This window comes from Lampetra fluviatilis, chromosome 41 (assembly GCF_964198595.1).
Source record: "Lampetra fluviatilis chromosome 41, kcLamFluv1.1, whole genome shotgun sequence".
Taxonomy (NCBI): domain Eukaryota; kingdom Metazoa; phylum Chordata; class Hyperoartia; order Petromyzontiformes; family Petromyzontidae; genus Lampetra; species Lampetra fluviatilis.
In genome coordinates this window covers 5,683,620-5,827,798 of record NC_136315.1, presented here as the reverse complement: position 1 = coordinate 5,827,798, position 144,179 = coordinate 5,683,620, and the positions used below count along the sequence as shown (strand labels likewise).

The following is a 144,179-nucleotide window of genomic DNA, read 5'->3' as shown; positions in this document are numbered from 1 at the left end:
AATGCAAATGCGGACACACACGCGCACACAAAAGACAAAGATTCCCATGGTGACTGCAGCTGCCGCTGGGCCAAGTGCTGTTTAGCGAGCCCCTAGTGGGAGTGGTGAAGGCAGGACCGATGTTGACCTGCTGCACCAGGTACTCGTGACAGGATGGGTCGACACACCTGTAACTACAGCACCAATAACCGCTCTCGTCGCCTGTGCCAAGCCGGGGGCATCTTGAGGCCACGTGAAGTGTCGAAGGCTCGCTGCTGACAAGAGGTCACGGAACATACCCGAGTGGCATGGGTTGACTGACTGAGATGACCGGTAGATGCATCATCAGCTGTGCCCCGAACTGTGCCACCTCGCGGGGTTTTAACCGCACGGCGCTCCGCTCGTTGTTGTGAGCGTCGCTCCTCCGCCCTCCGTTGTTGCTGGAGGGCGACTGCCTCCAACTGCCCAGTAGCAGCGTCCTTCACGAGCCTCTTCCACTGAGGCCGATCTTGACACCGCTGGTACCAGCAAGTCCACTCAGCTCCACATCATCATATACCACATCAACTCCATCTCGTCTCTAGCCCGTGCCACGCCCGTTTAGTTCCATCTCTCTATCCGGCCAAACAGAAGATGCTTGGGCATGCGGTGGCTGGGTATGCGGTGACTGGGCATGCTGGCTACATGACCCAGCCAAGGTAGCCGGAGGAGCTCACCGATATATACAGCCACTCGGACACACACAAACTCAGCAATGCAAATACACAATGAAGACAGATTCTCCATTTGGTCGACTGAGTGTGTCGGGGGAAGTGTTGTTAGCAAGCATCTATTAAGGCCAGAACATCACACAAGAGGGGTGGTGTGGCGAGAACCACATCTGGCCGCCTTTTCAATCCCCCGTGCTGATATCTACTCACTGCTGAGTCGACCTAGGGGAGGCCCAGGACCGGTTGAGATAATCGTCACTGGTGGTGGTGGCCGTGAGCGAGAATTTAACTCGGGTGGCCGGGGTTCGTAGCGTAGTGGTCTAAACGCTCAACACCACCCACACACACTCACACACTCACACACACTCACACACACTCACAAACACTCACACACACTCACAAACACTCACACACTCACAAACACTCACACACTCACACACTCACACACACTCACTCACACACACTAACACACACTAACACACTCACTCACTCACACACACTAACACACACTCACACACACTCACAAACACTCACACACACTCGCACACATACACTCACATACTCGCACACACTCACAAACACTCACACACTCACACACACTAATACACACTCGCACACACTCACACACACGCACACACTCACACACACTCACACACTCACACACTCACACTCACACGCACACACGCACACACTCACACACACTCACACACTCACAAACACTCACACACACTCACACACTCACACACTCACAAACACTCACACACACTCACACACACGCACATACTCACACACACTCGCACACACACACTCACACACACTCACAAACACTCACACACTTACAAACACTCACACACACACTCACTCACACACACACACTCACACACTCGCACACACACTCACACACGCACATACTCACACACTCGCACACTCACTCATACACACGCACACACTCACACACACTCACACACACGCTCACACACTCGCCGCGGCTATCTGGAAATCATTTCGCTGAGATTATCAGGCAATTTCCTCCGTTATTAAAATGTCCGGCATACTTCCCACTCCACTGACAATACCTTCCTGCGCTCACTCTTTCTCTACTCCTCTTTGTTACCTTGCGCGGGGCACACACACATAGGGCCAAGTACGGCACATTTGTAAAGGTACAGCCCTGCAGTTGCGTTGCTCATGCCACCGCTGGCAGCATTGCCTCCACTTCTTCTTATTATTATTCTTCCGTACGGCTGCTGATGCCGATGCAGAGCAACACACGAAGATTTCACATTCGGGTGGTCAAGCCAGATAAACGCGTCGGCAGTAGCGCAACCATGTGTCACCATCGCCGTGATGTCTCCTACGTGTTCGTGGATGGGGGCAATTGCGTCGTCGTTAGACGGTGTCCACCATTCTGGATGACCGCAGTGGCACCACCACCACTCGAAGAGTTTTTGATTTTCCCATTTGTGGCATCGGGTATCCGCGTCTGCCGTGGTTTGTGCAGTGGATGCGGTTTAGAGTGGACCACGAGATCCGTGAAAGATCAAACCCGAGGAATCTTCCGCTTTGGGTCACAGGGAACCACAGATAACGTACCGAGCTATACAGGGCATTGGCCTAATCTTCCACGCACGTCCAGATAGACAGACGTCGTGGCTGGCGAGTGCAGTGGTCCAGTCTCACCAGTGTTAGAACAGAGATCGCCAAAATGCAAACAATACGAAGACAATGCACCCTCAGAGCATTTATAGCTCGGGGTGGGCAGCTTATCACCTGGATTTCCCATAAATATTCCTCTTGATATGCAAATTTCTCTGTCAAGGCGCCCTTCCCCCTCCAACCCGGCTTAAATATACGCTGCCAAGCTTGGGGTGCTCATTCAGACGCTGTCTTTCCGACAGACCTGTTCTTCACCTGAGGACGGCTGCTTGCGTTGTGGCCGAAACGTCGTGAGAATTGTATTTTATTATGTTTTATTTTTTATCATTTTATTATTTCCCTTCTACGTAACTTTACCGAAAGAACCAAGAAGCTTAACACCTGTTTTATTGCCAGAAAGGGTCAAATATATTCTTATTTTTTTATACTTTTATGCTGGCAACAAAAAAGGTCCCATTAGGTAACGTTCTCTTCAGGCTGTAGGGGGGAGGAGCTTCGTCTTTGACATCCAAATCACAAACAAAAACACACACACACGACTCAGCAAGCACATCGGAGTGCGAGATCAGCGTTCGATTCCTTTCGCCAAATCCACAAAAGAGGGAGAGAGACAGAGAGAGAGAGAGAGGAGGAGAGAGACCTTTAAAGACAAATTAAAGGCACCGCCCTTGTTCATCCGCGACGGGCGCCCGCCTCTTCGGCCGTCCGCCCAATTTTCTGGCGAAGTGATTCGCAAAACGGAGTGGAAGCCACGGGCACAGCGCGACACGTGGACCACGTTTGTGCGCACCTCGAAGCGAGCAGCGGGCGGGCAGCTACTCTGGCTCTTGAGTCCCCCCCCCCCTCACAACATCCCAGCCTCCGCCCGGCCCTTTAAAGGTCGACAAAATATGTACCACTTTGTAACGAAGTCAACGGTGGTTGTCATCCTTACCAAAGGTTGTTTTTTGTGTGTAGCTCAGAGTGTGTGTGTGGGTTGGTACAGTTTTTTTGGGTGTAACTCAGTGTGTGTCTGTGTGGGATAGTTGGCACAGTTTTTTGTGTGTGTAAGTCAGAGTGTGTGTCTGTGTGGGTTGGCACAGTATTTTGTGTGTGTAAGTCAGAGTGTGTGTCTGTGTGGGATAGTTGGCACAGTTTTTTGTGTGTGTAAATCAGAGTGTGTGTGTGTGGGTTGGCACAGTTTTGTTTGTGTGTAAGTCAGAGTGTGTGTCTGTGTGGGATAGTTGGCACAGTTTTCTTTGTAAGTCAGAGTGTGTCTGTGTGTGAGATAGAAGGCACAGGCGGTGGTGCATCGGCCAGCTGTCATCTCAGTCAGTCCACCCACGGGACCTGCTGGGTCTGCCCCGTGGACCTCCTTGCCGGCGGGCATTCGACACTTCGCGTGACCTTAACGTGCACCTAGCCTGGCACGAGCGCCGCGGTGACGTCACCGCCACTTCGTGGCGAATGGCGCTTGTTGTTGTTGTTAGATCGCACAAATATGAATGTGCCCTTAAACCCGCCACCACCCGACACAGCCAAATTAGAAAGCTGTGTCGCGTCAACAAAACGTGCGAACGCCTATGTGTTAAACCGCGTGATAACCCACGTGTTTACCCACGTGTTAACCCACGTGTTAAACCGCGTGTTAACCCACGTGTTAACCCACGTGTTAACCCACGTGTTAAACCACGTGTTAAACTACGTGTTAACCCACGTGTTAAACCGCATGTTAAACCACGTGTTAACCCGCGTGTTAACCCACGTGTTAAACCGCGTGTTAACCCGCGTGTTAAACCACGTGTTAAACCGCGTGTTAACCCGCGTGTTAAACCATGTGTTAACCCACGTGTTAAACCACGTGTTAAACCGCGTGTTAAACCGCATGTTAAACCAGGTGTTAACCCGCATGTTAACCCGCGTGTTAACCCACGTGTTAACCCACGTGTTAACCCGCGTGTTAACCCACGTGTTAACTCACATGTTAACCCGCGTGTTAACCCACGTGTTAACCCGCGTGTTAACCCGCGTGTTAACCCACGTGTTAACCCACGTGTTAACCCGCGTGTTAACCCGCATGTTAAACCGCGTGTTAAACCACGTGTTAACCCGCGTGTTAAACCACGTGTTAACCCGCGTGTTAAACCACGTGTTAACCCGCGTGTTAAACCGCGTGTTAACCCGCGTGTTAAACCGCGTGTTAACCCGCGTGTTAACCCGCGTGTTAACCCGCGTGTTAACCCACGTGTTAACCCACGTGTTAAACCGCGTGTTAAACCACGTGTTAACCCGCGTGTTAACCCGCGTGTTAAACCACGTGTTAAACCACGTGTTAACCCACGTGTTAACCCACGTGTTAACCCGCGTGTTAACCCGCGTGTTAAACCGCGTGTTAAACCACGTGTTAACCCACGTGTTAAACCACGTGTTAACCCACGTGTTAACCCGCGTGTTAACCCGCGTGTTAAACCGCGTGTTAAACCACGTGTTAACCCGCGTGTTAACCCGCGTGTTAAACCGCGTGTTAAACCGCGTGTTAAACCACGTGTTAACCCGCGTGTTAAACCACGTGTTAACCCACGTGTTAAACCACGTGTTAACCCACGTGTTAAACCGCGTGTTAAACCGCGTGTTAAACCACGTGTTAACCCACGTGTTAAACCACGTGTTAACCCACGTGTTAACCCGCGTGTTAACCCGCGTGTTAAACCACGTGTTAAACAACTGCCGTTCGCTCTGACGACGGACCCGTCCGCCCACCGTGGGAATGTCGAATTTCCGCCGATGGCTCAGGGCTGCATCCGTCTTGAGCCTCGCATGGGGATCACGCATTTTGCTGTCCGCTTCTTCATTTGGTCATCGCATGTGCTTATGAAGTAGGGACATTGCCCGAAACGTCGCCGATTGTAGTTTTTTGTTGTTATTTTAACGCCACACAGCGTCGTCGACGAACGTGTTGAGTGAGTATGGCTAGCCGTGCTAATCGGAGGTTCGGGGGGAAGGACAACACACTAAAGACGAAAGCAGTTATCAAGAAATGAGTTTGTAAATCTCGATCATTTAAAAGTGCACAACTCCAGCGGCTTCCCAATATGCGAAGGAAGAACGTTCCAGACGGCCGAGGAAGCGCATCTGAAAGCGCAGCGCAGAAAATGTGACTTGTGTTTGAACTTCTTTTGCACCGCACGTAGCCAACCGCGCGAGTCAAACGGAAGGGGATGAGTGTAGGGGTGGGGGCCGATGGGAGGGGGTGTGGGCGTGAGGAGAGAACAGCCCCCCCCCTCTCCCCCATGCCCCCCCTCAACCCCATGCCCCCCCCTCTCCCCCATGCCCCCAATCTCCCCCATCCCCCCCTCTCCCCCATTCCCCCTATCTCCCCCATGCCTCCCCCTCTCCCCCATGCGCCCCTCTCCCCCATGCCCCCCCCTCTCCCCCATGCCCCCATCTCCCTCATGCCCCCCCCTCTCCCCCATGCCCCCCTTCTCCCCCATGCCCCCCCCTCTCCCCCATGCCCCCCTCTACCCCATGCCCCCCCTCTCCCCCATGCCCCCCTCTCCCCCATGCCCCCCTCTCCCCCATGCCCCCATCTCCCTCATGCCCCCCCTCTACCCCATGCCCCCCTCTCCCCCATGCGCCCCTCTCCCCCATGCCCCCCCTCTCCCCCATGCCCCCCTCTCCCCCATGCCCCCCATCTCCCCCATCCCCCCCTCTCCCCCATTCCCCCTATCTCCCCCATGCCCCCTCTCCCTCATGCCCCCCCTCTCCCCCATGCCCCTCCTCTCCCCCATGCCCCCCTCTACCCCATGCCCCCCCTCTCCCCCATGCCCCCCTCTCCCCCATGCGCCCCTCTCCCCCATGCCCCCCCTCTCCCCCATGCCCCCCTCTCCCCCATGCCCCCCTCTCCCCCATGCCCCCCTCTCCCCCATGCGCCCCTCTCCCCCATGCCCCCCCTCTCCCCCATGCCCCCCTCTCCCCCATGCGCCCCTCTCCCCCATGCCCCCCTCTCCCCCATGCCCCCCTCTCCCCCATGCCCCCCCTTCCCCATGCCCACCCCCCTCTACCCCATGCCCCCCCTCTCCCCCATGCCCCCTCTCCCCCATGCCCCCCTCTCCCCCATGCCCCCCTCTCCCCATGCCCCCCCTCTCCCGCATGCCCCCCTTTCCCCCATGCCCCCCTCTCCCCCATGCCCCCCTCTCCCCATGCCCCCCCTCTCCCGCATGCCCCCCTCTCCCCCATGCCCCCCTCTCCCCATGCCCCCCTCTCCCCCATGCCCCCCTCTCCCCCATGCCCCCTCTCCCCCATGCCCCCCTCTCCCCCATGCCCCCCTCTCCCCATGCCCCCCCTCTCCCGCATGCCCCCCTTTCCCCCATGCCCCCCTCTCCCCATGCCCCCCTCTCCCCCATGCCCCCCTCTCCCTCATGCCCCCCTCTCCCCCATGCCCCCCCTCTCCCCCATGCCCCCCTCTCCCTCATGCCCCCCTCTCCCCCATGCCCCCCCTTTCCCCCATGCCCCCCTCTCCCCATGCCCCCCTCTCCCCCATGCCCCCCTCTCCCTCATGCCCCCCTCTCCCCCATGCCCCCCCTCTCCCCCATGCCCCCCTCTCCCCATGCCCCCCCTCTCCCGCATGCCCCCCTTTCCCCCATGCCCCCCTCTCCCCCATGCCCCCCTCTCCCCCATGCCCCCCTCTCCCCCATGCCCCCCTCTCTCCCATTCCCCCCTCTCCCCATGCCCCCCTCTCCCCCATGCCCCCCTCTCCCCCATGCCCCCTCTCCCCATGCCCCCTCTCCCCCATGCCCCCTCTCCCCATGCCCCCTCTCCCCCATGCCCCCCCTCTCCCCCATGCCCCCCTCTACCCCATGCCCCCTCTCTCCCCCATGCCCCCCTCTCTCCCATTCCCCCCATCTCTCCCATGCCCCCCTCTCCCCCATGCCCCCCCTCTCCCCCATGCCCCCCTCTCCCCCATGCCCCCTCTCCCCCATGCCCCCCTATCTCCCATGCCCCCCTCTCCCCCATGCCCCCCCTCTCCCCCATGCCCCCCCTCTCCCCCATGCCCCCCCTCTCCCATTCCCCCCTATCTCTCCCATGCCCCCCCTCTCCCCATGCCCCCCCCCCTCTCCCCATGCCTTCTCTCCCCATGCCCCCCCCCCTGATGTGGAATCACCAGAAACGCGAGACGACGCCGTGACCCAGACGTGGCGCCCAAACACCCGTCGCTGGCTCCGCCGCGCAGGAAGGGAGCCGATAAGAAACGAGTGACGCTCGGCCACCGTCAAGGCTGCGTGCCCCCCCACCCCCCCACTTATCTCTCTGTGTGTGTGTGATCACAGCAGCCAGAGCTGAGGAAGCAAACATTGCGAGAGATAGGAGAGAGAGGGAGAGAGAGAAACACGCCAACAGAGTCGCGTCCAAGTCGCGCACATTCACAACGGGCGCGCGTTTTTGTCGTCCTTCTCTTTCATCTTCGGTCGAAACTTTTTTTTATTCTTTTGTTTTGCGCTCCCCCTGTCTCTCCCTTTTTTAATGGTAGGTTTATTTGAACAGCGAGAGACAGAACAACAACAAAAAAATCCAGAAAAACGCACGTCAAAAAATGTTATAAATTGATCCGCGTCTCTCTGTCTGTCTGTCTCACTCCCTGTCTCTCTCACTCGAAATCTGTCTCTCTAATTCTCTCTCTGTCTGTCTGTCTCCCTGTCTCTCTCTCTCTGTCTCTCTATCTCCCTGTCTCTCTCCCTATCTCTCTCACTCGAAGTCTGTCTCTCTAATTCTCTCTCTCTCTCTGTCTCTCTATTTCCCTGTCTCACTCCCTGTCTCTCTCACTCGAAATCTGTCTCTCTAATTCTATCTCTGTCTGTATATCTCTCTGTCTCCCTGTCTCTCTCCCTGTCTCCCTCTCACTCTCTCTAGGTCTCTCTCTCTCTGTCTACCTTCCTGTCTCACTCCCTGTCTCTCTCACTCGAAATCTGCCTCTCTAATTCCCTCTCTGTCTGTCTATCTCCCTGTCTCTCTCCCTATCTCTCTCACTCAAAATCTGTCTCTCTAATTCTCTCTCTGTCTGTCTGTCTCTCTGTCTCCCTGTCTCTCTCCCTGTCTCCCTCTCACTCACTCTCTGTCTCTCTCTCTCTCTGTCTACCTTCCTGTCTCTCTCCCTGTCTCTCTCACTCGAAATCTGCCTCTCTAATTCTCTCTCCGTTTGTCTCTCTGTCTCCTTGTCTCTCTTCCTGTCTCCCTCTCACTCACTCTCTGTCTCTCTCTCTCTCTGTCTACCTCGCCGTCTCACTCTCTGCCTCTCGCAACCCTCTCCGTCTGCCTCTCTCTCTAAAGAAAACAGAATCCCACGTATTTTGCTTCGCGGCAGACAGGCGCGAGGGGAGGCGTGCGTTGCATTAAAAATGTTTGCGAGCGCGTCGTCATTTGTCAAGGGGCTATGTTACTGTCACGAGATTAGGGGCTTTAGCCCCACGGCTAAATTAAGAAGAAACATTCCAAAACCACGCAGACGCGCAGTAGACCGCGACGCGTACCGCGTTTACAACTTAGAAAAGAGCAGAAATGATTCGGCTTCATTATCAGCAGCATCGCCATCATCAGCATCAGCAGCATCAGCGACGGTCAAATCCACTGCTGGATGAAGGCCTATCGTTGACCCGCTGCCACCTCGATCCGTGATAATCCACCCGGCATCTGAACTAATTTTCATTGCTCCATCTCCCTCAAAGACGCCCACTGCATCGCGCCGCGCTTTCAGATGCGCTTCTGCGGCCGTCTGGAACGCTCTCTCGATATTCGGAAGACCACTGGAGCCGTGCACTTTAAAAATCGTCTAGATTGAGAAACTCATTTCTTTAGAACCGCTTGTTGTGCTTAGCTTGTTGTCCTTCCGCCCGCACCTCCGATGAACACGGTTTGCTGAGTACGGTGTGAAAGAAGTTCAACATACAACACATACAAGGTACTCTCAGATGCGTCACATTCCTTGCGGATGCTACTTCGTTGTTAGTCTTGGCCAACGGCCATTTTCCCTAACTATTAATTTAATAATTTCAACATCCTTCAAAGGTCACTTATGCGGCATTGGTTTTTTTTCATATCGAAGTCATCCGTGGCGACTTATCCCACTTTTTTTTATTTCAGGAATTGTTTTCTCCACGCGTCTTCTGGTCTCTCCCAACTCGTCCATTGTTACTCACCAATGAAATTGGGGTGGAGGGTGGGGGGGAGAGATAAATAAATCATACCGAAACACGATGAGTCCCGTCTTTAAACTCAAATTTTTACTTAAAACTTTCGTGACTGCAGGAATTCATATTCCTTGGTTCTTTCGGTAAAGTCACGGTGATAGAAAAATAATTATAAAAATAAAGTGAATAAAAATAAAAATGATACAAATAAAATACAAATAATAATAATAAACATTAATGTAGACTGTAGCCGGGTTCTTAATCGGAATGAGTGTACTGGCAGTCTATAATGTAGACTGTAGCCTGGTTATTAAGTTTGGTGAGTGTACTGGCAGTCTATAATGTAGACTGTAGCCTGGTTATTAAGTTTGGTGAGTGTACTGGCAGTCTATAATGTAGACTGTAGCCTGCTTCTTAAGCTGGGTGAGTGTCCTGGCAGTCTATAATGTAGACTGTAGCCTGGTTATTAAGCTGGGTGAGTGTCCTGGCAGTCTATAATGTAAACTGTAGCCTGGTTATTAAGCTGGGTGAGTGTACTGGCAGTCTATAATGTAGACTGTAGCCTGGTTATTAAGCTGGATGAGTGTACTGGCAGTCTATAATGTAGACTGTAGCAATGGTTAGTAAGCTGGATGAGTGTACTGGCAGTCTATAATGTAGACTGTAGCAATGGTTATTAAGCTGGGTGAGTGTACTGGAAGTCTATAATGTAGACTGTAGCCTGGTTATTAAGCTGGATGAGTGTACTGGCAGTCTATAATGTAGACTGTAGCAATGGTTAGTAAGCTGGATGAGTGTACTGGCAGTCTATAATGTAGACTGTAGCCTGGTTATTAAGTTTGGTGAGTGTACTGGCAGTCTATAATGTAGACTGTAGCCTGCTTCTTAAGCTGGGTGAGTGTCCTGGCAGTCTATAATGTAGACTGTAGCCTGGTTATTAAGTTTGATGAGTGTACTGCCAGTCTATAATGTAGACTGTAGCCTGGTTGTTAAGTTTGGTGAGTGTACTGCCAGTCTATAATGTAGACTGTAGCCTGGTTATTAACCTGAGTGAGTGTTACATCCATCGTGGATTCACACAACAACAACAACAACCGAAATTCGCCACTAAGTGGCAGTGACGTCCCCACGGCGCTTCTGCAAGGCGATATGCACGTTAAGGATTCACACTCACACACTCACACATACACTCACACACTCACACACACTCACTCACACACTCACACACTCACTCACTCACACACTCACACACACTCACACACTCAAACACATATACACACTCACACACACTCACACACCAACAACAACCGCCATTCGCCACTAAGTGGCGGTGACGTCACCACGACGCTTGTGCCAGGCCATGTGCACCTTGAGGCCACGTGAAGTGTCGAACGCCCGCTGGCAGGAGGTCACGGGGCAGACCCAGCAGGTGCCACGGGTCGACTGACTGAGATGACCGAAATGACTGGCTGATGCACCACCTGTGCCCCCTACTGTACCAACTTGCTGTGCTTTAGCCACCCGGCGCTCCGCTCGTTGTTGTGAGCGTCGCTCCTCCGCCCTCCGTTGTTGCTGGAGGGCGACTGCCTCCAACTGCCCAGTAGCGTCCTTCACGAGCCTCCTCCACAGAGGCCGATCTTGACACCGCTGGTACCAGTCATCGGCAATTCCACACACTCACACACACTCACACACACACTCACACACACTCACACACACACTCAAACACACACTCATACACACTCACAAAGACAAAGATAATGATCCCCCGTATAGCATTAACAGACTGTAGTGGCAAGTGCTGTTAGCGAGCACCTATGAAAGCCGGAACGGTACACGAGGGGGTGGGTGGCCAGCACCACGCCCGACCGCCACACTCACACACTCACACACTCTGGCTCTCTAAAAAAGTTGCGTGATAAATAACTCAACCAGTCTGAATCAAAATATATTCGTAAACGTTAAGTAACTTTTACCAAATCCAAAAACAGAATCTAGAATAAAAATCTGTATACTGCAGGAGGAATCCGATGATCTATAAAGCTCTTTTCATACAAATGTTCGGCAGGGCCATGTCAGAACGTTGCAACAACAAACAGTACCAAGAACACGATGGGAATGCGACGCATAGGAAAGGTGAACAAAGAACGAAGAAACCTTAAACTACATTATTTCATATCTTACCAGGTAAAGCCCACTAAGCCATTGGCTTATTTTTCAGAAGCGACCTGGCGATTACAAACGATAGCAGAGCAAGGGAATGGCTTATCACGTGGAAATTTATAGCAGCAAAATACAATCAAAATGTTCTACACTCTTCTTGGTTATTTCGGTAAAGTCACGTAGAATGGAAATAATAAAATAATAAAAATAAAACATAATAAAATTATTCTCACGACGTTTCGGCCACAAGTCAGACCTGTTCTCCACCTGAGGACGGCTGCTTGCGTTGTGGCCGAAACGTCGTGAGAATTATTTTATTATGTTTTATTTTTATTATTTTATTATTTCCATTCTACGTGACTTTACCGAAAGAACCAAGAAGATGAATCCCTGCAGTCACGAAAGCTTTAAATCGAAATGTTCTACACTATTTATCTGTAGCGGGCACTACTAGCGTCATGTGCTGTGATTCACACTTTACGTTTATTTTTTTAATGGGTTATATAAACTTAGAGCCTGCCTGTGATTGGATTGAAACTGTCACATGTTGCTTACTTAACTTAAAATGCATTTATGCTAATAAAAAAACACTCAGGTTTGTGCATTGCCATCCTGTTCTAGAAGGCAGCAAACGTTTCTTTGGAAAGTGTAACTATGTATCCCTCCGAATTCACTTCCCAAACATCCATTCAAATCCGTGCAGAGGCGTCGACTGTGAGAGAGATAAGTTGAGATGAAATCGGCGCGCGCGTGTAGGCGCTGGGTCTGTGTGTGTGTGTTGAACTTCTTTCGCACCGTACGTAGCCAACCGCGTTATTCTGAGGTTGGAAGGACAAGGAACGAATCTCACACCGAATGGTGCGCGAGGGAAGGCGACGGCCTTGGGGGTGAGGCCTTCATCCACAAGTGAGAGTCATCGTCCGCTGACGATGCGATCCAAACGCGGCGCTGCAACGGACAAAGCGAACGACGGAGACATTCTAAGCGCCTATCTCTCATTTCACATCAGTAGTCTACCCTTTGTCACGCGTATCGCTAATGTGTGTATATATATACCAGCAAAGCAAACATGTCCTTGAGCAAACACAATGTATAAATGTACCAGCATGTGTCTGCTCAAACACAAATTGAGTGTCTGTTCGAGTCATCCGTGGGAGACCGCCTGCTGCTATCCGTGAGTTTATGGTTGCATAAGATTTTACAAAGATGTGCATTTTTTTTTTCTCGCACAAACCAACACGCCGAATGAAAACAAACTCGAGAATGTCTCGTTACACGTGCGGTCCACGATTTGTCGAGGACTGCTACGGCAAATTATTACTAATTCGGTGATTATTGGCATACATCAAGTACACGACACACACACGCACACAAAGTCGTATAATCACGCACACACACACACACAGGGAGTGGCCAAAATAAATGGAAACAGACTTACAAATTTCGTAGACCAAGTTTATTAAACGTCAACTTCATCATCATCATCACTCATGTTCAATCGGATGCTGGATCAAGGCCGCTCCTACATCACTCACAGGCGGGCGATGTCGCAATCCATCTCGCTCCCTCCCGCACGTGACCTCGCCTCCCATCGCTGCATCTTCGTCCCCCCCCCCGGGTGCTCGTCGTCTCGCGCCATGTGTTTGTATTCCTCCCTCATTTGTCTGTCATTCCGTCGCCAGTCTCGTCCATTGGTCACCAACCCGCCGAGTCGTCGCCTCCGCCTGCCCTAGCTCACTCGCTCTTCTTGATACGCGATGCGACGTCTCGAACATTGCGTTAGCTTTCTCTCTCTCTCTGACTTGCAAGCCTTGAAGTGTGTGTTTTTTTTTTCTACCCCATGCTATTTGTCAGAGTCCGTGTTTACAATCTATGTCATGCCAGGTCACGTGTGCTGATTGAAACCGTTCTTCCTTACCAACAGTCTTACGTTACTTTTCATTATGAAGTTCAGTTTTGCAAGGTACTCCATCCTGCAATCACGGTGGCTAGGAGATGTTAACTTTTCGCCAGGTATACAGGAGGTCGGGGTTTTTATCCCGACCCTGACGCCTGCTGCTGTATATTTGGAGTTTGCGGTGTCTCTCTCTCCCCGTGGTCGCGTGGATTTTTCTCCGGGTCCTCCGGTTTTTCCCTCCACGTTTAGAATTAACATCACGCGTTTTAGAGTGTTTGGCTGCTATACATTTCCACGTGATAAGCCACTTCGTTGAGCTATCAGCTGTGGCCAGGTCGCTTCTAAAAAAAAACAGCTATATAGCTCAGTGGGCCTTACCTAGTAAAATACAAAAAAGAATTAGTTTAAAGTGTAATACACACTCTTAGAGCTGACACTTGTATGCCACCCAACAAGTCTGTTTTTAGACATTAATTGACAACTAAAATACAAACTTCGCATTTGAACTCAAGTTTGTCTTAGAAAATTAAAATCAACGTCCTCATTCTCAAATTCCAGCGGCGCTTCATGACAATTTCCAACGAGTGGACGCGTCAATCCGTCTGCCCTCTGCCCTTCGGCCCTTGAATAAGGCCCATGTAGCCCCAGACATCAGCCGATTTACTTTTGTCTCCGCGAAAGGGGCAGAGAGTTCGTTGTAAACGCGCCGAGTTGCGCTTTAGGTTGCGGTTATTGTTGCTGCGTCGATTGTTTTTAAAAAAAAAACCCTCCAGTCTGGCGTTCGTTCTATCGCCCGAGTTCCCAGAAACGGGGCCCGATCTTGCGGATGATGCATTTCAAAAACAAATGAAGTGGGGAGAAAAATGTTTTTTTATCAAAGTAAATAAACAAACGAAACGTAACGTGGCGTCGTGGAATATTAAAGGGATTCTTTTTTTTCCACCCCCTCCCACGTGAAGGTAAAGGCGCAACCCTGCAACTGCTCGAGAGAGCCTCACTAGAGGGCACATCTTCTACAATAACACAATTGTACCCCGCGTCTTGGTCAACACGTCGTGTACTTAGAAGAACTCGGGCGAAGATTGGCGAGCGCGCGTGCCACGTATAAGACGATGACGACGCTGCCAAAGAGCAACGGTTTGGCCAAATACGACGCGAATCAAGTTCAACGTACGTACGCACTGCGTCACGGCTAACACACTTAATTTGCAGTCCAGACGTCGCCGGTTCAATCTGCAGGCGCGGTAGTTGAAAAAATGGGTGCTAGTTCAAGAAATCCCTCCGCCTATGTCCATCCAGCAGTGGATTACAAATGTGTACACGACTGTGAGTGGACGGGCAGGTTGGTCGCTTGCGGTGAGGTAAAGCGTGGCTTCTCACGAGACTTAAACTCATGACGTTTTATTTTTATTTTACCAGGTAAGGTCCAACTGCGCTGATATGGCTTTTTTTTATCACGTGGACATTTATAGAAGCCAAATTTTCTAAATGCGCGATGTTGTTTCTAAACGTGGCGGGGAAAAGCCGGAGGACCCGAAGAAAAATCCACGCAACCACGGTGAGAGAGACACCACGCACACTCCAAATATACAGCAGCAGGCGTCAGGGTCGGGATCGAACCCACGACCTCCTGTATAGCAGACGAGGTAGTTAACATCTCCTAGCCACTTCTTGGCTAACGTGGATGAGTAAACCGAATGTCCTGTGAGGGAGTGGGCTGTTCAAAGTCCATAAGAGCTGCTGCTGCTGCTGCTGCTCAGTGAGGGCCTTCGCCAGCCGTGACGTGACAAGGCAATTGCAGCGCCAACACAAAAACCGTTGGCTTTGAACCCAATCGAAACTATTCATCGAATCGTTCCGGGCGGTGGAAGGGTGTGGACGGAGTGGTGGCGGTGGGGACTAAAACCTGTCGCGTGCCTGCTGGGCACGAGTGCGGACGTGTTGGTGTGAAATGAAGCACAGCGTGCTTGCGGGGCATTCATCGCCAACGATTTTTTTCTGCGGAGAGAACGGGAGAAAGAGAAGGATGAGCAGGAGGAAGAAGAGGAAGAAAGAGACACGCAAGCGAGGATTTGCAGCGAGGATGTTGAAGCCCACGCGGCCGTCCGTTGGCAACCTCTGAAATTGCCGCGCCACGAATCGGCGGGTAAACGACGGACAGCCGCTGTTACCTCACCCTACTTTACGTAGTGTCAGTGAATCATCGCAACAACGACAACAACAAGATGGAACGATAGAAACTGTTTAAAATGTTTTTACCAGGTAAAGCCAAACTCAGCTATATACTTAAATCTTGACTTACAGCTTTCGTGACTGCTGGAATTCAGTTATCTGTCAGAAGCGACCTGGCCACAATTGATAAACTCCACGAAGTGGCTCATCACGTCCAAATGCAGAGCAGCCAAATGGAAATGTTTCGCGCCATGTTCCGTCTTTTATGGGATCGAGTGTACTCAAGAGGGGTTCCCTGGGCGCTCCGGTTTCCTTTCGCACTTCAATACTCATGCATTGGCCGGTGGCACATGAATAAATAGAGAACCGCAGAGCTCAGGCAATTGTTTGTGGCACTGGCTCTCTGTGTGGCTTCTGTTGCTGCTGCTTGTCCGTAATTCCTCACGCCCCTGAGTCAATTATTCGCCACGGATATTCGTCGTGAAGCGGGACTTGGACTCGGGTGGCCGGGTTTGTAGTCCAGCTCGCTAACCACCAAGCCACCGCTCCTCCGCACACGTGGACAGACAAAAATCTCCCGTATAGCCTCAACAGACTGTAGGGGCAAGGGCTGTTAGCGAGCACCTATGAAGGCCAGAACGGTACACGAGGGGTTGGGTGGCGAGCACCACGCCAAACCGCCTTTGTATCCCCAGTGGCGATGGTTACACACCACACCAGGTACTCATTTGAGACTGAGTCGAACTAGGTGAGGCCAAAGACCGGTTCAGGTAATCGTCACTGGTGTTGGCCGTGAGCGGGAATCGAACTCGTAGGGCAAGCGTGCTGACCGCTACACCAGCGGTCAGTGGGAAGATCAGCTCCACGGTAGGTCCTGGGGTCAAGGAAATAGGCTCGGATCCGCGCCTCCAGAACTATGTAGTTCAGCAGATGTTCTTGCTTGGAGCCGGCGTGCATCCATGATGCTGTGTGGATGCGCCGATGCCGGAACAGCGTGTTGGTAATTACAAGCCCACGGGCTGCACAGAAATCTAGGAGCCTCCTACCGTTGTTATTGAGATGATCTGGCCCATGCCTTCCAATCACTCCAGCCCAGGTGCCAGTGTCATGACCCACTTGGGCATCAAAGTCACCTAACAGGATGGCTCTATCCCGAGGGGTTACTTTAGCTAGCACCTGTGACAGGAGGTCATAGAAGGCATTTGACTCATCGGCCTTGCCTGCGTCCCTCCACTGATGTTCATCTTCGGTGGGGCATAAGTAACTACCACCACCACTCCTCGCCTCTGGTTGATGGGAAGGTGATCCCAAAGTAGCGTGGGGTTTACAGCTTCCCACACCTCACCACAACGCTACCACGCCCCCTTCATAATTTTTTCTCAGAAGAAGAGCCACTCCCGATTGTTTGGCAGTCTCCTGCTCCGATTAGAGAACTGTCCATCCATAACGATGACTGGAGCCAGAGCCAGTCCACCGGACCTCCTAAATGCCACAGAGATCCAGGCAGTACCGGTCCAGCTCCCGACAAAGGATTGGCAGCCTCTCCTCCACAATGCTCGTTCGGACATTCCACGTGGCTACTCGCAGCGGGATTTTTTTTGCCGTTTCTGGAGGAACCCCGAAGACACGAATTCTGTCTCCAAATGAGGTTTGGCCAAAATACGTCATAGTCGCCTGTCCCCCCCACCCCACAGGGCCTGCGGCACAAGCTTAGATGTCTTTCACGTGATTCCATGGTAATTGCATTGAAGGTTACCATGTTACCAGCGCCTTGCATCCGTCCATAGCCTCCGTTGGTCGCTGCGGTGACTCGGAGCGCCATGAGGAAGAACAGCCGATTGGTATCGGCCTTCCCTCCTCCACGCCATTGCTCGCAGCCACTACAGCGTTACCGTCCGGCACCACCGGGGAAGTAGAGAGGTTTTTTTTCGTTAAACTGGACACACACACCAAAGACAAAGACCGCCCGTGTAGCCTTAACAGACTGTTGGGGCAAGTGCTGTTCGCGAGTAGCACCTGTGAAGGCCGGCACAGCACACGAGGGGGTGGGTGACCAGAACCACGCCCGGCCGCCTTTGTCTCCCCAGTGGCGATGTTTGCACACTGCACTAGGTATTCATTTGAGGCTGAGTCGACCTAGGAGAGGCCCAGGATCGGTTCAAATAAATATAATCGTCACTGGTGTTGGCCGTGAGCGGGAGTCGAACTCGGGTGGCCGGGTTTGTAGCGAAGCGCGCTAAACGCGACGTTGCCGCTCCCTACTACCACATACACACGGGCACACACACGGGCACACACACACACGGGGACACACACACGAACACACACACACACACGGACACACACGCACGCGTTCACTCATCGCCGCCGTGGCTGCAGCCAGCAGACGTGGCGGCAGGAGACGCGGGGCCACGCCGCAGGGCACCGCCGCTCTCTTGCTGCAGGGAATCGGCGCCGTGGAGGTATTTTAACGGCACCCCCCTCCTCCTCCTGCTCCTAGTTTCATACATGAGTGGGTTTCTATTAAACAACAACCAAAACAATGTTTAAAGTAGACGAAGGGGAAGAAACGGCCAGACTTGAGTGGGGGGTGGGGGGGAAAACCCCAAATGTCGTGCACGCAGACAGCCCGTTCGCGACTTTGACACCGCAAATCGACTTATTCGTATTTGACAGGGCGAGGGTAAAAAGGCGCAGCCATCGTGACCACCGCAATTCCTCGCTTGATACCACCTCAAGCAGAAGGCCCCCCCTCCCCCGCCCGCTAGCGAAGCAACTGGGGCATCGGGAGCCGCGTGCGTGACGTTCTTAGCACGTACTCTTAGGTTTTTTCTGTAAAGTCACGTTGGTAAAAATAAGTAATACAAATTTAAATAATAAAAATAATAGAAATAAAAAAATATAAATCACGACGTTTCGTAGGCAACACAAGTCTCCGTCATCAAGTGGGACCGTCACAGCTAGATTTCTATTATTTTTAATTTTTAGAATTTTTATTTTTATTATTTATTTTTACCTACGTGACTTTACCGAAAAAAAACCTAGGGGTATGAATCCTTGCAGTCACGAAAGCTTCAAATCTAGAATTAAGTTCTTAGCACGCATTGCGGCTCTACAAGGACTGCTTCGTGGTCAGTGTCGGATGAAGCGAGTGCGAGGCCTGTGGCAGATGGTATAAAGGGGCCCTAAATACAATAAAACACTCAAATATTAAAACACAAATTTTTAAACTTGCGTAGTAAAGTAATCGTAGATTGTCATTTGTTATACAGACATAATACGACAAATCGCTAACCTTAAACACGCAGTCGTTCATAAAAGTTGAAGGCGGTATAGTACTGTAGTAATAGAGCAAGTGCAGAATCACTTAACCGGAATTGATAGCTTGAAAGCGTTTCGCCCTTGAAAGTGCGGGGCCCGTAGCTACATGTCGCTACTTTTGCTACGAGGATAATCCGGCAGTGTTTGTGGCGTCATTAACACGCATCGCGGCTCTTAAAACATACTTTTTTTTTTTACCCAATTAGGATTGGTTGCCGAGAGATCTCGTCTACGTGCCCTTTGGCCTACTCTTCCACGCTGGCCAACAAACCGCTTTGAGAGAGAGTCCCACGCTTTGAGTCCACGGCGCCAGACTTGCTCAAATCGAGAGCGAACTGCCGTCCATAAATGACGTCACGCACCTAGCGGGGGGTCAGACATTTGTGACGATGTGTGACGAGAGGGGGGGGGGGGGGTTGAGAAATGTGACGTCACATCAAAATTCGCAACTTTAAATAAATATAGACAACACGTTCCACTTAATTAAATAGACTTTTAATAAATTTTTCTCCTACAAGTGCAGCTGCACATTAAATACGGACTACAATGGCAATAGTTTAAAGCGATTTGAAGCATGTTTTATTTTGGGGGGGGGGGGGGGCAGAGCTTTGTGAAGTCATATTTGAGGGGGGTCTGACTTTTTGTGACGCCGTGTGACAATGGGGGGGGGGGGGGGGGTCAAAAATCGTCCAAAACCGCGTGACGTCATTTATGGATGGCCCGTGTGGTGTTAGCAAGTTCACACTGCTCGGTGGGCGAAGGCGATGCTGATGGGGGGAGGGTGATTTCAGAAACCTGCCCCACCGTTTTAACTGCCGTGCCCGGGAGATCGAGCCAGTGTGCTAAGGGGCCGTCCATAAATGACGTCACGCAATTTTGGAAGATTGTATAACCCCCCCCCCCCTTCGTTAGACGGCGTTACAAAAAGTCAGACACCCCCTCAAATATGACGTCACGAAGCTCTGCCCCCCCCCCCCCCAAAATAAAACATGCTTCAAATCGCTTTAAACTATTGTCATTGTAGTGCGTATTTAATGTGGCGCTGCACTCTGATGCTGTAGGAGAAAACATTTATTATAAGGTATATTTAATTAAGTAGAACGTGTTGTGTATATTTATTTAAAATTGTGCATTTTGATCTGACGTCACATTTTTGAACCCCCCCCCCTCGTCACACATCGTCACAAATGTCTAACCCCCCCCCCCCCCCCGGTGCGTGACGTCATTTATGGACGGCCTTTAAAACTAAAAAATACTTTATTTTTCATTTTACCAGGTAAGGCCCACTGAACTATACAGCTTTTATTCAGAATCGACCTGGCCACAAACGTGGGATTTTTGCACACAGCGTTGGTGCTTTTTCTGCAATATTTTGCCGTCTTTTCTTGGATTTTCTGTTTGCACATAGTCACATACTCACTTGAAGATGTTTTCTTGTTCATGTTTTTGTTTTTTGTTGCGGTTGCACCTGATTCAAGAGCCGAATGGCTCACAGAGCTAAACCTAATAAATGAACTTGAACTTGATAGCCCAACGAAGTGGCTTATCGCGTGTAAATGTATAGCGGCCAACATACTTTAAAAGCGTTGATGTTGTTCCTAAATATGGAGAAGAAAACCCGGAGGAACCGGAGAAAAATCCACGCGACCACGGTGAGAGAGACACCACGCACACTCCAAACACACAGCAGCAGCAGCAGGCGTCGTGGTCGGTAGTTAACATCTCCTAGCCACCGTGACGCCCCATCTCACGCACCAACAGAGTAACCAAGGCACGTGAACCGCCTTCGCCCGAGCGCTACGAATCGGTCGAGGATGTTCCCTGATGAACCACGGCTGTGAAAACAGCGCAGTGTCCTGACCCCACGTCTCTTACATTTTAATTTTTGTGTTTTCTTTCGCTCAGAATTGACGGGGTGGGGATGTGGAGGCCACCCCCCCGCCCATTCCTCTCCCTGACCCAGCCGTGTTTACCCAGGGAGAGTGAAGAATCAACTGCTAATGACACACTGAGGAATGTCTTCTTGTACGATGAACTGAACTGACTGCGGCCACCACCACCAACAACAAAGACAAAGATCCCCCGTATATCCTTAACGGACTGTTGAGGCAAGTGCTGTTAGCGAGTAGCAAGCACGGCACACGAGAGGGTGGGTGGCCAGTACCACGCCCGACCGCCTTTGTCTCCCGAGTGACGATGTTTACACATCGCACCAGGTACTCCTTTGAGGCTGAGTCGACGTAGGAGAGGCCCGGGACCGGTTTAGATAATCGTCACCGGTGTTGGCCGTGAGCGGTCATCGAACTCGTGTCGCTGGTTTCGTAGCGCAGCGCGTTAACCGCTACACTACCGCCACCACCATCGCCACCACCATCACAACCATCACCACTATTACCACCACCATTACCACCATACCACCACCATAACCACCACGACTACCATCACCGCCATTACCACCACCACCACCATCACAACCATCACCGCCATAACCACCATCATCACCATCACCACCATCACCACCATCATCACCACCACCATCACAACCATCACCAGCAGCAGCATCGCGGCGTGTGACTGTAGCCCCGTTAAAGCCACGCGAGTTTCTTTTAAGTCCGAATTGTCAGAACGCTGCCTGCGAACAATAGGGAGCAAAGAAATAACCATCACCAACTTTAAATGTTTATTTATCAATTTATTCCCGGGGTTTAACCTCCAGCTGAATATTGTTTCCGGCTCGTTGCTGGACTGCAGTAGGTGGCACGTGAATAAGTAAAGTTAACTTAACTCTTTGATTCTTTCGGTAAAGTCACGTAGAAAGAAAATAAATTAACTAATAAAATACGTTATAGATTTGAAGCTTTCGTGACTGCAAGGATTCATACTCTTAGATTTTTTCGGTAAAGTCACGTAGGTAGAAATAAATAAAACTAAAATAAAAATAATATAAATAATTATAGAAATCATTTTTTATTATAATTTATATTATTAGTTCTATTATTTCTATTATTTATTATTTATTTTTACCTACGTGACTTTACCGAATAAACCTAAGAGTATAATAGAATACGACGTTTCGATTGCAACACAAGCAACCATCATCAGGTAGAACTAAATTTGAGAGAGAGAGACAAAACACAGACACGGAGACACACAGACACACAAGCAGAGAGAGACAACACAGAGACACACAGAGAGAGACACACAGCATAGACACACAGAGAGAGACACACAACATAGACACACAGAGAGAGACACACAACACAGAGACACACAGAGAGAGACACACAACACATGCAGAGACACACAGAGAGAGACACACAACATAGACACACAGAGAGAGACACACAACACAGAGACACACAGAGAGAGACACACAACACATGCAGAGACACACAGAGAGAGACACACAGACAGACACACAAGCAGAGAGAGACACAACATAGACACACAGAAAGAGACACACAACATAGACACACAGTCTTGTGTCTCTCTGTGTGTCTGTGTTGTCTCTCTCTGCTTGTGTGTCTGTCTGTGTGTCTCCGTGTCTGTGTTTTGTCTCTCTCTCAAATTTAGTTCTACCTGATGACGATTGCTTGTGTTGCAATCGAAACGTCGAATTCTATTAGTTAATTTATTTTCTTTCTACGTGACTTTACCGAAAGAACCAAAGAGCAAATTCCTACAGTCACGAAAGCTTCAAATAAAGTAAGTTTAAGTTAAGTGAGCCAAGTGTCGATGCATCCTCTGTGAGTCTCTGTGAGTGTCTGTGGGATTTTGTCGGGTTTACTTGAGGACATTGTGTTTGAGATCATTTGACTCGTTACACGGACGATGACGGTCCCGTTTAGCCAGATGCATTGCTATTTTACACGGTAAATCCGTGTAAAAGATGCTATTAGCCAGGTGCTACTTTACACGGTAAATCCGTGGTGCTGCGTGAACACATCAACAACAACAAAATACAAAAACACATCGACAAGAACTCTAGCAGCCACAGCAATGGAGCGCCACGGTGGCTAGGAGATGTTAACTCCCTCGCCTGGTATACAGGTGGTCGTGGGTTAGATTCCGACCCTGACGCCTGCTGCTGCATATTTGGAGTTTACGGTGTCTCTCTCTCCCCGTAGTCGCGTCGATTTTTCTCCGGCTCCTACGGTTTTTCCCTCCACATTTTGAATCAACATCGCGCATTTCGAGTGTCTGGCTGATATAAATGTGCACAGTGACGCTAAGCCACTTCATTGGACTATCATTTGCGTTAGCCAGGTAGCGTCTGATCAAGAGCTACAGAGCTCAGTGGGATTTGCCCGGTAACAAAAGAAAATTAGTTGAAATAGCGAGAGGGGACACTGACTGAATGTGGCGTGCCGAGTGTGGAATATTCATCTTTTGGGGGATCGCTAACCCCCCTCCACCCGGGGAAAGATCCCGGCTGTAATTGAGGGCCCTGTCCTCACCACTCACGCCACATCTGCCGTGCATCGTCGCGGTCACGGCAGTCGGAGTGAGACGGCTTGCACGTCAACTCTGTGTGCGCTTCTTTGAATTCGTCATTGTTATTGTTCAACGTCTCCCCCCCGACTGGCCCCCTTCTGCGTGTTACCCACTCGGGCAACCAAGGTGGTCTTTTCAAGCACCCCCCCCCTCCCATTCAATCATCGCTCAACGGAAGATTGCTCGTTATCCTTAGCTGCCCCCGTAGTCTGGAAACCCCCCCCACACACCATCTCCTGCCGGTCGTGCTGTCAACTCCCTGCGGCTCTGTTCAAGTCAAAGCTCAAACATTAGTAACCTAAATAATTTTTTAGTTTACCAAGTAAGGCTGCTCACTGAGCTAAATATATCTGGGACAACGGGACGACCCTTTTGAAAACCAAAACTGTCCCGTCTAAAGTAGGACGGACGTTTGTTGGCTTTGAGCAGATAAGAAGAGGCTGCTGAAATTGTAAACATTGTTGTCCATCGAGGTTTTACTCAGAATAACGGTTCGATCATCTTAAATGTTGTAGGGGGTTTACTCTCCAACACACTGCTGTACTAGTAACTAATTGGCATATTTTGTTTACGTGACAAACTTGACTAATTGGTGGCGTCGGGTGGTGGCGGGTTTAATGGCACATTTGTATCTAACCACCAAAAAAACAACAACTCTTTTATGGTTCAATCATCATTGTCATCATCATCGTGACTTAATATTGATACCGGGCCACAGCGGCGAGCCATACCCGACCAACGCGGGGAAGTATGGTCAATCACCCTCCAATGACCGCAATGGCATGGGGAGATTGTGATGACCAATTCGCATTACGATGGGCAACCGCTCAGCTACGCACTTTAAAATGCGAGGTTACAACTTGAGATGCCTCTGATCATCCATGAGCAGAGGAAGGGGCTCATTCGGATAGGGCCCGCCACTATTGGCAGTGGGAACTTGGGGTTCCGTCTGAGAAAATTAACAAGTTTACATAACAACAACACTCTGCCAATCTGGCACTTGTTTCATCACCAGAGTTCCAGACAGATGAGAACCAACGCCCGACCTTGCGAAGGATGTATTTCAAAAACAAATAGAAGTGGGACAAAAAAAAGTGATCAAAGTAAATAAATGAACGCGAAGTGGCATCGCCGGATTCACAGCGCAGCGCGCTAACCGCTACACCACCACTCCCCACACCACCACCATAACTACACCACCACTTTCGAGAACACCACTCTTTATTTGAACAACTATCATCTCATGCAGGGCATCCTGGCAACTTTGTTTGACACACGGATTATCGAGTGTGAGCTCGAGTGTTGTTTTCATTTGTGGTTATTCTGAATTTAAAAGTAGCTACACCAAACCTCCCGGCTTTGGTAGCTTCCGCAAAGGGTTCGTTCAGGTTGCTGTCCCCCGTGTCCCCAAAGCATTTTATTTGCGGAAATCAGGATTTCGTCCACGTCTCATTCTCTGCTTATGAAGACAAATCAATAACATGATTAACTTACAATGGCAAGGCACATTTCATCCGTAGATCCCATTGCGCCCGTGTATGGAAAGCATGACGTAGAGAAAACCCCACACGGGGTACACGGCCAGACCGGGGGGGTTCAAATTCTTGGATCTTTCGGTAAAGTCACGTAGAAGGGACATAATAAAATAATAAAAAGAAAACATAATAACATTATCACGACGTTTCGGCCACAACGCAAGCAGCCATCCTCAGGTGAAGAACTGACGGAAAGACAGCGTCCTAATGAACACTGTTTTATTATGTTTTATTATTTTATTATTTCCCTTCTACGTGACTTTACCGAAAGATCCAAGAATATGAATCCCTGCAGTCGCGAAAGTTTTACATCGAAATTAGACCGGGGGGGGGGGGGCGGGGGGGGGCTGAAGGCCAATTTAGAGAGGCGAGTGATCACGACGCGGACTTACAGCTGTGGCAGTGATGCGCACACACAACGAAGGATGCAAATAAAACAGGTGACGTTTCGGCCAATCGGCCTTCTTCATAGCACACTGCATAACACATCTGCTGGAACCAAGGCCCTCCCACATCGTTCAGGATGCATGCGCAGTGTTGAGGCGGGAGGCGACTTGCCGTCTGGAGGGACTCGCTACCAGCGGTGGTGTGAACAAGCAACGCACGTGGGCTGCACATTTCTATTTTACTCAGGACTGGTTTCACCAAGCTGGGCCTCATCAGCGGTCAGGTGCACTATACTTATGCTGCTGTGCTCCCTCTACTCAGGTGCGGTTGGTGTGGGGCAGGGGTCGGCAACCTGCGGCTCCGGAGCCGCATGCGGCTCTTTTGAACCTTGACCGCGGCTCCGGGGCGGATGCTAGCGAGGGGAGGAGGCGCACTGTGACACCTGCTCTGGCGTTGCCGCTGCTGACAGGTCGCCGCTCCGCTCCACACTGCCCGCCCGGTGACAGGCAATAACGTTGCCGTTGCTTTGTCACATGTTTGGAAGAAGTAAAAACCTTCCTGGGCAGCAAAGAGCTCACCTTTGCTGAGCTGGAACAGCCAGAGTGGCTGGAAAAATTACATTTTATGGTAGACATGACAGCACATCTAAACACGCTAAATACAACCCTTCAGGGGAAAGGAGGCACAGCCCTGCACATGCTGGAGGAGGTTTTGGCATTCGAGCACAAGTTGACAGTGTTTGTCAAAGATTTACAGAGAGGTACACTGTCTCACTTTCCCTCTTTGAGAGAGTTCAAACAAAGTCATGATACGATAAATTTGGAATATTTCAAGTCTGCAATCACCACAATGCAAAGTTCGTTTGGGAAACGATTCTGTGAGTTCAGAGAGGAAAAAACGACATTATCCTTCCATGTCACTCCCCTGGCGATCGATCCATACCTATTGAATATGACTGCATTTGCAGGTGTAAGTCAACCTGATCTTGAGATGGAACTGGCCGATATAGCCGACAAAGATATATGGGTGTCCAAGTTCAAATGCTTGACCGCTACTCTTGAGGATGTTGCCCGTCAGAAGGCCATTCTGGCTCAGAATCATAAATGGAGTGATATTGAAAACCTTCCCAAACAGGACAAACTTGTATTCGAAACATGGAATGCCATCCCCAACACTTATATAAACATGAAAAAGTATGCATTTGGAGTCCTGTCGATCTTCGGCTCCACATATGTATGTGAGCAGGTCTTCTCCAACATGAACTATATTAAAAACAAACATCGATCACGCCTCACAGATGACAGCTTGCAAGCCTGTGTGAAAATGAAGGTGACGTCTTACAGCCCTGATGTGCAGACACTGTGCACTGAGGTTCAGGAGCAAAAATCCCATTAACCAGGTAATTTAGCTATTAATTTGCAAAAATATATTTTACATTGTTAAGTGAAAAAGTCCTTTTTTTATTCAGATTGACAGCTGACTGCACGATCCTGTATATAGCAATAAGGTAAGAAACAATATATGCAGTGTTATATTTGTTTTAAATGTTGCAATGATTTTGCGGCTCCCAGTTTATTTTTTCCTTCGGAAACGGGTCCAAGTGGCTCTTTATGTCTTAAAGGTTGCAGACCCCTGGTGTGGGGGAAGGACAACAAACTAAACACGAACAGCAGTAGGAAGTATCATTTACTTGATACAGCTGTCGTGGCTGTGACGGTTCCACCTGAAGACGGAAGCTTGTGTTGCCTCCGAAACGTCGTGATTTTTATTTGATTTTACTTTTATTAATTTTAATGTTTTTACCTACGTGACTTTACCGAAAAAACCTAAGAATATGAATCCTTGCAGTCACGAAAGCTTCAAATCTAGAAGCAGTAGGAAGATGGAATTTGTGCTGCTCGGCTTTTGGCGTCCTCCGGTCTAACACTGTTTGAGTCGAGGCTCTAAAGAAAGCTGCCTCTCTGGTGTGGACCAATCAGTATCAAAGAAAATTAATCGTATACTATCAGAGCGTTGTGTTTTTTGCACGTAAATGTGGTTAATGCAGGCGTGATTACTTGCGAAAGGTTACTGTTTGGTGTTTTAACATCTTAACACAGCTGTTTTAAATTTCGATTTAAAGCTTTCGTGACTGCAGGGATTCATCTTCTTGGTTCTTTCGGTCGGTAAAGTCACGTAGAAGAGACATATTAAATAATGAAAATAAAACGTAATAAAATACAATTCTCACGACTTTTCGGCCACAACGCAAGCAGCCGTCCTCAGGTGAAAAACAGGTCTGTCGGAAGGACAGACGCTGTCTTTCCAACAGACCTGAGGCCAACACTCGCCTCACAGACGCTGTCTTTCCGACAGACCTGTTCTTCACCTGAGGACGGCTGCTTGCGTTGTGGCCAAAACGTCGTGAGAATTGTATTGTATTATGTTTTATTGTTATTATTTTATTATTTCCCTTCTACGTGACTTTACCGAAAGAACCAAGAAGACAGCTGTTTTATTTCCAGAAATGGTGAAACCAATTCTTACATTTTGATACTGGCAAGGTAGGTCCCATGATATGTGAACATCAGTATGAATGCTTCATTGCAACACTGATGGAGGTGGATATTGCGTGAACCATGACTGTTGTTATTCACTTTGCTCTCACTCTCAGTAAAAAAAAGATAATACTCCCATCTGTATTTTTTTCCCAGAGGCCAACATTCGCCTCACATCGGGGTGTTTAACACGGAGGAGGCTTTCGCTACCAATATTGTTGCTAATAAAGGTTTTTGGGTTAGACCGCGTAAGTATGAATGTGTCGTAACCCTCCACCACCCCACACAGCCGGTAAGGTTTGTCACGTAAACAACGCGCCAATTAGTTTACTACTTCAGCACACCGCTGTGTTGGAGAGTAAATCCACAACATTTACTATTTGAATAGAACGTTTCGCTGGTGATTACACCCAGCATCATCGGGCGGTTTGCCAGAATAGTGAAGCCATCCGCCTGGTTCCGGTCTTAAATCGAGCAGCATCAGGACGACGTCATCACTGAAGCCATCAGGTGCAGAGATCAGAGGAGGGGGGTTATTGTAATTAAATAATAGATTAGTAATCAGTTAATTAGCATGTGTTTCCTCTATAAGGAATGCAGTTGTAAGAGGTATTACTTAATGACTTCCAGGCCGCACTAAGCCTGTAGCTGTCAGAGCGGTTACAATTATTCGCATTTCTCTCAATTTCAATGGATTCTCGAATTAGACTCGGCCAGTAATAATTTGTTTTACACAACACTTCAACGTTATCAACATCACTTGAGTGTCATGGCAAGCATGTTCTACAACTGCCGACAGTTGTGTTTGAGAGTATTTAATATTGCTTTGGTGTTCTTTTAGTCTGACGCTAATGTTACGGGAAGTCCCGTATGTCCAATATAGCATCTGCCACAGGCAATTTATCCGATACACACCTTCTGTTGATAACTTAGGCGATTCATCTTTAGTATAAGATACTCGTGTTTGAAATTTGTGTACCGTGCCAAATCTTACTCTGATTTTTTATAGCTTATTTTTTAGTTACTCCTGCAATATTTGGTATTTTGATTGTTTTAATAACCTGATCGCTTTCAGCGGTATTGCTGTTCGATCTAGGTTTGGCATTCAATGCTCCGTTAATGTGAGCATTGTTGTAGCCATTTAACCGTAGCGCCTCTTTAACACGATGAATCTCTATCCTCAGACTTTCACCATCTGACGCTGTTTTAGCCCGACGTATGGGGCATCTCGATGAGAGAGGATTTCTTTGCGGGGTGATGAAGCTAATCTGCATTCAGATTGTGGGTCGGAGGGGGGCGGGGGGTTGGCTCGCATTGTGCAAACACCAACACGATGTTTTCTGGACACTTCGCTCTGCTGGCAGCAGGCGCCTTGAGAGGTCACCAAAGACGGCGAAGCAGCGAGCGGCAGGGACGAGGGGCGATGGACGTTTGACCGTCGCAACTCGCTGCCCGCCCCCCCCCCCCCCCCATTCGACCGTCATGCTCGCAGCCGCCTCAATGTACGGGCACGGCTGGCTCCTCGCATTGCGTCGATAAAGGTCATTGCAGCTGCTGCCACCCTTTTACCATTTAGAACTCCAAGCTGCCCTGCGGTGTGTGGGTTCTGAACGTCGAAGACGCGGGCGTCCTCGAGTTGTCAGCCGCTCCCTGTGATGCCCTCTCCACGTGGGCGCCAATGTGGCATCAAAAGCCACCTTGACGCGCGCGGGGCCGAGGTGGCAGCCGTGAGCTGGCGCTGTGGAGATCTGGCTTCAGGTGAGAGCAGTGAGGTGGCAATGCCGAGAACTGGGTTCAAATCCTGGCAGCTCCCGATGATTATCCTGTTTTCAAGTGTAGGGAGTTGATGGCTTCAGTCGGTGGTACAAGAACAACGAACAAAAAAACACAAAGAACCCCCGTATAGCCTGAACAGGCTGTTGGGACAAGTGCTGTTAGCGAGTAGCACCTATGAAGGCCGGCACGGTACAGGAGGGGATGGATGACCAGCGTCACGCCCAGCAACCTTTCTATCCCCAGCTTCGATGTGTACACACCACACCAGGTATTGATTTGAGGCCGAGTCGACCCAGGCGAGGCACAGGACCGGTTCAGATAATCATCACTGGTGTTGGCCGCGAGCGCGGGATCGAACTCGGGTGTCTGTGTTCGCAGCGGAGGCATAGCGCTAACCGCTGTGCACACACCTTGGCGCACACACACGCACGCACACGCGCACGCACACACACGCACACACACACACACACGCGCACGCACACACACGCGCACGCACACACACACACGCACACACACGCACACACACGCACACACACACACACACGCACACACACACGCACGCACGCACACGCGCACGCACACACACGCACACACACACACACGCGCGCGCGCGCGCGGTGCTGAGTGAGCGGAGTCCACGGGGCAACCAAGTGATGAGTTCAGTTCTGGCTTTATTGAAACCAATACGCATGTAACATCGCAAACACGCAGCGGGCGTCAATGCCAGCCGAGGCTCTTTGGCCACCGAGCGCCCAGTTGTTGTTCGTAAATCGACGGCGCCGTGAATTTCTCGCCAAATATTTTCCGGACCGCCGGCAGACGGGAGCAGGTCGCGGCGCATGAACCGGTCGCAGCTGCAGTCATAGCGAGAGGCGTGATACTGGACGTGGTGCGCCGGGTCCGGGGAATATATTTCTGGAATGCCATTCCGGGCAGAGCCAGCTGAAAGGGAAACACTGTTCACGGCTGACGAGCGAGAATAAGAGTGAATTTCTTGATGGCTGTGTCTGCGATGGTGCTCGTATTCCATAAGGCGTGCCAAAAACTCTTTGGTTCTTTCGGTAAAGTCACGTAGGTATAAAATAAATGTAAATCACGACGTTTCGGGCGCAACACAAGCAAGCGTCCGTCATCACGGCACTTGCGGCGAGATTCTCTTAACCAGACGAACGCTTATGTTGCACCCGAAACGTCGTGATTGTATTCATTTTATTCTATACCTACGTGACTTTACCGAAAGAACCATTAAGGCGTGCCAACTTTGAATTGGACGCTAACAAACACAAAACCCTGCAAGCTCGATGATAATTATTCGTTGATTTTTTTTTGCTTCGTTAAAGATCACTCCGCTCGCTACGAATCGGAGAAAGAAAGGACAAATAAGAAACGAGTCTTGACGCCAGGCCGTTGGGAACCCCGCCAAGCTCATTCTCTGCACGTTCGCGATTGCAGCCGACGCAAACGAAGCGGTGTCTGGTTAAGAGAATCTCGCCGCAAGTGCCGTAGCCAACGTGAAATGCAACGCGCAGAAAAACTCTTTGGCTCTCCGGAGCGATGTTCTTTATTAAAAGGCCCACGGGTCACTGGCGGCCTCTGGTGGCCCTTTAGTGCGGCCCCTGACAATTCACAAATGTTGAGAACACCCCCCCCCGCCCCCCATCATCATCATCGTGCTGCTGTCAAACCCGCAATGGTTTCAGATGTGTGGCGGCCCTCGCACTGATGATGTCTTATCGGCCAAAGTCCCCTCCCCCCCGCTCCCCACTCTGAAAATTAGTGAAGAACGCTGGGCTCGAGTAAGGCTCTCGATTGTGTTTTTTTTTCCATCAGAGAGGGTTTCATCGGCACTGGATCGGACCGATGCCGTCCTCAACGCTGCTGGGCGCGGTACGGAAGAGACTACAATATATAAAACAAACAATAAACCCCGCTATAGAGCAACAAGAGCAGTATAAATAGGTACCACCGCAGTTAATTGACTGGCAAGGTCGTGTCTGGTGGGGTAAAGTGTGGGTACTGCCACCTCCTCCCAAGATGCTCGACTAGCGTGGAGGAGTAGGCCAGATACACCCCTCCCCCTCACTGGAGCTCACTCTGGAGGAGGCCATTCTCGCACAGAGGACAATCGCAAGGGGCTGTACCGTGAACCCTTAACACCAACAAACCCTTGCGGCGTAATAGCCACGTGCGGAGGCTTTTCACCAACTCTAAAATCTTGTGCTTCAAAAAGAAATATCTTTAAGGTAGTTAAGCCACAGCAACATTTACTCCCGAGTGAGAAGCTTCCGCAGACTGCGTCTGTGACAGTCTGTGACTATGTCTGTGACTGTCTGGAACACATACTGTCTGTGACTATGTCTGTGACTGTCTGGAACACATACTGTCTGTGACTATGCCTGTGGAACACAACTGCTGTCCTCCGTCATAGACTTGCGCGAGTGAGAATGGTTCGAATAGCCAAAAAGGAACTTACGATTTGATTTTTTTATTTAGACGTAAGCCCTGGTTTTAAGGAATCTATCGTTTGTTCGGAAATCCAGCACGGCACCAACACACCCCCACAATTCCCGAACTCCGCGCAAATTTTGGCAGAACTGCGACACAAACCCCATGGCCAATTCGCACATTCAGAGTCTAAATTAAGCAGAGAAAAATCTTTTTTTTTTAAGTACTGCCGTTTATATTTTTATTCTACCCCCCCTCCCTCCCTCCCTCCCTTGAAGCCAAATCTTCAGACCGAGACGAAGAGAAACAACATAGAAAAAACCCGGTGAGTGACGTCTTTCTCAAAGTCTCGTCAATAAATGCCCCGCAAAAACCAAAAACAAGAATTCTCACAAAGATGGGCGGTTTTGAGACGTGAACCAACAAAATTATGAATATTAATAATAAAAATCCACTCGATGAAAAGTCTCTTCTGAATTCCTTAACTCGACTGGCTCATCGATTAGTCGTACAATCCACCGCTCGCCGTCACGCCCTTCACACCACGCGGCCACGGCAGAAGGAAAATAAAATTAAAAGCAAACCCGACCAGGAGACAGAGGAGAGAGAATGGAAGAAGCAAAACAAAAAAACACCACCACCAACCCGAAGCCAAACCATTAACGATAAAAACACAGTCGTCGGTATCCAGTAACACCGTGTTCGAATATGACTTTTTTTGCAACGTTATACGGAACTCACGGCATGTGAGTGTGCGGTCTTTAAAGAATCACGGGATGGATGGGGGGGGATGAGAAAAACTTCATCGATAATAAAAAAAATAACAGCAGCAAACGTAAAAAGCCGAGCGTAGGTGACCAAACAAACACAAAACATCTCCCTAGCGGAAGATGACGCGTGCCTCCGGCACGGCCGTTCATCGCGACCCCGAAGAAGCTTCTCCGCGTACGGGAGGAAGTGGGGGGGGGGGTGGAAGGTCACGTGGGAGCCCCCCCCCCCCACGTCCCTCACCCAAACGGCGGCACGCGGTCACAACGAGGAAAGGGCCGCTCAGCACAAACGCCGCCAAAGGGCCCACGCGTAGTAGAGAAGCGTTTTAGTATTCTTAAGTTTTTTCGGTAAAGTCACGTAGGTAACAGCGTGCTTCAGCCGCACCGAACCTCACAATAATAATATCCAGGGCCTACCTTGGCTCCTCCCACCCTCAACCAGTATATATACAAGGACTGTTTTCTTGGAATTTCTCTTCACTTGATACAGCTATCGTGCTGTGACGGTTCCACCTGAAGACGGAGGCTTGTGTTATTTTTATTTTACTTTTATTAATTTAAATTTTTTACCTACGTGACTTTACCGAAAAAACCTAAGAATATGAATCCTTGCAGTCACGAAAGCTTCAAATCTAGAATTAAGCGTTTTAATCTAAAACGCGACGGTCGCCTTGTTCAATGATCTCGCCTTGTTCAATGATCTCGCCTTGTTCAATGATCTCGCCTTGTTCAATGATTTCCATGCAACTGGCTCAGCTCGCTTATCAGCACCCACCGCACCATCGCAACTTTCCACACGTTCTTTTTCTCCACCTTTGGGCGCCAGTTTCTTAGCGATAGTTCAAACCGAACGTTGCATTTCTCTGCTGCTGGTATAACGTACACGGGCGAGGTTTGAACGCCGTGTGTGACAAGATGTAATAATACCGAAACGAAAAAAAAACTGGTTCAGTAAACTCTCATGAGCTCATCCTTCAAACATCTGGCACCAATACCAAGCCCCCCCTCCCACAGCCAACATTGTCATATCGCTATCAACGACCACTTTTCGAAAATCTCCGACCATGAATCTAAACAAAGCAGCAGGAGCAGCAGCAGCAAAAAAAATTATAATATCCAGCGCCAAGTCGAATACCTCCTAACGAACCTCGACGTTCACTCAACTCGAGCTGATAATGGCGACGAGCAAACATGAATAAATCGCTGTCGTTCGCACGCAGCAAGCAAAGCAAAAAAAGGTTTGGGGGAAAACCGCGAGCGAGAAGGAAAAGCGTTCGAGCGTTCGTGGCGGCGGCGGCGGCGGAGGAGGAATCCACGTGGCCCTTTATTCCGACTCCACAGACGAGTCGTCGTCGGACGACGAAGAAGAGGCCGTTCTGCAAAGAGCATCTCAGCCCACAATCACGGGCTAACCCCCCCCCCCCGCCTCCCCACCACGGCCGTGGGGATCGTGGCCACGAGGGTCACAAAGGCTACAGGACGCGATCGACGATTGCCGCGGTCGTTTTCCCGAGGACGAAGTGTCCCACCCCCCCACATAGGTGGCGGTGTTCTCCGGCGGCCTCTTCCTCGCCGGGTCCAACGCTCCGCTCCGCGCGCCGCGGAGCGAGCTGGGTCGTCAAGCAGCAACCGGATGATTCGTGCTGTCACTCCCCGCGGCGGAATATAAACGGTCCCCCCCCCCACCCACCCCGGTAAGACAACGTCGGCACGACGTCGCGCCAGACGGACGGCACGGAGCGAGGCCGCGGAAACGAAACCTCGGCAGTGATTCTCTCTCCACTCGCTCTCTCAGTGCTGCCCTGTTGCCTTCCCCATCCAAAACTGCCTCCTCAACCCCCCCCCGCCCGATCCCACTCCTACAGCTGCTGCCCCTAGGAAGCCCACTACCCCTGCCCACAGCTCCTGCCCCCCCGCCTCCCCTCCCCCAAAACCCAGCCATCGTGCGGGCGGGCCGCGCGTCGCTCAGATGTTGATGGAGTTGGCGTGCTTCTTGCAGAGGGGCTTGTTCTTCTTGGAGTAAAAGGGTTGCCCTTCCAGGTTCACCTGGCACACCTGCGGGGCGGGTGGTGGAGGAGAGGAGACAAGAGAGCGAGGAAAGGGTGGAGTTGGGCGAGCGTTGGGGAGCGCTGCGGAGGGACGGGCCATCAACGGCAGGCACGTGACGCGTCGATTCATCGGGTAAAACATTGATTACGCCCGCGATACGTGCGCTGAACTTCTTTAGCGCCGTACGTAGCCAACCGTGCTAATCGTGTTATAACTAATTGGTCGCTTTAAACAAATTGCATCTGCTATCGGCTGCTGCAGATACATTGCCAGCCAAGGGCAGTGCTGCTGTTTTGTCTTGTTGTCAATGTTGTTTCTCTCGTATCTTCTGTAACAACGCCACTATTACATGACATAAACACTTTACGCGACACCTGTGCTCACACTGGGTGATCTTCGCGTGCGTCATAGTGCTTTCAGCGCTTTAAGGTCGCATGGAAGGACGGACGGACAGATGGACAGACTGACAAGAGACAGACGAGCGACACAAACACGGGCCAATCAACGGACGAACGGACAGACAGAAAGACGGACGGACATATGGATGGATGGACAATTGCGCAGCTTTACCCAACTGACACACATACGAAAGCACACAGACACGGAGGGGATGCACGGATGGAAGGACGAACAGAAAGCTAGACCGACTTACAGGTGGACGGACAGAAGGACGGACATACTGATGGGACAGACGTAAAGACGACACGCGAACGTGCTCGGTTTCGTGTTGGGGGGGGGTGGAAGCGAGCTCAGGAGGGGCTCCAACACGTACGGTGCACACGAAGCACGTGTCGTGCCACGTGTGGCCCAGGGCCTCCACGTAGCGGTCGCCGGCCTCCACGGGGAAGTCGCAGCCCTCGCACTTGGTGCTGAACAGCCTGAAGAAGTCTGCGCGTTGCGAGGGGAGGAGGAGGAGGTGGGACACACGCGCACTCGTAACCTACGACAACGCAGGTGGGGGTCGCCATTGCGAAACGCAACCGCAGGAAGTCATCGTACTAACACTACTACTACGTGTTAAATAATAATGATCTACGCCTCCAGTTTTCTGGCTGGATGCTGGCTGGGCTCCTGTGCACCCCAACGACTCTGCTGTGAGTGGCTGCGTGTCGTTGCCAACGAGCCTAGCTGCTGGGTATACTGGCTAAATGGGATATTCCGTGTAACAACTAAACTATTACTTGATTTTAAACGGCAGAACAAGGTTTGGAAGACTTATAATAGACAGCGACAGACTTCTGGGAGTAATCAATACAGAAGACTGACAAGCTATTGAGTGGCATATATCTTTGAAAAAAGTGTCTAGCAATCTAGCAGGGCATGATTTCGCAACAGTGGGCGTGGTTACGCAACAGTGGGAGTGGCTAGCGATCGAGTGGGCATGGTTACGCAACAGTGGGTGTGGCTAGCGATCGAGTGGGCGTGGTTACGCAATAGTGGGAGTGGCTAGCGATCGAGTGGGCGTGGTTACGCAACAGTGGGAGTTGCTAGCCATCGAGTGGGCGTGGTTACGCAACAGTGGGTGTAACCTAGGCAACTGTAGGCCTGTCCAGCGACTGGGGTGGGTGGGGCGTGTACCCTTCTCGCAGTAGGGATCTCCATCCTCCATGTGGAAGACGCCTTGGCCAATGGGCTGGCTGCAGCACGCGCACACGAAGCAGTTGGAGTGCCAGGCCTGCTTGAGTGCATACGTGATCTCCTGTAGCCACAAGCGCAGCACAGGCAATCGATACATGTCGAAACGCCAGCAAATGGAGCATCACAAGATAGGACCGCAGAACTTGGGCAAACTGTAGGAGCTCGTTTCGGGATGCCTTCCTGCTCTCGTTTGTGGCTTCCAGTGCCTCTGCATCATTCTCTCGAGTAAACTAGAATTATTGCGAGTCACAGATTATGAATGATTCAACAAACATTGTAATGGACTGCGTTGGCAAGTCACCTCGTAGCAATCCGTCGATTCGCCGATTACAATTGAGTCATGAAGTAATTCACGCTTCGCTTCCCAGCCATTTGAAGAATTGTCACGATTTGGGATGGGCGGTCGCGGGGGGCGGGCGGTCACGATTCAAAAAGAAAATTTTTAATTTCTTCTTCAGAATCACGAATTTAACTCGGGGGCCTACAGACGTCCACAGTCCGCATGCTCGGACTAAAACGGGGAGCGCCGAGGTGGCCCGGGTGGTGGTGACCTCAGAGGTCGGTGGCGAAGGAGCCGTCGCGCCGAACGTGTGATCTCTTGTGGCAGGGTTCGCGGGGACCGCTCCTGCTGCCGCACACCGGCGTCACGAGTGATTTGTTTGATCCACGGGTCACGAAGGTGGCGGGGGGGGGGGGGAGTGACAATGGTGGGGGAGGGTCGCAGTTCTCCATTCGAATGGCAACCGTCAACTGAAGTGAACGCAAATTCGCCGAGATCCTGGGTTCGAATCGCGGCATTTTTAAGCCAGGATCTCGAGTTGACGGTCACCGCCAGGTCACTGATGACTTTTTGGTTCCGCACCGAATTTGGGAAAAGCGTCCGTCCGTCACGTGACGAACGTTGCTCTCGTAAATGCGGAGCGTGCGGGGAAAGCGCTTCCCTTTGGAGGTCACTTGAAGGGAGCTCAGAACTAGCTCCGCATGAACCGCTTCTGCGGGCCGTTCCTACAACACGAGGCGGCTGCACTGTCTCCGCGAGGGATCCGGGCGGATACTTCGTCTCGCTCAAGAGACGGCGGACTGCTCAAACACGATAACATTGAGGAGTGGGGGGGAGGGAGGAGCGGGGGGGTGGGGTGAAATGACAAAAACTCGCGATCGCGAGTACGGGATCGGTCACACGGGCCCACGTAACTTTATACACGGGAGCGGCACGAGCCAAGGCAAAGCGGGCCGGCCGCCAGACGGGCACACAGCACTACCTGTCACGGCGGAGCCTTGACGACGCGCGCACCACACAGAGGCGCTCTCACATGCTCGCACACACACACACGCGTGCTCACAAACACCTCACACACACACGCGCACGTGGATTTATCGCAAGCTCACGTGCGCCTGGGTTACATACAAGCGCATTAGGCGCGCAGTGGTTGGCCGCACGACTCCGCTACGAACCTGGCAACCTAAGTTCGATTGCTGGCAATGGCAAACATCGTGTCTGAGCTGGCCAGGGGCTTTCCCTCCATCAACCCGCATTGAACTGGTTGTCAGCCTGCACCACGCCTGACAACGTTTGTCTACCCTCTTGCTGCCGAGTAGAAACCGCACTCGGTACCCATTTAAGGCTGAGTCACCCTAGCAGCGCTGATATTTATATGCCGCACGAGGTACTTATTCAAGCTCCAACCAACTTGCCAACGCTCCCCACGTACCTCACACCTCCGCCACCCTCTTACACAGACAAATATACCCCATAAACTGTTGGGGAGAGTGTTCTTAGCGAGCGCCTATTAAGGCCGGCACGGCACACAGGGGGACGTGTTTTGGCCAGGACCACGCCCCTGCCGCCTTTGTCTTCCCGGTCCCAATATCCATATTTCACGCACTCGTTGAAAGGCCCAGAACCGGTCCAGATATTCGATACCGGTGTTGTCCGCGAGCGGGAATCAAACTGGAGTCGCCGCCGGATTCGCAGCGCAATGCGCACTAACCACTGCGCCACCGCTCCCCGCATCGTCGCGCACGCACGCACGGGCATTCGGACACAAGGCTGCGCTCACACCACCTCAAACGGTTGCGGTCAGCTCTGGGAGCTGCCCTCGCCGGATTCAATTTCTGCAGCGCTCGACGACTCTGGCCGCCGGTGATCTCCAGCGAACGAGCGAGCGAGCGATGTAATCGCCCCGCTTTTCAAGATCACATCTGCAACTCGTTTTCCAGAGAGAGACCCGGCTTGGAACGGCAATAGAGGGGCGACTGTTCGCGCCGAAGGGCGGGCGCGGTGCGACTTGGCCAACTCGTGCCCGTAGGTGCACAAATGCACACGCACACACGTATATATGTACATACACACAAAGACAAAGATCCCCCCTATAGCCTCAGCAGACTGTTGGGGTAAAGTGCTGTTAGCGAGTAGCACCCATGAAGGCCGGCACGGCACACGATGGGGGTGTGGGTGGCCAGCACGATGCCCGGCCGCCTTTGTCTCCCGAGTGGCGATGTTAACACATCGCATCAGGTACTCATTTGAGAAATGAGTCGACATCGGGGAGGCCCAGGATCGGTTCAGAAAATAATCGTCAGCAGTGTTGGTGGCTGTGAGCGGGAATCAAACTCGGGTGGTTGGGTTCGTAGCGCTAACCGCTACACTACCGCAGCACAAACGTGCACAGATACACGCAGCAGCAACATTAAAGATCCTGCCATATGGGCGATAACAAATTGTTGGGAGGAGTATGTTCCGTTAGCCGCCCACCACCACGCACGTCAAGTGGTTGTGACAGGTTCGCGGCGAGAGTTCGATTTCTGGGCAATCGACATCGCTCCTCGCCTTCACTCGCTTACCCACTCGCACCGACCATAGATATGTAACATAAAATGTGCATACGTTGTGTGTAATTGGTTCATATATCCCAATTTAGGATCACAGAGCTTGGGCAATTGCTGGTCGTGCCAGTTCTGGCAGTCTTCCTCGCTCGTCTGAATCTAAGGAAATCTGTGTGCGTTACAAATGTATAACTTTTTAACCTCTTAACTTTCAGGCTCAATCATCACACCCCCAATGTATATACACGCACACAAACTCCCACAGCCGATGATGCATATTGCAGCTTCTCACAAACAGCACCGTTGTTATTTGTCACAAACACTGCCCGATTCTTAGTCGAACTGCGCCTAAATGGCCGCTGCCAAAACCCGCTCGTCGTCGGCGTGGTTGCTACTCACAACTTTTCCCAGGACACCTCGTTCTTTTCTTTTTGCCGTGTTTCTTTTTTCTCCGACAGTTCTCAGAAACTCTGGGAATCCGGCGCTGGCGTCGTCGCGATCGCAGGGACAAGCGGGCCCCCCCCCCTCCCCCCCTCCCCCCGCCCCCCACCGCCACTTCGGAGTTGTGACGGCCTCGACATTGATTCTGTTGGGCCGTGCAGCGCCGCCGGCTTTGATCCGGTTACGCTCGGGAATTTGTACATCAATCATCGTCGGCGGATCGGGTTTCGCGCTCGGCCAGCGCCATTTAAAGCCGGCGGGCTCGCGCGGACAAGGCAAACCTCGGGCCTTTCATCGCGCAGCGGCTCGTGAAAAAGGCGGCGAGAGACGGAGGAGAAGGGAGCGAGAGAGCGGAGAAGGGGAGAGAGTTGAGAAGGGGCGAGCTGGGTGGTTGTGAGCGCACGTCGCGTTATTGTGGCCACAGCCATTGACGGGCCAATTACAAAAACATCAACTCATTACATACCAATCTTGATTTGAAGCTTTCGTGACTGCAGGAATCCATACTCTTTGGTTCTTTCGGTAAAGTCACGTAGGTAAAAAATAAAATAAATCACGACGTTTCGGGCACAACACAAGCATCCGTCATCAGGTGGAACGGATGCTTGTGTTGCGCCCGAAACGTCGTGATCGATTTTATCTTATACCTACGTGTCATTACATACCGACGTATGCACATTTTTTGTATATACATCATGAATAATCTAAGACGAGCGGAGTTTCAGTGATTTGGCATGTGCGTGTGCACGCTGAACTTCTTTCGCACCGTACGTAGCCAACCGTGCTAATCGGAGGTGCGGTGTGTGTGTGTGTGCACGCGCGCCGGAGTTAATTTCGTCAGCCTTTATTTTTTTATTGAAGTCGGTTTCAGCCCAAGGCAAGTGGAGTTTTAGTCAAGTCGTACTCTGTTAATAAAATTTCGTCATTACCTAGCGGCGATGTCCCCTAATGGCACCCCCACCGCCGCTGGTCTTCGGCTGTGGCCGTCCTTGGAACGGAGCTCAGGGGCTCCGAGTCGAGTCGACTACACAAGTCGAACATCGAAGTCACACGCCCAGCTACGAAACGTCGCTGCGAAGGGGCGCGCAATTTACGTGCACAAAGACAAAGATCCCACGTAATAGCCTCGGCAGACTGTTGGGGCAAGTGCTGTTAGCGAGCACCTACGGAGGCCGGTACGGCACACGACGGGGTGGGTGGCCAGCACCACGCCCGGCCGCCTTTGTCTCCCGAGTGACGATGTTTTCACGCACCGGGTACTCATTTGAGGTCGAGTCAACCTACGGGAGGCCCTGCACCAATTCAGATAATCGTCACTGGTGCTGGCCCGTGAGCATTAATTGAACTCGGGTAGCCAGGCTCGTAGCGCAGCACGCTAACCACAACACTGTCGCTCCATTCATTCACAGATCCCTCACTAACAGGCTGTGAGAGCAAGTGCTGTTTGCGAACACCTGTTGAGGCTGGCGCAGCGCGCAGGCGAGGGTGGTGTGGCCAGCATCACACTCGGCCACCTTTGTCTCCCCCCAGTGCTGATATTTACACACCGCAGCAGGTACTTCATTGGTGACTCACTCGAACGAGGTGGGAGGCCCAGGACCAGAGGTCGCAAACGGGTTTTGATTCCTTACCCGTACCAGGCCGCACCAGGGTCGCAAACGGGTACCCGTACCCGGCCGCACCAGGGTCGCCAACGGGTACCCTACTCGATATCCGGCCGGGTACGGGTAGCCGGGTATCGGGTAGGGTACGGGTATCGGGTACCCGATTGCGACCTCTGGGATGAAGCCATGTTGCAGGCGCGGGTGGGTTGATTCTAGGAACTTGAATTGTGAGAAGAGACAAGACGTTGGAAAATGAGTGACAAACGGTGACTCACCAGTGACTCACGGCTTACCCGTACCCGTACCCGGCCAGGTACGGGTAGCCGGGTATCGGGTAGGGTACGGGTATCGGGTACCCGATTGCGACCTCTGCCCAGGACCGGTTCAGATATTCGCCGGGAATTGAACTCGGGTCGCCGGGTACGTAGCGCGGCGCACGAACCACTACGCCACCACTCCACCCACAACAACGACGGCACGCAGACGCACCGGTCCCCGGTAAACATGGAACCAACAGAGCCAACATTGGTTCCGAAGGTTCCAGCCAACATGCCAACCGTCGGTGGCCGGACCAACACCGCACGTTTAGCCGGGATAGAGCAACAAAGACAACGACTGGCGCTTGACAATGACCGATTGACAGAATAAAAACAATCGCGGAAAAATGTTAACAAAACACACACAGTGCAAGGGGGGTCGGGTGGTTAGGGGAGCGGGGGGTGGCAGAAGTTGTGGGAGGTGCGGGCGGGGTAAGCGGGAGGGGAGGTTTCTAAAATCATCGCACACGCAGTGAGAGGCCGACGAAACGAGGAATGAATGAGGGGTGCGATTGACCCACCCCGACAATCTTCTGGCTGCACTTGCCACACGGGGGTGCAAAGAACATTCCGTAGCAGCCCTGGCAGTACACCTTGCCCGCCTCCACCACGAAGCCCGTGTCAGCCAGGCACGAGTTGCAATGGCAGCAGTTAAAGTGATCCTTGTGCCACGATCGGCCCAGCGCAACTATAAACGGGCCTCTGTGAGAGAGGGGGATGGGGGAGCGGCGGGGGGGGGGGGGTACGTGCGTGTGTGCGTGAGTGCGCGTGTGTGCGCACGTTTGCATATGTGCTCACGTGCGTGAATGTGTACGTGCGCGTGCGTGCGTTTTAACGTGTGCGTGCGTTTTAACGTGTGCGTGCGTTTCAACGTGTGCGTGCGTTTCAACGTGTGCGTGCGTTTCAACGTGTGCGTGCGTTTCAACGTGTGCGTGCGTTTCAACGTGTGCGTGCGTTTCAACGTGTGCGTGCGTTTCAACGTGTGCGTGCGTTTCAACGTGTGCGTGCGTTTCAACGTGTGCGTGCGTTTCAACGTGTGCGTGCGTTTGAATGCGTGCGTTTGAACGTGTGCGTGCGTTTCAACGTGTGCGTGCGTTTTAACGTGTGCGTGCGTTTCAACGTGTGCGTGCGTTTCAACGTGTGCGTGCGTTTTAACGTGTGCGTGCGTTTGAATGCGTGCGTTTGAACGCGTGAGCGTGCGTTTGAACGCGTGTCCGTGCGTTTGAACATGTGCACGTGCGTTCACGCGTGTGCGAGCGTTCGTTTGCGAGTACGGGGCGAGCGTGTGATGGCAGCGGGTTTTGCGCGCGTGGGGCCACGCGTGCATGCGTGCGTGCGCGAGTGCAAGACATGTGTTTGTGGTTTTAATGCGCAAGTGCGATCATGGTGGGAGAGCACGTGTATGCCACAGAGAGGGAGGGAAGGCGGGAGGGAGGGAGAGGAATGGGAGACAGACATAAAAACATTTTTTCATCATGGTCGCGGTACAGGATAACCTTTCATCATTAACCATATTTGTAAAATACGAGTCGCTTTAAATCAACACTTAATTATCAGCAGACTGAAAACCACGCACGCGGACCGCACCGCACCGTGGCTGCTCCATGTGTTCTTTGGAAGCCGAGCGCTACGGAGTTATTTCGCCGTTCGTTTTGTCCAAATGGGGGGGCGGGGGGGACTCTGTTAAATATATAAATATATTTAATCCGGGCCCCCCCCCCTCTGCCCCGCCCCACCAGTACTCCCCAGGGTTCAAAAATGAAACGATGCCTTCACTTTTTTTTTCTTCTTGGTTCTTTCGGCAAAGTCACGTAGAAGGGAAGTAATAAAATAATAAAAATAAAACATTATTAAATAATTCTCACGACGTTTCGAGGCCTTCACTCCCGGCAGCGGCGGCAGCAGCGGCCGCAAAGACGGCCCGCGGCTCGGAGGCACGGAAACCGTGAGCTCAAGGGCCACGTTTCGTTTTTTTTATATTCGTGAACAAAAAAAAAATTCACTCCTAAACTGTAATAGTCCCTAGAGGGGGCTGTGTGGTAGTCGCTGCCGAGCCCCCCGGCAGGGAAATGAACGTCTATACCCCCCCCCCACTCCCCCCGAAACCCACCACCACCTCCCTCCTCCTCCTTGGGTTTTCCCAACTCGCCAGAGCTCTCCGCTCAGTTCCCACCACTCACTGGCAGGCCCATCGCCCCCCCCACCCCCCCCCGCCCCCTAACCACCGCACCGGCTCCCCCACCGCGGCCCCCCCACCATCATCCACTCCGAAAGACAAAATAACCCCCCTCGACTTTTCATTCGTTTTGTCCCCCTGCCCAAACTTTTCTGCATATTTTCCAGCTTAACTTTTTTTGTAATGAATTGTAATAATTGTCATCCGCGAACACTGGGAGCGTTGCGTTCTCACAGATAAAAACATTGCACGTCTCTCTGTGCGTCAACAGGGCCGCAGTCAAAGATGTAAATCCGCCGAGGATCATGGGAAAACGCCCAGAATTCCTTGCGGGACGTCGATGGGGGCCGCACGCACACACGTACTGGCAGTGCGAGTGTCGCTGTGTGGGGTAATTTTTTGCTAAATTTGAGGATTCATCATTTGCAATCGTTTCTCAATCCCCGGCTGGACGAAGTCCTCACCACGCCACGTGAGACGTGCGGGTTTGCTTGACCATACTTCACCGTGCCGGTCGTGGCCAGGAATTCAACTCTAATCCCAGGCCACCGTCAATGATGAGTCGTAGTCCGTTCATTTAAGGCGGTCAGTGTCCAGCGGTGTCCTGCACCCTGCCGCCACCGTCGACCCAACCACCGTCAGTGATATGGCGAGCAGTGTTCTTGTTCACGCATCGCTCGCTACTCACATTAGCCGTATGCCAAAACTGCACCTCAGGTCGCTGGGGTTCATTGCGGCGGTGCGCTTCATGGCGGCGCTGTTAATTTTCCGCTGAAAATTAATATCACTCCCACTCACTATGAAATTCATTGACTTATTCAAGTTGGACTCGCTTTCACCACGCTTCATTACGATTTCGTTTCCCACAGAAGAGAATTCTCGTAAACCGCCGACCGTGAGGCTGGGTAGCGGGAGGTAATGGCGGCGGTGGGGGTGGTGGGGGTGGTGCTGGTGGTGGTGGTGGACATCCCAGGCGGCCGTCAAGAGGCCGCGGGAGTCCGATCAGCCGTCGCTGAGCCACGGCCAAGCGCTGTTGAGCTCTTGCCAGGGCGAGCTGTAAATATTCCTAATGTCTTCACCGCCTGTCGTCACTGGGGGTCGCCTTTAATTCTGCTGCCGATGTGCTCTCGGCCTTGTCTGCTGCGCGCTTTGGGCCCTCCCGCGGACGCTGCCGCGGCATCAATAACAGTCGGCGCTGGAATCGCGGATCCCCGCCGGGTTCGAATCCATCTCCCCGGTGTGGCAGTTGAAATGATGGGGGGGGGGGGGTTACAGAAATCCCACCCCACCTCCCAATGCCGCCGCCCACCATTTCCGTCCCCCCCAGCAGCAGTATGAACGGGTAACGCCACGGTAGGAATTGATATACTTTTGCAATTTGTACTTAAATACTCGACGTTTGTGGTTTATTATTTATTTACTTATTATGAGCGACTTGCTTACCTTACCTATACTCTGCACTCCTATCGGTTCGTGTACTGTTTGTTGTTGTAACTTTCTGACCCCGTGCCCCTACTGGACATCAAAGAGCTTCATAGCTCATCGGATTCCTCCTGCAGGTGAAATAAAGATCCTGATGCTGCAAGTCCATCGTAAGGTCGCGTGCGGCGGGGTAAAGTGTCGGCACTTCCCGCATCTTGCAAGACGTCTGGGCCGGGTGGATGAGTAGGCCAACATGCCCTCCACCAGAGGAGCTCTCTGGAGCATTTCCTCCATTGGGTGACCTTCCGCCAGCAGCGACGTGAGCGAGCAATCGCGTGACTGCAGCTTTCATTGTTTTTCACTTCACCGCTCTCTGCAATTTGTGTTGAGTTTGTTGTCTCCCCCGCCCCCCCCCCCCCCCGCGCACGGTCGGCTACGTGCGGCGTGAAATAAATTCAACATGCGTACGTAATAAAATAAAATTGGGCCGACGGTAACGTTTGCAGCAACAGCTGGGACGTGTCTGTGTGTGGACCGGCGGGGAATGTTTCTCCGCGCTTAACTCGCCGACCGTCGGAATGACTGCGATGACTGCCACGCTAATTAAAGTTGACCGGCTCCCGGGCAACGCTCGTTCGACATCCGATAGATATTGTACGTACGTGCGCGTTTTAAACCTCTTTCGCGCCGTACGTAGCCCGAGGTGTGGCATTCCTTCGGACGCCAACGTGCGCTGCGACGCAAGACAACGATTTAAAAAAAGAAAATCTTCATTCCTTCTCTTTTCGTTTACGCTGGATGGTGTCGTCGAGTCTCATGGGCTGCCTGTCTGGAGGGTGCTGCTGCCACGTTTGGGGAATGGGGACGATGACGTTGACAGGTCCACAGAAATTGGTGAATGAACCCGCTCGCTGTGCTGCTGCGTGGCCACCTTGCAGCTGAAGCAGGTTAAGATGGAGAGTCACAAATCCGATGTGACCCACCAACCCTTGCCTCCAAAATCGAAAACAATCGTGCTCAAAAATGACTCTCGAGGCGGGTGGGTGGGAAAGTGCCGCTCCCGACTGTGTGGACCCAGAGGTCACTTGGATTGGCTCTCCGAGGCAGCTCCGTGACATCCGGTTCCGCGGGCCCATCTCCAGCACGACGGGCTGCACCGCTCTGCGGGGAGCCGATACTTTGTCCAGCGATGTGCGACGCCGATAGCACAATGGGAAATAAAATAGGGGTATAATGAAATATTGAACACAAATCTAAACCATCGTGACCTCCCCCCTCCCCCCCCAACCAAAACAACGTCACGCACAACGCGGGAGGGGGGGGGCTGCCATCGATTGCCAAGCACGCGGGACTTCTTCCCATGGTCCGTCTGCCCGCCCGCCCGCCCGCCCACTCCTGCTACGTTTCCCCCCCTTCCCCTCGCGGCTCCGTGGCCCCCCCTCTCGCCATTCGTCATCGCTCCCTGGGTGACGCGTGAACAATGGCCGTCTGTACTTGCGCACCGCCACGTAGGGGAGCGGGGGAACGCGGCCAAAAGCGCGCGAGAGGAGCCCCCCTCCTGACAAAGGGCGCTCAGCACGCAACGGACAAATCTGCTTCCCTCTAACATCATCATCATCATCCGTGGTCAATCGACTGCTGGATGAAGGTGCCATGGTGGCGAGACGCTAACTCCCTCGCCTGGTATACAGGAGGTCGTGGGTTCGATGCCGACCCTGACTCTTGCATATTTGGAGTTTGCATATTCTCCCCGTGGTCACGTGATTTTTTCTCCGGTTTTTTTTCCTTTCACATTTAGAAACGTGCGTTTGGAGTATTTGGCTGCTATAAATGTTCACGCGATGATAAGCCACTTCGGTGAGCTATCGTTTGTGAGAGCCAGGGTCGCTTCTGAACAAGAACTACACAGTTCAGTGGGCCTTACCTGGTCAAATAAAAATACACGTACACAAAAGCCGCACACTCCCACCCCGGCCCATGTCAACAACGCCACCGCTCACGGTCCAGCGATGTAAGGAATCTACCGAGCGGCTGAGCGTGAACCGATTTCATTGCTCCATCTACCCAGTGGATGTTACTCTCGGACAGAGTTCGATTCCTTGACCCCTCTCCTACTGGCGACGCCGCGTCCTGCCCGAGCCCGCTCACTCTTCTCAACGGATAGAACGACAGCTCGAACTTGCGTTTGTTTTCTTGTCGAATCTCACTTTTAGTCTCTCAGCGTAATTCCAAGCATGCACCTCTCCACGCTTCTTTTGCGCAATTTTCAGTATTTGCTCTACATTTGTGGTGAATGACCGCGTTTCTGAACCGTACGTGATAGCAGGGAAGCACGCACCGATAAAACCAAAATAACGTGGCTCTTTGTGCCACATTGGGATCAGGAAGACGGGGCTTTATTAATGCGCTACTCTCGGTGGCAGGGAGATTGCGCAAGTGCTGCATGGAGTGGAGTTAATTTACTGATGTCGTCAAGGAGCATAAACCATCATCACGCGAACTCCGGTCATTCTCGCAGCGGCTTATGGCTGGCCGTCGAACAAAGACGGTCACTGCATTGCGTGCTTCTGATGCGCTTCTACGGCCGTCTGGAACGCTCTTCCTTCCGATATCAGGAAGCCACTGTAGCTATGCACTTTTAAATCATCCAGATTGAAAACTAATTTCTTGAGAAGTGCTTTTTGTGTTTAGTTTGTTGTCCTTCCCCCGCACCTCCGATTGGCACGGCTGGCTGGGTACGGTGCGAAAGAGGTTCTACATACAATACATACACGAGACTGTCAGATGTAGTTCTGTGGTGTCCCTTTCCCTGGAAGCGCTCTATGATCCGAAGGAATGCACGGCTCTGTGACGCCTTTGAATGGATATTCATTTCACGAGTTCACCCTGAATAGCACAACTGGGATAAATATATTTTACAAAGTCAAATATTACACTCACGTTACATGCAATGGACTGGGTGTGTGAGATTCAGAGTTTTCACACCCATTTACAATTCGGAATGTAAATAGTATTACACATCTTTGGTGCCTCCTTTGCCAGTAGCAAAATATGAGAATTGTATTTTTACCATTTTATCTGGCAACAAAACGGACACCTGACCACAGTCCTTGAAATGGTGTAAATGCTTACCCCGAGCTCTCATACTCAGGTGGTGCATTGTCTTTGAGTTGTGCGCCTTTTGGCATCATCTGGTCCAACACCATGTGAGACTGGGCTCTAAGAAAAGCTGTCTCGGGTGTGGACCAATACATTTCAAGGACAGTGCATACATTATCAGAGTTGTGTTTTTTGTTTGCATTCCGACCGCAGGTATTGTGGTCAATGCAAACATGACTCCTTGTAAAAAAGGTGTCAGTTTTGTTGCCAGATAAAAGGGTAAAAAAACAATTATCAGTATTACAAATGCTTGAGGCTATCTTATCTTAAAACTCGACCCGTCCTCTGGTGTCATGCATAATAACTTCAAGACGTCCAAACAGGGGTTTTGACGTGGTACGTATGTAACAAATGTGTGTAAATACTCTTTCGTTCTTTCGGTAAAGTCACGTAGGTAGAAAAAATAATAGATCACGACGTTTCGTTCGCAACGCAAGCAATCGTCATCAGGCGAGTATGCATTCCTGCAGTCACGAAAGCCTTAAAATGCAAATGTGTGTAACAAATTAATTTTTAACCCATCGGTATTTATTTTACTTGTTTATATTGAGTAACAGAACCTTTCTGAAAAACAGCTGGAGCGCGCCAACAAGGGCTTGTGGGTGATTTGTGCGTGGCTTTTAAACGTTTCGCGGCTGTTTACTGTCCGTGGCTGCCTGGTGTAACTGCGCCTTGGTGACACGTACCGCAACCACGTACCGTAAACACGTGCCATAAACACGTGCCGCACAAGATTCACTGGGGGGGGTGACCGGGTTCGCTGCCCTTGAGTAACACCTACGGCCATCGTGGAGCGTGACATTCATGCGATGTCCGCTCGACGTCTGTGCGATGCTCGTGCGACGTTCATGGAACATTCGTGCGACGTTCAGCCCAGACCACGTGCCAGTGCGGTCATTTATCACGGCCATTTTTGCGTCATCTTTTCTTCTTCGCAACGTTGGAAATGTCAAAACGAACAGGAAAAAAAAAACTAATTTAAAATAGTGAACCAGGCAAGACCTTCAGTTCGTGTCAACTTTCCCAGGGTAGGCGGGGGGCAGGAGGGGGAGGGGGGGCGTGCGTGGGAGTTTACAAGCGTAAAGGGAACTATGTCTGAAGAAAACCCTTCGATGATAATAAAAATACATTAGATTTAGAGATCGTCATAAATACGAGAAGCATCATCTCTAGACATTGTACAGGAACGACGTGTCACTACAACTAACCTATTACTGGTAGGAACCACCTGGTTCCACCAGCCCACAGGGGATTATTGTGTCCGTCCGTCCGTCGTGCATCCAAAAATGGGAGGGATGGGGCTGGGTGCAGAGGGTGGGGCTGGGTGGGGGGTGGGAGGGGTGGGGCTGGGTGAGGAGGAGCTGATCACCCCGTGGTGCCCTTATAAAACTCAACGTTTAACCTACTCACGCCGGCTTGTGCCCGCCCTCACAGTCGGCCATATTTGCGGAATACACCACGCCGCCGTTGACCCTGGCCATTGACCGAGCAACCCAACGTCCCAACCAGCTCCCTCCGCAGGAATGTGTTTTTCAAACTAAACTTCTTATTTTACGAGGTGAGACCCACCGAGCCATATTGCTCTTTCATGCGACGCGTACCGGATGATGTTGTTGCACTTGTTGCAGAAGGGCGCGCGCAGGGCCTCGGGCACGTGCTCGGCCCTCTGCACGAGGAGGCCGCTGCCGGGTGCCCCCCACCCGGCCTGCATGCCGCCGCCGCCGGCGGCCCCACCGCCGCCCGCCGAGCCCACCTTGGCCGCGGCGACGCCCTCCTGAGCGCCTCCCGTGGGGCCCTTGGTCTTGGCCTGGATGCCGAAGCCCGTGGCAGCGGCTGGGCCCGCCGCTGCGGAGGAGGAGGGGGGGCGGCCTGAGGCCCCGTTGGGCGTCCACGACAGCCCTGCAGGGAGGGACCCGGCGGGACGGCGGGACCGCAGTCGCCGGTTAGGAGTTTGTAGCACGCACGTCGACACGCACGTCAACACGCGTCAACACGCACGTCAACACGCGCATCGAGCACGGGCGTAAAACACGCGCGTCAATTTTTTTCACGTGATCGCCCACGCGGAGAGACAGACGGAGGGAGGGGACGGGCGAGACAATGATTCGGAAGCATCGGAAACCCACAGACGAACGAGAAGACATTTTTTTTCCCGAGCTCTGCGGTCCTACGTTTGGGTGTTTGGACATCTTTGTAAACCAGCGAGGGTACCTGTGGGAGGCAACCCGAGTAGCCGGAGAAATTCCTCGGTGGAGAGGGGAGGGGGTAAGACTCAATTCCTGGCCAGGTGGATATAACCTATTTGTTGTACTGCAATCGTACCCTGCCAAGCCGGGAGACGGTTACGTTGACGCCCACGGGCAAGGGAAGGATTTAACACGAATCTGTGTGCGATCTGCCAACCCTCGCCTCCTCCACAGTGCCGAATGGCGGTCGTGGACCTCTTAACGCCTCCAGTCAATGTCCTTTATTTCCCCGAGCTGGGTCAGGAGGATTCGTAATAGCCGTGGCAGGAGTGTCGAGCCACCACTGCTGAGCAGGCACGGACACGATGATCATTACGCTCATGATGCGACTATCGCACACCACGTGGAAACATCTATAAAATATCTACTACCGCCAACTCTCGATTATCCGCGGTAATGCGGGGCGGGGAGTGGGGGGGGGGCTTATTGATGTCCCGCGCCTCCGATTACGTACGGTTGGCCACGTTCGGTGCAAAAGGAGTTCAACATTACGTGCGCGCGTGACGGCGATGTCGCTAGAGCGCTCTGCCCGTGCGTCGCAAAGCGGCGGGAGACAAGGAAGTCGTCCGAGGCTGCTCGCGTGCACCAAGCACCGGGCCTACGGCACGGCCTCGGGGTCTCGTTTCGAAACAACGGCGGTCGTCACGTGGCTTTGAGAATTCACGTGGCTTTGAGAAGTCACGTGGCTTTGAGAAGTCACGTGGCTTTGAGAAGTCACCTGGCAGGCGGTGGCGGTTGGCCCCCACCCTTACGTGGGGTGGGGGGGGGGGGACGTCGGGGGGAGGGGCTGGCCCCTCCCCTCACGAGACGCGATGCCATTCCCAGCTGTGCTGCCAGCAGCGAGAATTCCAACGCGGGCAATTCTTCTTCTTCACGTCACGACTCCGATCGCGCAACCAGGATGTAACATTAATTATAAATAATATATTTATATAAAGCCCAAGCATGGTTGAAATCACTTGACCAGCTGCTAGCCCCATCACGTTGCTGATGTAATTTGCAAGAGAGAGCCTGGGTCATTACTTTTCTCTTTTTTTAAACGACCAGCAACTGCTGCCAGAGTCATGTGGTTCGCTACGAGAATGTGGGACGGACAAAGCAACGACCTGCCACCTCCGACAGCCGCTATGATAGTTGGGTGATCGTCCACCCTGCCTGGCAAAGACGATTGCGGTTTTGCAACGCGTGACAAATGCGTGACGGGCTCCCCCCTCTCTCACTCAACGCGAGCGCGTATCGCGTTTCCTTCCACCCGTGACATCTGCCGAAGATAATTTCACTGCGGGTCAGGGGGAGGAGAGAGGGGGGCGGGGGCCGCATTTCTGACCTCTCGCTCACCAGAACAACCGCCACCACCAAAGACAAAGAGCCCCCGTACAGCCTGAACAGACTGTAGGGGCAAGTGCTGTTAGAAAGTAGCACCTATGAAGGCCGGCACGGCACACGAGGGGTTGGGTGGCCAGCACCACGCCCGACCGCCTTTGTCTCCTGAGTGGCGATGTTTACACATCACGCACCAGGTACTAATTTAAGGTTGAGTCGAGCTAGGGGAGGCCCAGGACCGGTTCAGATAATCGTCACTTCTGTTGGCAGTGAGCAGGAATCGAACTCGGGTCACCAGGTTTGTAGCGCAGCGCGCTAACCGCTACACCACCGCTCCCCACACCACCATCATCACCAGCAGCAGCAGCATAGTCATCATAACTAATTAACATCCCCATCATCATCATCAGTGGCATCATCATTATTACATCACCATCACCATCGCCACCAGCAGCTCTACCTTCATCGCAAACGTAATCATCGCGATCGACATCACCACCGCCAGCACTGTCGTCGTTATTACAGCCGTCACCACCACGACCGCCAGTATCATCTTATCACAACCATCATCGACACCACTACCAGTAGCAGAGGCAAAGATCCCCCTTGTAGCCTTTACAGAGACTGTTGGGGCAAGTGCTGTTAGTGAGCATGTAGCCAGGCTGCCAGAGCATACGTGGGGGTGGGGATCGCCAACCACCACGCCCGGCCGCCTTTGTCTCCCCATTGCTGATATTTACACACCGCAGCAGGTACTCGTTTAAGGCCAAGTCCACCTATGGGAGTCCTCGGTCCGTTTCAAAGATTTGTCGGCGGTGTTGGCCGTGAGCAGGACTCGAACTCGGGCGGCAGAGCTTGCAGCGCAGTTGCGTAGACCACTGAGCTGCCGTTCCCCACACCACTACGGGTGGCACAGCTGTGCCCATCACAACCTCAAATCACCGCTGGCACCACCTTCATAACCACAACCACCGTTATCACCACAGCCACTTTGATCACAAAGGAACCAACCGCGATCGCAGCCACCGTCAGCCGAGAGTGCCGAATGTAAATGCGGCTTTTAAAAACAACCGCGTGCCGAGGCCGTAAGCAAGGCACTCGATGGCAAGTGGATGCGTCTTGATTTGAAGCTTTCGTGACTGCAGGAATCCATACTCTTTGGTTCTTTCGGTAAAGTCACGTAGAATGGAAATAATAAAATAATAAAATAAAACATAATAAAATAATTCTCACGTTTCGGCCACAACGCAAGCAGCCGTCCTCAGGTGGAGAACAGGTCTGTGGCCGAAACGTCGTGAGAATAATTTTATTATGTTTTATTTTATTATTTTATTATTTCCATTCCACGTGACTTTACCGAAAGAACCAAGAAGACAGAAAAAACGACTTCAGCAGCTTGATCTTGCTGTGGTTGTCCCACCTGATGACGGTCGCTTGTGTTGCGATCGAAACGTCGTGATCTATTATTTCTCTACCCACGTGACTTTACCGAAAGAACCAAAGAACTGGATATCGTGTCCGGTGTCCGGGACTGCGTCCTGGGTTGCAAGAGCAGCGATGGCGATCCTCTTGCGCCCCCTCGTGGCCTCTATCCGCTACTGCACCTCGCTGCTGCGTGTATTCGAATCCGCCTTATTCGAGAACAATGACAATTGGTAAAGGAAAAAAGTTACCGAAGGGTTGGGGCTTTTAAAAATATTTTAATCACCGATGACTCCGAGTGAATGAAAACGATCAAGCGTGACGATGACGACTGCTTGCTGCCTTACCATTAAGTACCACTATCGGCATTGACACCACAAACATCACCACAACTACAATGATATATAAAACTAAAAACGACTTTTTAAAATGTTACCAAGTAAGGCCCACTGAGCTATACGGCTCTTTTTCAGAAGCGACCTGGCCAAAGATTATAGAATAACGAAATGGCTTATCACGTGGACATTTATAGCGGACAAACACTAAAATCATGATTCTTAATGCGGAGCGAAAAACTGGATGCAAACTCCTAATATATATAGAGGCGGCAGGCAGAGTTGGGATTGAATCCACGACCTACTGTATACCGGGCGAGGCAGCCAACATCTCGCCACCAATACCATCGACTCGGCTTCAAATGAGTACCTGGTGCGGTGTGTAAACATCGCCACAGGGTGAGATGTGGGTGGTGCTGGCCACATCGCCCCCTCGTGTGCCACAGTGGAGGACCTTCACAGGCGCTGATGGCCTTAATCTAAGTTGTCTTGTGGTTGTTGTTGGTTGTTTGACTTGCATCCCACTGGGATTTTTGCACACAGAGTTGGTGTACGGTGATTTTTTTCTGCAATATTTTGCTGTCTTTTCTTGGATTTTCTGTTTGCACTTAGTCGCATGTTCACTTTAAGATGTGTTTTTTGTTCATGTTTTTGTGTTTTGTTTGTTGCGGCTGCACCCGATTCAAGAGCCTAATGGCTCACAGGGCTATACCCAATAAATGAACTTGAACTTGAACAGCACTTGCCCCGGGGCAGCCTGCGAATGCAACACGGGTGACCATTGTCTTTGTGCGTACATTCATACCTGCGGTTTTAACGACCTGCGGCGGAGCGGTGTGCGCCTTGACGGAGGGCGGCGGGGGGCCCATGGGCTCGGCCGTCGGTTTGAGGGGCCCGGGGGGCTTCCGAGTCGACGTCTTCACCGACATGGTCGCCGTGGCGACGGGAACCGGCTCGTCCCTGCTGCGGAGGGGGATTATAAACATTCATGCACAAAGACAAAAGATTATACTATGAGACATCTCCTTTACCAGTGGCAACATATAGTAATAGGTTTTTACCCTTTCGACTGGTAGAAAAACTGACACCTTTATACAAGGGATCATGTTTGCAATGGCGTCATCTGGTCCAACACAAATGGAGACTAGGCTCTAAGAAAAGCTGTCTCGGGTGTGGACCAATCAACTTCAAGGACAGTCCATATCATTATCATTATCAGAGTTGTTTCTTTTTGTTTGCATTTTGACTGCTTGTGTTGTGGTCATTGCAAACATGATCCCTTGTATAAAGGTAGCAGTTTTTGTACCAGTTGAAAGGGTAAAACCCTATTACTAAAGACAAAGATCCCCTCCCCCGTAAAGCCTCAACAGGCTGTAGGGGCAAGTGCCGTCACCAAATGTATAACTTTTCGCACTAAATTGTATTGGATATGTTTTTCCCTTTCCCAGTTTCGTCCGTACCAGCCTCTGCGCACAGCTGCATAAACACCTCGGTTAAATAGCTATAATTGAAATGCAGCAAAAGTTAGTCAGAAATGTCAGTTGAAGTTATGGAGTTGAGGGCACATCGCTTTGCTATTTTAAACTAAATGTCTCGTACACTTATACACTGTAAGCGTTGGGCGTTCAAGTCCAGTTGTTTTTTGTGTGCAGAATTTATTGATGCGAAGTGTGCCACGTAAACACAAATGGATTTCATTCACGGAAATGGTCTGGGAAGGTTAAACAGCCTGGAACATTCGTGCTCATAGGTTAGACTCCACGTGTTGCTGCACATTGTCCTTCGTGTTATATTGTTGTTTTGTTGTTGTTGATGTTTGTCGCTTCCTCGATGTGACGTAAGGGCCCCCCCCCCAACCCCTCCCACTCTCCTCCTCGTGTACCTGGGCCCAGCGGTGTGGGCACCGAAACGTGGCGAGCGAGCGGCGGGTCTGGGCAGAACTCGCGGAGGCCCAAACGACGGCGAGAGATGAAGCGCTTCGAGCGCCGACTGGGGCCGTGGTGGCGAAGGAGGCCCATTGGGAAGCCTGGACCATCACCGCCATCACCGCCATCACCGCCGTCACCGCAACCGCCGCCACCACCGCGGAGAGAGAGGAATGCGCAAGAGCGACAGTGCAGCGAGCGAAGGTGCCCGGTGGGAAGGGGTTTGAGAAAGAAACGGAAGAGAAACAAAACAGGTCACAGAAAACGGAAAACAGAAAAAGTGGAAACGAGTCGAGTCAGAGAAGAAGTGAGAATATCTGTCGAATTTTTTTCAATTGACGGTCTCGCGCTGCGGAGCGTTTTGACGAGTCCATCGAACCGGCGGCGAATCGATCAAGGCCGGCGATTGTGTTCCGGCTGTAAGGGACCATCACCCGACACATCGGCCGATTACAAATGTCCAAAGGCGGTGTGAGAGTGACGGACGTGGGTTTTGTTAGAACTCCCTAACATCTGGCCACAAAGTACGGACGGAACTTCTCGATGGGATGGGGACACACAGGGAAGGATTTGGGGGTGTGGAGGGTAGAAAGTTGGGGATAGGGGATGGGGGGTGAAGGGGGGGGGTGAAGGGGGGGGAGTGTACCCGCTCTGGCCGGACAAGGCAGCCCGGATCGTAGCACGCGCGCTAGCCAGCTGCGAGCCAGTCACGGCCCGAGATGAAACTGACGAGTTTGTCCTTACGGTGGAGCTCTGTGCCGTCCAGCTAACGATGTGAAAGGGCGGTCAGGCGGGCGGGCGGGCGGATGCAGAAGAGAAAAAAAAACGAGGAGGGAAAAGGGAAAGAAACAAGAGGCACAGAGGAGACGCAGCAGAAGACGTCGATAAGCACCGGGCAATACCAGGCGAGGTAGTTAGCATCTCCCAGCAACCGCAGCGCCTATCGCAGGCGTCGGGACACGATCGCCATCGACGAATTGGCAAACCTCCGTGAGCCGAGCGGCACCGTGCGAGGCAGCGATACGCGTGGGTGTCCTTACTGATACAAACATAATACTCAAGGGCTTCACCACTTCTGGCAATAAGAACCAAAGATGAGTTCCTGCAGTTACGAAAGCTCCAAATCAAGTCCAGGTGCTAAGATGTTAAAACACCGAGTAGACACCTATCGCACCTGCATTATTGCCAGAAAGGGTTTTTTGTGTGTTTTAATCATCTTAATTCTGCAAACAAAGGGTCCCCATAGTTAAAGTCCTGGCTACTGAACCCAGCAGCAGGTCACACAAAATACCTCCTTCACGGTGGATTCTCCCGCTCAGGCGTTTTAAAAAGTCGTCAACAACACAAAGCAGCCAGCGGCGCAGAGAGCACAAGTGATCGCACAGCAGGGGAAGGAGGTACGAGGGTGTTTCTTGAATCGAGGAAAGTTATCGGGAAAACGTCGATAAACGAGGTGACGGGCGGGTTCCACGAACAGGCTCTCGCACCGAGCAAAGTTCATAACAAAAGTCGCGCGAGTATAAATGTGTCGCAACCCTCCACCACCCGGACCGGTCCTCGCTCTTGCCAAGTTATGGGAACTTGGCAAGAGCGAGGAATGGGAGGAAGCTCGAAGGCCGAACAGATTGAGGAAACGAGGAATTGGAACGTTGCGACCTACGGTGCGTGGAGGGTGTGTGCGTGCGTGCGCGTGTGATGAATTTCTTTTGCACCGTGCGTAGCCGACCACGCTGAACAGAGGTGCCGGGGAAGGACAACAAACTAAACACAAAAAGTGGTTCGAAAGAAATGCGTTTTCAAGGGAGAGCATGCTGGATGGTCGCAGAAGGGCATCAAAATATGAGGTGAAACGGTCATTCAAAAATCACAAAGATTACAAAGCAACGTTGTAAATTCCGCTGAAGCAACTGGCCACAAAAGTGTGTGAGGTGCCAGGACTTAACCTTGTTTAATGTCCCAATTTCTTAGGCGTGATATAAAAGTGTCGGGTGACTAGGCATGCAGATAGCAATATGGAAAAAAACGTACATGCTAAATGAGCTTCTATCCATTAGAATATTGTTTCTTTAAAAAGCAAGCACAACGTGTGATGTAAGCATGTGTATGTATGTGAAACTTATTTCGCACCGCACGCAGCCAAACGCGCCAACCGGGCCATCTAATGAGTCGAGCGACGGCCACACCAGAGCTGAAGACGCACGAGATAGACGCAAAAAAATATCGACAATTCGTTCGAGAGACAGAAGGTGTTTTACCTCACGGGGGAGTTGGAGGAAGCGAGGGAGCGAGGCTGCGTGGCTGCGGAAAAGGAGGAGGAAGGGGGGCATTGCGGGGCAGCGCCCACAAGGCTCCTGGGAGCCAGAGATGCTCCATCACCAGGAAGTAGAAGAGGAGGAGGAGGAGGTGGTGGAACAGCAGCAGCAGGAGAAGGAGGAGCAGGTGTAGAGGAACGCGACGGGGGCGAGGCGGCGGAGGCCGCGTGGGAGAAGGGGTACGCGACCGACGGCTTGGCGCCCAACGACAACGAGAAGGAGTAGGAGGGGGGGGCGGCGGCCCCCCAGGCCGACAGCGAGGAGGCTGCCGACGAGCGGCGGCGCGACGGCTCCACGTGCCGGATCGGGGACACGGATACGGACGAGTTCGCGCGACGAGGGTAGGCCACAGGCTTCGTCACGGGCCCATTGGGCTTCTCTTTCGGCGCCTTCTGCTGCTGCTGCTGCTGCTGTTTCTGCTGCTGCTGCTGCTGCTGTTTCTGCGCTACGGTGCTTGCCGCGTCCGCGACGGATCCCTTGCTGCTTTCCTCGAAGCGCACCGAGTGCCCCTTGTTGGCGACGCGCGACCGCTTGGCGCTGGCGGCGTTGCCGTTGTCGGGGGCCCGGGGCCCGTTGACGGGAACGTCGCCCTTCCTCGAGTTCCGCGGCGGTTTACGATCGTCCGCGTCGCTGCTGCTGGCGTCGTTGGCCCGGGATTTGCGCGACCTGTGCTTCTTTGCGCGGGAGGAAGGGCTGTGGCTTTTTGAGGCGCGCGCGTGCACGCGGAATTGTGGGGGGGGAGGGCAGTTTCGCTCGTTACACAAGCAGGTTCGCCGCAGTGGTACACCCCCCTCCCCAGCTACGGCCTATCCCAAACCCCACCTTATCAATCCCTACTTGTTCTACTGTCGTTAAAACTCCTCCGCCACTTACGGAAACCCAATCCTTCACATCAAATCGTGATCACCCTATGTACAATTGCACAATTGCTGTAAAGCGCCTTTGTAAATCCTCATAAAAAAACGAACTTTGACAACAGCGTTAGGATTTACTCGACGGCCGTTTCCCGTAACTCTGTGAGTGTAGTTTGCAATGTTGCTGTGCCTGCAGTACGAATAAAGATGACTTGGACAAAAGCTCTTCAACTGCAGTTGCCTCAATGACAGCCTTGCCGTAAGTTTTTCCGCTGATTGCCGCTCGACAACCTGCGACGCTTACGCGGTCAAGTTATGCGCGGATTAAACAATTCAATTCATGATATCGTCCCTTTTAACAATTGCCCTGGATAACGCTTTGCAAAGCACGGATTTAATGGGCGGCAGATTTTCATCTAAAAATGCAACGACCGAGGCTGCAACTTCACGAACGTTGCGTCGGGGACCAGAGGGCATTTTAATCGGAACAGAATAAGCGAAGATAATCCTGACACGATCATATTATTGTTGTTCCGTGCAACACGGTGTCACTGAGTGACCCCGCGGGAGGAGACCACTCTGCGGGTGGCGACGCGGGTGGGCGCGTGGACATGGGCCAGGCGACGTTTCGTCACGCGACCCTTACCTGGTCATTTCCACGGGCTCCAGTTCACCAGCCTCCTCTGCAAAAAAGAAAGCAGGGCAGCAAAAAAAAGTTTCCATTAATGCGAACGTTTACAGGGCACCGGGGATTATGTACAATAGAATTATACTGGCCAAAGTCGACAAGGGAGAAAGGTTGAAGCACACGAGGGGCTGGGTCACCAGCACCACGCCCGGCCGCCTTTGTCTCCCCAGTAGCGATGTTTACACACCGCACCAGGTATTCATTTGCAGCCGAGTTGACCTAGGGGAGGCCCAGGACCGGTTAAGATAATCGTCACCGGCTTTGGCCGTGAGTGGAAATCGAACTCGGTTCGCCGGATTCGTAGCGCAGCGCGCTAAACATTGCAGACGAAGACAAAGATCCCCCGTACAGCCTTAACAGACTGTTGGGGCAAGTGCTGTTAGCGAGCACCTACAAAGGCCGGCATGGCACACGAGGGAGTGGGTGGCCAGCACCACACCTGGCCACCTTTGTCGACCTAGTGGCGATGTTTACACATCGCACCAGGAACTCATTTGAGGCCGAGTCAACCTTGGGGAGGCCCTGCACCGATTCAGATAACGGCCCATGTGCACGAATTGAACTCGGGTTGCCGGGTTCGTAGCGCAGCGCGCTAAACCGCTGCACTACCACTCACCACACACACGCACACACACCCTCACGCGCACGCACCGTCGTGCGTGCCGGTGATCTGCGCGAGGATCTTGAAGGAGCGCGACTGCGCCGTGCTGTTCTTGTTGGCCCAGTCCTCGTCGGCAGTGCTGGGGCCGTCCCCACGCGCCGTCGCCTCCCGGCGTGCCACCGCCTGGAACACGGGCGTGCTCGTGTCCACCACCACCTCCTTGGGCGGGCCGCTGCTCGGAAAAGCGCGCGGTCACGCACAGACACGCGCAGGCACGTGCAGGCACGCGCAGGCACGCACAGACACGCACAGACACGCGCAGACACGCGCAGGCACGCACAGGCACGCGCAGGCACGCACAGACACGCGCAGACACGCACAGACACGCGCAGACACGCGCAGGCACGCACAGACACGCGCAGACACGCACGCAAAGATTGCACCTCCCTCGTGTAGCCTTAACGGACTGTCGGGGCAAGTGCTGTTCAGCGAGCAGCACCTATGAAGGCCGGCACGGCACGCAAAGGGAGGCGGGTGGCAAAGCACCACGCCCGGCCGCCTTTGTCTCCCCCACTGGCGATGTTCACACACCGAACCAGGTACTAATTTGAGGCCGAGTCGACCGAGGGGAGGTCCATAGCAGGTTCCGATTACACGTGCCACTGATGTCAGCCACGGCGGTTAAATTAACTTGGACCTCCGGGTTTGCAGCGCAATACGCTTGTGCAATGCACCAACCCATATAAAAACACGCACGCACTCGCTCACACACACACACACACTGACATACACAAGTACAGGTGGTCTTATACGCATGACAAGGTTAGCATGGAGTAAAATCCCACTCCTGGAAGTAGCCCGGATAAGCCAGTCGACTGACGCCAGCGTTTCATTGCTTCCACAGCGGCCAGAAGCGCACACACGTGCGGCACAACACACGCAGCCAGGGACATCGACAAACGCCACGCGCGTACACGCCTTGCGCGCAAAACTCAACAACGCAACAACTCGCACGTGAACATAACTGGGTGGGGAGCGCGGGCTCAGGAATACGCAAAAGACGGCGTGCACGCTCGGTGCTTAAGCCCGCGACGCGCACATCGAATCGCGGGGGTAACCGCCAAACGGCTCTCCGACGTTTCTATTCTTGCACGTGACCCCCTACACGCCACTAGCGGGTTTCTGGAGTCAGACAAAGTAGATTTGATAAAAGGGTGCAACCGAATCGCGACCTTGAATCTTGACAATCGTCAAAATCGCAAGGGGGGACGGGGTGTGGGTGTAAATCGTTACGCCATCAGGGGCCAACACGCGCAAGACCACGCTCACCAGGTGATGACAATTGAATCTCTACCGCGTAGGCTGCGCTGGATAGCTCTACGGGTGAGTCCGCGAGCCCAGGCGCTGAGAGAAAGTTCCCTTGCTGGTGCCGGGTTATCATCCCTCAATGTTGGCCAGCAACGGCGAATTACGCGATAACCATTTTAAACGATTCGGTCATGAAGAAATTAACTCCCATTGGCTGTGCAAGTAGATCGGCACGGCCTAGAGTTCTGCTACTTCAGGTGCTGCCAGATTCCGCTCTTACCCATGGGCTACAAGTGCTTTCGGGTCGCACTGCCTGTTGCTTGGCAGTGTCCCGCGTTTCGCTCCACCTGCCGGGAGCTTCTTCCGGAACTGAACACCGAGGAAGCGCCCAGCACGGCGTGCGAAACGTCAGGCACCACGCCGAAGGGTGCGTGGGAACACGTCGGGGCGCGAGAATTGAACCTCCGATTTAAAGCTTCTTTCGTGACTGCAGGGATTCATCTTCTTGGTTCTTTCGGTAAAGTCACGTAGAAAGGAAATAATAAAATAATAAAAATAAAACGTAATAAAATACAATTCTCACGACGTTTCGGCCACAACGCAAGCAGCCGTCCTCACCTGTTCTCCACCTGAGGACGGCTGCTTGCGTTGTGGCCAAAACGTCGTGAGAATTATTTTATTATGTTTTATTTGTATTATTTTATTATTTACATTCTACGTGACTTTACCGAAAGAACCAAGATAATTGAACCTCCGTTCACAGCGCGCGCTTAGCCAGGCTTTGGCACGCGGTGACTCACGGGCTCGGTGCATCGCCATCGCTGAGCGGGGGAGGGGGGGGGAGTGGGCAGCGATGACGACGATCGTTGTCAGCGTCATCATCATCATCGTCGTCGGATGATCGTCGTCAGCGGCGGCAACAGCAGCAGGATCAGGAGGATGAGGTAATGGAGCGGCCAGGCCAGCAACAGGAAATCATCCGACGGCAGAAAGCGGCAGGCAGGGCAAAGCGGTGGGGAACGTGGACAGGCGGGGGAAGAGACACGGGGGTGGGGGGGGGACAGAAAGGAAACGAGAGTGCCGCCCTCAAGTGGCGGCTTAAACACGACAGCGATAAGACACGGAGAAAGCGGAGGCTTACTGGGCGATAATCACGCGGCGCAGGAAGCCACGTGGGCACGCACGCTTCTTCAGCCAGGCGTCTGAACAGCGAGGAGCCCCGTTTAGTTTCGGGTTTTAGTTTTTTCGTGAAAGCACGTTTAGATGTCATCAGGCGGGCGCACACACTCATGCACGTGCTGACGGACGGATGGACAGACAAACAGACGGACGCGCACACTCATGCACGTGCTGACGGACAGACGGACGGACGGACAGACAGACGGACGCACACACTCATGCACGTGCTGACGGACGGACAGACGGACAAACAGACGGACGCGCACACTCATGCACGTGCTGACGGACGGAACGAGGCTGTGACGTGGCCGAGAGGTGGCGCCTTCGCCGCTCGTTGCAGAGGTTCGCGGCTTGAGCCCGGCGGCCTCCCTGGTTAATACTGCGGCGGTGTGCATGAACCACGAACACGGCCCGCATCTGCTTCGCAGAGGGACGTTCAAGATCCCGTTACGTTTTTGGGGGCCGTGTGTGCCGGTGTCACCGTTTCCAATTTTGGCAAATTCGAAACATTAACGGGCAATTACTTAATCGACCACGTCGCAACATCGCCGCCTACCGGCAGACTATGCTCGTCTGTGAAACATAGTCTCCACGTGATAGCCTTGCACTCTCAGAATTGCGTGAAAACCAAATGCACGAACCCACTGTCGTTATTTTCCCAGGCGGAGAAACGAATCCGACCGTCGGCCGACTGGCAAATTTATCGGCGACGGGAGAAAAAAAATCTGCCGCGATTCAAAAACATTTCTGGCGCGCGCACACAAATCGATGACCGACGGAGTCCTAATGATGGACAACAACAACAACAACAACAACCGTCCGCAGTCGTCTCTGGCCTCACTGCTGCTCGTCGGGACGGTAACAGTTTCAAATGCTTCGAGTCTGTTGATCCAAGCAATAATACGGACGGACTCGCGTAGCCCTCTCGGAGAGCGCTGGTGGTGTGGACAAGGCTGAGAGCATTGCATCCATGCAGTGTAGCACAGTCTGTTCTCGCATGACGCCGCGTGTTTTCGTAACGCAAATTTGGATATAAACGCAATTAATGCACAGGGGAGCGCATTTTTTATGACGCGGATGCCAATTGGATATACAACGCGATCGAGTGAACGGAACTACGAGTAGCAATAAGCGGTTGTACGGCTGCCTCGGCGTCGCACAAGGCGGCGGGATGCTGCTGGATGCTTCTCGACGCTACCCACGCGCCTCCGTCTTTGTTCAGCCTGCATAGCCATCTCACGTGTCATTGTGGACTGTGCTTTACATAAGCTATATTATGTATTCTTCACAGTAACGCGATTTTTCCATAACACGGTGTTCTTCAGGAACGCAACAACTACTACTACCGCGTCATCTACAGCTGTGGTGGGCAACCCGTGTCCCGCGGGGTTCCCTGTGGTGGCCTGGCCTAGGTGTGTCGAGGGCGATGCGTGGGTCAGGTGCCATTGTGTTGAGGGACTACTGCTTTGTTGTTACCTTGGTGTGGACTGGCACTGTTGAGTTGTTGATTTTACTGCCTTGCCCAATCTTGATAAATACTTAGATTTCTAGACATGTTCACCATTATGTAAAATAGTTTTGTATTGTTTCATGCTTGTAACTTGCTGACACCGCCCAATGCAGGACATCTGTGACAAAGAGCTTCATAGCTCATCGGATTTCTCCAGGATAACCAAAGATCCTGATTCTGATTAGCCCACCGAGGTGAAGGACGGCCGCCTCATGGTGACCCGCCAACACATCTTGGTGCCACGGTGGCGAGATGTTTACTACCTCGCTTGGTATGCAAGAGGTCGCGGGTTGGATCCCGACCCCGACGCCTACTGTACATTTGGAGTTTGCGTGTTCTTCCCGTGGTCACGTGGATTTTAATCCGGGTCCTCCGGTTTTTCCCTCCACATCTAGAATCCACATTGCCACGCGTTCAGACTATTTTGCCGCTATAAATTTCCCCGTGACAAGCCACTTAGTCGAGCTATCACTTGTGGCCGCGTCTCTTCCGGCAAAGAGCTACGCAGCTCGGCGGGCCTTACCCGGCAAAGTACAAAACAGCTAATAGTTAGACCGGGTTGCCCATCGTCGAACAAAGCGCCGCCCCGTTCGGAACGCGTCACAAATACCCGGCGATCTCGGAGCCCATGGCCCGGGCCTGCCCGGCGACAGCGTTGGCGATGGCGTCCCGCGAGTACAGCAGGACGGGCGTGTTGTACTGCGCCAGGGCGACGCTGGCGCCCCCGCCCAGCATCGCGCCCACGCCCACGACGTGCGGCGGGGGAGTGTGGGGGTGCGCCGCCGCCGCCCGCAGGGCCTCCCCGCTCAGGACGGCGCGGCCGCCGGCGGGCCTTCGTGCGAGTTTTGCGCGCGTTTAGTTACGTTTTGGTTTTGGCGTCGTGGTTTTTTGCCGGTCGCGCCGGGCCGGTCGGCCGCGGCGGTTTTGAGGAACGAGGTAGGTGGAGGAAATGGGCAGGAAAGGGAGGGAAGCGGAGAGGGGAAACGAAGGCACGGGGGAGACACCACGGGGAGAAGTGCAGGAGACACGTGGAGAGAGATGAGAGAGACAGGGGAGACAAAGAGACATAAATGTTAACAGGAGAGGTCGAGACCGGCAGGGAGACACTCGCAAGAGAGACGGACATCAGAATGGCATAGAGCAGGTACACATGAGAGGCAAGTAACATGAGAGACACAGCATTGACCATCACGGGGGTCACAGCAGCATCAAAACAGAAAACGTGTTGAAGAAAAATCTTCGCAAAAGACAGCGACATTGCAAAAGGAAGGTATTGAACGTCGTAAAGAAAACAGAGCAGACACACAAGGCACCAAGAGAACGGAGAGTAGCAATGTGATGCGCTTTTGACTTTTAGCATAGCGCCGCCTAATCGGCTAAAAGTTTTAATAAATGCACAACAAAAGTCACGGATTAAGTTGATGAATCGATGGATGCGAGGAGCACCTCAACCGGCATGCAGTACCGGAGTAGCCGCGGGATGTTCGTTAGTTCGTTAGTTGAATACTTTTTAAGCCAGCTGGCCAGGATTTGGCAAAACTTAGCCCACTTTTCACCCAGTCTATGTATCCCTATGTATCTCTTTGAGCCTCTATGCATCTCTGAGTCTCTAAGTATCTCTATGAGTCTCCATGTATCTCTATGAGTCTATGTATCTCTATGAGCCTCTATGTATCTCTAAGAGCCTCTATGTATCTCTGAGTCTCTATGTATCTCTATGAGCCTCTATGCAACTCTGAGTCTCTATGTATCTCTATGCGTCTCCATGTATCTCTCTGAATCTGTATTTTTGTTTATTGACTTGTAGAGCCATCTGGCCAGGGCTGGACAAGACTTAGCCAACTGCAGTTCACCCTGGAGGGCACAGACAAAGCGTTTCTAACCGAACATTAAGACTAACAATAACATATTTAGGAACCACAGTTTAGAGAGACAAACCAAATGATACACGCAATTAATTAGACGAATTAAAATAAAACAAATGTAAACTTCAAGTCGAGTGGCAAGACCGGCGCTAATGGTATGATATCGATGGTTGTTGCGAAACCGCCACACTGACGCAGACACCGTTGTTACTCTGCCCGATGCTGCTTGTCCTGCCCTTGTCATCGTTTCAATAGGATGAAAACAGCACTGTACTGTTGCAAGGCAGACTTCGCATGACGAACACGGTGACGCTCATTTGTTCGTGCAGCCCTTCCAGTGCGGCCTTTAAATCTCGCCGTGTTCAAAGAATCAGAAAGTTTGTTTACACTGGAGGAGGAATCCGATGAGCCATGAAGCTCTTTTTCACAGATGTCCAGTCGGGGCGTGGAGTCAGAACGTTACAACAACAAACGTAATAAGTAATATTTTTGTTAAACTTTTTTTTAAACACGCTTTCATGAAATGTACCGTACTCGTAATGGCAGAACTCCACGACTCCAGGAAGCATGTAAAAAAATACCTCGCACGTAAGTCCGAGCGCCGTGAGCGAGCACCTACCAAGACCTGCACGGATAGACAAGGCTTCGTCTCCGCCAGCGCCGATGTTTGACACACCGCGCCAGGTCGTCGTTTAAGGCCGAGTAAACTGAGAGGAGAGGCCCAGGAAGGGGGTTCAGACGTTCGTCACTGGTGTTGGTCGTGAGCGGGAATCGAACTCCCACCGTGGAGACGTTCGTGGTACTGTGGGGTTGCGCCAACCCCGCTTGCTGGGAGAACTTGCCCCCAACGGTCTGCGTAAGCTACACGGGGGACCTTTGTTTAGAGACCACAAAGGGCACTACGGTGGTGAGATGTTAACTCCCTCGCCTGGTACGCAGGAAGCCGTGGGTTCGATCCCGACCCTGACCCCTGCTGTATATTTGGAGTTTGCGTGTCTCTCCTCGTGGGCGCATGGATTTTTCTCCGGGTCCTCCGGTCTTTCCCTCCACATTTAGAATCAACGTCACCACACGTTCGAGAGTTTTTGCCTGCTATAAGTGTCCACGTGATACACCACTGTGTTGAGCGATCATTTGTGGCCTGGTTGCTTCGGGAAAAAGACCCATATAACTCAGTGGGGCCTTAAGCTGGCGAAATTAAAAAAATGTTTTTAGTTGTTTTTTAGAGGCACAGGGACACTCGCCCTCACACGCGATGGCGCTGTCGGCACAGAGAAACGTGTTAGAGAAGCCAACGATGCAGAACACACGCACGCACGAGCAGGCACGCAGCGTACTAACTTGTTGCCAACGTTGATCTGAACCACCTGGAAAGACAAAGAGAGACGTGCGGAGTTGTGCGGGCGCCCTGCGGCTACGAAAGCACGTCAGCTCGGGGAAGCTGCCCCAGAGATTCCATCGCCCGTCATTGAGACCGCGTCAGGCCAGTCTCCTGGCGTGCGCTCCTGGTCCGCTGGGAACTCAATCACTCGTGGGGCTCCACTACAAGATAGGGCCTGGCCATTTCAAATAAAACAAAGGTTTCTCCATTGGATCATTCCGTGTCTCTCTCTCCGTCTCTGGAAGGACTTGGGACCTGCCTACCTCTCCCTTTCTATTAGACATCTGTAAAAAAATGAGCTTTATAGATCATCGGATTCCTCCAGTATGAATAAATATCCTGATTTACATTCTCTCTCATCTCACTTCACTTCCCTTCTCGCACTGTGCGCTGCAGCCATCAAGGCCTCCTGGAAAACCCCTCAGTCAATCTGCGCTTCATGGGAGTGTACTCCTGGCTCTGCTGCTGTCCCCATAATCTGTGAACTCTCCTTACCCAGATTTTTCACACTGCGGACTCCTTCATCCTGTTCAGGCTCAGGGTCAAGCCCAGGGTCAAGCCCAGGGTCAAGCCCAGGGTCAAGCCCAGGGTCAAGCCCAGGGTCAAGCTCAGGGTCAAGCCCAGGGTCAAGCCATCTAAGGGGTGAGCTAGTATCCAGCTTCTACTGGATTATTATTCATTAAAAAAAAGCTACAAAAATCATGCAATGTAACTGGTATTGGCCCAAACAACCCGATGCAAAAAAATAAATACTTGCATTGCTCAATTCGGATTATGCACAGCAGCAGCAGCAGCAACATCAACATCATCCCCTCCCCTACTGCAAAAACGTGGCAGGACCCTCCTGATAAAGTGTCTTGAGACTCGGCGAGGCTTCCCTTGGTGAAAACAAGCGTAACAATCATCAATAAAGACAATAGTAACAAATTCTTGGTTCTTTCGGTGAAGTCACGTAGAAGGGAAATAATAAAATAATAATAAAACATAATAAAATACAATTCTCACGACGTTTCGGCCACAACGCAAGCAGCCGTCCTCAGGTGAAGAACAGGTCTGTCGGAAAGACAGCGTCTGAATGTGACTTTACCGAAAGAACCAAGAAGAAGCCTAGGGCCCTGTGTAAGGCTGTCCCAAGAGGAGCCGTCATTCGCTGGACGTAACACAGTTCGGCGTCGCTGGCCGCACCTTTTGAGCACAAGAACCCTGACGGCCTTCCGTCGCGGACGTAAGGGAGTCTCCGCGTCCTCAAGAGCGGCCAAGCTGCGCCCAAGGGCGCTTTTGAAAGAGAAAAAAAACGGCCGGCTCAAAGTAAAGGGCACCATTTTATTGCCGGCTTGTCCCAATTTCCGAGGGCTTGCAGCTGTGCTGGCGCGTGAAAAGACTTACTTTCCCCAAACGAGAACAACATGCATTTTGAACAATAAAATTACGTAACTATTCGAATTTCATAAATCACTTTTGTCAGACTCTGGTCGTACACACACGGACCCAAGCCACGAGAGGCGATATCCGCTCGGTAACGATGGCCAGGAATGCCAATAAATGGCCTCGTGGGGTACAGATTTCTTTATTTGTTATTTTATGTGGAGACAGAATGAGCTGTGCTCATATTGCTTTTACTTATAATGCTCCACGGCAACGCATATTGAGTGTGTTTACGGTGTTGCTTTTTCCTTGAACGGGGGTTCCAAAAGGAGAGGGGTGACGCGATGCAGAAATGTTAACTCCCTCCCCTGGTATTCAGGAGGTCGTGGGTTCGATCCTGACCCAGACGCCTATATATTTGGAGTTTGCGTGTCTCTCTCCCCGTGGTCGCGTGGATTTTTCATCAGGTCCTCCGGCTTTAACCATCCACATTTAGAATCAACATCACGCGTTGAGAGTATTTGACTGCCATGAAGTCCACGTGATGAGCCACTTCGTTGAGCTATCATTTGTCGCCAAGCCGCCGCTGAAAAAGAGCTACGTAGCTCAGTGGGCCTTACCTGGCAAAATACAAATAATTTAGTTTAATTTAACACGTAGGCTTTCGCGACCAATGTTATTCATAATCGACGTTTTTGGGTTAGATCGCGTTATTTATAAATGTGTCGTAACCCTCCACCACCCTTTTTTCAACGTGACACTTTTTTTGCTGATTGGCCGTGTCGGGTGGTGGAGGGTTACGACACATTTATAAATAACGCGATCTAACCCAAAAACGTTGATTATGAATTTAGTTTAAGTTGAGAGTGCTCTTGCCAATAATAGCAAGCCATCTCGCGGCTTCTGCATAACAAGCCCGACTCAGCTGATGAGACCCAGAAGGTCAAAACCAATCCAGAGTTTGCTGACTAAGACAAACAGTGCTTGGTTAATATTGCTCTGGAAAAAAAAACAATGATCGCCTGACCCTGACGTGCTCCGGAATAATAGTTGTTACTGGAACTTTGACGTGCGAGGAGGAGGCACAGAAGCGAATCTCTGCTCTCATGCGCTTGAATCCACAAGAGGGCGTCTCTGTGTCGACCAACTTCCAGGGCCACCTGGAAGCCGCACGGGCCGAGCCGCATTTCATTTCAAAACATTGACCCGGCATCAATCTCTTCGGGCGACGGGGAAACAAGACCGTTTGTACGGAGGCCCTCCGATTGATTTCTTTGCATTTGCCGTGCTTCGTTTTTTTTTAAGAGACTTATTGATCGCAGGCGGTTGATTTTGGCCCTCGATGTTGCCGCCGCGAAAGAAGAAGGCGGGGTGGGTGGTGGTAGGGGGGCCGGGACCCCCCCCTGGGACCCCCCCCCCCCCCAACTGCAGCCACAGCCGTCACGGAAAGAATTGCGGACGTCACCAGAGCAGCTTGTGGGACCCCACAACGTTTCATTTTGTCGAGGGGCAGGAGGCCGACGTTTGGTCCCTCCGTGCCCGGGGTATCTGCGGCCGGCGGACGAGCTGCGTGCGCCGTCACCGATCGGCGACGGTGCGATGCCGAGCTCTCATACCGGTGCGCGTCGTCGTTGTTAACTCGGGCAATTTTTTGTTTTGTTTTACCGTGCGGCTTTAGCGCTTTGCTGCAACTTCCATGGGGGGGGGTGAGGGGGAAGGTAATTTTTGTACGTTCTTCAAATGCAGTTCGCTCGCCGAAAGCCTGCCCCATGTATATTTATGGATCACCGCAACAACGTGACGACCTGCAAAGTGCGTAATGCACACACCGCCGGCGAGGCAATAAGCCATTACATTTAGTACACGAACTGAAACTATCGTGTAGCTCACGAAACCACCACCACCGTACCCGGACATCACTCCAAAAAAAAAGAGAGGATGGAAAAATAACCAGAAAATAAATAACTCGTACTTGATTAGAACCTTCATTATTGTGCTTCTTTCATGCTAAAAAGATGTCATCAGGAAGGGAAATTGCAAGGAGGATAACCGTGATTAAAAATAATAATAATATGCAGGTAAATAAAAAAACGTCTGGCCGTCAGCAATCCAAATAGTGGGTCGAGGCCTCGATATGCGGTGTCATTGATGGGGGTCCTTCTGACCGTTCCTCGCCATGCTGCTGGAGCGTGGCCCCCGCCACCATCGCTGCTCGCCACGGGGGTTGGCAGTCGCCCCGGAAACAAAACTCGCGTCGCAGAGTTCATCGCACGGCGCGCAAAACCGATGTGCCACCACTCCCCGTGAGTGCTGTTCGTTCCGATAAAGGAGTTGGGAGGAGCGGGTTTCCCCACACTCCCTCCCCTCCCACCACCGAATCGCCAAAAACGCAAACCTCTTAAACGCCTTCTTAAAAATGTCCAAATATGTCACCAAAGTCAGCGGCGAGGAATTCCGCAACTCTCCGCAACGCAGTGCGCGCAGGGGAGCTCCGAGTTCTCCCAGCCACAAACCCCACACCGCTTACACGATGAGCCACAGACTTACACGGAGACCCGGAGACTCGCACACACTTACATGATGAGTCACAGACTTATAGAGACCCGTAGACTCTCACACACTTACATGATGAGTCACAGACTTACACAGAGACCCGGAGACTCACACACTTACACGATGAGCCACAGACTTAGAGACCCGTAGACTCGCACACACTTACACGCTGAGCCACAGACTTACACGGAGACCCGAAGACTCACACACACTTACACGCTGAGCCACAGACTTACACGGAGACCCGAAGACTCACACACACTTACACGCTGAACCACAGACTTACACGGAGACCCATAGACTCGCACACACTTACACGCTGAGCCACAGACTTACACGGAGACCCGGAGACTCTCACACACTTACACGCTGAGCCACAGACTTACACAGAGACCCGTAGACTCTCACACACTTACACGATGAGCCACAGACTTACACAGAGACTCGTAGACTCTCACACACTTACACGCTGAGCCACAGACTTACACAGAGACTCGTAGACTCTCACACACTTACACACTGAGCCACAGACTTACACGGAGACCCGTAGACTCTCACACACTTACACGCTGAGCCACAGACTTACACAGAGACCCGTAGACTCTCACACACTTACACGCTGAGCCACAGACTTACACAGAGACCCGTAGACTCTCACACACTTACACGCTGAGCCACAGACTTACACAGAGACCCGTAGACTCTCACACACTTACACGCTGAGCCACAGACTTACACGGAGACCCGGAGACTCTCACACACTTACACGATGAGCCACAGACTTACACGGAGACCCGGAGACTCGCACACACTTACATGATGAGTCACAGACGTATAGAGACCCATAGACTCTCACACACTTACATGATGAGCCACAGACTTACACGGAGACCCGGAGACTCACACACACTTACATGATGAGTCACAGACTAATAGAGACCCATAGACTCTCACACACTTACACGCTGAGCCACAGACTTACACAGAGACCCATAGACTCGCACACACTTACACGCTGAGCCACAGACTTACACGGAGACCCGGAGACTCTCACACACTTACACGCTGAGCCACAGACTTACACAGAGACCCGTAGACTCTCACACACTTACACGATGAGCCACAGACTTACACAGAGACTCGTAGACTCTCACACACTTACACGCTGAGCCACAGACTTACACAGAGACTCGTAGACTCTCACACACTTACACACTGAGCCACAGACTTACACGGAGACCCGTAGACTCTCACACACTTACACGCTGAGCCACAGACTTACACAGAGACCCGTAGACTCTCACACACTTACACGCTGAGCCACAGACTTACACAGAGACCCGTAGACTCTCACACACTTACACGCTGAGCCACAGACTTACACGGAGACCCGTAGACTCGCACACACTTACACGATGAGCCACAGACTTACACGGAGACCCGGAGACTCGCACACACTTACACGCTGAACCACAGACTTACACGGAGACCCGGAGACTCGCACACACTTACACGCTGAGCCACAGACTTACACGGAGACCCGTAGACTCGCACACACTTACACGCTGAGTCACAGACTTACACGGAGACCCGGAGACTCGCACACACTTACACGCTGAGTCACAGACTTACACGGATTGGCTGCAAGCGACACGTTACCCAGCTTCGCTCTCCGCGTCATCGTCACGGCATCACCACATCGTCACCGCATCCCCACCGCGTCACCACCGCGTCACCACCGCGTCTTGTACAGCGCGACGTCCGCCCGACGTTTCGCTCCACGTGCCGGGGAGAGGCTTCGTCCGGAGCCGCGGCACAAACCGCGTCGACATTTCCCTTCTCTCGAGAAAGCTCCCGCGCACGCGCGGAGAAAACCGTCTCGGCACCGTCAAACAACCGCGAACGCCGACCCCGCGCGGGCGGGAAGTTCATCTTACCCATCTTGCTTCTCCTCCCACGTGCCTCGCCTCTGGCCCTCTGCCGCCTCGCCCGCGTACAGACCCGCAGGGGAGTTGTAGACCTTGGTCTGCGCCAAATTTTGAGGCCGGCGCGGCCGGGAAGGGGGAGGTCACACCGACGACCTTTCGGTTATTTTTTTTCTTGTATCCGGGCGGCGAGATGCGCGGGAATTATGCAATGTCAAGTCAAACAAAACGCGGAGAATGGTCGGTTCAGACGACGAAGGACGGCCCCGCGGGCACGTCGTGAAAGCGGTTTACCGGGCAGTGTTTTGAGCCGAATGTTTTGTTCCACTGGGTGTCCACAATACCCTGCTGCTCTCTGTCTGATAAGCGACGCTTGGCTCTACACGAATGAGGAGTATCGGAATATTTGACCTCCGACGAATCGCTCCCCGCTCTCTTCATTTCTCATTCGAGAACCCAGAACACTGACATCATGGAGGGAGCTACCAATTACGAACACGTGTCGAACCCCGAACAAGATGACCCTCAAATGGAGGGTCGTCTGGAGCCACTTGGGACTCACTCGCTGCTCTACCGCAGCAAGGGGGGGGGGGGGGGGGGCAACCGATGGGAAGCCGCAGATTACCTCGCTCCCCCGCTATCAATTAGACAAATTGCCGCGATCCAAGGTCGCGACCTCAGCTTACCCAACCAATGTGGGGGAAACTGCTCGACCGTCCTTCACCACACTGGATAGTGCCGTTTGGTGAATAGCGAGGGAGCATAGTACAGCGCAGCAATGGGGCTTCCCTGCACCGTCCTGTGCCGAGGACGCAGACTCACAATACCGGCACCCAAACACCTCAAACCTACGCAAACTGGTGAGAGAGGCAGGAGGAATTGCAGACACCCTGAACCTTAAACGCATAATGGGATAGTTTAATATGACCACATTTTATTTCATATTCAGACTTGCGTACGCTTAAATGTGTGCTTTGCCGTGTCGTGTGGCTTTCGTTATCTTTTTAAGAGGGGCGACAAGGCCGGAAAAGAAATGAGGTCGTGCGCAGCAGGGCACAAGGTCAGAGGTGAGAGGGCAGAGGGCGGCAGGACTGAAGGAGGAAAAGCAAGAATTCGCTCCGGGGGAACCTGGAAGAACGCAGAAGAGAACAGCGCCGCAGAGATTAACCTCAAACGAATCCCTCAATCATGCACGCTCCTTGACCCCCCCCCAAATACTCAATTAAAACTTTGAGACGAAACGTACGAACAGAACTTGCGCACGCCGGCGACGCGCCGTGCAAAACCGTTGAACGTTCGCTCGCTTCTCAAACGGAACCGGGTTTGCCGAGAGACAAAGTCGACGGGCACACCGGTGCACGTGACAACTCGACTCGTTTGGCTTTGGTCAGGCGCACATCTCAGAATGACATTGTCCCTCCACGATGATCTCACACAAAGGAAACCGACTGTGAATTTGTAATGCTGGCGGCGAAAGCCTACGTGTGAAAATGCCGTTTAACACGTAGGCTTTACGCGACCAGTATTATTCGGGCGATTTGACAGAAGATGCTGGATGTAATTACCAGCGAAACGTCGTACTCAAATTATAAATGTTGTGGATTCACTCTTCAAACACACCGGTGGGCTGAAGAAGTAACTAATTGGCGTTTTGTTCACGTGACACATTTTTTACTGAATGGCCATGTCGGGTGGTGGAGGGTGGCGACATATTTATAATAACGCGATCTAACCCCAGAAACCTTTATTATGAGTGTGAAAATGCAACTACCAGTTCATCCAATTTCAGAATGGCCTTTTCATTCGCACGGCCCGTTTGTCAATCCACTGCTGGATTAGGGGCACTACCCACGCCTTTCAAACCGTGGCAGATGTTTTGACCGTACGTCACCACGCCGGTCAGTACGGATCGGTGTCGGAGGTGAGGCTGTGTACAGAACAACAGCAAATGCCTAGCACACCCGTCTTTCGCTCATGTTGGGTCGCCCATCCAAGCACTATTCAGGCTCCGCTCTGCTTAGCTTCTGAGATGTGCCGACAATTGGTGCATACCGAGTGAGTTGGACTGTTTGGCGGAAGCAAACAAAAATGTAGAACAGTATTTTATTCGCATGGGAAAAGGCCTCACTGAGTCTCAGGAAACGTTCATCAGCCGTGTCTTGCATTACAATGTTTGGTCAAATCCCTGTCCAGTTTGTTTGCGTGTGGGAGGGAAACTTCCCAGAGAAATCTATCAACAATTGATGAAAAAAAATGTGCAAAGGCCGCATCTAGAAAGCTAAAATAATAAGACATGTATGCCTGGGCTGCTCACTGGGCTGTTGGTAGTTCCTGCTACACAAAGTTACAGAGCGCCATTGCCTTCAAACTCATGCCAATGTCCTTAAAAAGCAGCCGCATTCAGGGCAGTGGATCGTGAATCCACTGCAATGGCCGCCATCCACTGACCACTTTGCAGGCCTAGGCCTGCAACACCTGGCGGCATTGCGAGGCAGTCTCCCATGCAAGTTCTAACCAGGATCAAACCCCCGCTTAGCTTCCGAGCTCTGACGAGATGGGACGTGATCCGGAGGTGATTTGGATCCCCAAAACGGCGAGAGGGGCCGCCCCAGCGGCACGCGGCAGTGAAAAGTTGCGCGAGATAATAAGAGGTTTTCGCGAATCGAGGAAAAGTTACGGGAAATCGGTAAAAAGACGACGACGCGGAGGACTGTAAGCGAGGGGAAGTGGGAGGCCGGGCCACTCAGTGGCCTCCACCCCCTACCCCCCCACCCCCCCCCCACCCCCCCAAGGCGAATGTTTCGTTGCCGTTCCCAGCGCCGACAAGTAATCAGCTCCGGCTGGCGCAGCCAAAGCAGAGAGAGGCCCCTTTCCGGGTGCAACCAAGCCTAGTCGGGCAATCATTTGAGAGAGAAATTGAGGATTTTACGGATCAGCCACTGGGGTCGGGTCGGGGTGGCAGGGGGGGTGGAGGTGGGGGGGAGACGTCCGGACGCGTCCCTAAGAACTCGGCTCAGGCGGAGATAATGGAGCAGGCCTGCGATTGCTTGCCTTCGCAGGCATCGCTCGGAGGACAGGGCGAAGAGGTGAGCTCAAGAGGGTCCCCGAAATGGAATCGAGCAGAAGGTGGGGGGGGAGGCGAGTGATGGATGCGGCTGAGCTGAGCAGCAGATCAAAAGTAAAAAAAACGTAAGTAAAAATGTAATAAGGAAACTCTCGTGCCAAATGCTGCCGGAAGGGCATTTACGAGAGGGTGGAGCTCAAGATCGCCCCCTCCAGAGAGGGAACTTGGCCTACCCTTCCACACTGGCCAAATGTCTACGGAAAGTAAGGAGCACCCAGGACAAGACCCCATCGCACGCGGCCAGCCGATCACAATTCCTATGACCACTGTTTCATTGCTTTAATGGCTTTATTTTGGTGATTTTCGAAAAGTTTTTTGGTTTGGCCATGTTTGTTTGTTGTAGTAGAGTTAGACTGATGGCCTTAATCTAAGTTGTCTTGTGGTTCTTGTTGTTTGACTTGCATCCCACTGGGATATTTGCACAGGGTTGGTGTACGGTGATTTTTTCTGTAATATTTTGCTGTCTTCTCTTGGATTTTCTGTTTGCACATAGTCACTTTAAGAAGTTTTCTTGTTCATGTTTTAGTTTTTTGTTTGTTGCGGTTGCACCCGATTCAAGAACCAAATGGCTCACAGGGCCATACCTAATAATTGAACTTTGAACTTTGACTATCCACCGCGTCGCCATTCATACTGCGGGGCGGGCGGGCGGATGCAGGAGAGATTTCAGACACCTGCCCATTGTTTCAAACTTGCCACTCGGGGAGATCAAATCGAACCGGCAAGCCTCTGCAGTGCAAGTCGAGAAGAAGCGTGACCCCACAGAGCCCACGGTGAGTTCGGAAAAAAGGACCAAGGAGGAACAGGAGGAGGAGAGGTACAGGGAGGGAGAGGTCGTCGCCAGATGTGATGTGGTGTGTGTACGCGCGTGTACGAACTGGTGTGGGTGTGGTGCGTGCACGAGCCGGACATTGTCTTGCAAGAGCCAAGCTGGGTGCCATGTGTGTGTGTCTGTGTGTGAGCTGGGTTGCGTGTGTGCGTCTGCGTGTGTGTGTGTACGAACTGGGGTGAGTGTGGTACGTGTGTGTGCAAGCACGTGTGTGCACGAGCCAGGCTGGGTGTGTGTGTGTGTGCACGAGCCAGGCTGGATGTGTGTGTGTGCATGTGTGTGTGTGCACGAGCCAGGCTGGATGTGTGTGCGTGTGTGTGTGTGCCAGCTGCGTTGCGTGTACGTGTGTATGTATGAGCCAGGCTAGTCCGGCAAAAACAACCCCCTACCTCCTCGTTGGTGACTTCAATGCCCGAGTTGGCCATGATGCTGGCACCTGGTCTGGAGTGATTGGAAGGCATGGGCCAGATCAGCTCAATAACAATGGTAGGAGGCTGCTAGATTTTTGTGCAGCCCATGGGCTTGTAATTACCAACACGCTGTTCCGGCATCGGCGCATCCACACAATATCATGGATGCATGCCGGGTCCAAGCAAGAACATCTGCTGGACTACATAGTGACGGAACAGCGGATGAGCGCCTATGTCCTTGACACCAGGACCTACCGTGGAGCTGATCTGCCCTCTAACCATCGACTTGTCATCTGTAAAATGCGCCTGCCATTCTTCCACTCCGGTGGTGGGTGTACACCCAGGACCCGATTCAAACAAATTGTGGCATGGTTTCTGCTCGCTGATGAAAGTTGCAAGCGAGAATTTCATCATCGCTTGCGGTTGGGGTTGGCATCGTCCCCCACTTCTCTTGATGTCGAGGGTAAATGGGCAAGGTTTAGGACTGTGGCTCATGCAGCTGCAATGGCTGCTTTGGGTACACAGTCCATACCTCCACAGAGGAGGTGTTCAGGCTGGCTGAAAAAAAGCGACAGGCCCACTCTCATCATCTACAGCATCCCACGTCAGAGAATGAGCAGGCTTACTGCAGCCTTCGCTCGGAGGTTCGGAGAGCCGTGAGGCGCTGCAAGGATGGGTGGTGGTCGCGGGATGCTGAGGAGATGGAGTCTGCCTCAATGGCCCGCGATCACACATCGCTCTTTTCAACTCCATCAAAAAAGTAACCTGCAGCGCCACACCTATTACCATCATGAGGGGAAAGAACGGCGATCCAATCTCCGACCCCCAGGAACAGGTTTGCAGATTTGCTGAGTATTTATGTAAGGTCCTGGGGGAGGGTAAATCCCTCAGCCTGGAAAACATTGTGGAACAAAATGGGGATGATCCTGCTGAGGCTGCGGTGTCTGTGAGTGGCTGGCTGAGGCGCCATCTGCTGAGGAAGTAGGCGATCAACAGCATGAGACCAGGAAAGGCACCGGGCAGAGATGATCTCCCAAGCGAAATGCTTAGGGAGGGTGGCGTTTGTGCACAGACTGCCTTACATGACATAATAACAACAGTCTGGACCACTGGACGGGTTCTGCACGATTGGAAGGATGCCCTGGTGGCCCCCCTCTTTAAAAAGGGGGACCGTACAGACTGTAACAACTACAAGGGCATCTCATTCCTCAGTGTGCCGGGAAAGGTCCTGGCAAGGATTATTCAACATCGGCTTGCCAGGCACGCTGAGGAGAGGCTTGCGGAGCCCCAATGCGGTTTCAGGCCTGGGCTCTGGGATGTTCTTCGTGCTTTCGGAGTCCCTGACCCTCTGCTCACGATCATTAAGGACCTTCATGATGGTGAGCGGGCCTGGGTAAAACTACGTGGTCAGGAGTCGGAGCCATTTCCTGTTCTCCTTGGAGTGCGACAGGGATGTCCTCTGGCTCCCACATTTTTTAACATATATTTCGACCACGTAGTTCGTGAAGCCTTCTTTGGGAGGCTGATCGATGCCCGGGTGCGGTCAAGGGATGGCTCCCTATTGCTCAACCATGTTATGTATGCCGATGATCTGGTAATTGCTGCTCACTCAGAGTTGGAGGCGCTGCTGCTGAACTTGGAGCTTGCCACTAAGAGGTGGGGCCTTACCATCAGCCTCACCAAAACTAAGCACCTGCCTGGGTATTTTGTACCATCGAACACTCTACCCCACAACTCCCAATTGGTGATGGGGCAGTTGTGGAGAGAGTGGAGAGTTTCCCATACCTGGGCAGTGTGCTCATGACCGGCTCCGGTTTGACAGCATAGGTCTCACTCCGAATCAGTCGAGCGGCATTATCTTTTCATCGGTTGCGTAACGCTGTGTGGAAACTACCTGGTCTGTCACTCCGCACGAAGCTTCAGGTCTTCTCGGCCACAGTTATTCCCTCCCTTCTCTATGCTTGCGAAACGTGGACCCCCCTAATGGAGCATCTTCGCCAGTTAGAAACATTTAGGTTGGCCTGATCTACAATCTGCCCCGTGACCTCCTGCCAGCAGGCGTTCGACACTTCACATGGCCTCAACGTGGACACAAGCGTCGTGGTGAAGTCACCGCCACTTAGTGGCGAATGGCGGTTGTGGTTGTTGTTGTTGTGTGTGTGTGCCAGCTGCGTTGTGTGTACGTATGAGCCAGGCTGGGTGCGGCATGTATGCGGTGTGTGTATGTGCGTGTGTATGCGTGTGTGTGTATGCGTGCGTGTGCACCGACATGCACGTGTCTGTGTGTGTGTGTATGCGTGCGTGTGTATGCACGTGTGCACAGACACGCGCGTGTCTGTGTGTGTGTGTACGCGTGTGTGTGTATGCGTGCGTGTGTATGCGTGCGTGTGTCTGCGTGCGTGTGCACAGACATGTGCGTGTCTGTGTGCGCGTGTCTGTGTGTGTGTATGCGTGCGTGTGTATTTGTGCGTGTGCACGCACGTGTCTGTGTGTGTGTATGCGTGTGTGTGTATGCGTGCGTGTGCACAGACACGCGCGTGTCTGTGTGTGTGTGTGTGTATGCATGTGTGTGTGTATGCGTGTGTCTGTGTGTGTGTATGCGTGCGTGCGTGTGTGTGTGCGTACCTTCTGGTGAGGCACGACGATGGGGGCGCTCTCGATGATGGGGGTGGCGGTGGGCACGGGGGCTGGTCGCTTACCCCTGAAATTAGCAACGGCAGCGGAGGTAGCGGCAGCACAAACACACGAGTGTCGTGTTAATGGTGCTGGGAGCAGCAGCAGCAGCAGCAGCTGCTCATCTCGTCAAAGAGCCTAAACCATCATCAAGCGGTGGTCCTGGCAGCAGCGAGAGCCATCGGACAAAGACTGCGGTCACCGCATCATCGCGCTGCGCTTTCGCATGAGCTTCTGCGGCTGTCTGGAACGCTCTTCCTTCCGATGTTTGGAAGCCAATGGGAGCTATTCACTTTGAAATTTTCTAGATTAAACACTGCTTTCATTAGAAACAGATTTTTGCGTTTGGTTTGTTGTCCTTCCCCCGCACCTCCGATTAGCACGCTTGGCTGCGTACGGTGTGAATGAAGTTCAAAATGCGTGCGTACAACACCATTGTCATCAAATCGTTATCATGACGCACGTGGCGAGTTCGGTTTTGATGAAGAGCAACAAGAGGAAGATTAAAAGAAGCCACACGAATAACAAAAGCCCATGAACATTCAAATATAAAAAAAATACAAAATTCTTAGATATGTTTTGCCGTTACCGGTATACGACACGTACATTCTCGTTGCGTGTGCGTCTTACGAATGCACCTCAGCTTCAGGTTGCGTTACTACTGGGGGAAGGGCAGGTCTTCAATGCATGTCCAATTTATACGTTTCATTCCAGTCGTGGGCACAGTGGCCCTGGGATGAGCTCCTATGACCACCGCAGAAGTTAAATTGCGCAATTGCCGCTCTCAACACAGGTGTGGCAGGCAAAGACAAAGATCCCCTCTATAGCCTCAACAGACTGTTGGGGCAAGTGCTGTTAGCGATCAGCACCTATGAAGGCCGGCACGGCACACGAGGGGGTGGGTGGCCAGCACCACGCCTGGCCGCCTTTATCTCCCCAACGCTGATTTTTACACACCACGCACCAGGTACTCATTTGAGGCCAAGCCGACCTAGGGTAGAGGCCCAGGACCGGTTCAGATAATCCTCACTGGTGTTGGCCGTGAGCGGGAATCGAACTCGGGTCGCCGGGATAGTAGCGTGGCGTAGCGCTGACCGCCACGCTACCCCCCGCCCCCCGTCACCCACGCGCACCTCAGCGTTATCCGACAACACGAAAAACAGCAGGCGTGTCCACACGGCACAAAGAGGCCCTTGCAGCGAGAGACGTTAACGAGAGTGGCGCGGGAATTACAAACGCGGCGTTGTTGCCGTTGTTGTTGTTGCCAGCAAAAAAACATCCCCCTCCCTCCCTCCTTCCCCCAGTCTAGAAGCCGATTAGTTTCGTCGGCTACGATGCCTTCACGGACTCATGGATGAGTATCGGCGCGGAACGGTAGCCGGTCCCGCGTGGCCGCGGCCCGGTGTGAAACAACGAGGGGGGAGCCCCGCGCGTTTCCCCGCTACAGAACGAGCGATGAACTCCCAGGGGTTAAAGGAGACGAGCCAGGGGCTTGCGGCGGACGAACCGGCGCGCCGTTAATTTATTTAGCGGACGCACTCCCAAAGGCCGCCGGTCGAAACTACGACAACGCTGAGCCGGGAGCCCCGACAAACTCCGCTTTGCGCCGTTCTCCGCCCGTGGAAACACAAAACCGCGCCGTGTTTTCTTAGCAACCAACTCGCTTCGTCAAACTCAGGGCAATGGCGGTTGAAGGGCGGGGGAGAGGCTGGAACGGCGGTGGGGTGGAAGAGGGCAGTGGCGGATGCTGGCCCGGTGCAGCTGCGGGGTGATGATTTTCACCGCGGCATTCCGGCGCGCGTACGCAAGCGCCGGTGCCGTGGCGACCACACCTGAAACGTTGCCTCCTACGGCCCCCCCCCCCCCATTCATTAATGTGGGGGGGGAGAAAAATAAAACACGGAAACGAATTTTTTTTTCATTTAAATCGGCGCTGCAACAAATAGCAGCCCCACGCCCACGTTTGTTTTTTATTTCGCTGCCTAAGTTCTGCAGCAACAACAACAACAACAAAAACCGGGCCCCGTACAAACCGCGATGATGTCACGCAGCGAGCGCAAAATTGTTTAACCCCTCGCCGTCCCGTCCCGTGCGTGCGAGCGCAAGAACGTTGGCCATGTAAGGTCTCGGACGGACAGAGAGCGAGCGAGCGAGAGAGCGAGACAGCGAGCGAGCGAGAGAGCGAGAGCGCTCCACCAAAGAGCCGGGGGGGACACGGTCTGCGCGTGCCAGCAGGCCAGCCGGCCGCGTGCGCGCGCAACGCAACGCTAAGAGACTTCGGAAAGAAAAGAAAAAAACAGTGACGAGAGACAACGGGGAGAAGAAATCTAAACCGGCGCGATGCCGGGAACTCGATTTAGCATCAAGGGAGAAGAGTGCCGCTGCCGTGTCCGGCGGTGCTGCTGCCAAGACATACACACACACGCACGCACACACGCACGCACGCACACACACACACAGACACACGCGCACAAAGACAGATCACCCCCACCCCACCCCCCCATAGCCTCTCGCAGGCTGTTGGGGCAGGTGCCGTGAGCGGGCACCTATGGCACCCGTTCTGGCACGGAAACACGAGGGGGGATGGGGGTTGGCCAACACGGTGCCCGGGCCGCCTTTGTCTCCCCAGTGCTGATGTTTACACGCTGCACCACGTACTGATTTGAGGCTGAGTCGACCTAGGGGAGGCCCAGGGTTGGTTGAAATACTCGTTACTGTTATTGTTCGCGAGCGGGAAATCAAACTCGGGTTATGGTCGCGCAGAGCGGTAACCACTTCGCTTCTAACGACGGCGCCACCACTCACCATAGCAAAGATCCCCCAGTATAGCCTGTAACAGACTTGCGGCAAGAGCTGTTAGCGAGCACCTATGAAGGCCGGCACGGCACACGAGGGGGTGGGTGGCCAAAACCACGCCTGGCCGCATTTGTCTCCCTAGTAGCAATATTTACACACCGCACCAGGTACTCATTTGAGGCTGAGTCGACCTAGGGGTGGCCCGGGACCGGTTGGCCGTGAGTAGGAATCGAACCCAGGTCGCCAGGTTCGTAGCGCAGCGAAGCGCTAACTGCTACACTACCGCTCCCCACAACCATAGCACACATTCACAAACACGCGCACACACACATACACACACATTCACAAACACACACATACACACACATTCACAAACACACACATACACACACATTCACAAACACACACATACACACACATTCACAAACACACACACAGGCAAACACACGCGCGCACACACAGACCAGTGCTCCGGCCAGCTGCCCAGCTGCACTGTGGAAGTTTGGCGACTTGCAAATGCTTCCCAGCGGTTACTGCTTAGATTACAGGCAGGATCTGCAAAGATAGCCTGCTTTTTAATGGACAAGATGGGTTCCACTGCACTGTAATCATATGAAATCTACGAGACTACTAGATACAGACTCGGTGCCCGGGGCCTGCCGTTCCTGCTCCGTCGTGTGTTTAAAGGTTCAGCCATCGGCGCGATTGGCATATACGTCACTGTAGCGATGGGAGAAAACGCAGGTCTAAAAAAAAACAACCAGGATATTTGTCCACAGTTTTGCGTGGGCGTCTCCTGGCCTGGAGAAGGTTTAAGTCTCCCACAGTGGCCGTGTCTGCCCTGGCTACAGCCACAGCCATGGGGAGCAGTTCACGCAGGCACATCCGGTGGTGGTGGTGGTGGCGGTACACGCCTGTGATCCGGCGCTTTGGAGCCAGGGGTTGGTGGGGCACATGGAGATTAGATTTTTTGTGAAACTCCCCGAGCCCACCGGGGCTGCGAGGTACCCGGGGGTGGGGGTTCGTGAACCCATCCGCACCATCCTCTTACCCTCGGTTGGTTACGTACGGTGCGAAAGAAGTTCAGTGTACGTACATCTCTATGGATGGATGAGCGCATGGGCGAGTTGTTTTTTTTACGTACTCTAGTTTCTACCTCTCCAAGTTGAATTGGCCGAGCGATCCTATTGCGGAATCTTCGTGAAAATTATCTAGAGGTTAAGTGAGGCACTCCCAGATAAATATATGCCATTATTATCAACATATGGCATTATTCAAATATTCAAAATTCCACTTACAGGCCAGTTTCGGGCATCAGAATGTTGTTGTTGTTCAAAATCCAGAGAGAAAGTTTCCCACCAACATGCCGGGATTGTTGTCCTTCCCCGCAACTCCAATTATCACGGTTGGCTGAATAGGCTACAAAATAAGTTCAGCAGACATACCTACATTTCAAGGGTGTTACCAAGCTGCGTGTAGATTTTTTTCTTCAGATTTACTCGAATTTATTCAACCGGTCAGAAGAAATAAAAAAAAGATGGTTCGTGTGAGAAGTCCCCCTGGAGAAGTACGGGTGTCCGAGGTGGGAGTAAGGTCTGCCGCTCGAGTGGTTGATTGAACGAACGAGTGAGTGAGTGGTTTATTGAGTGAACGAGTGAGTGAGTAGTTGGTTGAATGGTTGAGTGAACGAGTGAGTAGTTGTTTGAGTGAGTTGTTGAGTGGACGAGTGAGTGAGTAGTTGGTTGAGTGGTTGATTGAGTGAACGAGTGAGCGAGTCGTTGTTTGAGTGAGTTGTTGAGTGGTTGATTGAGCGAACGAGTCAGTGAGTAGTTGGTTGAATGGTTGAGTGAACGAGTGAGTAGTTTGTTGAGTGGTTGGTTGACTGAACGGGTGAGTGAGTCGTTACTTGAGTGAGTTCTTGAGTGGTTGATTGAGTGAAGGAGCTAATTGGTGGGCGAGTAGTTGGTTGAGCGAGTTCTTGAGTGGTGGTCGATTGAGTGAGTGAGGAGTCCCCTGTGGAGATGCACGAGCGTCCACGTTGCTGGGACAACCTGCCTGTCGGAGATTTTGGATCCTCAATGGCCAACGGAAGCACTTCCCGGCACACCGCTCGTTTAATACGATGCACAGCTACGGAAAAGGGTAACTTCTTCAGAAACCAGAAGGGGGAAATTTCAGAAACCAGGCACCGTTTACTTTTGGTCACATGAGCAAATTTCTCACATTCCTCATCAGAATGGCTGAGTTTCCCACCCCCCCCCCAGCCTTTCAATCCAAATAAACATTTCCTTTACGGGGCCCGCTGCTTTCTGCTGCATTTGCATCTGTCCCGTCTGGGTTTCAACGGCCATGCAATGTGACTCGTGGTGCCCCGGCGCAATGATTGGTCATCCCCACCGGAATTGCAATCTGGAGCCACTGGTTAGATGCGATCTCCCGGTGGGCGCTGACGATTGAAACAATGGTCAGGTGTTGTTTTAAAAAAAAATTGTTCAAATCCCATCCCGCGCCTCTGTCAACGCAGCAGCACAAATGGTTCTCAACCACAGTGAAGCTGATCGGCAGGCCGCGTGCGACGGAGTAAAATGTGGGTACTCCCAACTCTTCCAAGACGTCCGGCCAGCAAGGAAGAGAAGGCCAAAGCGCCTCCTGCGAGAGGAGGTTGCTCGAGATTTTTCACATAGGGTAGATTGAAAACTAATTTCTTTAGAACTGATTTTTGTGTTTAGTTTGTTGTCCTTCCCCCCGCACCACCGATTAGCACGGTTGGTTATATACGGTGCAAAAGAAGTTCGAAACGTGTACATTGGCACGTTGGGCTACATACGGTGACAAAATAAATTCGACATACATACAACATACATACAACATACGTACATACATACATGGCGTGAGCAAGCAATCGTTGGGCTGCACCTTCCTTTGCCGTTTACAATACGAATCGCAAATCGTTCACTTTGCTGAAAAGCAGCGTGGGCTCGCTCACTTCCCAGAGGCGACTGTGTCCTCGTGTGCCAGGACTCGGGGAGCAGCATGGCTGCCGCGGCGCTGGTTACCCTCCGGTGCTTTCGGTCCGAGCGGCTGAAATCGAATGGGGTGACAGGCTGTCCCAGAGGTCACAACCGGGTACCCGATACCCGTACCCTACCCGATACCCGGCTACCCGTACCCGGCAAGGTACGGGTAGCCGTTTGCGACCCTGGTGCGGCCGGGTACGGGTACCCATTTGCGACCCTGGTGCGGCCGGGTACGGGTAAGGAATCAAAACCCGTTTGCGACCTCTGGGCTGTCCCCACTGTGGACGGCACAGATTAGAGCCTTAGACGACTCCTTTAAAAGCGCTCGTTGGCAGTCTGAGTCACGTACCCTTAATCGCCCCTCGGAGTGCAAATCAACATAATAACGAGATAGTTCCTCAGCGAGACTTGGGAGGGTGTTCAATTACCGACTCCCCCCCCCCCCACCACCTCCGGTTTATTTCGAGACAACCGAGCAACGCACGGAAATAAAGTCATACCGATTTAAGACAGGCATTGAAGCCACTATCCAGAGCCAGTGAATGTACACATACACGACACAAAGATCCCCCCGTGTAGCCTTCACAGACTGTTGGGGCAAGTGATGTTAGCGAGCACCTAAGAAGGCCGACACGGCGCACGAAGGGGGTGGGTGGCCAGCACCACGCCCGGCCACCTTTGTCTCCCCAAGTGACGATGTTTACACACCGCTTGAGGCTGAGTTAACCTAGGGGAGGCCCAGGACCGGTGCAGACAATCGTCACCGGTGTTGGCCGTGAGCGGGAATCGAACCCGTGTACCCCGGTACCGTATCGCGGCGTGCGAACCTCTACGCCGCCGCTCCCCCACGGATCGCGCACGTTCGCCGCACGTACTCGAGTGCGGATATTATATAACAGCAAATGTTGCTGCGGTGGTGGCGCGGGCTCGTCGATTCCGCAGGCCGCAGAGCGACGCTCGCTCGGCCCGTTGTCAGCGCTTCCCGCCGACGCCGCTACACGTGAGTCTCCGTGGTGGGGAGGGGGGAGTGTTGGTGGGGGGGGGAGTAAGTTGGGGGGGGGGGGGAGTAAGTTGGGGGGGGGGAGTAAGTTGGGGGGGGGAGTGTTGGTGGGGGGGGGAGTAAGTTGGGGGGAGGGGAGTGTTGGGGAGGGGAGTGTTGGGGGGGGGGGGAGTGTTGGGGGGAGGGGAGTGTTGGGAGGGGAGTGTTGGGGGGGGGGGGAGTGTTGGTGGGGGGGGGGAGTAAGTTGGGGGGGGGAGTAAGTTGGGGGGGGGAGTGTTGGTGGGGGGGGGGAGTAAGTTGGGGGGGGGGAGTAAGTTGGGGGGGGGGGGGAGTAAGTTGGGGGGGGGGAGTAAGTTGGGGGGGGGGGGGGGAGTAAGTTGGGGGGGGGGGAGTAAGTTGGGGGGGGGGGGAGTAAGTTGGGGGGGGGGGGGAGTAAGTTGGGGGGGGAGTAAGTTGGGGGGAGGGGAGTGTTGGGAGGGGAGTGTTGGGGGGGGGGGGGAGTGTTGGTGGGGGGGGGAGTGTTGGTGGGGGGGGGGGAGTAAGTTGGGGGGGGGAGTAAGTTGGGGGGGGGGGAGTGTTGGGAGGGGAGTGTTGGGGGGGGGGGAGTGTTGGTGGGGGGGGGGAGTAAGTTGGGGGGGGGGGGTGGAGTAAGTTGGGGGGGGGGGAGTAAGTTGGGGGGGGGAGTAAGTTGGGGGGGGGGGGGGGTAGTAAGTTGGGGGGGGGAGTAAGTTGGGGGGGGGGGGAGTAAGTTGGGGGGGGGGGGGAGTAAGTTGGGGGGGGGAGTAAGTTGGGGGGAGGGGAGTGTTGGGAGGGGAGTGTTGGGGGGGGGGGGAGTGTTGGTGGGGGGGGGAGTGTTGGTGGGGGGGGGAGTAAGTTGGGGGGGGGGAGTAAGTTGGGGGGGGGGGAGTGTTGGGAGGGGAGTGTTGGGGGGGGGGGGAGTGTTGGTGGGGGGGGGAGTAAGTTGGGGGGGGGGGGGGGAGTAAGTTGGGGGGGGGGGGGGGGAGTAAGTTGGGGGGGGGAGTAAGTTGGGGGGGGGGGGGAGTAAGTTGGGGGGGGGGGGGGAGTAAGTTGGGGGGAGGGGAGTAAGTTGGGGGGAGGGGAGTAAGTTGGGGGGAGGGGAGTGTTGGGAGGGGAGTGTTGGGGGGGGGGGAGTGTGTGGTGGGGGGGGGAGTAAGTTGGGGGGGGGGGAGTAAGTTGGGGGGGTGGGGAGTGTTGGGGGGGGGGGAGTGTTGGTGGGGGGGGGGAGTAAGTTGGGGGGGAGGGGAGTGTTGGGAGGGGAGTGGTTGGGGGGGGGGGGGTGGTGTGGTGGGGGGGGGTGTAAGTTGGGGGGGGGGGGAGTAAGTTGGGGGGGGGAGTAAGTTGGGGGGGGGGAGTAAGTTGGGGGGGGGGGAGTAAGTTGGGGGGTGGGGGGGAGTAAGTTGGGGGGGGGGGAGTAAGTTGGGGAAGGAGTAAGTTGGGGGGGGGAGTAAGTTGGGGGGGGGGGGAGTAAGTTGGGGGGGGGGGGGAGTAAGTTGGGGGGGGGGGAGTAGTTGGGGGGGGGGAGTAAGTTGGGGGGGGGGGAGTAAGTTGGGGAGGGGAGTAAGTTGGGGGGGGGGAGTAAGTTGGGGGGGGGGAGTAAGTTGGGGGGGGGGGGGGAGTAAGTTGGGGGGGGGGGAGTAAGTGGGGGGGGGAGTAAGTTGGGGGGGGGGAGTAAGTTGGGGGGGGGGAGTAGTTGGGGGGGGGGGGGTGAAGTTGGGGGGGGGGGGTGTAGTTGGGGGGGGGGAGTAGTTGGGGGGGGGGGGGGTGTAAGTTGGGGGGGGGGTAAGTTGGGGGGGGGGAGTAGTTGGTGGGGGGGGGGAGTAGTTGGGGGGGGGGAGTAAGTTGGGGGGGGGGGGAGTAGTTGGGGGGGGGGGGAGTAAGTTGGGGGGGGGGAGTAAGTTGGGGGGGGGGAGTAAGTTGGGGGGGGGAGTAAGTTGGTGGGGGGGGGGAGTAAGTTGGGGGGGGGGAGTAGTTGGGGGGGGGGTGTAAGTTGGGGGGGGGGGGGAGTAAGTTGGGGGGGGGGGAGTAAGTTGGGGGGGGGGGGAGTAAGTGGGGGGGGGGGAGTAAGTTGGGGGGGGGGGAGTAAGTTGGGGGGGGGGGGTAGTGGGGGGGGGGGGGAGTAAGTTGGGGGGGGGGGGTAAGTTGGGGGGGGGGGAGTAAGTTGGGGGGGGGGGGAGTAGTTGGGGGGGGGGGGAGTAAGTTGGGGGGGGGGGAGTAAGTTGGGGGGGGGGGGAGTAAGTTGGGGGGGGGGAGTAGTTGGGGGGGGGGGAGTAAGTTGGGGGGGGGGGAGTAGTTGGGGGGGGGGGAGTAGTGTTGGGGGGGGGGGGGAGTAGTTGGGGGGGGGGGGTGTAAGTTGGGGGGGGGGAGTAAGTTGGGGGGGGGGAGTAAGTTGGGGGGGGGGAGTAAGTTGGGGGGGGGGGGGAGTAAGTTGGGGGGGGGGAGTAAGTTGGGGGGGGGGGAGTAAGTTGGGGGGGGGGAGTAGGTTGGGGGGGGGGGGGGGGTAAGTTGGGGGGGGGGAGTAGTTGGGGGGGGGGAGTAGTTGGGGGGGGGGGGGGAGTAGTTGGGGGGGGGGGGTAAGTTGGGGGGGGGGGGGAGTAAGTTGGGGGGGGAGTGTTGGGAGGGGAGTGTTGGGGGGGGGGGGAGTAGTTGGGGGGGGGGGAGTAGTTGGGGGGGGGGGAGTAAGTTGGGGGGGGGAGGGTAGTTGGGGGGGGGGGAGTTAGTGGGGGGGGGGAGTAGTTGGGGGGGGGGTAGTTGGGGGGGGGGGGGTGTTGGGAGGGGAGTGTTGGGGGGGGGGGGAGTGTTGGTGGGGGGGGGAGTAGTTGGGGGGGGGGGGGTGTTGGGGGGGGGGAGTGTTGGGAGGGGTGTGTTGGGGGGGGGGGAGTGTTGGGGGGGGGGGGTGTTGGGGGGGGGGGGGGTAGTTGGGGGGGGGGGGGTAGTTGGGGGGGGGGGGGGTAGTTGGGGGGGGGGGAGTGTGGTGGGGGGGGGGTAGTTGGGGGGGGGGGGAGTAGTTGGGGGGGGGGGGGGGTAGTTGGGGGGGGGTGTAGTTGGGGGGGGGGGGTGTTGGTGGGGAGTGTTGGGGGGGGGGGAGTGTTGGGGGGTGGGGTGTGTTGGGGGGGAGTGTTGGAGTGTGGGGGGAGGGAGTGTTGGTGGGGGGGGGGAGTAAGTTGGGGGGGGGGGAGTAAGTTGGGGGGGGGGGGGAGTAAGTTGGGGGGGGGAGTAAGTTGGGGGGAGGGGAGTGTTGGGAGGGGAGTGTTGGGGTGGGGGGGGGGGAGTGTTGGGGGGAGGGGAGTGTTTGGGGGGGGGGAGTGTTGGAGTGTGGGGGGGGGAGTGTTGGGGGGAGGGGAGTGTTGGGGGGGGGGGAGTGTTGGAGTTGTGGGGGGGGGGGAGTGTTGGGGGGGGGGGACGCAAGAGCCCTCTGGTCACAGGTCGGCAGACGGAAGAATGAGGCGCGAGGCGCATGGGGCACAAGAGAGGAGAGAACCCTGCAAAGCAGCAGTGGCTGCTGCTTTGCAGCCCACTCCTCCACGAGATTACTCTTTGGTTCTTTCGGTAAAGTCACGTAGAAAGAAAATAAATTAAATAATAATAAAATACGACGTTTCGATTGCAACACAAGCAACCATCATCAGGCAAGAATGAATGAGAAAACAACAGTAAACCCAGGAAATGCTGAATTTGAGAGACAAAACACAGACACGGTGTTGGTGAGCGTGCCACTCACCAACACCAATATCCGCCATTTGCCACTAAGTGACGGTGATGTCACTACGGTGCCTGTGCCAGGCCAGGTGCACTTTGAGACCACGTGAAGTGCCAAAGGCCCGCTGGCAGGAGGTCACGGGGACAGACCCAGTAGGTGCCATGGGTTGGCTGACTGGTAGATGCACCAGCTGTATCCCATACTGTGCCAACTTGCTGCATTTTAGGCCGTCCGGCGCTCCGCTCGTTGTTGTGAGCGTCGCTCCTCTGTCCTGCCTTGTTGCTGGAGGGCGACTGCCTCCAATTGTCCAGTAGCAGCAGCGTCCTTCACGAGCCTCCTTCATAGAGGCCGATCTTGACACCGCTAGGTACCAGTTGTCGGCAAGTCCACTCAGCTCCACATCCTCCCGTACCGTATCAATCCATCTCTTCTCCAGCCCATGTCGTGTCCGTTTAGCCTCCTCTATGCGGCCAAACAGAACCTGCTTGGGCATGCAGGCGACATGACCCAGCCAACGCAGCCTTGCCTGCCAGAGGAGCTCACAAATGGGAATGTGTCCAGATATTTCAAGGTTTTTGTGAGGTCCTCACACAATCCAGCCTGGTCAAACCCATGATTAATCATAGGCATGCCAGGCTGAATGTTTCTAACTGGTGCAGATGTTCCATTAGAGGGGTCTACATTTCACAAACATAGAGAAGGGAGGGCATTACTGTGGCCGAGAAGACCCGAAGCTTCGTGCGGAGCCGATGAAAAGATAATGCCACCCGACTGTTTCGGAGTGAGACCTCAGCTGTCAATCCGGAGCTGGTCATAAGCACACTGCCCAGGTATTGAAAACTCTCTCCCACAACTGCTCCATCACCATCACACACACCTGCCAGATTATAAGATACACCCCGATCCCCCAACTCTGATCTGGGTTATTGTGGAGATCAAATCACGTTTTATAATAATCCAGAGAATACGGTCATAGACGAGGCAAATAGCAGGCCTGCATTCTAAACTACAGCACCGCCTCTGAAGCCGAGCACTTGTTAGAAATTTGAGTCGCCCACGCTAAGGCCATTCAGTCTTAGCGCAAAGTCGTTCGTCGGTCTGTCTGGGGGTTAACTACGGTAAGCTGCGGGGGGGGAAGGAGGGGGTCAAAATGACAGAGACGTCCGCACCCCCACAGTCACCCTCCCCCCTTCCCGACGTGGGGATCAGTCACATCCCAGGAATATCCTGCCCCAGAGGTCTCAAGTCGTGGGCAGTCCACCGCGGGCGGCGGTGAGAGAGGGCGGGAGCCGGATTAGCTGCCAAGCGTCATCGCGCCTCCTCCTCCCTCCTCATCCGATCTGTCGTCGCCCTCGCCGCTGCCTCGCCTTAGCGACTCGCAGCCGCTGAAGGTGACAGATGCGTGCGAGCGCGATGCTTTACGACGACGGGGCAGGGGTGGGAGGGGGCGGGAGGGGAAGGCAGCGGAGGTGAACGCCGGGGGCCGCGCGTGGCGGAACTGCGATCGCGATTCGGGCCGGGGCGAATCCCGAGTCGATTCGACGTCGCTCGGAGGTAGCAACGCATGCAGACGTAGATTTTCAGATGCGCAGTTGGACGTGTGCGGCGAAACACGATAGTTTTAAATCCATTCAACGGATGCATCCTCACGGGACATCGTTTGGGATGATGTCACGGGGAGGCGATGAACACGCATGGTGCACGGCAAGGCCGTAGCCATGGAATCAACATTGGGGGAGACAAAATCTTCCAAAGGGTCTGGGGGTCCCCCTTAGAAAAAAAAAATCTAAATTTTTAAAACTCATTTCTTGCCTAAAATAATAAAAGATTCCCTAACACATGGGATTGACTTTTTATTTATTTTTTACAATAATGTCTAATAGTGTATTGTATTACATTGCTCTGTTTTTTTCTTCTTTAACTTTTCTTGTTTCATTGTATATAATGGCAGAGATTAGGGATGAATAAAGTACAAACATAACCACAATAATATAAACAAATCTATTTTATAGCAATATATTGGGGGGGGAGACATTTTGAGCATATTTCAATATATATTATAAATACGGCCTTGGTACATGGCATCATCAACTTGGCCGAAAAGGCTGATTCCATTTACTGCTGGGGTTTGTTTATCACCAGGAAATGGAATACCCTTCACGAATGTGACTGGTTTTCTATAGGGTAGGAGACCTATTACCAACACAACCTTATACAGTGCTGAGATTCCACTGACATTGAATCATCGCTACGGGAGTTATCGTGCCCCCCCCCTGTTACAGAGACGGACAGACAGACAGATGGGTGTACGTTGAATGCATCAACGCTTTCGACCTTTGCTAGAAAGCGTGAAAGAAAAGGGTCTTGTTAGTTTAACACGTATTAGGCTTTCGTGACCGATATTATCCATAATAAATGCTTTTTTGGCTTAGATCACATAAATATAAATGTGGCGAGTGTAAATGTTGTGGATTTATCCTCCAACACACCAGTGTGCTGTACTAATAACGAGCAAACATTACTAATTGGTGGTGGCGGGTTTAACGACATTTATATTTATGCGATCTAACCCAAAAAAAAACTGCATTTTGGATTTTTTTTTATTGTCGGGAAGACATACTGGGCGTGTGTGCGTGGTGAAGGAAGTCACAGGAGCGAAGTGTCCTGTGGCTCCAGACACACATCCATCCCCGTAGACACACGCCGTTGTATTGCGTGGCGTTTGCACACAATACGGGAGATTCCTCTCGCGCCAAGGGAGCTGCGGAGGAAGTGTGGCCGTGCGAGAGCGCTCACGCACGTTTCACACCGTGTATTTCACTGCAACGTTAACCCCGCGCGAGCATTTAAAAAAAATCGAGCAACTAAAACAAGCAGGCATCGTTCACCGACGGTGACATCACCACGCTGAATGTGCAAGGCGAGGTGCACTGCGAGGCCTCACGAAGTGCCGAATGCTCGCTGGCAGGAGGTCACGATGCAGACCCAAGTTGTTGCGTGTTAACCGAGATGACTGGCAGACGCACCACCTTTGCCTGCCCACTTGTGCTGCATTTTCGCCACCCCTGCGATCCGCTTGTTAAGTGACCACCTCCCAACTGCCAAGTCACGTCCATATAGAGCCTCCTCCACGGAGGCCAACCTTGACACCTATGGTACCAGTTATTGGCAAGTCCACTCAGTGCCAATTCCCTTCAGTGCCTTATCATCTCAACTATTCTCCGTCATGTGCCGTGCCCGTTTAGCCACCTCGATCTTGCCAAACATCATCTGTTTTGGGCATGCGGTGGCTCAGTATGTGGCCTAGAGCCAGCCATCACAACCTGGCCAGCCAGAGAAACTCCCGCATGCATAGATACACACGTAAAAAGACCAAGATCCCACTTTACAGTCTTCGCTGCCTTTTTGGGGCAAGTGCTGTTCACGAGCATCTATGAAGGCCGGCAGGGCACACGATGCGATGGGTGGCCAACACCACGCCCGGCCGCCTTTGTCTCTCCAGTGGCGATGTTTACACATCGCACCAGGTACTCATTTGAGGCACAGCAACATCCGCCCCCTTGCAAAAGGATTCTACTTGGTGTTTGAACATATGAACACATATTTCATTGCCAGAAAGGGTCAAAACGGTCCCATGTTGTAGCTGCTCACCCCGACCTATAAATGCCCTGATGGTGGCATTGTCTTCGTGCTGATCGCCTTTGGGCGTTCGCTGGTGTGACACTGGTGAGACAAGGCCCTAAAGAAGGCTGCTGTCGTCTCTCGTGTAGGTCAATCCGTTTCAAAGACAATGCCTTTTCTTAATAATTATATTATCAGAGCATGTTTGTTTGCACGTTCACCGCAAGTACCGCGTGTGCTTAATGCAGTACACAATTCCTTGCAAAAGGTTTCTATTTGGTGTTTGAAAATCTTAACACCTCCTGTTTTTTTTTCCTATTTTTATTTTTCCCGACTTTAATACTAGCAAAAAGTCCCATTTTATACTTCAAACATTTTGTGAGAACCCACCCCCACCCCCTGGAAAAGTCTTGAGACTCAAAAAAGCCTTCTGCATTGTAGACTTGTCCACATTTCATTGACTAAAACACACGTACAGACAAAAACACGCAGACAACCTTAAATGGAGGAGCAGACGTATCTTGTATAGTTGCTCAAATTATGCACTGCCAGAAGGCAGTGTGGGGCGAATGAAAGTAGGGTGGCCAATTGGCATGTTGCAAGAATACGTGCTGGGACACGCGTCTGACGGAGATGGTAATGTCTTGCTTATTCACTTTGTTATTCGCTGTCTCTATGCCGACGCTACGGCCTCACCGGGGAAACTCACTGCAGGAAACTGCACCCCCCTCCCCAGCCCACCCCTCCCCAGTAGACAGGCCATCCTAGAGCCATTGCTTAATCATCCCTGACCCGAGCCACTTTATGTTTCGGCTCAGGCCTGGGTCGGGCCCGACCCAGGCCTGAGCCGGGCCTGAGAGGGAGCCTGAGGCATCCGTGAGCAGCCCCTGAGCCAGCCGCTGAACACATCAGCTCTGCACCACACCCACCGAGACTCAGGGGTTCCTGCCCTACCTGTTTCACCTTCGCCGCATTCCAAAGCCAGACGGGGGGGGGGGGGCACGCAAAGCCGACAGGCGTCAGCCGGAGCTGGCGGGCAGGGCCATGGACCCTGCACCAGCTCTCCTCTCCCCGCTGGCGCCCTGTGAGAATTGTCTCTCGCCGGCACAAGGCGGCTTGTTCCCAGGATTGTTCCCTTAACACGGGGCGATGCGCCGCTCGCTGCGGAGTTCCAAAACGGAATTGCCCTCGTCCCGTGATCGTGATTTTTTGAGTGAAGCCGAGAGAGGGCAGCGCATTTGGTGGGAATTAAGACAAATTATTTAAAAAATTACGAACATTCTTGCCCCCACTACAGTGCGAACCAGCTTTATGTTTCAGCAGAGGCAGAGCCACACCCTTTCATAATGTTGAACGTTAAAAGCCGATTTTCAAAATGCCATCATCGGCAGGAAGCCAGCCAGGAGGGCAGGCCAGACCAACACGAAGACGTGTTCAAGTCGCACCTCGACCGCAGCCCTCGCCCCTTCGTTGTGCGCAAAAGAGTAAAGGCGCAGCCCTGCAACTGCTTACCTTAGGCCACTGCTGGTGGAAGGGCCACCGCTAGAGGCAGCTCCAAAGATCCCTTTCAGGAGACAAAAGCACCAGAGAGCCCTTCCAGAGGGAATCCTGACCCCTTCACATGCTGGAAAGACGTCTAGTAAGTGAGCACCCACATTTGACCCCCGCAACACTCAACCTGCCGATCAACAAACTGGTGTACCCGTGTACTTGCACTGCATGTGGCCAGGAGGACAGAAACTTGCCCCACCATTTCAACTGCCGCGCTGCTTACCATTAACCGTGCACCAACTGTGGCAGCGTGCGGTGCACAAAAACGCGGGTAAGCCAGTCTCGAAAGTGAGCCTCCGTTGTATTTTGCAAAAATGCCTGTGTCCACGCTGCCTCCAGACTGTTGTTTTGAGTCTAGATCAGGGGTCGGCAACCTAAATAACTCGAAGAGTATTTTTTTTTTCGAATTCGGTACAAAACTCAGTATTTCAAGAGCCGCGATGCACGGGATTACAGGTTCCAGAGGTCTGTTCGTAAGTCGATTTGTTCGCGAGTCCAACTTTACTCCTGTCGATTCCAAAAATGCTGTACGGCATGCACACTAAACACTGGGAATGGCTTTAAAAGTTGTATATTCAATCTCCTGTAGATGCCACCGGTTCTGCACGTTCTGCAGATGTAAATGCCACCACCGCCGTCTATTGCGCGGCGGTTGAACTGACGACTCGGACCTAACAGGCAACTGGACATACGAACAGGTTCGTTCGTAGCTCTGAAAGTTCGTATGTCGAATGTTCATAAGTAGAGGAGTCCCTGTACATACATTACGTCACGAAGCAGTTCGCAGGCTGCCGACCCCTGGCCTAGTCGCTGCAGAGCAGCATGAAGAGTTGCAACCCTCAACTCGGTCTGCGTGGCGGGACGCGTGCGCCCTGCTCGCAAAGAGGCCCAAGTCCACAAAACACTTCGCTTGAGGCGAACCCTCTCACCCCAAAACACCACCAAGGGGAGGCTAAAGATTAACAAGCATGGCGGAGAATGACCGTGACCTTAGAGAACCGGGTTACTTTAAAACAACTCCCCCCCCTGGCGCTGACCGCCAAGACCCCTGGGTTGGCTCCACATTGAGCGGCGAGGGCGGTGACAATTTTACCAAATGGCTCACAAAGAGATTCGTGGGATTCGCACGGAGATTCGTGGGATTCGCACGGAGACACGTTGGTTCACACAGAAACGCGTGGATTCGCACGGAGAGCCACAGATTTATATTAACAGAGAACCACAGACTCGCGTAGAAACCCACTGACTTCCATATAGAACCATCCATAAACTCACAAAGAGGACCACAGACTCGCGTACAAATCCATAGATTCATAAAATAGAGGACCATAATGTTACAGAGACCCGTAACAGTTACACAGACCCACAGAGCTGACACTGGTGGTCGCAACGACTGGTGACAATACTGCCGAGTGATGCACATAAGAGACCAAGCACCTGCACACAGAGACCCCGAGACTCGCACAGACTGAGGGGCTGACGTGGCTAAGGCTCGCAGACAGTGTGACCCAACGAAGGCCGAGGAATGACCCACACATTTTGGAGCATGTAGACGTGTGAACACCGCCCTTATGCAGAACCCCTCGTCAATAACATCCTGTGCACCTGCCCAACGGTTCCAAATCAGTGACTACACACCTGGGCTTGGCTGCGGTTTTCGGAGAGACAATCTATGACGATCGTCGTTGACACAGCCAACTAGTTAGGGTTGTCACGTAAACAGAACGTGGCAATTCGTTACTAGTACAGCACACCGGTGTGTTGGAGAGCCAACTCGCAACATTTACAATCAGAGTACAATCTGAGCCGGGTGGTGGCGGGTTTAACAACACATTTAAATTTACGCCATCGAACCTAAAAAAAACTAGATTATGGATATCGGTCGCGAAAGCCTAGGTGTTAAACTAAGTAATTTGGTATCTTCTGTTGCTCACATATTATTTTTTTTTACCTGATTTCGTATATATTCGTTTGATCTCATCACCCCCCCCCCCCCCCAGTGGCCTCCCTTGGCTCAAGAGATTGCAATCTCAATGGTCTCATATCCCAGCACGTGGGAGCGAAACGTCGGACATCGCGCCGGACAACACGAGGTCACGCATCGGAGAGCCGGGACGTCACAAGCACGAATGCCTGCACATTCATGATTTCCATCTGTTCAAATAAATCTGGCCGTCTTAAATGTGAAAACCGTTTAAATAGCTTTATTTACTTAATAAGGGATACGCATCTGTGCCATGCGCACTGTATATTTTCCAACCGCTCAAGCCATTAATTTGCTAAAGAGATTAAACCCCACAAACTCGCTCACATCTTGCTGTTGGACAGCAAGATGGGAAATGCGCTCGGAGGAGCTTGGAAAGGCCGAGACGGGATTTCCATATAAGGCAGCGGCGCGGCCTTAAAACAAATAATATTTAAAAAAGCCACTGCGGCAAAAGTGAAGTTGCATCACCGCGCAGCGGAGTGATTTAGACCAAACAAGGAGAGAGGGGCATGTCACCCCGACTGCAAAACATCGCCCGGCAAACAGCCTCACACCGGCAAACAGCCTCACATCGGCATGAGTGGGGAGGGGGCTTGAGGATTAGGGCACGGGAGAGAAGTGAGATTTGTGGGCGTGAGAATGATAGCGAAAGAATGAGAGAGAGAGAGGAGTGTGGCGGTGGTGTGGTTACATGAATGATATGAATGTACAGAGGAAATGAAGCGCCATCAACTCCCAAATCAAGACGCAAACGACGACATTGCTGGATTTTAGGTCAGCATTCCAGCTGCACGTAAATGCACTGCTCGACCACATTTTTTTTCATTGAAAAAACACGCGATTTAAAATGTTGGAATTTTTTTGGGGGAACGAAGAAATAAAGCAACGCCGCTTGTGCCGCAGGGCACGAGCCGACGCGTCTCGTGCCGTGCGCTGCTCGGCGCTCTCGTTCTGACGTTACGCTCCAAATGGTTTAAGTTTCAGCTTTTGAAGAAGCTCCCGGTGAGTGGAATAAACGTAACACCGGCCGTGAAAACCTCCGTACGAATATATTTTTGCTTAAAAATAAAGATCGTTCATAATCAGAATATTTATTAGGAGGAATCCGATGAGCTATACAGCTCTTTATCACAGATGTCCAGTAGGGACGGGAGTGCAAAGTATAGGAAAGGTGAATAAATCACTTAAAAAATATACAATAAAAACTAAACTATTTTTTTCATTTTACCAGGAGGTAAAGCCCACTGGGCTACATAGCTCTTATTCAGAAGCGACCTGGCCACAAATAATAGCTCAACCAAGTGGCCAGGTAGCTTCTAAAAACCAGCTATAACAGCTCAGTGGGCCTTACCCGTTAAAATAAAAAATTGTTTAGTTTTTTGGTTTGCTAACTGTGCATGTGCACCACTGCCAACGCAGCAGCAGCAGCAGCATCGCCAAATAACCGGCTTAAACCCAGCTCCTACTGCACTGCGAAGAATTTGTAGTTGGAAGCAGAGTTCCAAACCAATCACCTCTCTCCTCTCAAATGCTCTTGAGAGCAGCAACGCGCTTGCTCAAGCCTGCCAACGCAGCAGTGCTGCGTACACACACACACTTGTTTGCACACGTGGTCGGAGAAATAAAAATAAATCTACACAAAGCCAAACAAAAATAGGGGGGGTGGGGAGGTGGTAGTGGAGTAGGAAAACGGCTGAATTTCGCACGCACCGAGGGGGGGGGGCCGGTGTTGGTCAGATGATGTATGCGTGTTGAACTTCTTTCGCACCGTACGTAGCCAATTGTGCAAATCGGAGCTGCGGGGGAAGGACAATAAACTGGATATAAATACAAAGCTAAGCAGGCTGGGGGGGGGGGGTGTTGAGCCTGGTTAGTACCTGGATGGGACGACTACCTTGGTGTGTGTACCAGATGTTGTGTACAGACTTGGGCTGCGAGGTGGCCAGATCTAGTTAATTATTGTAATTGTTTTTTTTATTATTATAACTTTATTTATTTAACTTAACACTTGTTCTATGTTTGATTGTTCTATTTCAATTCAAACATTTTAATAAATACATGTTGTAAGCAATTAATATTTTTTTAAGTTCTCATCTTTGCTTTAGAATATATAGAGCAGTTCCTATTTTGATGGTATCATGTGGTGGTAATGCTCCATCACGTGTTTTAAATCTATTGCGCAGTGAATATTCAACTGAAGCTTGCCTTAAACAAATGTAATCGCAAATCAAATCGCAGTATCTGCCAGAAAAATCGCAATTAGATATTTTCCCCAAATCGTTGAGCCCTAGGACACACGTTCACACATTTCGCGGATACCCGTGGCACGAGTGTGCACAGTCCGCATGCACGCAACTCGCATCACTCTGCAGGGGTTGTGTAATATTCGGCGCTAAGTAATTTTGTAATTAGGGACCACATTGCACATTTCCGTGGCCTAATGAAGGCAATTAATATAATTATATAGAGAGCGTATGCACACTTTTTCACAGCACTGTACGGTGGTACTGTACGTGGAATTGCACACACAGGCACGGATTGTGCCTTCGAGAGAAAAAAGGAATCCCTGGCACAGATGCCAGGACAACAATGTTTCTCACTTTCCCAGCAGCCCACCCCCCCCCCCCGGGTATAAGGTGCCGTCCATAAATAACATCACGCACTTAAGGGGGGGGGGGGGTCAGACATTTGTGACGATGTGTGACGAGGGGGGGGGTTTAGAAATGTGATGTCACATCAAAATGCGCAACTTTAAATAAATATAGACAACACGTTCTACTTAATTAAATCGACTTTTTGATAAATGTTTTCTCCTACAACATCAGAGTGCAGCGCCACATTAAATACGCACCACAATGACAATAGCTTAAAGCGATTTGAAGCATGTTTTAGTTGGGGGGGAAGGGGGCAGAGCTTTGTGACGTCATATTTGAGGGGGGGGTCTGACTTTTAGTGACGCCGTGTGACGATGGGGGGGGAGGAGGGAGTCAAAAATCGTCCAAAATCGCGTGATGCAATTTACGGACGGCCACTCAGCCTTAAGGGCGCAGCAGTTCAACGACCTGCCCCTGATGGTGGACGGGGGGGGGGGCTCCACCTGGGGATAATCATGGCCCGCGTCTTCCACGCTGTGAAACATCAAATCTATAAATTACTATAAAAGCCTCCTTCATCATTATCGTCACCATCTTAAAAAACTATTTTTTTTAGAATAACCGCAAAGGCTGGGAAGTTTTGAACGAGACGCAAAAATGCGTCAAACAAGCCAAAGAACATCAGCGTTTTCTGAAGAAGTGCATTCTGGTCCCTCTCGTCTCGGATCGCCAACACGTAAATTTGCACTCGCGTAACCGAGCGACTGCGTGCTAGACACATTGGAAGAGACAGGAGTGCCCGTCCCACGTGGCACGCAGGCCGACTAACCGTGGCGAACCCGTTTAACACGCAGGCAATTTAGTTGGGTCAGGTCGCGCAAGTGAAATGTGTGTCGTGCCACCCTCTTCCACCCGGCACCGCCGATTAAGAAAGTTGCTACCTCGTGAACAAACGCGCCAATGTGTTGCCGCTTCAGCAGCACCACCCGCGCGTTTGGGGAGAAACCTCACGGACCCGTTTAACTGTCGCAAGCCGATTCACGATGTCCAGATACACGTCTCCCGCGAAGGGGGCACAAGGGTTAAGGGATCGTGCGTTCAACCATGTGGACGTGCCCCACAGCAAAAAGGGCCTACGTTCAATTCCCCAACAGGGTGGCCCTCTCTGTGTGGCGTTTGGATGTCCTCTCCACCTGTTCTGCAGGGGATTCCCTCTGGGATGTCCGGTTAACCTCTCAAAGCAAAAATAACATCGCGTGTAACCAGTATTGGCCAAACCACCTAAAGTTGAAGAATTAACAGCAAATAACACAAAAAACACCCCCCCCCCTCTGAAACTGCTAACACTTGGCAGGACCCTCCTGAAAGAGAGTGTTGGGACTCGGGGGAGGCTTTCCTCGGTAATCATGTGTAATTATTCAAAGAAAACAAATAAAAACAACCAATGAATGGAGGATTCCGAGGCTCCAGCTTCCAGTCTAGACCGCCCATCAATCTTCCACATCTGGAAATGATCCGAATTTGGCACTGCCATGGCAACGTTCGTCCGTCCCATCTGGCCGTGGAGATGTCTGCGTGGCTCTGCCTGGAGGAGGAGGGGGACGGGGGGGGTGGTGAGGGGGTCGCAGCCCGAAAACAAAGAGCCGAACGGACGGAACCTCACACAGACGGGCCCTGGCCTAGTCTGGGCAATCATCATCACCGTCAGCCATGGTCAATCCACTGCTGGATTGAGGCCCCCCCCCCTGTCCTCGCTCCAAGGCATCTCCATCTCAAACGATTCTGCGATGCAACAATCCACCCAGTGCCAGCGAACGAGACATATTTCATCGCTCCCTCTCCCCGATCCATGCCCCCTCGGATGTGTTCCAAGCCGGGTACGGGTAGGGTACGGGTACGGCCGGGTACGGGTACGGCTACCCGTTTGCGACCCTGGTGCAGCCGGGTACGGGTACGGGTACGGGTAAAAAATCAAAACCCGTTTGCGGCCTCTGCAACACGCTACCCCATCGCTTAAGTGGAGGCGCCCTCGATCATATCGTCCAGTAAGCTGGCAGTGTTTGTTTGGCGAGCCTGACCACCGCTGACGTGCCGCACAATGGTGAAGCCAGGGCAGGGCTTACTTGCCGAAACAACGGCTGCCGGCGAGTCTGGAAAGCGGAGCGGCTGGGTTCAGTCGAGGCGCTACGAGCTCTCAACGACTCCCAGAACGGATCCTTCCGTCCACGCTTTGTCGCAATCAGAGAGCCCCTTTACAAAAATAACAGAGGTATTTTTTATTTTTTTCAAAAGGACCCAAGGACGACTGCTTAATCCTTGCGCTTCCTAACCGAAAGTAAACAAGCTAGAAACAACAACGCGCATGTGCGCGCGCGTGCCGCGATGCACATGTGACTACATTTCACCTAAATCCATTGCAGAAATTAACAAGCACGGAATGATGCAAAAATCAATTCCGATGGTCACCGGTTGGTGGGTTCCTAACTCGGGGTTCGTGCATTCCGAGTCCAGGTTTGTGAGTTTCCAGGTTTTGCTTTCCTGGGGTCACGTGGCTCTGCGTGTAGAGGGGTGCTCGTGGTGCAGCGTGCCGGTCAATGTTGTGTTCACGTGGAATGTGTGTGCACCTTTTATTGTTTTGTACAACCGAAACGTTACTGGAGTAACATTATCCGAACTGGAGTAATGTTACCTCCGACTAGCACGGTTGGCTACGTACGGTGCAAAAGAAGTTCAACATACATACGTACTGTTTGTTTCTTTCGGTAAAGTCACTTCGGTATAAAATAAAATAATTCACGACGTTTCGGGCGCAACACAAGCGTCCATCATCAGGTGGGAAAGCATGGTCTGCTGCTGAGGCAGACTGTTTAAAATAGTCTGCCTCAGCAGCAGACCATGCTGAGGCAGACGTTGTGATTTATTTTATTTTATACCGAAGTGACTTTACCGAAAGAAAGAGTATGGATTCCTGCAGTCACGAAAGCTTATGTTATGTTTACTTGCCAAATGCCCTGTGGACATTTTGTATTGTGAAGGCCTCTATATTTAAATAGAGTTTTACTGATTGATGACGCACACACACGTTTACTAGTGCGTGTGCGAATAGATTATTTATGTTTGCAAAGCGTACGATAATGTTACATTGAGGCTATAGGTGGGAATGAAACCGTTCGAGCGTGAGAAACGACGCAGAGGCAAACACGGAAACAAAAGTTCTGATTCCCCGCTTACCGATTTACATCTTCAGTACAATTTTCAATCGACTTGGAAACATAATCGAAGTGGGTTTGTTTAGGACGCGTCGGTGGACGCGACGACAATGGCGGTGGCCCAGACTAACAACGGAGTGGCAGCCGAAGGAGGGAACCCAGTCACGATCCCAATTGACAAGTTTGGGGAAGTGGAAAAAAAAGAAAAATCGGGGCCATGACGCCGGTGGTACGCGATGGCCTGCCCTTGCAAACGGCGCCACGGCATCTTCAACGATTACGGTCGATGAGCACCGTGATAATTAACCGGGGCGGCCGCTGGATGCGAACCGTGAACCTCTGCAACACCTCTCGTGCGGTCAACGATTGCGAGCGTCCTTGGACAGGTATCGGCCGCGCCGCTGCAAATACAACGCCTCGTCGTATATTTTTACGGTGGAGCCGCGCGAACTCGAGCCGAGACATCATCCTTCTCGGTCTCGCTCCTCGCCGTGCCGGGGGCGCACAGACGCGCCGGCAAGGACGAGTTCAAGACTGGGCTGGTTTGTACAGGACCCGGCAGTGTACGACCTGCCACAGTCTCGCGCTGCCAGAGACGGGATGCTTGCGCCACAGAGCGCGGTAAACACTGCGCAAGGCGTTTATCAGGCAACAAAGTTCCCCCGCGGAGCCTTAACAGACTGTAGGGGCAAGTGCTGTTAGCGAGCACCTATGAAGGCAGGAACGGTACACGAGGGGGTGGGTGGCCAGCACCACGCCCGGCCGACTTTGTCTCTCCAGTGGCGATGTTCACACACCGCACCAGGTACTCATTTGAGGCCGAGTAGACCTAGGGGAGGCCCAGGACCGGTTCAGATAATCATCACTGGTGTTGTTGGCCATGAGCGGGAATCGAACACGGGTCACCAGGTTCGTAGCACAGTGCGCTAACCGCTACACTACCGCTCCCTACACACACACATGTTTGTGTAGGCACTATTTTAGGTCGACTGTGTAGATATCATCACCAGGGAGATGCATTCATGAGGTGCTCGCTAACGGCACTTGCCCCAACAGTCTATTACACGGGGATATGTCTTTGTCGAGGTTCTGTATCAGGGATCTTTTCTCAGTCAATCAACTCATGGCACCTGGGTCTCTCCCGTGACCTCCTGGACCTCACCTAGGTCGACTAAGCCTCTCTCAAATGAGAACCTGGTGCGGTGTGTAAACATCACCACGAGAGAAATAAAGGCGGCCGGGCGTGGCGCTGGCCACACAACCTCTTGTGTTGCTGCGTCGGCCTTCCTAGGTGCGACTCGCTAACAGCACTTGCCCCCAAAAAGTATGTTACGGTTATACGGGGAATCGTTGTCTTGTACATGTTGGTCTTGTACGTGTTGGTCTTGTACCTCCAATCAGCACGGCTGACTACGTACAGTGCGAAAAGAAATTCAACGGACATACACATACGTTCGATGCTCATCAAACGTGAACTTTAGCTTGACCACAATTATTTAGAAGGGGGGCACAGCCTTTAGAGGTGGGGGCGGGCGAGGGGGACAAGCCCCATCTCATCCCCCGATGCCAAAGGGCTGCCCCACCCTGTCAGTAATGGGGGTTCTTTGACCATACCTCACCACGCTGGCGAGTGTGATTTGTGATTGCGTTGCTCCTGCCGCTTTGCCCGCATGTTCCCACCCCCGCCCGCCCGCCCGTCTGTTTGTCTGTCTGTCTGTTCGTCTATCCGCATTTCGCAACACAAAACTTACACGGCGGCCACGACCTTTGCCCTCTGGCCAGAGGCTGCAATGAAAGCCTTGGAGGCATCCCCATGATCCCTTGCAGTCCCCTACACACGACCTTGAGTCTCGGTGCACTGTACAGTATTTGGCGTTATTTTTACGTTGTTATTTTTTTTTCCCTCTTGATGCGTACCGTACCGGCCGGCGCACATTTCTCACAGCTGTCGTCGTCGTCGTACTCTCTGCCTGGGAAAGGTGTGGGAGCGAGTCCAGACTTACTCAAAGCATTTTTACAATTCCACTTCTTTCTCACGGTGCGTAGCCAAGCACGCTAATCGGAGGTGCGGGGGAAAGGACAAAAAAAACTAAACACAAAAAGCAGTTCTAAAGAAATTAGCTTTCAACCTAGACGATTTAAAAGTGCATAGCTCCTAACGAAGAGCGTTCCAGACGGCCGCAGAAGCACATCCGAAAACGCGCGTCACCGGCTTTGTTCGATGGCCGGCCAAAGGCCGCTGCCTCGTAAAATCATCACGCATCTTGACCGTCACGTGCTTTAGTTGCCGCACGTGCGTGCCCTGGCGCGCACGGGGCTTGCGCGCGAATTGCGGAAAAAGGCGCAGCCCCTGAAATTGCCTGCTCGCGCCACTGCCGCCGGACGGCCCCTCCCGCCAGAGGGAGCTCCGGAGAACCCCTCCGTGTAAAGGAACTTTGGCCGACTCGCGCACGACGAACGAGCGGGCACCCGCACCAAAGCCCACCCCGCCTTCCCTGACCTTGCCGACCGATCCGACTGCGGTGCGCACATTTATACTGCCGGGCGAACGGAAGCCGTCGTTTCAGCCGCCGCGCCAGGGAGATGGAATCGAACCATGCGACCCCTGGATCGCAAGGCCAGTGCGCTGGCCGTTCACAGCCATCGCGTACGGTCAGGTCTCCCCTTCGCTTTGTGCGGCTAGACGCATTCCAACGAACGAGATTATCCATTCACGCGGCCATTAACTTGCGTATCACAATGACAATACAAATGTACAGACATGTTTCGATTTACTGCTGGATTAAGGCCTCCCCCCCGCGTCATGTCAGCCATGCGGATTGCACGACCATACTTCACCGAATTAGTGAAGGGGGGGAACGGCCCAGGACCGGTTGAGATGTCGCTCGCCGCTGGTGCTCGCCACAGCCAGGAATCTAACTAGGTTATATTTCTCCTCGCGTAACTATGCGGAAGAACATATACATCTATATATATGTACACGAGCAAATACACATGGTTGTGATAAAAGTGTCAGTGTGTGTGTGTTATGTGCATGTGCGTGCTAGCAACATTATCCAACAAGGGAGCATTTAAAAGCTTAAACAAACTTCCGTGAAAGAGCCCCGAATGAGGTTTGATTACATTCTGCTTGTCAAACCATGAATTATTGGTTCGCATTGTGTAACAGTTAAAATATATCACTGGGCACGCACGCACGCACCCACGTACGTGTCCCACGCAAGCAGCGTCGTCTCACGTTTAAGTATCTGGACACTAGAGCACGAGAGAGAAGTCACTCTGGCGGCGTCGGCAAGGCTCGCTCATTGGACCGGCACGTGCGGTTTGCTTCATCGCCGGTAACCTCGCCCGCCGTGGCCACGCTCAATGATGGCCCGTACGGCGGTCGCTCACGTTCCCACAATCCCATTCCCACCGTGCACGGCCGGCCGTTTGCTCTGTCCGCTGCTGGATGAGATCCTCCGCCGAGGGACGTCCGACCGTACTTGAGCACGCCGGTCGGAGCGGGTGTGGGTGAAGCATGGGTGGAAAAAACCCGATTTTTCCAGCGGCAGGCATCGGGTTTTTACTTTAATACAATTAAACCCGATTTCGGGGAATTAAAACCTGGTTTAATGAATACGAAGCTCTGATCCAAGGCTTAGGCTGCTTCCTCGTCGGTGCTGCTATCGTACTCGGGGGGGGGGGGGGCGTCGGGCACGGGGTAGTCGTAGAATGCGGCGGGCAGGTTGGTCTTGATGAACACGAGCTTCTCCTCCACAATCGTGGGCGCCAGTGAGTTCCTTAGCTTGGAATGGATGAAGCTCATCGTTGAGAAGTTGGCGAAGTGCGGTTCTGCAATTAGAACCAATTAAACCGGATTTCTCCCAATCTCAGATGATCGGGTTTAATATAAAAAGACAACTAAACCCGATTGTAAAAAACCCGACTGTGCCACCCTTGGGGTGAAAAGTGGGGGGACATCTCAATCTGCTCGGAACAGATTGAGATTCTAGATTTGAAGCTTTCGTGACTGCAAGGATTCATATTCTTAGTTTTTTTCGGTAAAGTCACGTAGGTAAAACATCAAAATTAAAAAAAAATAAAAATTTTATTTTTATTTTATTTTATTTTTTATTAATTTTGATGTTTTACCTACGTGACTTTACCGAAAAAACCTAAGAATACAGATTGAGATGTCACTCGCCGCTAAACGTTGATCAACGTGGCCACAGTTTGTGGGAGGGTTGAGTCCTCAAGGGCTATGCAACCTTACACTCGTGCTGCGCTCTTATTGGATTACACCTACGAGTTGCCCCCCCCCCCCCACGAGATCGTCCCCCCCCCCCCCAACGAGTTCCCCTCTCGCCCCGCCCTCCACCTGTAACCCCCCCCCCCGCCACTCACACACAGAGCTGATGCATGAACGCGTTCAACCTTCGTCATGAATTCTAGATTTGAAGCTTTCGTGACTGCAAGTATTCAGATTCTTGGGTTTTTTCGGTAAAGTCACGTAGGTAAAAAATTTTAATTAATAAAAGTAAAATAAAATAAAACAATAACAATCACGACGTTTCGGAGGCAACACAAGCTTATGTCTTCACCTGAAATAAAAAGAAAAAATCACGACGTTTCGGAGGCAACACAAGCTTCCATCTTCACCTGAAGACGGAAGCTTGTGTTGCCTACGAAACGTCGTGATTTTTATTTTATTTTTATTTTACTTTTATTAATTTTAATTTTTACCTACGTGACTTTACCGGAAAAACCTAAGAATACTTCGTCATGGAGCGCGTTAACAATCCTCGAATCTTGAGCAGAGTCGCAGCTCTGCATTGTGGCGATTTGTCGACACGCCACGCGGGGGGACCGAATCCATTCCCAACCCCCTGGACAATTCTATCGCAAAAAATAATAATCTCCATATATAGAAAAGGCAAAGTTGTGTATCTGTTCAAAATGTTTAGCGTACTTCCCGACATGCAACAAACTTTAAATTTGCCATGTGGGTACTTTCCAGGCAGTACACCATGCAAAAATTACTTTAGTTAGTTTTTTTTTGGGGGGGGGGGGGGGAGCTCAATAATGCAGAATTTTTTTGCACGTCAAGTGAGCTGTGACGTCAAATCTGTCACGTGACCCGCGCATGTGGAAGCGTAACGCATTGTAGTGTAGTGGTTAGCGCGCTGCGTTACGAACCCGGCGACCTAGGTTCGATTCGCGCTCACGGCCACCACCGGTGACGATTATTTGAACCGGTCCTGGGCCTCCCCTAGGTCGACTCAGCCTCAAAACGAGTAACTGCTGTGGTGTGTGAACATCGCCAACTGGGGAGACAAATGCGGCTGGGCGTGGTGGATCCAAGTCCCGGGCGAAGCCGGGTAGTACAGCTAGTCATAAAAAATGGACAATTAATCCGCTACCCACTTTTGTCTTTCCATGTAAAACATTTTAAGTTGTTTTTTTACTCCACACATTCCATCAGCCGCACGGGCACCCGGGAGGGCATCTTTACAGCGGCACCAACGGAAGCAACAACAGAAATAAATGCAGGACCGGTTCCAACAATCGGGGTCTCAATTCTAGATTTCAAGCTTTCGTGACTGCAAGGATTCACATTCTTAGGTTTTTTTCGGTAAAGTCACGTAGGTAAAAAAATGTAAAATTAATAAAAGTTAAATAAAAAATAAAATAAAATTCCAAGAAAACAGTCCTTGTATATATACAGTATATACACAAGGACTGTTTTCTTGGAATTTCTCTCACTTGATACAGCAGTCGTGCTGTGACGGTTCCACCTGAAGACGGAAGCTTGTGTTGCCTCCGAAACGTCGTGAATTTTATTTTATTTTTATTTTACTTTTATTAATCTAAATTTTTTTCACAAACGTGACTTTACCGAATAAAAACCTAAGAATATGAATCGGGGTCTCATCAGCAAACAAGTCGGCCTTGCTCAAACCAGCACTGGTGAACGGCCAGATGTTTCAAGACAAGGACCACCCCCCCTCTATCTCTGGCAAGATTCTCTCACCGCGACGCTCGATGATTATCATCGTGCCCTGTGTGTGCACACTTGTCTGTGTTGTATAGCTCAGGCCCGCCGTGAAATCTGGCAGCAGGCACACGCGGACTCAATTACGGTAGTTGGAGCCCAAAAAATAACTGGAGTGATGTTATAATTCCTGGTTAGTGTCAGCTGTGTAAATAATTAGATTTCCTTTATTTAAGCAGGTGAGGCCCCGCTTGCAGGGGAAAGCGTCGGTAATAGAGTCATTGGTGCCGCGCATTGTAAATCATTACTTTGTTCTTAACTTGTACATGTGTATGATGAAGTTGTTTCGCACCATACGCATGACAGACTTGCAAACCGTTACATTTTGAAGCTAAAACGATTTTTTTTTACCAGTTAAGGCCCTTTGAGCTATGTAACTCTTTTTTAGACGCGACCTGGCCAAAAATGATAGCTCAACGGAGTGGCACATCGCTTGGAAATTTATACCAGTAGCCATTATACGTGAAACGCGCGATGAGGACCCGGAGCAAAATCCACACAACCGCGTGGAGAGGGTTGAGAGAGAGAGCCATGCAAACTCCAAATATACAGCAGGCATCAGGGTTGGGATCAGAGGTCGCAACCGGGTACCCAATACCCGTACCCTACCCGATACCTGGCTACCCGTACCCGGCCGGGTACGGGTACGGGTACCCGTTTGCGACCCTGGTGCGGCCGGGTACGGATACGGGTAGGCCGTGAGTCACCGGTGAGTAACCGTTTGTCACTCATTTCGGGTAGGGTACGGGTAGCGTACGGGTACCCATACCCGGCCGGGTACGGGTACGGGTACCCGTTTGCGACCCTGGTGCGGCCGGGTACGGGTACGGGTAAGGAATCAAAACCCATTTGCGACCTCTGGTTGGGATCGAACCCACGACCTCCTGCATACCAGGCGAGGTAGTGAACATCTTGCCACTGTGGCGCCCCCATATTGCCAGTGCGCAACGCGTTACTCTCACTCTACGATAAAATTGCCGGGTTTTTTTGCAGAGCTAACAGATTAATTTTGTTTACGAGCAGATGGATGCCCATCTACGTTGTTCACCCTAATATCCTGAAAATGACGCCAATGATCGTTTTGTTTACGAGCAGGTACGGGCCAATTGAGACAGTAACCCCAGCAAAGGTGCCAACGACGCTGCTGGAACCAACGTTGGCATGTGGGTGGTTGGAAACTGTTGGGTCAACGTTGTTCCAGCCATAATAGAGGTTTCTTTGAGTTAGGTCGCGTAAATATATAAATGTGTCGTTAAACCCACCACCACCCGACACAGCCAATTAGTAAGGGTTGTGACGTTAACAGAACGTGGCCAATTCGTCACTAGTACAGCACACCGGTGTGTTGGAGAGCCAAGCCACAACATTTACAATCTGAGTACGACGTTTCGCCAGTAATTACAACTAGCTTCATCAGGCGACAGCCAGATTTGTTGTTCCAACCTTGGTCCAAAGTGGCCGCTTTGCGGTGCTTTACATCGACCAACTTTGGTCCAACGTTAGTCCAGTGACCCGTCAAACGTCTGGGATTCTCTTCCACGTGAACTTCGTGCGAGAATGCAAACTCTGACCACCCGCCCACCCTCCGCCCCCCGTTCGAGCAGAGACTTAAGCCCCGTTTGTTTGCGTGCGCATGTGCCTAAAATGTTTTCTCCATGCAGCTTACCCTCTTCACACCTAACCTGTTTGTTAAAGCGTTCGCGTTTCCTGCAAAAAGCGTCTGGGTGCATTTCGACGCTTTGTGCGAAACGTCAATTTGCCTTGCCCTGCGTCTATCGTTGAGCAGGGAGAAATCTACAAGAGACCAATCTCAATTCCCCTAACCAGGTGTGCCAAACATGGGCAACAAAAACAGGAGATTCTACGCCAGAGGTAACTATCAATCTCAACTGGCATTTCGGAATTCAAACTGGGCGGGGGAGGGGGAGAGATACGGCTCATTTCACATCACTCCGCCGGTCTAATTTAAGCCACAGAAACGACCTTTGTGTGCGTGGACGCGTGCGTGGGAGAGCAATGTGCACGCTCTGGGTGTGTATCGCCGTGCGTGTCTCAATGGCAGTGACAGGCATAAGAAAACCGAGGCGAGAGCTTGGTAGGCGCGCACGCACGTACACAAAACGTAAACAGATGATGCCCCGTATAGCCTTCAGCAGACTGTAGGGGCAAGGGCTGTTCGCGAGCACCTATGAAGGCCGGAACGGCACACGAGGGGATGGGTGGCCAGCACCACGACCGGCCTTTATTTCTCTATTGTGGCGATGTTTACACACCGCACCAGGTACTCATTTGAGGCTGGGTTGGCCCAGGCAAGGCCGCCGGTTCAGATACAGGGTTTGGTGGTACATGTTGTTTATGTCGTATATTGTGAAAATTCGGTCACAGTTCCTATGATCACTGTTACATTGCTTTATGGCTTTATTTTGGTGATTTCGAAAAGTTTTTTGGTTTGGCCATGTTTTGTTTGTTGTAGTACAGAGTTAGAATGATGGCTTTAATCTAAGTTGTCTTGTGGTTGTTGTTGTTTGACTTGCATCCCACTGGGATTTTTGCGCACAGCGTTGGTGTACGGTGCTTTTTTTGGAAGATTTTGCTGTTTTTTCCTGGATTTTTCTGTTTGCGCATAGTCACATAGTCACTTTAAGATGTTTTCCTGTTCATATTTTAGTTTTTTGTTTGTTGCGGTTGCACCCGATTCAAGAGCCGAATGGCTTCACAGGGCTATACCAAATAAACTGAAACTGAACCGGTGTTGGTGGCCATGAGCGGGAATCGAACTCGGGTTGCCGGGTTGGTAGGGCAGCGCGCTAACCACTGTACTACCGCTCCCCACCACTCCGCGCACGCGCACACATACACACGCACACACACACGGGCGCGTGCCCGAGTACACTCAGGGCAGCTGATACAAGTCACTTTCATACCGGTACCAAAAATACACCCGAGCCAGCCCGTGCCCGCGTTAAAAATACGCGCACGTCCACGGAGGCCAGGAGCACCAGAAAACACCGACCCCCTCCCCCCGGCGTCGGTCTGGTGTCGTCCGTGCCGAGCGCTGGACGTCATCAATAAATCACGCTCGATCCCCGTCGTCGCAAGCCCAGCGTTGAGTCCTCTCTCTTGACGGGAGGGGGGGGGCTATGAATGAGCACGCAGCCACAAAAAATTCACGAGGTTTGTCGAGTGATCAAAAATCGAGCTGCGCTTTAAGTGGCGAAGAGGCATTCATTCAGTCCTGCCGGCCGATCAGTATTCTGTTTTAAACATGAGGTGGCCTTCTGTCCTTTTTATGGTCCCATTCCCCTCCTCCACCTAACCTCCACCAGAGATCAAGACAAGGCCACACGACAAAGCCACGCAGCTTGAAGAGAGACGTTTGAAATTGGAATGGTGCCCGGCCTCGGACGTATTGCCTCTTTAAATAGCTGATCGTCGGTTATTGCTTTTTTTAATTGAGAACGAGATTTGTTTTTTGAACGCATTACATGCGCTTCTAATTCACATCAATATTAAATAATAATTCCCCACCCCCCGCCCCCGCGCACGAGGCTCTTATGGAAGCCTCCGGAGCCATCGGGAAGCGACCGATTGAAACGGAGTCACGGTGCGCCACTTTCACCCTGCCGTGACGGGGACGTGGGGAGCGGCGGTGCAGCGGTCGGCGCTCCACCGCGCTCCGAACGCGGCGACCATGGTCAGGACGATCGAGCGCCACACGGTGCATGGAACTTTGGCGTCAAGTTGACCTGCTCTTAGGGACCGACGCCGTGAACAACCCGGGGCAAATGTATCCAAGGGTTGATGTCAAGAACGAGAATAGGTTTTACCCTGTTTTCTGGCAACAAAAACCTACTCCGATAATACATCCATTCTCTTGCAATGCATTGTCTTGCAATGCATATATTACACTGGTCAACAATTTTTTTTTTCTGGCCTGGACTTTTGCAGCTGTTCTAGACTAATTTCAGGGTGCCGATTCCAAATCTGATCTCAGATTTGCTCTATCACATCTCATTTTTATGCTATCGGCATACCCCATTTTAATTGATTACCCAAAATTAACTCTGTCACTTATGATTGCAAGTTGTTGCGAGTCAGTGACTGCTTTAGTGTTAAAATATGGTGCTGTATTTTTAGGATAGTGTGTTTATAATATCATTTTATGTAGATATCCACATTTATTTAATATTTTTCTTCTGCAGTTTTTATTGAAAATGCAATATTTGATATCTCAAAAACCTGATGTGATAAACAAAAACTGGTGCCAGATTTGGAATCAGCACCTCAAAATTACCTTAAACCGTTGGAACACCTTATGCCAGAAAAAGTGTGTTGACCAGTGTTATCAGAGTATGTTTTTTTTTGCATTCTAACCACAAGTATTGTGGTTAATGCAGACATGATTCCTTGTAAAAGGTCTAAGTTTGGTGTTTTAACGTCTTAACACCTGTTTAGTTGCCAGAAAAAAATGGGAAAACCCGATTCTCATATTTTGGTACTGGCAAAGGAGGTCCCATGATGATAATGTCTGCTGTATACTTGGGAGTTTGCGTTTCTCTCTCTCTCCCCGTGGATTTTTCTCCGGATCCTCCGGTTTTTTTCCCTATCCACGTTTAGAATCACCGTCACCACACGTTCAGAGTGTTTGGCTGCTATAAACGTCCACGTGGCGTTCAAAGCAAATTCGTTGAGCTACCATTCTTTGATAGCCCACGTAGCTTCTGAAAAAGAGCTAAACAGCTCAATGGGGGCCTTACATGGTCAACATACAAAACCACACACGTAACTTTGTTTAGTTTACAGCCCTAACAGCAACGAGTGGTGATGGAATGACTGGCAAAGGAGGTCCCGTGTTGATGTCAAGTGCATTTTACTTTTGCTTCCACAACTTGCACGCCTCTTTGGCACAGATCTGCCGCTCCAAGCGCCATCGCGTTAACACACCACTTTGAACAACGAAAATTAGATTTGACGCGGAGTGCAATCGTAGCGACATGATGAAAAACTAACAAAATACGAGGTAACGATTATGAGCGATAACAAAAGATGAGGAATGGCACGGTAACAAAAAAGCAGATACCCGGCTCGACGCATCTATTCGCACTGAGGAGGCGTGCGTTTATGACGAATAAACGCACGCATTGATCTCAACACCCTGATATTTACTGTGCGGCTGTTCCGTACCGTTGGAGCCAGACAGCTAACGGATGATGACGTCGTGACGACGATGATGATGGCGATGATGATGATGACGATAATGGCGATGATGACGATGGCGATGATGGCGATGATGACGATGGCGATGATGACGATGGCGATGATGACGATGGCGATGATGACGATGGCGATGATGATGACGATGGCGATGATGATGACGATGGCGATGATGATGATGATGGCGATGATGATGATGATGATGGCGATGATGATGATGATGGCGATGATGATGATGATGGCGATGATGATGATGATGACGATGGCGATGATGATGATGATGGCGATGATGATGATGATGATGGCGATGATGATGATGATGGCGATGTTGGCAATGATGATGGCGATGTTGGCAATGATGATGGCGATAATGGTTAGTCCTGCGATGAATAAGTGAGGCCTGTCCAGTTTGTTCTCCTATGACGCATAGGGAAACAACCACACAAACCCACGCGCAGCCACAACTACACAACCACACACTACATACGATCATTTTCAATCACACACAAGCATAGCCACAACCAGACGCAACTATATACAGCCACGTGCAATCATAGCCATAAACACAACTACACAACCACGCGCTACACACAACTATTCACAACCACGCACAACCACTCACAACCGTAAAACTACTCAACCACGCACTACACGCAACCATTCACAACCACGCGCAACCATAGCCATAAACACAACTACACAACCACATACTACACGCAACCATTCACAATCACACGCAACAACTTACAACCATAGCCATAAACACAACTACACAACCACACACTACACGCAACCATTCACAATCACGCGCAACTACTTACAACCATAGCCATAAACACAACTACACAACCACGCACTACACGCAACCATTCACAACCACGTGCAACCACTTACAACCATAAAACTACACAACCACGCACTACACACAACCATTCACAACCACGCGCAACCACAGCTACAACAACACACACAACCACAGCTGCAGCCCGGGAGAAATCCAGCCGATCTGGCAGCTACCACGGCACGTCGACATGCCGCATTTCACCGTGGCCGGCACCGAGCGAGCTTGGGCCCCGGGCCAGACATTCCTGACGGGCTACATGGCAAGGGGAACGCGCCGGGGAAGCTCCGCTCCTCCTCTCCACGCTCGCTGGCTGGCCACACCCGGTCACCTTTAACTCACCGATTCTCTCCTCCAGGAATGTTGAGGAGTCGGTCCACCGGACTCACTGGACATCTGTGAAAACTACTGGCCACATCTTGTGGGGAAACAAAGAAGCTTCATCGCGCATCGGGTTTCTCCGGTGTAAGTAAAATATTCTGAGTCTGTGTCTCGTCCCACAATGCGTTCAACCACCACCACACCGTCAGGCCACGCCAACACACTCATCCACTCACTAAAGCACTAAACTCTCTCAGCCACTCACCCACCCACCCGCTCGCCACACTGCAGGTCACCTGACTTCTCTCTCCGCTTAGTCCCTCGCACTGTTCCACACTCTCTAATTCTCTCCCATCTCTTATCCCAAGTTCTTCTGAAATGTACTTAATTTAAGAAAGGCATCGACTGTTATCTAACACAGCGTTTGTAATGCTGCGTGTTGCTGGCTGTCGGCATTTGCAGGATCCGATGGTCCTGTGCTCAGCAAAAACAACAAAAAAGAAGCAGACAACTCCCCTAGCCAGGATGTGCCTGGAATGAGCCCACTTTCCTGAATGGCCAAGATTTTCCCTTGGTTCCCTTAAACCATGCACTCATTTTTCTGTGGCTCGCACCACCGGTACAGCACTCCATGTGGTTCGCGCCACCGGTACATCGCTCCGTGTGGTTCGCGCCACCGGTACATCGCTCCGTGTGGTTCGCACCACCGGTACATCGCTCCGTGTGGTTCGCACCACCGGTACATCGCTCCGTGTGGTTCGCACCACCGGTACATCGCTCCATGTGGCTCGCACCACCGGTACATCGCTCCGTGTGGCTCGCACCACAGGTACATCGCTCCGTGTGGTTCGCACCACCGGTACATCGCTCCGTGTGGTTCGCACCACCGGTACAGCGCTCCGTGTGGTTCGCACCACAGGTACATCGCTCCGTGTGGCTCGCACCACCGGTACATCGCTCAGTGTGGCTCGCACCACCGGTACAGCGCTCCGTGTGGTTCGCACCACCGGTACATCGCGCCGTGTGGTTCGCACCACCGGTACATCGCGCCGTGTGGTTCGCACCACCGGTACATCGCTCCGTGTGGCCCGCACCACCGGTACAGCGCTCCGTGTGGCCCGCACCACCGGTACATCGCTTCGTGTGGCCCGCACCACCGGTACAGCGCTCCGTGTGGCTCGCACCACCGGTACGTCGCTCCGTGTGGCTCGCACCACCGGTACATCGCTCCGTGTGGCTCGTACCACCGGTACATCGCTCCATGTGGTTCGCACCACCGGTACACCGGGTGGGCGCCCTCTTCAAGCGCTTGTTTTCGCACATTGCAAAAAATGTATTCCCTGTTTTATTCGCGAGCTTCCACGTTTCGTAGACGGGTAACGCGCAACGATTGAAAGACTTTCCCGCTCGTCATTGAAAACTTTCCACAGTTGTCAAATTCGAGTTGGCGAGCCGTCGTCGTTTGCTTTTGCTGACATGCGCGTTCACATTTATATCAATGCAATTCTCCGTTCACGACAAACGGAAGGCGTAGTGCACAGCCGATGTATTCTTCTCCAAGTGACCCCAACCTCGATTCACCGGCCCCCTAACCCCCGAGCGCGTGAACACCCCACCGGCCTCCGCTACCACGTCGGAGCACAGCGAGCCCCAGATTACTCTGCTCACTGTGGCTGCTCTGCCAAGGGTGGGGGGGGGGCTATTCCAAGTGCCAATGTTTGCGCTACAAGTTTGGAGTGGAATATCCAGCGGAACAGCTCTGTAACATAATGACCTCAAATACCTCATCCCCCACCCCGGCAATTCTATTCTCAGACACGTGCGTGGCTCTTTATTCAGAGGGTGCAACGCTTCCTTGCCCCTGTAGACACAAGCCCACGTGTGCCCCCCCCACTGCCTCCCAAAACCTTGCGAGCCTGTGTCCTAAATACTGCCAATTGCCCCTACATTGACTCCCGTTCGATGCCAACGTGATCAAGCTCCATCCCCTGTAACTGCTTGCCCATGCCACTGCTAGAGGGTAACTCCAGGCCCTCCACCACACCCTCCAAAGGGCGTCAGGGTGGCGAAGATGTTCACTACCTCGCCTGGTATACATGCCGGGTTGCTTCTGAAAAAGAGTTACATAGCTCTGTGGCACACGCCCTCCCGCATGGCCTTGCGGGAGCCTCGGTACCGACAAAGTTACTTTATTTTAGTTTGTCTTGCGGTCTCGTTCCGATGATGTACACGTGCGTACGTCATCGAAACAGGAAAAGGCGTTAAAGAAACCTCTGCACCGTTGCTTCAATTTGCCGTGCCGGGAAATCAACGTCCGGCGCGCTAACCACGACACCGTGGCCGGCAGCAGATTTCCCCCATTCGAAGATCCTCGAATAAATCCCCACCGCACCCCCCCCCCCGCTGCCTCCGTCTCCGTCTGCAGGTTTTGCGGCCGCGCTATTAACAGATGCCAGCGTCATCCTTGGAAACGGGAAAAACAGCGACGGCGGATCCAGCAGTAAAAAAAATAACTCCGGAAAGAAGCGCCGTTCAGATGTTGAGCGGAGCCGTGCTCGGTTGGCAGAACGCGTCGTGGAGGTGAGGGCCTAGGGATGTGACCAGTCCCCCCACCCACCACCCCCACCCACCACCCCCACCCACCGGACTATCTAACTCATTTGAAAGCCAATGTAGACAAATTATTATCGAGGCTTCAACCCCCCCCCCGTTTCCTATGCGTACAGTCAGTAGACCCCCGTACGCAAGCTACGCATTTGGGTTAACCCCCCCCTCTCCCCTCCATGCGTACGTACTAAATGGATGGCCCCTTATTGGTTCCCACGTGTCGAGCCGATGAACGCTCTCTAATTAGGCCAAAAAAGCGTTAACGCATCGGGGTCCGTAGGGTCCAGATAATAACTCTCGCAAAGATGATTCAACACGAATGAAATTTTCGTTTAAAGTTTTGCATTGCAATCTATTCGGGGCTTGTACCCCCGAGAAGAAACGGATACATTGATTTTTTTTTTAATTGGCGGTTAAAAATAAAAACTTCGCTAAATGGATTTGTCAAACTCTGGCCAAGATGATCGTGCAGCCCCCCCCCCCAGTCCCCGGGCCCCCCCCCCACCCCCCAGGCCCACCCACCCACGCCCCCCCCCCCCGTGTGCCGTCACCTTGCAACGTCGCTGCCAACTGCCAAGCCGTGGTGCCTCTCGAAACGCGATGTCGCAATCGCTATTAAACAAAAAATACCCCCAAAAACGAAGCACATTTTATGAAAGGGTCAAAAAAAAATACTCCCCACGTGGCTTGTGCGTCGTTTTTTACTTTTACCCCACACACGATCCATCTGTGCACGCAAACGTGGGACACCGAGACAAGAATCCGATGCTCGACTGCTGGAGCAAGGGGAGCTCGAAACCGGCGAGGGCGCACGAAATATGAAAATCGTCCGCTGCATATTTCAACGTTTAAGCGGCGCAAGCCGACGGTGGGATGACCTGCGGAGGCTTTGGCTTCCGGATGGGAATTCGATGCAGGCGGTGTAGGCGGGCACAATCACGAAGAGAAGACTTCAATGATAACGTCCTAGACGGTGCGTTCACGACAATGTGGCCGGTCCTACACGGCGGGTCCTCGTTAAATGCTGCCAGCAGTAGACGCGTTGCTGAAAGAACGAGTTTCCGTTAAAACAACTTCCCCGTAAATGATGTATCTTTGCCATCTCCCGTTCATAAAGCACCTGCTTTTCTCAATCCACTGCTGGATGAAGGCCTACAGACAATAATAATTACAGCTTCTTTTGCGCCATGCCATGGCAAGCCATCATGGAGGAGTGGTGGGGAGGGGTGGCCGGGGGGCGGTTTGGGGGGGGTTGTTTGACCATACTTCACCACGCTGGCCAGGGTGAGTCGGTCAAGATGAGAACCACAGGACCGGTTCAGATATCACTCCACCGCTGGTAAAAATCCGAAACCACAAATCAAGCTCAGATCACCGCCAGCTTCATAGCAGCACATTGCGCAAAGGCATCGTACCCCCGCGCCCATCAAGACTTGAAACCGAGCCACAAAATCACTCGAGAGAGAGAGATAAACACGCACGGCACGGCAGAACATCCCGTGACGGGAAAGCGGGGGACAACATTCATGGCTCTCGGTAAAAGTCGGAGTCGCAGCGCCTGCTCGAGTTAAAAACGGCCGGAAGGTCTGGAGCCGAACGGAACGTACGAAGCCACCGCAGCCTCAAGTTGCTGCGTTGTTGGCGTTGTCGTCGTTGTTGTTGTTGTTGGGGTCTCCAGCAGGTAACCGTTGACGCAGGCAGCAGCGTGCGCACTCTATCCCGCGTTGAGAACGAACTACAACGTTGGCACGCTCGGTCAGAAGCGAAGAGAGCCCACGCCTGCCCAGGGTAACGGGGAAAACGCCGCCCTGACTTTCCCGCACGGCTCCAACTCCTCTCGGATGGCGGGGGGGAGGGGGGGACGGGAGTAAATATGTTGTGTGTGGGGGAAGAGGTGGGAGGGGCACCATTACAGTGATCTGCCACTTTCAGAGAGTGAACTTATCAGAATGTACATTTATACCGGAGGAATTCGAAGAGCTGTAAAGCTCTTTTTCACATATGTCCAGTCGTAACTTGGGGTGGAGGTGGTGGGGGTCCCAAAATGGAGCCATGGTGGTGCTGGGCCCTTGCTCGCAAGAGCACGAGAGAAGCCAGACCCAGGTTATATTTGGCGGAGATGAGCACGAGCCTCTTCTGAGCACTTTCACGAACGCCGGCCGCGGTGATGACTTCATCACCCCGAGGGCTCCGCGAGATATCCGGAGAGACGGCGTCGGCAGCGCTGCCAAAGCGGCGACTGCCCGGCTCCTACCCGGCACATCGTGTGCCATGAACAAGGGCCGTAGCCCGAAACGTCACCTCGTGGGCATTTCTTACGTTTTTTTAAGAACGTTGACGATGAGCGTTGCCAAGTTTTCATTTTTATCCACGAGTGTTCTTTCGTGCTCTGCGCAGTGAAAGTGAGCGGACTGTGATTTGAACATGTATTGTACGTTGAACTTCTTTAGCACCCTACGTAGACAACCGTGCTAATCGGAGGTGCGGGGGAAGGACAAGACAATAAACTAAGCACTAAAAGCAGTTTTAAATAAATTAGTTTTTAATCTAGGGTCGTGAATATTGGACAGGTCTTGGGCGTCTCCTAGGTTGACTCAGCTTACACGAGTACCTGTTCCACTCTGTAAACATTGCCACTGGGGATACAAAGGCGGCCGGTGCGCGGCAATTCATGCGGCTCGTCGGCCTTCATAGATCCTCGCGAACAGCACTTGCCCCAACGGTCTGTGAAGGCTATACGGAGGATCTTTGTCTTATTACACGCTTTCTTTTAACTCACTCTGTCTGTTGTTTTTGTCGTTGTTGTTGTTGTCGTATCCTCAAATCTTGTAACTTAATTTTAACCCACTTCCCAATGTGGTATCGACTGCAAACTTGGTACACTTATGTCATACTGATGACAATACTATATTCTATCATTAAAAAGAAAAAATATTTATTTTTAAACATTCTTTTTTTACATGTTATGTTTCGGCTTGGGTCTAATTGTCCACGCTCAACTGACGTTGGCTGTAAATCACCACGGTCCCTTACGTTATGGCAAGCTTCGGGGCCACTTCCTGGAGTCGTGGAGTTCTGCCATGACAAGTACTTTTCATAAAAGCGTGTTTTAAAAAAAAAATTCAAATATTACTTTTTTCAGCTGCGGTGGACTGACGACCGTAGATAACGCCAGTGGACGGTGATATCTGATCACCTCCTAGGCCTCTCCTCGAGACAAAGGTTACCAGCAGCAGCACCTGATCCAACAGAACACAAATCTGTGTGTGTGTGTGTCACAGGAGCGGGGGTGCATTGGTTGGTGCACTTCATCGCTGGGTTGCATACCCATTCATAAATGACGTGAACACGTTCCTCTGCCTCCCTTAGGTCGGACTCAACCTTTACTTATTAAACGGCGCGGTGTTCGTGGTGAAACAGTTCTTGTAATGAGGATGATGATAATAATAATGGATATAATTGATAAAGATGATGGCGATGATGGGTGGTGACGATGATGGGTCAAGCTGTACCATCTCTTGTGGTCGAATCCAATGCGGAGTGTGCCTGCTCAACCAACTGCTGCTTGATAATATTGGTCAGGAAAGCCAACAGGCCGATGCGCTAAAACTATTATCCACGCGTTCTAAATCCACAGGAAATGTGTAACGTTGGGCTGACATTGGCCCAGCGGTTCCACCAACCACATCCCAACGTTGACCGAACGTTGCGTGTTTACCGGCTTATAGTCCGGCACAACGCAGGGCCCAATGTGCGTGCGCTACTTCCTACGTAAAAGGTTCCTGCTGGAGACCCCAACAACAACAACGCGTCCGGAAGATCGTTTACTTTGCAGCGCAGCAATTGAACAAAACTCGGCTCGTGGATGGGAAACACATGGCCAGGCCGGACGAGACAGAGGCCGCAAAGACAGCCGGGGGGGGGGGGGGGGCGCTCATTAGGCCGATAATTTATGTAAATCAATTACAGAACAACGCACAATGTGGTTTGCTTGGGAACCGCGACGAATCTGATCACGGGTTGGCGAGCAGCCGATCAAGAGGCCGTTTCCTAGGCACAGCTAAAGCCTCGCTCTGAAGTTGCTTGCAACAACAACAAAACAACATGTCGTGTAGAAATTTGCTTGAGAGCCAGGAGGATACCTTCACAGTGGCGAGGGGTAGAGAAACACGCTCCCAGAGTATTGCCCAAGTGTGTCGCAATGAGACCACATGCATCGTCCCAATACTCAGATCTTTCCACTGACTCGCAATCCAATCCCACATCCACTGCAAGATGACACTCACCGTCTCCATGAACCTCCATGGCTTTTGGTTAGATTCCCCTAGCCGTGAGAGGTTCGCCCCTGATGATGACGACGATGACGACGACGATGAGATGTGATGTAGCACAGGACCCTGACTCGGTACGGCTCTGCATGGGCCCTCCAGTTTTTTCCCTCCACATTTTGAAACCCGCGTCTAAGAGTATTTTGGCCATTGCTATATACATTTCAACGCGATGGTAAGCCACTTCGTTGGGCTATCGTCTGCGAGAGTCAGCTCGCTTCTGAAGAAGATCCTTACAAGCTCAGTGGGCCTCACCCGGGTAAAATAAAAAACAGTTCGTAGTTGAGTTTACCACCAGCCGACGCGATCACGACGAACCACCGACCGCGCACGGGTCGGCAGCTTGCAGGAGAGCCCTCGCGGGCAGCAGAGGGCCACGTACCTCTGCAAGCCGAGCTTCAGATTCCCGATGCTCGCCTTGATCTTGTTCTGGGCCTCCAGGTGTGTCATCCCGGCCGTGCTCACCCCGTCGATGGCGGTCACCACGTCGCCCGAGCTCATGTTCGCCTGCGCGGACTTGCTGCCGGCAGTCACCTGCAGCCGGAGGCGGGCACGGAGGAGGCGTTGGCACAGCGTCACCGCGCAGCGCGGCTCGGCGCAAGAGGGGCGGGGGCCCCGAAATTGCTCGCGCGAAACTACCGCTAGCGGTAAGGGTCTCTCCGCTAGGCGATGGTGGTGGGCACAACCTGCGTCTCCCCCCCGCTCGCCCGCGGTGCCCCTCGTGGTGGCCTCGTCTCAGCGCGTCTGGGGGTGGTGATGCGTGGGGGTCACGATGAGTGCCCGCGCACGCCAACTCGTCTGGGTGTGCTCTGGAGGGCCTCTGTAGGGGAGGGTGTGGTTTTTTTCAGTCTGCTCTTCCATGCTGGCCCCGGTGTCTCGGAGGCAAGGGTTGATAGATCGCAAGAGTTTTTTTTGTTTTTATTACTCCCAGTCGTGCCGCTGACAGGGCTAGGAGAATTGAGCGCCGGTCAGTGGGCTCTTGTGTGCCCGTCTGTGTGGACTTGTATGTGGGTATTCCGCATTCCTCGCACAGATTAAATAAGTGAACTGGTCATGTGTTGTAGCGCAGGACCCTCCTGAAAAGGTCACGCGACTCACCGCAGCATTCCTGTCTGAATAAAATAAAAATAATGAACACTTGCACACACACCAGAACATTTTAAATAATTATTTTCCATTCTCCACATTTTTTTTTCAAGCACATTGTTGACATTGCTAATGTTGAGCCTTACATGGGCATTAAAATGAGTTCACTCACAGCCTGGCGAGTTACACAACGTCAGTGCCCGCCCATTAAGGCCGGGACAGTGCACAAGACGAGGGTGTGGACCAGCATCGGGACCTGGCCGTCTTTGTCTTCCCAGTGCTTATGTTCAAAAAGCATGCAGCCCAGCAATAGCTTGCTCAAGCCACTGCTGAGAGAGGAGGGGGGGAGGCCAGCAGTGGATTGACCACAACTGATGACAAGAGAAAGGGATTCGCAGGTATCTCACCGCGGCTAAAACCTCGAGCTCCATATTTCACGAGCCGCCAACTCACTGCGTGGTGAATACGAGACGGTGGTCCTTAATAAATGACGTCACGAAGCAGCCCTTAAAGAGCCGCGGGTTGCCAACCCCTGCCCATGGTAAAACTGGACTTCCATGGTAAAACTGGACTTCTTTGGTAAAACTGGACTTCCATGGTAAAAATGGACTCCCATGGTAAAACCGGACTCCCATGGTAAAACCGGACTCCCATGGTAAAACTGGACTCCCATGGTAAAACTGGACTCCCATGGTAAAACTGGACTTCTATGGTAAACTCGACTCCCGTGGTAAAACTGGACTCTCATAGTAAACTGGACTCCCATGGTAAAACTGGACTTCCATGGTAAAACCGGACTCCCATGGTAAAACTGGACTTCTATGGTAAACTGGACTCCCATGGTCAGGGGTCAGAAATCAAATTAACAAGAAGAGCAGCTCTTTTGAATTAGCCAAGAAAAAACTCGATATTTCAAGAGCCAAAATGCAGTCCTTTAGAGTTCTGCAAACGTCTCCGTAGAGGCAGGTTGCCAACCCTGGGCCCTCCGCAATTAACGTCGAGAGAACCGCCTCACGCGCACGCTACCTCTGGTGACTTTGACGGCAGGGGTTAAAGGGGTCATCCTCCTACCGCGCGCGTCCGTGTGCGTGCGTGCCTGTAACCCCGTTGAGGGTGCAGGAAATCGGCCAGTGACGCGCCGTTCTATCTTTGCTCGCCGCTGCGCGCGGACGGAATTTCGGCAGCTGTGAAAACCCAGCACCGCGCCGGGTCGCAATATCTCACCCGCTGAACGTTGGGCCATGCCAGTTATCCCGAGGTGCCAAAAAATAAAAAAAACGACGGCGCTCACGCACACGCACACACACGCCGACACTTGTCCAAGTGCGTGTGGACACTGGTAAGCACGCACTAGCGCACTGACAAAGCACACGCATGCGTACACACACGCACGCACTACCACGTACACGCTGGCAAGGACACACCGACGTGCCCACTCGCACGCACTTGATGTGCACGCAGAGCTCCGATTAGCACGGTTGGCTATGTACGGTGGCGAAGATGTTCAACGTACATACACAAGCGCACACTGACGTGAACTCGCTTACACGCGTACACATAAACGACGACAAGAACTCACTCACGCAACTGTACGCAGACACAATGGCTGATGAGCACACGCACACACATACTGACGCACGCACACCCGTATAGCCTGTAACAGACTGTTGGGGCAAGTGCTGTTAGCGAGCACCTATGAAGGCTGGCACGGTACATGAGGGGGTGGGTGACAAACACCCCGCCCGGCCGCCTTTGTCTCCCCAGTGAGGATGTTTACACACCGCACCAGGTACTCATTGAGGCCGAGTCGACCTAGGGGAGGCCCAGGAGCGGTTCACCGGCGTTGGCCATAAGCGGGAATCGAACCCGGGTCGCTGGGTTCGTAGTGCAGCGCGCTAACCGCTGCACTACCGCTCCCCACACATCAACACACACACTCACATACTGACGCACGCACACACATACTGGCAAGCACGTAGTAGGTGCACGTCTATGGTCAGACACACACAGCACTCACGCAGTGCGCACGTGTATGAATTGGCGGGAACCGGCGGGCCTATTGGTCAGCGCCGCGCACGACTAAACTGCCAACCCGAGTTCAATTCCCAGCAACAGCGGAGAGTCACATCCGGAATCGGTGCGCGGCCTTCTCTTCGGTGATATCAGCCGTACATGGGCACCTGATGCGCTCTGTAAACATGAGCCTTGCCCGCCTTAACAGGCGCTCGCTAACAGCGATTGCCCGAACCGTCTGCTGAAGGCTATCACGGCGGGAACTTTGTCTTCTTTGCGTGTTCATGCGCCTTCATGAATGCACACAATGCTTTTACAAATACGACAAGTCAGTTTGCTCGGCTCAGGGGTCGGCAACCTGCGGGCTCTTCGAGGACTGTCGCTTATTCAGGACCCATCGTATTCACCGCAGTGCAATGCGGCTTGCCTTAAATGTTGAGTTTTTATTTTCATTGGAAAAAAATGCCTCTTCTTGTTATTTTGGTTGGGGACTCGTTGCCTAGCTTGTACAAAAACACACCACAGAATCGTGACAAATGCACGCTGACATACGATGCATGCCGACAATGCGAATGCCGAGCGACGCGATGAAATAGCCGTGGTTCGGGACCGCGATTTGATTCAAGAATCGGTTCGGTTTTTAACATTCGGGTCGATGTGGCGGTCACCAATCACCGGAGCGATCGCTTGAACCCATTACATACAACGTAAACGACAGGGCACCGACCATCGATTCTGACGCATTCCTAATTCCACGCAGACATCGTGAGCTTAGGACGTTATCATTACTCACCCCGGCTTATGCACGTGGACTTTAAAGCCACGGACAGGGGCCGAGCGAGGCAAAGGTCTGTTTGCAAGCGACGAGTGCTGTTATTTACAACATACCAACGAGGGAGGTGGCATGCCTCGAAACCGACCTCAACTGCCTTCTTGTCTCCCCCCGTTGACCATGTTTGCCAACGGGTCCCATCTGCTCGATTCTAGACCGATTTCATCTTGGGGGAAGTTCAGGCTAGTTTCAGATTCCAGTTGCCACAGACGTGCATTATGCTCGCGAATCATTTGTCAGGTCACAAAGATCACGTGCACACTCACACAAGAACAGCAACAGCTGCTCTTTGCAACAAAGAGGCGGTGACATCGCCATGTGCCAGGCTAGGTGGACTTGCTGGCAGGAGGTCACGGGACAGACCCCAGTTTTATGGGTTGACTAACTGGCATGACTGGCATATGCGCCACATCTGCTCCCCACTGTGCCAATTTTATTTATTTTATCCACCCAGCGCTCTGCTCGCTGTTGTTGTGTGGCTCAACTCACACACACACACACAAACACAAACATCACACACACACACAAACATCACACACACACACACAAACATCACACACAAACACACAAACATCACACACACACACACAAACATCACACACAAACACACAAACATCACACACACACACACACAAACATCACACACACACACACAAACATCACACACAAACACACAAACATCACACACACACACACAAACATCACACACACACACACAAACATCACACACAAACACACAAACATCACACACACACACACACACAACATCACACACACACACACACAAACATCACACACACACACACACAAACATCACACACACACACAAACATCACACACACACACACAAACATCACACACACACACAAACATCACATCCGGATAATCAAAGACAAAGATCCCGCCGATAGCCTTAAACACGAGGGGGTGGGTGATCAACACCACGCCCGGCCGCCTTTGTCTCCCCAGTGGCGATGTTTACACACCGCACCAGGTACTCATTTGAGGCTCAGTCGACTTAGGGGAGGCCCAGAAAATCCTCACTGGTGTCGGCCGTGAGCCAGAATCTAACTCGGATCGCCGGGTTCGTAGCGCAGCGTACGCTAACCGCTACACTGCTGCTCACACGTACACACACACACAGCGTACTCACCCGTGAGACGGTGAGAGGCATATTGAAGTCCTTGCCTCCCTGGAGACGGAAGCCCCAGGGCGGCTGTCCTTCCAGGGTCACGCTGTATCCGCTCATGGCGTAGGCGGGATTCGGCGCAGCTGCTGCAGAGGAGAGGTTCCCTGGGACTGGGCGGCAGAGGTGCTGCATTTCAGGCCCAGCGGATGATCGATGGGAAAGGCCGAGAGGGCCAAACGCAAACAACAGAAACACACGCGGACACAGAGTGACGCGCGGCATGGCCATCGTGCACATGGTCGGCAGGGTGGGCTCAGTGGCAACACTTGTGCCCCCCGGCAAGAAGGCCCTGAGTTTGATTCCCGACTCGGGTGCGTTTCTGGTTGTGAACTTTGTATATTTTCCCGCTGTCCGGTATGGGTTTCTTCCGGGGTTCTATAGTTTCCTCCCATAGCTAAAGTACACACAGTGTGTATCGGGTATTGCCAGATCATCCTACTGCTGAAAAAACCCCTGCAAATTACTCAACTGGGATTACACGGGGGGGCGGCAGCAGCAGCAGCAACGTCGCCCCTGCTGCGCTAAATTGGCAGGACTCTCCTGAAACGTGAGTCTTGCAGCTCAAGGAGGTTTTTGCCACCAAACGCGTGAACGGCAGCATTCTCTCGGTGCTGGAAGAATGTTCGACATACGAATAACATTAAATTCCAATTACCACATCGTATTTTTCCTGACTTCCTAATTAGAAACCTAGCGAATATCCTCATCATCACCACCATCGATGTCGTGCCATGTCGCGTTTTGAGGCGCGCATTCAAGTCTCAAAGAGGCACGTTGAGAAGCGCCACCACAATGAAAGGTCAACCGCACCACCCACTGCGAAAACCGCCTCCCCAGAAGCGCCACGCGGCTGGGCTCGCGACTGCCGATGGCGCGACGCGACGCGCCGTGCCCCTCGGCGCGGCGTCGCTCGCGCCCGTCGCTTTTGCACCTCGCCTCGTTCGTTATTCGCAAACTCGACGCGGGCCGAGCCCCGACGAGACGATCGCCGAACGCGGGGCCGGGCCGGCGGAACAGAAATTCCGCAAACAGCCCCCAAGCGTGGCGCGACAGGGCCCTAGCGCTCACTGCCCCGTCCTCGGGATGGGAAGCACGAGTGGGGGACGTGAACGTTCGCTTGTGGGTAGGGGAAATGGGTAAGGGAAGAGATAACTAAGAGCATACTGGGGGGGGGAGAGAAAGGGACATGGGGGGAGGAGGAGAAGAGGGTGGATTACACCTCATCTGATTTTAATTCATACGGCGCCTTGGTCAAAGCGCTGAACAGAGACTTAGGAAATCTACGCCGAAACGGCGGGATGCGACGAGGTGAGTGGATGAGAACGGTGGCAGTGCGCGAGGATGATGCGTGGGGGGGAAAAAACGACGATGAAAGTGAGAGTGAGTTGTTGACGATGAGCAAGCGCGATGGGTGGGTAGGGAAGTTGGGAAGAGGGGATGATGGTGATGGTGATGATGGTGATGATGGTGTTTGATGGTGGGGAATGGAGTGGGAGTTGTGGGTAAGCAAGCGAGTTTTCAGGGATGAATAAAAGGTTAACAGCGAGGCGCTGATCGTTTGACGTGCAAGGGAAGTTTGTTCCGGTGGAAGGTGTAAATGATTACATTTGGCCTTCATAGAATGAACGGGCGATTTGTTAATACAACTGATGTGCTGAGCCACACCAGCTCTACATTAGCCCGATATTTCACGGACATCCCTGATGTGGCGGTGAGTGAGATGGGAGGGGTGGAGGATGTGGAGTAAGAGATGGCTTTAGTGGGGGGTGGGTGTGACAAGCGGATTACAATGAAGGAGGGTTGGGTTTTGTGGTCTAGGAGACTGCGGTTGTTTGTACTGGAGCAACGTGCAGGGGATTGAGGAAGCTATGTGGCAGAGAGGAAGTCAGTTTGCCTCTTGCCGAGGAATGTGGTGTCTTCGTCGTCATCATCGGACATGATAAAGGCCTCCCCCGACACCCACCCTCACAGTCCTACGCAGCTACAATCCATCTCGTGCCGATCCAATCGCTGCATCTCCACAGTGTTCACCCCCCCCTCCGCTGGCTGCCATTCGTCGTCAGTCTCGACCATCAGTTACCATCGCTTCAAGCAACGCACGTCCTGCCCAAGCTTTCCTGAAAAGTGATCAACGGCGTCTCAATACAAATATGTCACGCGTGTTCCCCCTGATGCGTGTGTGCTCTTGTTTACATCCCCAGCAGGCACCTCTCCGCGTTCCTGTGCACAATTTTCAGCTTCTGTTCCACCGTCCCCATCAACGACCACGCCGCTGATCCGCACGTCACATGCACCGACTGAAAGCTTCATTTCTTTAGGCATATTGCTGCTGTGCATTCCTTGTCCAATTCCGCTTTACAAACACGCTTTACGGCTGCTGTGGCTCGATAGATTGCTTTTGGAAAGGTGAATAGATCTTTTGTTTTGTAAGTGTACACTATATAGAATGCCAAAGCAACATCCCAAAGTGTCTGCGGAAGCAGGTTTGGAATCTGTGCCAACAGACGTCACTCTTTAAAACTTCAAACCCTGTCTCGCCCTCCCCATGCACGGCACGCAGGTACAGTGTGCAAATGTAACTGAGTGCTTTGCTTTGTTGAATAACTGCACCCGCAAGGTGATGTAATGTTTAATAACAAGCCTCCTAAGCCCCCCGCCACCCACCACCCACCACCATCGTGATCACCACAATGCGACTATTTGGTTAATTGACAAGACGTGTATCCGCGCCTCCGATTACCACGGTTGGCTACGTACGGTGCGAAAGAAATTCAGCGTGCGTACGTGCATGCCCATCGTCCCGCTGATCACTCGAGCGGCACAGCTGTTGAGAAGCACGCGCAACGCGCCAAAACATCTGCGCGCAAAATATTCCCTCCCTCGCTAAAAAAAAAGCCAGTTTTTGTTTCTCCTCTTCCGAAGGTGAAACCTGAGATGGGGAGAGTGGGCTCAACATATTTAATGGAGGGAACTAGCAGTCACCGCCTCACTGCCATCTGGAAGTCGAACAAAAATCAATGGGATTTTGAGCGAATGCCAGAGTGCCGGCACTACTGTTGTCACGTGTCTGGACAAGGTGAAGAGGGAGAGAGAGAGAGAGGCAGAGGTCGCAACCGGGTACCCGATACCCGTACCCTACCTGATACCCGGCTACCCGTACCCAGCCGGGTACGGGTACCCGTTTGCGACCCTGGTAGGCCGTGAGTCACTGGTGAGTAACAGTTTGTCACTCATTTCCCAACCCACCCGCGCCTGCAACATGGCTTCATCCCAGAGGTCGCAATCAGGTACCCGATACCCGTACCCTACCCGTACCCGGCAGGGTACAGGTAGGGTACGGGTACGGCCGGATACAGGTAGGGTACGGGTACCCGTTTGCGACCCTGGTGCGGCCGGGTACGGGTAAGGAATCAAAACACGCTTGCGACCTCTGGAGAGTGGTGGTGGTGGTAGTGGAGGGGGTTGCACAACATTAATCATTCATCCACTGGAGAAAACGGAACAACCGTCAGACGTGTACGGTATAGAGTCCATACACATACACGGGGCGGTAAGCACAGAGCATCCGCACGCTCAACTCGGCGCTTGCGAAATCACAGCACGGTTACACGGAAACCTAAGGGGCCGTCCGTAAATGACGTCACACTCCTGGGGGGGGGGGGGGGTCAGACATTTGTGACGATGTGTGACGAGGAGGGGGGGTTTGAGAAATGTGACGTCGTAACCGTTGGGATGCCAACGTTGGCCCGACGTTGGACCTGCACGTTCCATGGCAGTATAATCTGTCGGCGGCTTCATCTGCTTCCCATTGGCTTCATGGTCACAAACGTGGGTATGGCGAATTACTCGGTTCACTGATAATTGTGGGATCTGACATTTTCGTGAAGTGTTTATAGTACGTGACTTCCAGCAACGTGGAACTTTAGACGGGCCCTGCCCAATAAGTAAAACCAACCCAGCTATGGGCAAAACCTTTGGGAGGCCAAATTTTTACGTTTTGCAATGCGGATTGTTCCACCACTTAAAAGGGTAAACGAACTTGAACAAGTTGTAGTTTGCTAGTCCTTACAGAACATCACTCAACGAGTCACCACTGCATCTAATGTAATACATACTCTACCTTGGGCGAAATCGTTGTTTTGCAATAGCGATTAACGAATGGACAAACACCAAACACTCCGGTTACAAACCAGTTACAAATGTCCCGAGCAAGAGCTGACCACGGTGGTGTGACGGTTAGCAGGCACACCAGAGGTCGCAACCGGGTACTCGATACCCGTACCCTACCCGATACCCGGCTACCCGTTTGCGACCCTGGTGCGGCCGGGTACGGGTACGGGTAGGCCGTGAGTCACTGGTGAGTAACCGTTTGTCACTCATTTCCCAACGTCTTGTATCTTCTCACAATTCAAGTTCCTAGAATCAACCCACCCGCGCCTGCAACATGGTTTCATCCCAGAGGTCGCAATTGGGTACCCGATACCCGTACCCTACCCGTACCCGGCCGGGTACGGGTAGGGTACGGGTACGGCCAGATACGGGTATGGGTACCCGTTTGCGACCCTGGTGCGGCTGGGTACGGGTACGGGTAAGGAATCAAAACCCGTATGCGACCTCTGAGGCACACTGGCCAGAGCTTCTGATCCAGTATTCGCAGCTTCGATTAAATCTCCAGGCGCGGCAATTAAAACGAGGGGGGGAGTGGCAAGTTCCTTAAATCCACGTGTGGTGGGGCCAAGTGTCACGGGGTACGCCAATCCCATCCAGTCACGTCCGGTCGGAGCGGAAGAGTAGACCAAATGACCACTCGAGATCTCCCTCTTAGTTGGTAGGTGAACAATTGCCCCTTCAAGGTGAGAACCCGGGGCAACTTGTTACCACGCGGTGACTTAGGCAGGTCGCCGTTCGGTCTGTTTGTACGTTCCGCGCGTGCCAAGGGGCCGTCCATAAATGACGTCACGCGATTTTGGACGATTTTTTAACCCCCCCCCCCTCGTCACACGGCGTCACAAAAAGTCAGACCCCTCCCCCCCCTCAAATATGACGCCACAAAGCTCTGCTCCCCCCCCCCCCACAAAAAATAAAACATGCTTCAAATCGCTTTAAACTATTGTCATTGTAGTGCGTATTTAATGTGGCGCTGCACTCTGATGTTGTAGGAGAAGATTTTCTTTAAAAAGTGTATTTAATTAAGTAGAACGTGTTGTTTAAATTTATTCAAAGTTGCGCATTTTGATTTGACGTCACATTTCTCAAACCCCCCCCCCCTAGGTGCGTGACGTCATTTATGGACGGCCCCCAACCTGTGCGTCCATCACTGACATTTCACTAGAAACGGTTAACCGATTCTGAAAACGGTAACCGGTTTTACCGGTTGTCGTTTTACAACCAATAATACTCGCTGGCCCTTACACACATAACATTTTTTGTTTTGTTAAACAAATCTAGGAAATAATACTGATAATACTGCATATACATTGTACCGTCTACGGATCTGAGAACAAACGCAAATTAGATAGACGCCCATTGACTGTTGTCGATGGCGCTTCGAGTGGCAGATTGGTTCCAGGAAGTCGCCACGTTCGTAAAACTTAAAATTTACTCGACTGTAAGTGAGGCTTGGACCGAACACAGAGTGGCTATAAGGAGGTGTTCATGGCGCCACGGTGGCGAGATGTTAACTCCCTCGCCTGGTACGCAAGTAGTCGTGGGTTCGATCTCGACCCTGACGACGTCTGCTGTATATAATAATAGGGTTTTCCCCCTTTTTTCTGGCAACAAAACTGAAACCCTTTTACAAGGATTCATGTGTGCATTAACCACAATACTTGTGGTCAAAATGCAAACAAAAAACACACTCTGGTAATATATGCATTGCCTTTGAAACGGATTGGTCCACACCAGAGACGGCTTTCTTTTGAGCCTCGTCTCAATTGGTGCTAGACCAAAGGACGCCAAAAGGCGTACATCTCAAAGACAATGCACTATTAAAGTAATGAGGGCTCGGGATAAGCATCTACATCATCATTAGACCACAAGTATTGTGTTTAATGCACACATGATTCATTGTAAAAAGGTTTCAGTTTTGTTGCCAGAAAAAAGCGGAAAAACCCTATTATTATATTTTGGTAGTGGCAAAGGAGGTCTAATGATGATGATGATGTCTGATGTATACTTGTGAGTTTGCGTGTCTCTCTCTCTCTCTCCCCGTGGATTTTTCTCCGGGTCCTCCGGTTTTTTTTCCTTATCCACGTTTAGAATCACCGTCACCACACGTTCAGAGTGTTTGGCTGCTATAAACGTTCACGTGGCGTTACAGGCAAATTCGTTGAGCTACCATTCTTTGATAGCCCACGTAGCTTCTGAGAAAGAGCTAAACAGCTCAGTGGGCCTTACATGGTAAACATACAAAACCACACACGTAACTTTGTTTGGTTTACAGCCCTAACAGCAACGAGTGGTGATGGAATGAGAGCCAAGGGAGAGGACACACGCCCGCGGCGATGTAACGACGACGAGATGATGATCGGTTCCGTGCGACTTTCGCGGGATGATGGATTTGGGTTTTTTAAATCCTTTATATTAATTCTAGATATTAAGTTCGCTTGCTTGCTTGCGTGCTTGCTTGCTTGCTTACGACCGTGCAAATATTTCGGTCGTTTTTTAACCCACTTCCCGTGATCCAATCGAGCTCACATTTTGCACAGACTCTTTGTGTGTGACAATTAAATTTCGTGTAAATTTTTTTCCAAAATTTTACACTGTTTAGGGAAAAAAAACATCTATATTTAATTACCAATTGCTTAATGCTGGCAGACAATCATCTGACCCATAGGTGGCAGCCATCTCAAGCCAGAGGACGAGAGGACTCTAGCCGCCACGCATATAAAGGATTTATAGTGAAAAAGTTTGTTTTTACGGGTTAATTTATTTTCTGGTGGAATCGCATTGGCCGTGAACGATTAAGGACCGCGTGGGCGAAGGGTGCCTTCGTCCAGCAGTGGATAGAGACCACGGCTCACGATGGCGATTAGAATCGTGATACCGACGATGGCGATTGGGGTAACGTCTTCATTCAGCAGTGGATAGGCCGTGGCTAAAAAAATCGTATGAAGATGTGAACGGCCTTCATCACATACTCGATATCCCACGACTGATGATATATCGTGATGATAGTGTTGTTAGGTAGGCATTCATCTAGCAGGAGATACACCACGTAGATTGCCCATAATACAAGTTTCTTTTTGGGGTTAGATTGCATAAATATGTGTCGTTTAACCCGCCACCACCCGACACAGCCAAATGGTAAGGGTTGTCAAGTAAAACAGAACGTGGCCAATTCGTCACTAGTGCAGCACGCCGGTGTGTTGGAGAGCAAATCCACAACATTTAGATTTAGATTGCACTAACCGATGATATGTAAGACTCTAAGCAGGTGACAACATTAATCTCCAACACGTGTTCTAATAGCCCTACCCGATGCAAAGTGCATACAGTTCGGGTATTCATGCACACACCATCTTTGCAGCTAAGCTTAAGGAATCTAAAACTTCTCGCAGTCGATTATAGCCGATGCACAAACGCCTCATTATGGTTTCATAACGGAGGGAGATGCCGTGACCAGATCAGCACCAAACGCCTCCCCCGCAGGCTTTGAATCAGCATCTGTATTCATACTGGAGGAATCCGATTAGCTATAAAGCTCTTTATCAGGATGTTTTTGTGATCATCATCACGAGCTCTATATACTGCGCTGCATGTGGGAGTCCGCCTTCACCACGACACACGAATGACCGGCGTGGTGAAGTATGGTCAAATGACTACCCCCACGACACAACTCGCATGAGCTCACATCCACAAAGACAAAGGTCACCCGAGTATGCTTCAACAGGCTGCTGGGGCAAGTGGTGTTTGCGAGGCCGGTACTGCAACCACGCCCGCCCGACCGCCTTTGTCTCTCTAGCCGCGATGTTAACAATACCACACCAGGTACTCTACCGATGTTTAAGTCCGAGTCTACCTAGCGGGAGACCAGGACCGGTTCAAATAATCGCCACTGGTGAACTGGGGATGGCCCCGGGGTTTCGGAGCGCGGTGCGTGGCCTACAAAAGACAAAGGTCCCCCAGCCTCGTGTGGCCTTCATAAGACTGTTGGGGCAAAGTGCTCTCAGTGGCCCGTGTGTGTGTGTGGCCTGGCTCCAGCCACACACGTGGAGGGGGGCCATCATCCAGCGGTGGATTTGACACGAGGACTCTTTTACACCCACAACACACACACACACGTGTTGTCTAAACTCAAGCCTACTTACACGTTCGCTTTTCTTAAACAGCGACACGTACCACACACCTTTATAATCACGCGTGCACTCCCAGTCATCATCAGCCACGACCGACCGACCCACTGCTGCATGTAGACCCCGCTTCCTACAAGGGCGTCTCCCAACGGTTATAAAACGAATCGTTTAATCATTAGTTGGTTGGGGTGGGTGGGAAGGTGGGAAGCCCTGCTTATTCCCCAAACATCTAGCAAACAATCAAGCGCAAAGTGCCGTGATCTATCACGCGCAGCGGAGACAATCATTATACTCAGAGCTGGCCAAAGCGAAACTGACATCTACAAGCGCTCGCTGGTTGATGCAACCTTGGCAGGTTGCTGGGCTTGCAGGCTCGTTCACGTCGCATGGTCGTGAGTGGTGTGACCGCTGATTGGGAGGAAGAGAGACGAAGCCTCCCCTTCATCCAGCAGTAGATTCAGCGTGGCTGAACGGTGATGATGATGATGGCACGACAAGACCGTAATGGTGTTGAGGATGCGAACCGGGTGAGGATGATTATAATGGAAGTTGAAATCGAACAGAGTCAGAATGTGCGTGTATACGGGAGGAATGCGATGAGCTATAACGCTCGTTTTCACACAGACACGTGTCCTACGACATGAAGCGAGCTCGCTCACCTGGGTCGCGTGGTGGCGAGGCAGGGGGTGATGCAGCGGCAGCAGCAGCAGGCAGTGAGTGTGGAAGTTGTGGCTCTGTGCTGCAGCAGGCAGGGAGTGAGTGTGAGAGTCGTGAGTGGAGAGTGTGGCTCTGTGCTTCAGCAGGCAGGGAGTGAGAGTGTGTGAGTGGAGAGTGTGTGAGTTGTGAGTGGAGAGTGTGTGAGTTGTGAGTGGAGAGTGTGGCTCTGTGCTTCAGCAGGCAGGGAGTGAGAGTGTGTGAGTTGTGAGTGGAGAGTGTGTGAGTTGTGAGTGGAGAGTGTGTGAGAGTGTGGCTCTGTCTGTGCTGCAGCAGGGAGAGAGAATGGAGAGTTGTGACTCGGCTCCGTGCAGCAGCGACGGCTCCCTTCCTGAGAGAGGCAGAGGCGAGAAGGCGGAGCCGCAATTGCATCAGAGATGCGTCACGCGCGCGCGCGCGCACCCTCTCACACAAAGACAAAGATCCCCCGCGTAGCCCTCGCACGACTGCGGGGGCAAGTGCTGTTAAGCGAGGAGCAACCGATAGAGGACGGCACGGCACCGCGAGAGAGAGGGGTCGGTGGACAGCGCCACCACGCCCGACCGCCTTCGTCTCCCCAGTGGCGATGCGTGTAACACACCGCACCAAAGGGAGCCCATTTGAAGGCTGAGTCGACAAAGGGGGAGACCGGTTCAGATCATCGCTCACATGTTGCTCTCTCGTGCACAGCGCTGCCACACTTGACAAATATTCGCAAAGATCCCCCGTGTCGCCTTTGTCTCCCCCCCGGGTTCTGAATTTACACACCGCACCAGGTGCTCATTTGAGGCTGAATCTACCTAGGGGAGGGAGGGGCCTCCCCGGGACCGGTTCAGATATTTGTCACCGGTGTTCGCAGCGCAGTGCGCGCTAACCACTGCGCCACCGCTCCCCGCTGACCGACAATCAGATCTACACCCTGGGACGAACTGCTCCGTATCCGGGCCAGCACGGCAGCCCTTTGGGTGGGGTGGTCATATTTGCAGGACTATTCCCCACATTAGCGAGCACCTATTAAGGCCAGCACACACCTTCTCACCAGGTAAACTCATTTAAGGCTGAACCCACCCAGGGGGCCGTCCATAAATGACGTCACGCACCTGGAGGTGGGGTGGGGGTCAGACATTTGTGACGATGTGTGACGAGGGGTGGTTGGGGGTTGAGAAATGTGACGTCGCATCAAAATGCGCAACTTTTAATACATTTAGACAACACGTTCTACTTAATTAAATAGACTTTTAATAAATGTTTTCTCCTACAACATCAGAGTGCAGCGCCGCATTAAATACGCACTACGATGACAATAGTTTCAAGCGATTTAAAGCATGTTTTATATATTTTTTTGGGGGGGGGCAAAGCTTTGTGACGTCATATTTGAAAGGAAGTCTGACTTTTTGTGACGCCGTGTGACGAAGGGGAGGGGTCAAAAATCGCCCAAAATCGCATGACGTCATTTATGGACGGCCCCCAGGAGGCCTCGGGACCAGACAGACGTCACTTGCCGCTGACATCAACAAGTGACTGGGAATCGAACTCAGGTGGCCGGGTCCGTAGTGCAGTGCGGTAATCACCGAGCCAACGCTCACCCCGGCATGTACAGTTTAACCAAAGCGAAATACACAAACATTAATTAAAATAGATGCATTAATTATACATTTGCGAATACATTTGTGCCATGCCCCCCCGGTGCTCGACACTGATTATTATGGTTGGATCTGACCAATGCCCCTATATGTGTGTGTGTAAACAGTACTCTGTAGTAATACACTACTGAGAACAATTATTATACTGGTAGGAACCTCCTGGTTACACCAGCCCACAGGGGATTATTGTGTCCGTCGTGCAGGGAGGGGCTGGGTGGGGAGGGGCTGGTCACCCCGTGGTGCCCTTATAAAACTCAACGTTTAACCTACTCACGCCGGCTTGTGCCCGCCCTCACAGTCGGCCATATTTGCGGAATACACCACGCCGCCGTTGACCCTGGCCATTGACCGAGCAACCCAACGTTCCTACCAGCTCCCTCCGCAGGAATGTGTTTAGTTAGCAGTATCGAAGGACAGACACTTCTTAACGGCTAATTATACCTCTGATTGATGTCCATTCGTCATATTGACAGCTAAGGAAAGTAAGTTTGGTTTGGGTGCAGGGCACGTCATGACGGCGACAAGTTGATGAGCTGCGGTCGAGACTGCTGACGGAATGGCAGCCAAAGGCTGGAGGACAGACACCCATCGGAGAGGACAATCGTCGCTAGACATCGAACGAAGACGGCCGCTGCATCGCTGCGCTTTCAGATGCGCTTGCGCGGCCGTCTGGAACGCTCTCTTCCTTCTGATGTTAGGACGCGACTGGAGCTGTGCACTTTTAAATCGTCTATATCGACGAACTAATTTCTTTAGAACTGATTTTAAGTGTTGAGTTCGTTATCATTCCCCCGCACCTCCCATTAGCACGGTTGGCTACGTAGGGTGCGAAAGAAGTTCAACATACAAGACGAAGATTCCCCCCCCCGTATAGTCTTCACAGACTGTTGGGGCAAGTGCCGTTAGCGAGGTGTTTATCCAGCAGTGGATAAACCATGGCCGGTGATCAACATGGGAAGAGGCCTTTTTGCGAAATGGATGCACAGATAATTATGAATGCGAATTACTTTCACTGAAAATCCTGAGTCTGGTTACTCTGCTTCAGGAGGATCTTGCATCTGGGATATACGGCCGTCCCGAACGTGGTGGTTACATCGTACGAACGGTGAAATTCCACATTGCCATGGCGGGTGATAGTTTTGTTTTCCCATTGAACAACTGCTATTAAGTTCCCACTGACTAATCAGTCGCTGCTCAGCACGGGATCTGAAAACGAAACTGGGCAATATGTATTTTGTATTTTAATTATCAAGCACAGGACTGATTCGCCCTTGTGAAATGCAAGCCGTACACGTTATGCCAACTGGTCTGCTTATCTTAAGGTATGACGACAGCATTCGCCCGTGTGGAGTGGCGAGATCAGATGATGTTTCATGTGCTGCAAGTAAGGTTAAAGCGGCAATGCAATCATTCTGTCCCTTTTATTGGGGGGCCTGGAGAGGGGGGGGTTCTTGGAAAGTGGATCCAATATGAACACAACTTTAGCACTACACTTGTATAACGCTGTGTTCCCATTAGGAGCATTGCCTCTGGAAAACCAGCAAAGATATGAAAGTTTAACACGTAGGCTTTCGCGAACCAATATTATTCATAATAAAGTTTTTGGGTTAGATCGCGTTATTTATAACAATAACGCACATTACAACCGATTACTAATCTACAACTCACATCGTAACAATTGCCTGATTACCAATCTAGTATATAATTACAATACCCCCCCCCTCAGCCTCAAATCGTTGCACCTGATGAGTTAATGATGACGTCACCCTGCTACTGCTCTATTAAAGACCGGGTGCCAGAGCAGAGCCTCACCATTCTGGCGAATCGCCCGATGATGCTGGATACAATTACCAGCGAAACGTCACAGTATTCAAAAATTTTAAATGTTGTGGTTTCACGCTTCAACACACCGGTGGGCTAAAGCAGTGAACTATTTGTCTTTTGTAAACGTGACACTTTTTTTGCTGATTGGCCGTGTCGGGTGGTGGAGGGTGACGACACATTTAAAAATAACGCTATCTAACCCAAAAACGTTTATTATGAAAAATATCAAAGTGTTTCCCGCACCTCCGATCACGACGGTTGCCTGCGTACGGTGCGAAAGAAGTTCAACAAACATACGTACATATATTTACGCGGAGATGGAGACTCAAAGGACTCACACAAAAAGCTCTCCTAAAATAAAACATAGCAACCCCCATCCTTCCCACGACGTCATTATGGGCGATGTCATCTCGTTGAGGCTTGAAACGTAACGTCTCTTATTGTAGTGTTCCGAAGGCGAACGCGTATTGAAAGAGCACAACTGAATCCACGAATATGTACGGTTTTTATTCCTCGCTATTAATCACGCACCTCACGACTAGCTTCGTCCTCGTAAAAGGCAAGCTCTACACATTATTCCAACCGGCCTACTCATCTCTGCAAGACATTACACCATTACGCGCCTCCTGAAGTTACGAGCTCAAGATGCTCCCCCACGGGTTTATGTTGACACTTTCCAACTCAAGGAACGACGCGTGAAACGCTCCGTCCATCTGTTAGGGGCCGCGTGAGAGGACGCGAAGCGTCTCTTAAAGAGTTCTCCAACACGCTCGTCATGTCCCCCCCCACCCACCGCCACATGACTGCGAAATGTCACAGCGTGATCAGGGGCTGTAACTCGGTGAGTGAGCGCCTCTCCGTGCCCACGACCGTGACCAGAGGTCATAAACGTGTTTTTATTCCTTACCCGTACCCGGCCGCAACAGGGTCGCAATCAGGTACCCGTACCCTACCCGATACCCGGCTACCCGTACCCGGCCGGGTATCGGGTAGAGTACAGGTACCCGATTGCGACCTCTGGGATGAAGCCATGTTGCAGGCGTGGGTGGGTTGATTCTAGGAACTTGAATTGTGAGAAGAGACAAGACGTTGGGAAATGAGTGACAAACGATTACTCACCGGTGACTCACGACCTACCCGTACCCGGCCGCACCAGGGTCGCAAACGGGTACGGGTAGCCGGGTACGGGTATCTCGTGATTACGGGCGGCAGCGAACCACGAGGTCAGAAAGCGTGCGTCTCACGCCACCTGCCGGCTGGCGCGTGGATGTTACTGTTGTACAGAACATTGTGGTGATCTGTGCCGAACGCCTGACGACTTTGTTTGCTGCGTGTGACGATGGGTAGGCCACGTGGATTTTTACGTAATTGTTTTGTTGTTTTATTTTAGTTTAACACGTAGGCTTTCGCGACCAATATTATTCATAATAAAAGTTTTTGGGTTAGATCGCGTTATTTATAAATGTGTCGTAACCCTCCACCACCCGACCACAACATTTACAATGTCTCACTCTTCAACACACCGGTGGGCTAAAGTAGTGAACTATTTGTCTTCTGTCAACGTGACACTTTTTTGCTGATTGGCCGTGTCGGGTGGTGGAGGGTTACGACACATTTATAAATAACGCGATCTAGCCAAAAAACTTTATTATGAATGTTTTATTTTAATTCTAACTAAGTGACTTCACCGAAATAACTAAAGAGTATGAATTCCTGCAGTCACGAAAACTTCAAATCAAGATAAAAAGGCGTATTGCTAAATGTATAACTCATTATTGGTTTATGTTGCTTTGTCAAGATATAAAGATCCAACCAACATCAAAGTGCTGATTCAACAAAAAATAATCTCAAGGAAAACTTTTGGGAGATGATCGTCAATTTACACCAAAGGCGATAGAGACATTTTTTTTTAAATAAATACATTCAACACAATTTTAAAATGTTACTCTTTTTCATTAAATAAAAAAATGTATGAACCCGAAACATGACGGGCAATTACACTATTAATAGTAATCAAGTCATTTAGTTATATTATCATTCACACGCAAGCAGGCAATGTCTCCGTCTTCTTACGGGTGATGATAATGTTTTCTAATTTTAATGCCGTGTTAATGACGAGCATATCGAGTACGTTGCATCGGGTACGTTCTGTGCCAACAACCCAGGCCATTCGAGCAAACGACGACGGCTATTCTGGTCTCCCCACTTCTCACCCAACAATTAAACTTACGAATGTAACGTGCATTACAGAGCGAATAACAGTTGAACACGAAGGATTTTGCGACCAATATTATCCGCGATAAAAGTGCTTTTAACGGTTGTTGGGTTAGATGGGCGTAAATTTTAATAACGTATTGTAGTGCTCATCTTCTTGGTTCTTTCGGTAAAGTCACGTAGAAGGGAAATAATAAAATAATAAAAAATTAAACATAATAAAATAATTCTCACGACGTTTCGGCCACAACGCAAGCAGCCGTCCTCAGGTGAAACCCAGGTCTGTCGGGGAGACAGCGTCTGAATGGAATTATTGTATTATGTTTTATTTAAATTATTTTATTATTTCCCTTCTACGTCACTTTACCGAAAGAACCAAGAAGATGAATCCCTGCAGTCACGAAAGGTTTAAATCGTATTGTAGTGCATTTAACATACAGTACATTACTACCTCCACACGACAGCCCCCTGGTGTCAAGCTCCCCGTGAAGGAGTGGGTCCACCCTCAACAGGTTCGGGACCGGTCACGACTCATGCCTCGCCCACCTCCACCGATGGGCCATAGGAGCAAGTCCCGTTGTGTGCCTGTGGGGTGGAGCAAACAATGCAACCACATCCTATAAGGGGCCGTCCATAAATGACGTCACGCGATTTTGGACGATTTTTGACCCCCCCTCCCCTCGTCACACGGCGTCACAAAAAGTCAGACCCCCCCCCTCAAATATGACGTCACAAAGCTCTGCCCCCCCCCCCAACCATATTTACATTTTGAAAATAAAACATTATTCAAATCGCTTTAAACTATTGTCATTGTAGTGCGTATTTAATGTGGCGCTGCACTCTGATGTTGTAGGAGTGTTGTTATAACAATTAGTGTTGTTATAACAATTCTATATCTATTTGAAGTTGCGCGTTTTGATGTGACGTCACATTTCTCACCCCCCCCCCCTCGTCACACATCGTCACAAATGTCTGAGACCCCCCCCCCTTCCTAGGTGCATGACGTCATTTATGGACGGCCCCTAAGCCTGCCCGATTCACAAACTCAGGGGAGGCCTGCTCAGCCTCAACACAGCAGGACCGGAGGCAAA

General features: G+C 52.2%; 1 protein-coding gene across 1 annotated transcript; it reads right to left on the bottom strand.

Moving 5' to 3' along the window:
• Nucleotides 1-34,924: 34,924 nt before the first annotated feature.
• LOC144946480 (LIM domain-binding protein 3-like) lies at nt 34,925-137,755 on the bottom strand. The gene is made up of 18 exons (XM_078875394.1): nt 137,374-137,755; nt 128,385-128,524; nt 123,683-123,834; nt 80,415-80,490; nt 67,544-67,569; nt 64,948-65,169; nt 62,449-62,469; nt 60,391-60,572; nt 59,698-59,734; nt 58,141-58,896; nt 56,532-56,651; nt 55,843-55,986; nt 54,766-54,923; nt 50,236-50,533; nt 42,399-42,579; nt 36,630-36,750; nt 35,824-35,939; nt 34,925-35,057 (listed from the first exon to the last, which is right to left on the bottom strand). The coding sequence occupies exons 2-18, from the start codon at nt 128,478-128,480 to the stop codon at nt 34,968-34,970; spliced, it is 2,796 nt and encodes a 931-aa protein (XP_078731520.1). The 5' UTR covers nt 128,481-128,524; nt 137,374-137,755; the 3' UTR covers nt 34,925-34,967.
• Nucleotides 137,756-144,179: the final 6,424 nt, after the last annotated feature.

Excerpts from the sequence above, each read along its gene's own strand:
- LOC144946480 (XM_078875394.1), bottom strand. The coding sequence starts at position 128,480 with ATGAGCGGATACAGCGTGACCCTGGAAGGACAGCCGCCCTGGGGCTTC. Across the intron at positions 56,652-58,140 it reads TCCTCCAACTCCCCCGTGAG|CTGGACGGCACAGAGCTCCA; the intron begins GTAAAACACCTT and ends TCACATCGTTAG. Across the intron at positions 50,534-54,765 it reads GCAGGTCGTTAAAACCGCAG|GGCTGTCGTGGACGCCCAAC; the intron begins GTATGAATGTAC and ends CCCTCCCTGCAG.